Source organism: Cervus canadensis, chromosome 6 (genome assembly GCF_019320065.1).
Source record: "Cervus canadensis isolate Bull #8, Minnesota chromosome 6, ASM1932006v1, whole genome shotgun sequence".
NCBI lineage: Eukaryota > Metazoa > Chordata > Mammalia > Artiodactyla > Cervidae > Cervus > Cervus canadensis.
This window is the reverse complement of record NC_057391.1, coordinates 19,957,899-20,094,898: the sequence shown is the minus strand read 5'-3', so window position 1 is coordinate 20,094,898 and position 137,000 is coordinate 19,957,899. Positions and strand designations below refer to the sequence as shown.

Here is a 137,000-nt window from a genome sequence, read left to right as displayed (position 1 = left end):
TTTTCCCTGGCCTGGGGCCTGCACCCAGCCGTGAGATGGGATGGGGCTGAGAGTCAGCAACCCCAGAGCAGAGTTGGACCCAGGGTAGGGGCTAGGTGGGGGCAGCTGGGAGGAGGCGTCCCAGCCAAACGGCAAGATGTACAACCAGAGAGCTTAGAGATGGGGCCTCTGGCTCAGGCACTGATTTCCTTGGACGGCTAGGCAGTGTGTGAGGTCACCGAGCCTCAGAGCCAGACAGGCCTTAGTGATGGGTCCAAGCCCTTCACTTCATGAGGAGAGGAAAAGCCATCATGTAGCCAGTCAGGGCAGCAAGATTTAAGGAGGGTAGGGAGCAGCTCAGGAGATGGGGCTGGAGCCCAGCCTGGGGAAGGAGCCTGAGAAGGAGGGCTGGGGGGTCCGAGCAGCCCAGGACCCACTGTGTGCAGAGGGCTGGCTCTGGATGGTCGTGGGTTGGAGCCCTTTGCCTGTTTTCCTAGCCCTGACCACAGGCACTAAATGCCCCATGTCAGGGCCTAGACAACACAGCTGCTGTGATCTAGGAGGGGCTGTGCCTGCCTGCACCCTGCTTGTGTTCTGTAGGGGTGACCTCTCTCCAGCTCTGATGAGATTGGTGTTCAGGCAAGGTGGGTAGAGTGACTGGAAAGATCTCCCACTTTCCCGAGGGCCTGAGGAGCAACCACAGAGGAGGGGAGCAACGGGAGCTGGGGCTCAGCCTGTGAGCACAGGACATAGCCGATGCCACGCTCCTCCCGTGTTTAAGCTTCACTGGCTCCGTGTCCAGGCAACCACTGCATGGTTTGGTTTGAAGCTCCCCCTCCTTCCCAGTTGCAGCTCTTCAGCGCATGCGGACTGATCCATCTGATTACTGTCCGCTTGGAAGGAGAGCTGCAGGCAGAGGGATGGGGCGCAGGTGCACTTTGAGGGTGCGGTGGGTGCAGCGGGGAAGGGCGATCCAGGTGGGGGCCTCGGTGGGGGCTGCCTGGTAACCACGACGCAGTCTGGGCAGCATTAGTTGGGCAGGAGCCGGCAAGTGGGAGGCTGACCATGAAACGCAGGGGCCGTGCAGCCAGTGCGGCCGCAGCTCCCAGGTGCCAAGGTGTGCAGCCGCTGAGGCAGTCCCTACAGGCACTGCTCAGCAGAACAAATTCTGGGGGTCCTGGCCAGGCCCGGCCAGGTGCTGAGGGATTAGGACCACTGGTAGGGACCTCAGCGACTGGTGACGAAGGGCAAAGTTTCTTTTTATCCACCCCCTCGAGCTTTCCAAGCTAAAGCATCTGCCCCTCCCTGAGTTCCCAGGGCTCAGATGCAGACGCAGGCAACTGAGACGCACAAAGGATGCTTGGGAGCCAGCCGAGCCATTTCAAAGCCAGTATCTTCATCATGGGCCAGCGTCTGTGGCGTGGAACCGGGAAGCCTTTTCTACAGTTAGTAAATCAATGGTTCTTTGCTCCCCTCCTGTTGAGTTGCGGGGATCAAGTCTTCTGGCGTTACAGTGTTACTGTTCTCCTCAGAGAGCTCATGAAGGGGAGAAGAGAACTCGCCCATTTCTAGGCTTGCTGCCTCAGTGCCCCAGTTTGAAGCCAGATTGGAGGGTCTGACATCCTTAAATATCCCCACTCTTTCTCCAGCCCTCTGGCACCTACACTTAGCTCCCTCAGGACTCTCTTCCTTCTACTCAATACAGTTTGAAGACAGCAGCTTTTCTGACTCCTTCATTCAACTAGTGTTTATTGAACACCTACGTGCCAGGCATTATTTTAGTCAATCAGGATGTAACAGTGACCAATATAAAGATCCTTCCTCCGCACAGCTCTACTCAACTGTTGGAAGAAGTGAAATCCAGGCCTGAACTTAATAGCCAGTGCCTTTGCTCACATGTACATTCCTGGTGGGAGGAGTGAGGGGCCAGGGGCCCCCTGTGTGGGGGTGCGTGGGGAGAGTGCAGGGCGTGTTAGAGTGATAGCAGATAAGACAAAGGAGGGCAGAGCAAAATGCTATAAATAAAGAGGGGCTGGAGGGAGGACAGCTTCACCAAGGTAGACCAAATAAGGCCTGGAGTGGAAGGAAGGTAATCTGTCTCCCCTGCCCTCCCCTCCCCAGCATTGTGACTGCTCTGTCTGGGCTCTGTCACCACCCCGATCAAGTGTCAGGCCCAAACAGGGGCCATTTGCTCCGAACATGCCAGCGGCAGTTCAGAGGAAAAGTTGCTAAAATTACTACCAGGAATGGGAGGAGGAGGGGTGCACCGGGGCAAGTTAAAGGAGACCTCGGCGTGAAAAGAGGGAAATGAGAAAGGAGCCCCCAGGCCCATGGGATGAGAGCAGGAGAGCAGCAGAAAGAGGCAGGGATCTTCGGCCAGGAAGAGGAAGGGGGCACGGGTTGTCTGAGCATAGGGGAGGGGGGACCCACCCTGGAGTGGGGCCCAGCACTCCAGTCTCCCTGCCCCCAGAGTCCCTGACCTTGGGGAGACCCCTACCCTGGCTCCACACGAGCCTGGGCTTAGGGCCTGAGCTTCGTGCCCGTCTCAGGTTTCCCTTTACAAACAGCTGCTCCTTCTTGTCATTCTTTTGTCTTCCTGCTGGCTTCCAAATCTTTGCGCCCCTCTGCACCCTGCCCCCACCCCCTTGTCCAGAGCCTCTGCTTTCCGACAGACAGTGGACAGCTGGAAGGAAGGGGCTGGGGCTGGCCCTGTTTAGTTTGGGGTGCTGGGAAAGGTAGATCTTACCCTCGGGGAGTGTTTGGAGGGGCACAGCTAACTGAAAGAGAGGCTTGGTGGGGCGTGAATAGTTTGGATCCAGGCTGGAGGCCTCGGAGAGCTTACGAGGGGCACCCTGGCAAGCTTTGGAGTCAGTCACAAAGATCCACTTTAAAACGCAGCCCCTCTGTTTCCCAGCTGTGTGATTGATGTCACTTATGGAACCTCCCTGAGTCAGTTTCATCATCTGTAACATGGGGATAGTCAGGGGCTATTAAGACCAGGACTTCCCTGGTTGTCCAGTGGTTAGGAATCTACCTGCCAATGCAGGGGACACGGATTCGATCCCTGGTCCCGAAGATCCCACAAGCCATGGAGCAACTAAGCCCATTTGCCACAACTACTGAAGCCTGCATGCTCTATCGCCCGAGCTCCGCAGCTAGAGAAGCCACGGCAATGAGAAGCCCACACACTGAAATAAAGAATAGCCCCCACTCGCTGCAGCACCTGCTGGGCACTTTGGTGTTAGACCCGGAGCCCTGCACGCTGCCTGCTCTGTGCCAGACCCCAGTTGGAGACCCAGCACAGACCCCCCACTCCTCCACTCGAGGCCCTCTGCTCTGATCACAGGCATCTCTGGGGCAGTATCCTGTGGCTGTCAGGCCTGAATCAGCCCAGGATATAGACAGACCATAGGATTTAATAGGAGTGGATGGTAATTCTCAATGAGGAACCAAGAGGCTGAGAAATCAGCCACTCCTTCCCAAGGGGAAAAAGTGTTCTCTGTGTTTTTTGGTCAGAAGTCCCCTTCAGCAGGCCTCCCTGGGACCCTCACCCATCTCCCCACCTCCACTCCCACGTAACAGGTGAGTGAACACAAGCACATGTGCCTGCACACTTTACACAAACATGGGCGTGTGTGTGTGTGTATGTGCTACTTGCTGTTGTGTCTGACTCTTTGCGACCCCATGGATGTAGCTTGCCAGGCTCCCCTGTCCGTGGAATTCTCCAGACAAGAATACTGGAGTGGGTTGTCACCCCCTCCTCCAGGGTGGGTATGTGTACATCTCTGCAAAACACCTGTGGTACAGAGTCAGAGCTGTATCTGTAGCCAGTCTCAAGACTGTTTGATGAACTCACCAGGAATGCCTCTCTCCCAGATGCTAGCCTGTCTCATTCTTCCTTTGTGGGAGAAGAGGCTGGAGGCAAGGAGACCAGAGAGGAGGATAGGATAACCGTCAAAGTCAAGAGAAGAGCGGGGAGAGCAGACGCAAAAAGGAAAGAAAGGGCGAGGCTGGAAGAATTTCCTTTTTTAAAAATTGATTTTTTATTGGAGTATAATTGCTTTATAATGATGTTAGTTTCTGCTGTACAATGAAGTGAATCAACTCTATTATGTATTTCCCCTCCCTCTTAAGCCTCCCTCCCCCCGCCCCCCCCCCATCTCACCTCTCTAGGTCATCACAGAGCACCAAGTTGAGATCACTGTGTTACAGAGCAGTTTCCCACTAGCTGTTTTACACATGGTAGTGTCTAAGGAAGAACCCAAATGCCTTGCTGACAGATTGGATGCAGGAAATAAGGAAGGAAGATTCATGAGTGTGTGATCCTGGGAAGTATGGGAGTGGCAGCAAAGGGAAGCAGGCTTTTAGACAAGCAGGAAGAAGACAGAGTATTTGGTTCAGGAGAGTTGGAGATAACAGTGGGGAATCTGATGAAGATGGTTTCATCCTTGTAGGAGGTTGGAATTACAGGAGTGGTGGGCAGGGCTGGTACGTGAGACTGACTGCCTCAGGGGATGGCTGTCAGACTGGAGAGCATGGAGAAGGCAAGGAGCACAAGAAAAGGGCAGTTTCCTCGAAGCCAGAAGAAGTTCTTCAAGAGGAACAGGTGGCCATGGTGTCAGATGCCAAAGACAGACTGAATGTCAGGGAGGCGGAGAGGAGGAACTCGGGTTATCTTGGAGCAAGCGCCTTCTGCAGTCTCAGGACAGATCCAGGCTGCAGAGAGGTATTAAGAAAAGGATGAGTGGACAGGAAGTGGAGGCAGTGGGTGTGAGCCCTGCATTTGAGGAGCTTGGCAGTGAGCTGAGAGATTAGACAGCAACCAGAAGGGGGAGAAGGCCAAATAACATGATGTGTTTTGTTTTGAAAATTGGGCAATCCTGTACTTGCGAAGGGGGGTGATAAAATATACCCTTGTTTTATTCTCCAGTCCCTTTTACATTTTCTGGTTCTGTTTTTCTTTTCTTTTCTTTCTTTCTTTTTTTTTTTTTTTTGCTTCTCTCTTTCTGGAAGCCAGAGGGGTGGTTTGGGAGTACTTGGAGGGTTGAGGTGCCCGCCTCCATGATGTGGGCTTGCAAATGGGAGGATGCTCAGCCAGCTCACTCCTTATCCCCAGAGATGCATGCAGGGAGATCACAGTGGAGCATGGGGGCAGCCACACACTAATCCTATGGCCCTCCCCGACTGGCCTGAGAAACGTCTGGGCCTCCTGTGTTCCATGGTGTGAGGACCAGCCCCGGGCTGGAGGGCAGAAGTGTAGCTCTACAGAGTGATCTGAAGACATGAATAGTACCCGTGACTCAGCTGCTTCTGCTTGCTTACGCCTCAGAATTTTTATTTCACCTGGAAGGATGATGTTCCTGCTTTGACAATACAGATACCCCTGCCTGTCTGAACCCGTAACCTGTCATGGGATAATAATGGCTGGTCTCGGGGAGCAGGGCTCTCTCTCACTGGTGTTCTGAGAGGATGTGAGGTGGAGGCCAGTCCTTCTCTCTCTGCCCACTGTGCAATGCTGGACAGCATTCCTGCTGCTGGGTTTGGAAGCCTGGGTTTCAGTGCAGGACTTTGATTCCTGTCTCTGTTACATAGACCCGAAACTTGTATCCAAATATTAGAAACTCATTAAGAACACAAAGAGGCACACACACCTCACTGGGGGTGGGGAGGGTGGTGAGCAACCTCCCTGGGTCTGTCTGATTTGCAACAAAGGAGCTGGGGAGCTGGCTGCTGTTTCCTCCCGAGGGAGCTTTTCAGGGGCTGCTGGCAACCTGACTGCCAGGTCACCCCAGATCCATGAACCAGACCAGGAATTAAGAGCTGGTCAGGCTCCTTGATGTCTCAAGGGACCAGAGCTGGGGTCTTAGCTTCCCACCTGCAGCAAGGAAAGAAGAGACTTTATTGTTGGACTTTGGACTGACTATATAAAAAAAAGAGCCTGACCCATACTGAGCAGGAAGAGTGGGGAGGAAGTAAGATGGGGAGGGTATTGGTTTGCTGGGAGTGGGGAAGAGCCAGCAAAGGGTGCATGGGCAACGGAGGAGTAAGGGGTGAGGCGGCAGAGATGAGGTTCAGCTCTGTCGGTGTTTCAGACTGCAGAGAGAGCGGCAGAGCTGTGTGTCTGTGCGCTGTGGTGGGAGGTGACCTTGTCTCAAGGGCAGAGCCTTGTGGCTCTGAGAAGTCAGAGCAGGGGGCAGAGTTTCCAGCCCAGCCTCCCGTGCCTGGGCCCCTTTTCTCTGAGATTACAGCCTCTGCCAAGAGCAGCTCCTTGTGTATGTTGGGGGTGGGGGGGAGGGTGATACAAAACAAAAGGTCCTTTTGTGGTACTGTGTTCCTAAGAATAGCTGTGACTGAGTTCGGGGAGGTGTCTCCTGTGGCCTGCATGTCCTGGGTCTTGTTCTCAGAGGTGTCCCTTTGCCTGGTGTCTGGTGCGGATGGCTTCTAGCTGTTAGGAGAGTGGAGGCTGTCAGCCCACCTCAGCCTCTGCCACTTATGCTTGTCCAGTTCAGCTTCGAGAGAGGGGCCACAGGACAGAGGGAAAAGTGGACAAAACACTGGTCCGAAAAAGTTAGGAGAGGGGAGACAAAGGCCAGCAGCCTGCAAAACCTGGTGCTCAAAGCTGAAGAGTGTGGGAAGCTTAGGCGGAGAGGTGGTGGGCAAAGGGGCCAGGTGGGAGCCAAAGGTGGGGAAAAAGGATGAATGGGAAGGACTTATGGGAAGGGGTGGAAAGAAGCAGATCCAGGCAGAGAAGGAGGGAAAATAGGTGAAGGGGCAGGAATTTAATTTATGATGAGGAATTAGGATGGGGCTGGAGAGGAACCGGGGACAGGAGGAGGGGCCAGGAATGGATGGGCATGGTGGCTCAGATGGTAAAGCGTCTGCCTACAATGCAGGAGACCCGGGTTTAATCCCTGGGTTGGGAAGATCTCCTGGAGAAGGAAATGGCAACTCACTCCAGTATTCTTGCCTGGAAAATCCCATGGACGAAGGAACCTGATAGGCTATATAGTCCATGGGGTCACAAAGACTCGGACACGACTGAGCGATTTCACTTCCGCAGAGCAGAGCAGATGGAAAGAGAAGTGGTGAGAGACCCGTGGTGGGTGCTCCTACAGATACTGGGCAGAGGAGAGGGTGGGGTGGCTCGTAGAAGAGCTTGGAAAAAAACGCTCCCGAACAAACGCCATTCCTGTGAGATAACAATGCAGTTCCAATCCCTCCCTAATCTCCAGTCCTATTCTTAGCCCTCTGTCCTCTTAGCGGAGAGGCCACAGGTCCCTGGGCTCTGTCCTTCCCCCCGTGCCCTTGGCTAGAATTAGACAGACATGCCCGCATGCCTGCATGGTCATCTGCCACCCAGGGTCCTCCTGCCTTCTCCACTGGCACTGGAGGAGAGCCTGGAGAGTGGCGGGAAGAGGACAGGAAGGTCACTGCACACGCCCTGGACCAGGCAGCACCTAGGCTCCGAGGGGGAAAGAGGCAAGTCAGAGGCCCCTTCGTCCTCAAAGAACTTTCAGATCAATGAACACACGGCCCACGTGATCACAGGTCCAGAGTGGCAACACTTAACATGGGTGAAACAGCTGAAGCTTTGAGTCTCCAAATGTGGGAATGCAGGCAGGGCAGGGAGAGGCGAGGGCCATTAGGGAAGGTTCCTGCGTATCGTCAGTGAGCTGGACGTGGGTCCTGAAAGGGCTGGGTCTTGAGCAACCCCTTCCACAGCCACTGTGCACAGCTGTGTGCATCTGGGGGAAATAAGGGAGACAAAGGCTCCTATGTTGACCTTTTGGGCCCAGCCTCCAGGGAACAAGGTTGCCATAGCTTGACAGGGAGCAGCAACCTCCAGGATTTTTAGGCTGACTGCTATTTGTCGATATTTACTTGCAACCACTGCTTCTTTCTTGCCCAATATATTCTTTTTTTGTTTTCCCCTTGTCCTCCCTCTTGCCTCTGGTCTCTCTAAATATTGTTCATTGTTTTGATATTTTAAACGGCCAGAAGTGATTATGTATATTTTTATCTTGAGCTCTTTCAACTCTGATGAATCTAAATGAAATAAATGCATGATGAATAATGTGCCAAAGAGGGTGAACAGCTGCTGTTCTCTGTTCCTATGAGGGCTCCAATTGCTCCTGCAGAATAAGGGACATAGATGAGATTCCCTGGATCTTATTCAGGGAGAGGGTGGAGGAGGCCTTTCTTTCTTTCTGTTCCTGTTTTTTTTTTTTTTTTTTTTTTAAATCTCTCTCTTTCTCTCCTTTTCCTTCCTTCCTCCCTCCCTCTTTCCCTCCCTCTTTTTTTTTTTTTGTCTTTCTACTTTTCTTCTGTCTCTCAAATCATTCTCATTTCTTCCTCCCTCCCTTCCTGTTTTTTCCCTCCTCCCATATTATAAAAGTATGCTTGTTATTAATACTTCAAAAATACAAACAATTAATCTTCTACCAGGCAAGCAAGGTAAAGCTTCTTCCACTATTCACAGTCCCATTCTGCAAAGGCAATCATGGTTAATAGTTGGAGTGTATCCGTCCAGATATACTTTTATCTATGTGTGTAAAATACACGTTTGGGGATTTTTCTTTTACTGGGATATAAAAAAATGAAATTTTTGTAGTTTTGAAGATTCTTTAGGTCATGGATGATTCCAGGGGTCCCTCCTCAAGTAACTTGCATTTTGAATGAGTACCAGAGTCTCTAGAGGCTAAACAGTAATAAACTGTCAAAAAAGAACCAAAATGAATTAAAAAATGAATCCAAGAGGCTCAGGAGGATGTGTAACAGATGCCAACAAACATCCCCTTTCTAGATGCTCCACATCACTCCTTATCAGAGAAATGCAAATCAAAACCACAATGAGGTACCATTACACGCCAGTCAGGAAGGCTGCTATCCAAAAGTCTACAAGCAATAAATGCTGGAGAGGGTGTGGAGATAAGGGAACCCTCTTACACTGTTGGTGGGAATGCAAACTAGTACAGCCACTATGGAAAACAGTGTGGAGATTTCTTTAAAAACTGGAAATAGAACTGCCATATGACCCAGCAATACCACTCTTGGGCATACACACTGAGGAAACCAGATCTGAAAGAGACACGTGCACCCCAATGTTCATCGCAGCACTATTTATAATAGCCAGGACATGGAAGCAACCTAGATGCCCATCAGCAGACGAATGGATAAGGAAGCTGTGGTACATATACACCATGGAATATTACTCAGCCGTTAAAAAGAATTCATTTGAATCAGTTCTAATGAGATGGATGAAACTGGAGCCCATTATACAGAGTGAAGTAAGCCAGAAAGATAAAGATCATTACAGCATACTAACACATATATATGGAATTTATAAAGATGGTAATGATAACCCCATATGCAAAACAGAAAAAGAGACACAGATGTACAGAACAGACTTTTGGACTCTGTGGGAGAAGGCGAGGGTGGGATGTTTCGAGAGAACAGCATGTATATTATCTATGGTGAAACAGACCACCGGCCCAGGTGGGATGCATGAGACAGGTGCTCGGGCCTGGTGCACTGGGAGGACCCAGGGGAATCAGGTGGGGCGGGAGGTGGGAGGGGGGATCGGGATGGGGAATACATGTAAATCCATGGCTGATTCATGTCAGTGTATGACAAAACCCACTGCAATGTTGCGAAGTAATTAGCCTCCAACTAATAAAAATAATTGGAAAAAAAAAAATCCCCTTTCTGCCTCAGCTCATCCTTGCCCCTGGATATCCTCCTCTTGGAAGAGGGGCCACTGTACAGAGGAACTCCACCTGGGGGCAGAAGTGCAGGAGTCCAGGTGGACTTTGGGGTCATGAGAAATTTCCTAATACAGCAGAGGCTATATCTGTCTCTGCTGTAAAAAAGAGATTTTCTCCCCCTACAACTGTAGCAATGATATAATGATGTCTGATTATTTATTTTGCAAAGCCAATTCTAAATTGTCACATTTTTCATGCTCAGAAATTTATCTGGTTGTTTTTCTGTTTGGGGGATCTGTAACCTATCCTTTAGGTCACACTTGTACCTGTCCTTTGTTGTGGAAGTTCTGAAATGACCTCTAGCCAGAAGCCAATCAAAAGTTCTGACCAAGATCCTAATATAGTTGATGACTCTGATGTAGCCTTGATCCGACAGCTGGTGTGGCATGGATGGCTGGATTCCTGCTGTGAAAATGTAAGCCCAGAGGCATTCGAAATACCCTGCACCCATTCTCGCCCTGCTCTATGCTACTTCTGCGGGCCCCCTATTCCCCACCAAACACCCAGACTGAGCCAATACTAAGCATCCCCGGCTTCTGCCCCTTCCCAGACACCTATACCCTGGTCATTCAAAGGGAGCAAGGCAAAATTTAAGGTGATGGAAAAAGAAAAATTTAAGGTCATTTTCATGAATCCTGGCAGAACAAGGTCCATAGGATAAGGATCTAAAATATTGAAACATCCTGTCATTTAAACAGGGAGTTTGCATGTAGGGGATCGAGGTGGGAAGAAGGCTTGAGATCAAGAGAAGGTGGAAAGGGAGCATGCAGGGGATGCGGTCAGCAGTTCCAAAGGATGCTGGTGAGCCCTAGGGAGGCCTAGCCTCTCTAGGCCATGCTGAGGATCCCAGGGAGGAGAGTGTGAAGGTGATGTGGCTCCCGTCCCTGTGATCTTTTTCCCCTCTCCCGTGTGACCTTGTCACATAGGCAGGATCTGTCCTGCTCCAGGCTCTGGCTCCATTTCAGGCTCCAGTCAGGAGAGGTAGAGCAAGCTATTGCCCATGTTCGGAGTGTCACTATCAAGTCATCCTTCCCTCTGTTCTGCAGTTCTGGGAACTCAGCTTCTATCTTATTCCTGAGACTTGGGCCCCACCCGGTGCCCCACACTGGTAACTGAGCCCTGGTTTTGTTCCCTCTGGCAAAGGCCCTGTCTTGGTAACCCTGTTAGTTTCACTGGTGCTTGGCTACTTCTCAGGGATTAGATTTTCCCCCTTAAGTCCCAGATCAAAGCTGGGGGTCCTGTTTCCTGAACATAGAGGAAGACAGCATATCTTAAAGGGCTTCCCAGGTGGTGCTAGTGGTAAAGAATCTTCCTGCCAGTGGAGGAGATGGAAGAGACTTGGGTTCCATCCTTGGGTCAGGAAGATCCCCTGGAGAAGGAAATGGCAACCCACTCCATTTTTACCTGGAAAATCCCACCAACAGAGGAGCCTGGCAGGCTGCAGTCCATGGGGTCTCAAAAAGTTGGGTATGGCTGAGCACACACATACTCACCAGCGTATCTTAATCACTAAGAGCATAGGTTTTGACATCAAATAGGCCTGTGGTCAATAACCCTAGCTTATGGACTAGCTGTGTTACCTAGGTGAGTTATTTAACCTCTTTGAGAAAGAAAAAATGAAGCATTGTGCAGAGTCTTATGACTCCAAGTATGATCCATGGGCTGATACATCCTCACCAAGTGGGAATATGTTGTTGTTACTGTTTAGTCGCTACGTTGTGTTCAACTCTTTGCAACCCCATGGACCTTAGCCTGCCAACCTCCTCTGTCCATGGGATTTCCCAGGCAAGAATACTAAAGTGGGTTGCCATTTCTTTCTCCAGGGGTCCTCCTGCCCCAGGGATCCAACTCTGGCAGGCAGATTCTTTCCACTGAGCCACCAGGGAAGCCCTGAGCATCAGTTTTGACACCAGAGAGGTCTGTGGTAAAAAAAAAAACCCTGCCTTATGGGTTAGCTCTGTGACCTAGGTGTTTCTTAACCCCTTTTAGAAAAAAGTGAAGTACCGTGCAGAGTCTTATGACTCAAAGTATGATCCAATGGACTGATATATTTTCATCAGTAGGAGTTTGTTAGGACTACAGGATCTCAGGCCCCAACCCAGGCCTGAGTCACCTTTCTGCATTTTAACAGAATCTGCAGTTTTACAAGGCCTCCCAGGTCATTTAATGTACATTAAAGTTGGGGAAGCACTAATGTAGAGAAAAGAGCATAGGTCCAAGAAGAACTATTATTGAATTCCAGCACTAACTCTCAGTCTTAACTGTAAAATGTGGATGGTAATACCTACCCCATATACTTGGTTTAAGGATTATGTATATGAAGTTATAAAAAAAAATTGGTACAACTATTATGAAAAACAATATGGAGTTTCCTCAAAAAATTAAAAATAGAAATACCATATTATTGAGCAACCCCTTTTCTGGATATATAGCTGATGGAAATGAAATCACTGTCTTGAAGAGATATTCACTGTAGCATTCTTCACAGTGGTCAAGACATGCAAACAACTGAAGTATCCACCGTTAGATGAATGGATGAAGGATATTGTCCAGCTCTTTTTTTTTGGGGGGGGTTTACTCAACAAAGACTTTATTTTATTTATTTTTTTATTGTCCAGCTCTAAAAGAAAGAAATCTTATCATTTGTGACAATATGGATAACACTGATGGGTGTTATGCTAAGTGAAATAAACCAGATACAGAAAGACAAATACTGCATGATTTCACTTATATATGGAATCCAAAAAAGATAAACTCTTAGACTCAAAGAATAGAACGTGGTTCGCAGTCATTGGGGAGGGAGGGGAAATGTTGATCAAAGGGTACAAAGTTTCAGATATGAAGGATGTAAGCTCTGGCCATCTTACTAATGTACAGCATGGTGACTGTAGTTAAAAGTACTGTTTTGTGGAACTTCCCTGGTGGTCCAGTGGTTAAGACTCTGAGCTCCAATGCAGAAAGCAAAACTCCAACCCAGGAGCCCAGGTTCAATCCCTGGTCAGGGAATTAGATCCCACATGCCACAACTAAAGAGCTTGCATGCCATAATGAAGATCCTGAGTGCCTTACCTAAGACCCTGGGGGCAACCAAATAAGTAAACATTTGGAAAAAAAAGTACTGTTTTGTGTACTTGAAATTTGCTATGAGAGTAGATCTTTATTGTTCTAACAACAACAAAAAAAAAGGAAGGGTAACTATGTAAGGTGATAGATACATTGTTAACTTGGTTGTGTATACATACATCAATATATACATATATCAAAATATCATTTTGTAAAAATATATACAAATTTTATTTGTCAAACATTCCTCAATAAAGAAGGGGAAAAAATGGAGTTATAGGCACAGTGTCCAACAAATAGTGACTGCTCAATAAGTGGTATCTATTACTTCCACTTGCCTGCTTGGATTTCCAAACTTGTTCCAGTGCCCTCTTGTTAGAATATCTTCCTGATTCTGACTGCTTTAATAGACTGATTCCTTTTATCTGCTGCCAGCCTGGTCTGGACTTCCTTCCAGCATCTGCAATGATAATATCCCCCAGAATCTGCCCCATCTCAGTGCGCCCTGTCTAATAATTCCAGATCCCAGCTTCTTCCAGTCTGATTGTTCAACTCATGTTACTGAGAATGATAATGTTAATGGGTGCAGGCCTCACCACAGTCCAGGAATGAACATTCATTCCCGCTAATATTGATTAAGGCACAGTCCTGACTTCAGGAGCTCACAGATTACTATGGAGGGGCAAACAGGCAGTGACAGAATAGTGTGTCAGGTATTATAATAGAGGAAGTAGTAGGCACTATGATGGAAGAAATCCTCGAGCACAGAGCAAGGTCGCCTAATCTAGACTGGAGGTCAGGAAAGGTTCAGTGGAGGAAATGACTTTTAAGGTCAGACTTGAAGGATGAGCTGGAGTAGGTCAAGAAAAGGATGAGCTGGGCAGAGTGACCAGCTTGTCCAATAGCCTGAGAGGAATTGAAACATACTCAGTGTAGCTAAGGGCTTTCCCAGTAGCTCAGTGGTAAAGAATCCACCTGCCAATGCAGGAGACACTTGTTTCATTCCTGGGTCAGAAAGATTCCCTGGAGGAAGAAATGGCAACCCACTCCAGTATTCTTGCCTGAAAAATCCCATGGACAGAGGAACCTGGAGGGCTAGAGTTCATGGGGTTGAAAAGAGTCCGAAAAACTGAGTGAGTGAGCACAATGTAGCTAAAGAATGGAAGTAACCGGGAAATACCAAAGAGGAAGAGCTTGCGAGGCAGGTGAAGGCTGGTCAAAAAGAACCTTATAAACCAAATTAAGGGAGTTTGGATTTTAATCAGGCATGGAGCCTCATTAATGTGTTTTAAGGTGGTGTTGGCATGTGTGGTGGTGGTGATGTTATATGATTTTATAGAATTGGTGATATAACTTTTCTTGGGAAAAGTGACATTGTGTTTTCAGATTCATATGCAGAGGAGATTCTAGACTTGTGGTCACAGGAATGCAGGGAACTACTTGGAGAAGCAGGGAAATAGAAATGAGAAAGGGAAGGGAGCTCAGGAGAAAGGCACCCAACAATATTTCTATAATCTATAGACTACCTTCAAAAGGTCCTACCTCCTTCTTTCCTTCTCATGCCTAGATAATTGCAATAGCACCTTACCTAGTCTTCTAGCTGCTCTTCTCAACAAATGACTGGCAGTCTCAATTTTCTAAAGTGCCATGTCTAATATATCTATCATTCATAGACACTTCCAGGGCTCCATGTTGTCTTGGAGACAAAGCCTGAATACTTCTGACTGGCACCTAAAGACACTTTGTAAACTGGCCCCAGATTGTCCCAACTTAGCTCTTCACTTCCTGGTCTGACTGGTCCTCCATAGCACCCTCACCCCAGGCTGGACCTTCCCACCTCTCTAATGTTGTTGGAACTTCTCCTGCTTGCCCCTTCCAGGCACTGCTCAGTGGCTCTTTAAAAAAAAAACACACACACACACACACAAAAACTATTCCACTATTAATAGAGAAATCACAAACAATATATCCAAGAATCATTTAAAAACATCATTCACTTGTGAAGCTCACAATAAATTATTATCTACTTATACATACATTGTTTCAGTAGATTCTCAAAACTGAGTAGCATATTGATAATTTTTCCATTTTCAAATGTGGAAATTCAAGTTTTTAAAGGCCTAAATAGCTCTGACTAAAGATTCAGCAATACTACAATATATATAACTAACAAAAATGTTAATGGAATGTATGAGATCCTCTGATGGTTCTTTCTAATTTGCATTTTCAGTTGAAGTATAATTGATTTACAATGTCATGTTAGTTTCAGGTGTATATCACAGTGATTCATTAATACATATATACATATACATAATCTATATTTGTATAGATTAATAAAAAATATTGAGTACAGTTCCTTGTGCTTTACAGTAGGTCATTGTTGTTATCTATTTTGTATATAGTAGTCTCAGTGGTTCTTCTTCTTTTTTTTTTTTTTTTCAGGGGAAAGCGCGAACGCAGTCCCCCACTACCACAAATTATGCAGTCGAGTTTCCCACATTTGGGGAAATCGCAGGGGTCAGCACATCCGAAGTGCAATGGATAAGCCTCGCCCTGGGAAAACCACCTTCGTGATCATGGTATCTCCCCTGCCAGGTAAGTATCTCAGTGGTTCTTCTATGAAAGTACTTTTCAATTCAGCAGGGCTGTTCCTGAAACACAAACAAAACTTTGTTGAAACTATGCAAGTACTGAAATGACACACAAGATCTCCTACCCAATCACATTAACTATTTTCAATTCTCAATTTCTTTCCAAGGTGTGTTTGTGTTTCTATTTTATATATACATACAAAAATACACATAAAAATACATATATAGCATATAGGGCTGCTATGTGTACATACAGTATGTACATAATCATGCTCTAGCCATCAGAATTCCATATTTTTGCAATCTTAGATTTTCTAATTTTTACGACTGCAGACATTCCACTACTACCTATCAAGTGGAGATAATAATATTGCCCAACTTATGGGTTTACTCTGAGTATTAAACAACAAGTTAAAACAGAGACACTCAACCTTGACCATGTTGCAGAATCATACTTCTTTAATAAGAAGGCTTATTAAAATACTGTGTCTTAGGCCTTGGCCTCAGAAATCTGATTCAGTAGGACAGGGTGGGGGGCCTGAATTTGTATTCCAGGTGCTACTAGATCAAGGACCACACTTTGAAAAACCACTGAATTAGTATGTGTAAAGTGTTCAGAATAATGCCTTGCATAGAGTAAGCACTCAATGAAAACTGAAAGTGAAATTTAGTCACTCAGTTGTGTCCGACTCTTTGCAACCCCATGGACTGTAGCCCGCCGGGCTCCTCTGTTCACAGAATTCACCAGGCAAGAATACTGGAGGGAGTTGCCATTTCCTTCTCCAGGGGATCTTCCCAACCCAGGAATTGAACCTGGGTTGGGTTCAATGTCTCCTGCATTGCAGGCAGATTCTTTACTGGAATGGGTTGCCATTTCCTTCTCCAGGGGATCTTCCCAACCCAGGGATCAAACTCCCGCATTGCAGGCGAATTCTTGATGGTCTGAGCCACCAGGGAAGGATAAGCACTCAATAAATGGAGCTATTTGCTATTTCTGAGATAATATAAACTCTCCTAGTGGCTCAGATGATAAAGAATTTGCCTGCCAAGGCAGGAGCCAAGGGTTTGATCCCTGGGTTGGTCAAGAAGATCCCCTGGAGAAGGAAATGGCAACCCACTCCAGTATTCTTGCCTGGAGAATTCCATGGAGAGAGGAACCTGGTGGACTACAGAGATAATATAAGAAATTTTACTTATTTGATATTTAGATTGCCTATAGTACTATAACATCTTTATTGAGACATAACTCATATACCATAAAATTCACCTTTTCACAGTGTACAATTCAGTTGTTTCAGTATATTCATAGTTTGGTAACCATCATCACTACCTAACTTTGGAACATTTTCATCACCTCAAAAAGACACCCACTTCCATTAACAATCACGCTCTAATCCTTTGCAGTTTTTTGAACTTATAATGTTTCTGTAAACATATATACATATGGTTTCTTTTTTTTGGAAAGATTTTCTCAGAACAAATTCAAAGAAACAGATTTTTGAATCAATGAGTCTGTGTATTTTCATGTATAATTACTGACTGAGTCATGAAGTGCCCAGATAATTGGTTATTATTGGACATGGACATGAACAATTGGATAATTGTCCATGATTTCAAACTATATTACAAAGCTATAGGAGTCCAAACAATATCATAATGGCACAAAAACAAACACATAGATCAATGGGACAGAATAGAGAGGCTAGAAATAAAACCACACTTGTTTGGTCAATTAATTTACTACAATAGGGAAAGGATAGTGTCTTCAACAAATGGTGTTAATAAAACTAAACAGCTACACCCAAAAGAATGAAACTAGACTCTTACATTATACACAAAATAGCTCAAAATGGATTAAAGACTTGGAGGGAAAACGTGAAACCTTACAAATTTTAGAAGAAAACAGGCAGTAAGCTCCTTAACAACAGTCTTGACAAGGAAGTTTTTGAATCTGACAGCAAAAAATAAAGGCAACAAAACAAAAATAAACAAGTGGGATTACAAGCTAAAAAGCTTTGGACAGCAAAGGAAGCCATCAACAAAATGAAAAGGAAACCTATAGAATGGGAGAAAATATTTGCTAATCATATATCTGATAAGGAGTTTACCCAAAATATTTAAAGAAATCAAACAACTTAATAACAAAAAATTACCTGATTAAAAAATGGGCTGAGGATCTGAATAGTTCACAAATTCATGTCAAAATGGAAAAATTTTCATAATACAAATCCTGATAAATGGTTTAAAAACTATTAGTTAATTGAGTAGGAGGAACTAAAGAGCCTATTGATGAAGGTGAAAGAGGAGAGTGAATTTGCAGGTGGGTGAGGTTCCTACTCCACACCACCCAGACCTGGGCTTCATCCTACTCAGGGTCTTGCTCAGGGCCAGGTGAGTGGAGACCTGTTTTGTTATCAGAATAAATGTCACCACAATTCAATTTTTTTTTAAAAAAGAGAGTGAAAAAGCTGGCTTAAAACTCAACATTGAAAAAATGAAGATCATGGAGTCCAGTCCCATCACTTCATGGCAAATAGATGGGGAAGCAATGGGAAACAGTGACAGACTTTACTTTCCTGGGCTCCAAAATCACTGCAGATGGTGACTGCAGCCATGAAATTAAAAGACACTTGCTCCTTGGAAGAAAAGCTATGTTAAACCGAGACAGCGTATTAAAAAGCAAAGACATTTCTTTGCTGACAAGGGTCCATATAGTCAAAGTAGTGGTTTTTCCAGTAGTCATGCATGGATGTGAGATTTGGACCATAAAGAAGACTGAGTGCTGAAGAATTGATACTTTTGAGCTGTGATGTTGAAGAAGACTCTTGAGAGTCTCTGGGACTGCAAAGAGATCCAACCAGTCCATCCTAAAGGAAATCAGTACTGAATATTTATTGAAAGGACTGATGCTGAAGCTGAAACTCCAATACTTTGGCCATCTGATGTGAAGAGCCTACTCGTTGGAAAATACCTTGATGCTGGGAAACATTGAAGGCAGGAGAAGGGGACGACAGAGGATGAGATGGTTTGATGGCATCACCAACTCAATGGATATAAGTTAGGGCAAATTCCAGGAGATGGTGAAGGACAGGGAAACCAGGGATGCTGCAGTCCATGTGGTCGCAAACAGTCAGACACAACTGAGCGACTGAACAACAACTCTCTTATTTATAGATGAAGAGTTCAATTGAGTAGGCTATCAAGCACCTGAGCTTCCATTGTGCCTGAAACAGCAAATAAATGTTAGATGCAGAGGCAAGGGGACTGGATACTTAACTCCTGCCTTCTTTGGGAGTCCAGCAAAAGATTTGGAAACCAGAATTTTCCCACCCTAGTTGCCGAGAAATGGGAGTTATTAATTGTTTACTTTCAGAAGACTGCTCCAAGTCAGGAAATCTAATTTCTAGTCCTAGAGCAACTTGACAGTTGTGGGTAAAATTCAAGACCATTATTTCCTCTTGTAGTGCTTATTTCCCAAGGCAGATGATGCGCATACTTACTCAGTCATGTCTGACACTTTGAGACCCCATGGGCTATAGCCTTCCAGCTCCTCTGTCCATGGAATTTTCCAGGCAAGAATACTGAGGTGGGTTGCCATTTCCACTTCCATCTCCAGGGAATCTTTCTGACCCAGGAACAGAACCTGAGTGTCTTGCATTGACCAGTGGATTCTTTACCACTGCACCACCCAGGAAGTCCTAGGCAGAGGACAGGAACAATTAATACCCAAACAGCTGACTTTACCAGACTGTAAAAACCAGGAGTGAGCTGACATATTTGAAAGTATTAAGAAAAGATGAAAAAGTTGGCTTAAAACTCAACATTCAGAAAACTAAGATCATGGCATCTGGTCCCTTCACTTCATGGGAAATAAATGGGGAAACAGTGACAGACTTTATTTTGGGGGGCTCCAAAATCACTGCAGATGGTGACTGCAGCCATGAAATTAAAAGAGGCTTGCTCCTCAGAAAAAAAGCCATGACCAACCTAGACAGCTTATTAAAAAGCAGAGACATTACTTTGCCAACAAAGATCTGTTTAGTCCAAGCTATGGTTTTTCCAGTAGTCATGTATGGATGTGAGAGTTGGACCATAAAGAAGACTGAGCCTCAAAGAACTGATGCTTTTGAACTGTTGTGTTGGAGAAGACTCTTGAGAGTCCCTTGGACAGCAAGGAGATCAAACCAGTCAATCCTAAAGGAAATCAGTCCTGAATATTCATTGGAAGGACTGATGCTGAAGCTGAAACTCCAATTCTTTGGCCACCTGATGCAAAGGGCAGACTCACTTGAAAAGACCCCGATGTTGGGAAAGATCGAGGGCCGGAGGAGAAGGAGACGACAGAGGATGAGATGGTTGGATGGCATCACCGACTCAATGGACATGAGTTTGGGTAAACTCTGGGAGTTGGTGATGGACAGGGAGGCCTGTTGTGCTGCAGTCCATGGGGTCACAAAGAGTCCGACACGACTGAGCAACTGAACTGAAGATAAGATGAGCAGCGCATAATGAAATACTACGTATGCACAAGCTGGGTTTGAACCTGTGTGACCAGAAGCAAGTCATGTAAATCTAAACTGGCTTCATCTGTCAAACGTCCTCCCCTTCACATCCCCTAACTGGTAGAAGTCAGCAGCTGAGGGGGGCTTTATGCGTTGCCCCCAGGTGGTCACCATGCAGGTGAATGTGCTTATCTTCTGTGCCTAAATTCTGACTCTGGGCTTCACTGGCCCAACTCTCTTATTTGTAGATGAAAAGAGCTCAGAGGTCAAATGACTTCTCCAAGATCACACAAACGCCTTGGGGGTCTATGAAGAATCTACCGCGCCCTGCGTTGGACCACTAGCCTGGAATGGCGACTCCACAACGTGGCTACCTTCTCAGAGATAAGCTGAGGCCCGTCACCTAGCGGCAGGCACAGGCAACGCAAGGGAATTGTCTTGAAAGAGACTTCGGGTACTGCGGCAGCCAAGAGCCAATACGCTCTCAGTTCGCTCAGTTAACTCCTTTTTCCCATTGGACCGCTAAAAGTGTCAGTCAATCATCTGTCGAGTTTTTACTGGCTTAACTCCACCCATTCTACTCAATCTACTAATCATATGGTTCTTTCCAAGAGCATATTTAGATGGTTAAAGCTCCTCCTAAGTCTGACGAGTTTAGCCTGCTCTTCTATTCCATTGGCTGGATCCGGCCCCTCCTCCCGTACATCCTGTTCGGAGCGGAAATGAGAGAGCCCCTCTTCCTATTGGTTTAGATTTGCAAGCGCGGTGATCTCTCAAGTCTACCCTGGCAACGTCCGCTCTCCGGAAGTACAGTTCCGGAAGGGGCAGGCTTTGTGAAGATGGCGGCCCCGGTGAGTTTCGTGTGTTTGTTTCCTTGGCTTAATATTGTGGACGTTTCCTTTCTCCTCGGTGCCTGGAGGCAAATTATTGGCGCGAGGGAAGGATGGTGATAAAAATAGCTTTACCGACGCGTCCTCCCAGCCACAACCTTAGTAAGGAGACGGGACTGGAGTTAACGCTCCTTTCCAGTAACGTGAGAGGCTGGCCGGCCGTGAGGCGAGGCTGCATGGGCATCGGAGTGGGAAGGCAGGAAGTCTGGGCTGTTTGAAGGAGAGAGGGGACTTTTCCACCCCCACACCTTCCGTCTTATTATCCTGAGGAAAGAAATGACTTTTTTTACTCTCCCTTCCACAGGAGGTGTTGGAGTCAGACCTGCCAAATGCTGTGGCACTTTTGAAAAACCTCCAGGAGCAGGTGAGTAATGCCACCCCTTTTGGAATAGATTAATTGCAAATCTTCTTTTACTTTTTTTGCCTCACCTCTAACTCTGGTGATTTGGGGCATGTGGTTTCCCTGGTGGCTCAGCGGTAAAGAACCTGCCTGCCAATGCAGGAGACGCAGGTTGGATCCCTGGGTAAAGAAGAGACCCTGGAGAAGGAAATGGCAACCCACTCCTGTATTCTTGTCTGGGAAATGCCATGGACAGAGGATCCTTGTAGGCTACAGCCCATGGGGTCGCAAATAATTGGATAGGACATAGCGACTGAGTACGCATTTGAATGACCAGATACATTAAGAGCGGGATGATCTAATGAAAACCTTTTCAGGCAACAATTCAGAGTAATTTATTTCTGCACCCAAAAGAATATAGGAAACTTCAGGAGAAAAAGCATCTGAATCAATTTCCTTTATTCCTATAGATAAGGAAACCAATGATGAGAAAGGTGATGTGATTTGCCCTTTGGGTGCCCAGCTGATATATGGTTATATATTAATAGATCTCACATTGCAAATTCAACTGTACAAAGCTGAAGTGCCCTCATGACCACTGTCCCAGTTCCCATCCCCTACCCCTAGTTTGGTAAGTCGATCTCTTTAAGAAGAGGTTGAAAGTTTTTTCTACTTTTTGAAGAAGTATCAGAAACAGCCTCTCCTGTACTTTCCCAGAACTGAAAAGAAGATGATGGTGTACTTTAGGCAGTGTCTCAGATATCAGTATTTTTTAGGTGGCTTGTTTAGGTTTTGTCCTTAACAGCTCACAGAGATGACTTGATTGTATCCTGATCAGGGGTTTTATTTGGATTAATTTCAGGTGATGGCTGTCACGGCACAAGTGCAAACTCTGACCAAAAAGGTTCAAGCTAAAGCTTATCCTACAGAGAAGGTAAGACATAATTGAAGAGTAAGCATCCCTTGACTTAATATTCTCAACAGTTCTGTCCGTTGTAGACTTATTGAGTGTGTTGTGTGTCCTCAGTGCTGGAGCTTTGAAGATGAATAAGATCCAGTTTCTGTGCTGAAGTCTAGCAGAGAAGGCAGGTGAAAGCAGTAGATATAAACAGTAGCGTCATGGTGAACGGCTGTGAAAACTGAGGAGTGAGATTAAATGATCAGCAAGGAGCAAAGGGAGTTAGCATCTTAGAGGAGGTAGCAGGATTGTGAGGAATAAACAGGGGTCAGAGGGATGGAAAGAAATAGCATGTGCAAAAACATGAAGACCTAACGCGTGATGATATTCTGGAAAGGAGGTATGTCATATAGTGTGCTTTTTTGTACATTTTGTGTGTGTTTTGGGGGCAGGGCTAGAAAATATGACTGGGAAAGTAGTCAGTCTATGAAAAGCCTTGTAGGCCAACTAAGGAGTTATTACTATATTCATTTAATCCAAAATTTTGCTAATTGGGGACATATTGCTTATTGTATATACTAAGAAAAAGTGTTGCTTGTTAATCTGTGACATACTAAGATACTGTTGATTTAAAGATGTATTCTGACTATGAAAATGATGTGTATCTTAAATACAGTGATTTTCAAATTAAGGTCTTGAAGTTTCCAAGGGATTATTGGGTGTAGGACAGTATCAAAGGACGCTCTGGATCAGTATAGAAGGAATGAGGGATCTCTGGATCCCTCATACCTGCTTGAACTGTGTTGCCTGTTTTATGTATTGAGCTTTTGTTCTAAGATATTATTTAAGCAGGACATTCCATAGGTCAGCAGAAGTATGGAAATCATTATAGTAGGTTAATAAAAGTCAGTGAAGGTTTTTAAAACACGAGATTTACAGCAGACTTGTGCTTTAGGAAGACAACTAAATGAATTTTTAATGTATCTTTTTGCCATTTCTTTCTCTTCTTCATTTTTGTTCTCATTTTTAATCTTCGCTTCTTGTTTTGTTTTTGTCTTATACGCTTGTAACCCATACACTTGTAACTCATAAACTTGACAATGCCCAAGCATGTCAAAAGATCCTGTTTCTCACATTCTTGGCTGTCTTTATTTTGGGTATAATGCTTTTATGCATTTTAATGCCTTTTTGAGATGAGCTGCTCATATGTATCTTAGATCACTATATATTTATTCATTGAACAGATATTTATTAACTTAGAGAATCAAAGACCTTTATTAGGTGTTTTATAGGCTACAAAGTATTTTCCCATCTTATTTGAGTCTCATGTTACATATTATAGATGAGGAGACAAAGGTCATAATTTACCCAATATTTGACTGTTGAATGACTAATTCAAGAGTTGAGCTCAGCTTGTCTGTCTTTAAATGCTTTGCTCGTCCTCCTTGTAACATGCTAGTGTTGACCTCAAGCATGTTGGTTTACGGATACTCAGGGCTTGGGTGTTGGAGTCAGACTGAGTTTGAATCCCAGCTCTACTCCTATTACTGTGTTATCTTGGGCAGAGATTATTTAACCTGTCTGAAGTAGGTCTTCCAAGGGCTGTGGAATTTTTCAGTTTTGTTTTATGCAGTCACAGTGACTTTTTTTTTTTTTCCTATAACTATACCTTAAGTCTGCTTACACAAGTTACTTTTTTATTTAAAAGAATGCACTTACAATTTATGATTAGCAAATCATAATACACTTCTTTGGCGGTGGACTACCCTGTGCAGCATGTGGAATCTTAGTTCCCTGACCAGGGACTGAACCCATGGCCCCTGCAGTGGAAACGCAGAGTCTTAATCACTGGACCACCAGGGAAGTCCCTATAATAATTTCTAATTGTTAGAAAGTTGAAAAGATACATAAAATCAAAAAGAAGAAAATTAAACATTAGTGTAATCACCATTCTGAGATAACCACTGGGGTACATTTAAAAATGTTGTTTGTTATAAAAGTAACATGTGCTTGATGGAAAATCAGTTTTTTAGTACTCTCCATTTCTTCCTTTTGCTCATCTTCATTCCCAGGGGTAGCAGTTGCTAATTGTATTATCTTCATTTTTCTATACATGTAAAATATGTATATCATACTTCTCCCCTCCTCAATTTGAACCACATTATTCACTCTTTCTACTTAGGTAGAAAGTGTGTTGACATAGAATTAAGTCCATGTCAGTATGTATAGAGATCATTGTTTTTACCTGTAATGTATAATTTCATCATATGGGGATAAAATCATATATTCACTGTGTGTGGTATATATTCACTGTAGGGATACAACAATCACTATAAAATCATAGTGACTGTTTTGGTTAAATTAATTTAAAATTCAGCCCTGTGTGGAGATATTTTTGATTGTCACAACTTGAGGGGTGGGATCAGTGGTAGAGGTCAGGGCTGCTGTTGAACATCCTCTAGTCCTCCTCTGTTCATTGTAGATTGAACAGTGCTCCACAGCAAAGAATTATCTATCCTCAAATAGCAGTAGCCCTTGAGTTTGAGAAACCTTGCTATAGTGATCTTGGGGTATACTTTATTGATTTTCCTGCTCTTCCTGTCTTCCATAATTTTGTGAGCTTTGCTTCTGTCATGTTAGCATAATTTTCTCTGTGGCCGTTTTAGGTATAGCCACTTCCTTGAGACTACTCTAGATACCTTACGTGAACTGCTTGGAAAAAACTTGAACTTGGAAAAAATTATCCAGTTTTCCCTAGTCTCTCTCATTCTCTGGTTAAAACTGAATTTGCTTCTTATGATTCAACTCAGGGTCTCAGCCTTTTGGAAGTAAAAGATCAGCTGTTGCTCATGTACCTCATGGATTTGAGCCATCTCATCCTGGACAAAGCCTTGGGAGGTTCTCTTCAGGGACATCCTGCAGTTTTGAGACTGGTGGAGATTCGCACGGTACAAAGCATTTGGCATCTTACGGGCTCTAGGTTGCTAAATCCTGAACTCCAGAACTGTGACATGATCACTTTCATTTAAGTGGGTGTTCTCATGTTCCCTGGGTTGGGAAGATCCCCTGGAGAAGGGAGTAGCAACCCACTCCAGTATTCTTGCCTAGAGAATTCCATGAACAGAGTAACCTGATGAGCTACAGTCCATGGGATCACAAAGAGTCAGACAGGACTGAGCAACTAACACTTTTATTTTTTTTCATTTTTCTCATGTTTAATGAGGAAACCAAATGGAGAAAAAGCATTTTTGTTTTCATTTGCTCTACTTTTTGCATATTTTAGGGGCTTTATCTGGAAGCTTAAAATAGAAACTTTTGGTATGTGCTTATTTAGGGGAAGGACATGTAATGTTATTTAACCACATTTTAGGTTTTGGAAAAGCTTCGTCCTTTGGACCAAAAACTGAAGTATCAGATTGACAAACTGGTCAAGACTGCAGTGACAGGCAGCCTCAGTAAGTAGCGGAAACTGTAAGGTTTTCTGGGGACCATTCAAAAAGTTCCAAGTCTTTTAAAATCTCTTGAATCTTCTATTGTAGGTGAGAATGACCCACTCCGTTTTAAGCCTCATCCCAGCAATATGATGAGCAAGGTAAGAGGCTGCAGTACGCTGGTTTTCCTGAGGGACCTAAACCTGGGTGAACCTTGTGCTCCTGGACCTCCTGGGATTTCTCTTATTACTGTTGATGCCCAGCTTGTACCTAAGAGTGTTGAATGTGAGATTCCCCTTTCTCCCTCTGGTTTGTATTCCCACTTTCCCAGGTACTTCAGCTTTCGATTTCCTTGTCACTTATTTGACTGACTCTTCCTAAGTTTGTGGACATTATGTTCCTCTTGTAGTTGAGCTCTGAGGATGAGGAGGAAGATGAAACAGAGGAAGGCCAGTCTGGGGCTTCAGGGAAGAAATCGGGAAAAGGAACAGCTAAGAAATACGTCCCACCACGCTTGGTCCCAGTACATTATGGTATGAACTGTGACTGCTGCTTCCTCTGTGTGGATTGTGTTTCTCTTCTCTGTTCTGGGATAACCCTTGCTGATTTTTAATCACACAGATGAAACAGAAGCTGAGCGGGAGAAGAAGCGCCTAGAACGAGCCAAGAGACGGGCGTTGAGCAGCTCTGTCATTCGTGAGCTAAAGGAGCAGTACTCAGATGCTCCGGAGGAAATCCGAGATGCTCGGCATCCTCATGTTACTCGCCAGAGTCAGGAGGACCAACACAGGTGCAGTTAGAAGTTGTTTCTACGCTGTAGGGACTTGTCCTTTTGTTTTGAATGAATATGATTAATCTGATTCCAAGAGAACCCATGTTATCTAGGAAATGGAGTACTAAACTTGGGTTAATGATTTCTAAGAATTAGAGTTTTGAAGTACAGAATGGGGACTGGGGGGAAAATGTTCCCCCCCAAGCTGTTCAAGCTGAGCAAATGCTTCATGGAGAAAAAAATATGCATTGCCACTGACTAAGGCTTTAAAGTTCTGTTTCACTATCCCTGCTCTTTTTCTTGTGAAGAAAGCAAGAAAATCAGGTTCTTAGATAAGTTCAGGGAAGAAAAGTAGAAAAGCAATTGTTGAACACAGATTTGTCAACTTTGCCTAGGTGTCAATCTCTACAGTTGATAGATTTCAGTGAGAAGGTCCGTGTAGGGGATCCTATTTATGAAGCTGGAATACAAAGAATTTTATATAATAATTGAGATATTCCTGTGGATGGGCTGTGAGTTCATTTCTGGGGGGGGGGGGGGGGAAGGAAGTTTTAGCACAAAGAGCATTTCATTGAACGTTGAGTAGTGAGCATATAGTATCACCTCACCAAATACTATAGTGATTAGCTCTGAAATTTCTTGAGAACTGTCTATATGATGTCTGAGTAAACACCTGGGCCAGGTTCTTGGCTGCAGTTTTCTACCTCAGTGAACTGAGTATGCTGGAAGCTGTCTGTGTTTCTTCTCAGGATTAACTATGAGGAGAGCATGATGGTGCGTTTAAGTGTCAGCAAGCGGGAGAAAGGACGGCGGAAACGAGCAAATGTCATGAGCTCACAGCTTCATTCCCTCACGCACTTCAGTGACATCAGTGCTCTGACAGGAGGAACCCCTCATCTTGACGAGGTGAGGTGCAGATCCAGTGGTGGGAGGTGACCTTCACGCTCACAGCTAAGTGTATGTGGGCTTATTACCACGAGGAACTTGGAAAGGGACACTAGTACTTGAAAGCACACAGCCATTCCTTCCCTTCTCCGTGCATCTCCAGGATCAAAATCCTACTAAGAAGCGGAAGAAGATACCTAAGAAAGGTCGGAAGAAGAAAGGTTAGTGAATGGCTCAGACTTGGGTGATCAAGTGCAGCATGGGCTTTATAAATTGAGATACCAGCTCTAGATTTGCCATTCTAGTTCTTACAAACCTCTATAGTATCTCTTCCATACTGGGCATTAATCTCTTTAGATGTAGGCCTTTATTTTTTTCTTTTCCAAGGTGAAAATCAGTAAATTCACAAAAGAGACTTCTGGATTCTCTCTCTGAAGTCCCCATAGCTCCTGTGCAGGCTTGCTTACGAAAATATAAAAGCATCACTTGAAGGAACCGTTACCTAATGTCAGTTTCCTTCCTACTTCTAGTCTTTTTTCCTGGGAGGATACAGAGTACTGCTGAGGGGACCCATTCCTAAGGAGCCCTTTTCTCTAGATGGTCTTTTTTTCTGTCTCTTCGGTTTTTCCCAACTGTCCTTTGCCTCATTCTTGGTTTCCCTTCCTTTCAGGTTTTCGGAGGCGGCGGTGATTATGGTTGTACATACTTAATTTATTTTTGTCATCCGGGATACTTCTAATTTCATTGTATGTAGGTTTTTTCTTTGGAATTAATCATTTACTCCAGACATGTGGAAAGATCTGTATTAATAAAATTGATTTTACTTAACGAATTGAAGCCCCTTTTGCACATGTATTATATGACTGGAATCACTGGGTGTGGGTATTTTTGGTGAGAGCGTGATGGAAAAGGGAAAGAGGAGATTTTGGGGGGAATAAGAAAGTTTGGCTTTATATGGTTTTCTTTGATAAATACTTTCCCCAGAAAGGAGAAATTGGCTATTTAGTCAAAAAGTATTGAGATATTAGAGTAGTGTTAATACATTCTTTTCACCGCCATGTTGCCTCAAGTTCCTGTATGATTTATTGTAATGATAATACAGATAATCTGAAATATATGTACATTTTAAGATTTATTATGTATCTTACGGGAATCCCCAGGTGACTCAGTGGTAAAGAATCCGCCTGCCAATGCAGGAAATATGGGTTCAATCCCTGCATCAGGAAAGATCCCCTGGAGGAGGAAATGGCAACCCGCTCCAGTATCTTTGCCTGAGAAATTCCACGGACAGAGAAACAGGCACAGTCCATGGGGTGGTAAAGAGTCTGTCACGACTGTGCACTCAGGCAGTGTATCTTATTGACCACCAGATGGCATTAGTGGTTCAGAAAACCTTTGTTTTTCACTGTAATCAAATACTATTAAATGGAACCTTTTTCTCATTACCAAGAGTTATTCTTGTCTCCACTTCTCTGAATGTTTTTCTTTTCTCTAAAACAGCATGGAAATAGGGCAGTCCTTAGGTCCGTTATTGAGAGAGTGTATCTAAAGAAAATAGAGTGAATAAGAGGAGTGTAAGGAATCAGTGTAGTCTTAACGGTTTTCTGACTTGTTGATGCTCCTTCAACAAAGGCTTCAGTTACCAGTTAGTAAAGCCCAGTCCTTTTACAAAGACCTTGTGAAATAATGCCAACAAGCAGGCAGGCAGAAAACTCCTACAGACCAAAAGAATGAAATCCTGCAGACATCAGCCCAAGTCAGGAGACTGGTAGAAGTTACATATCTGAGATTTTATATTTGATTCAAAGAATGACTTCTGTTAGTGAGAGATCCCTCTGGCCTTGGATAATACAGAAAATGAAAAGAGGAATGGGAAGGGAGTTGAGCCTATAGAAATAATTCCTTGGAATTAATGATGTGTCATGGAGAGGGATATAATTTGGATCACTATGTCACTAAAACCTTGTTGATTCTAAGTCCTATGAATTTGGACTTACATTGGTCTGCCCAATTGGGGCAGGGTTTGCTTTCAGTCAGCTGTAGCTTGGTAGAAAGTGGTTAAGAGAGACAGTCTAGTACTGTCTTCTGTTAACTCTGTGATCTTCTGCAAAGACTTGACATCTCTGGCCTTTAGTTTCCCTCAGTTGAAAAATAAATGTATTAGACTGAATCTGAGATTTCCTGCAAACCAAGGAGCCTAGAGCAGTTTCTTATGGATACCAAGATGCACTTACTGCTGGGGTCTCTGACTTAGTCCCTGGCAGGTCTGAGCAAGTCTGATGTGCTCAGAGCCTGCCTTTTTCCTTTCTGGCTGAACTAATTGGACAAGAGGTTAGGACCACAATATTCTCTTTTAGGACTAGCTATTGCATTTGCTTCTAATTTGTTAAGATTTTTGGATTGTGGGAACTACCAAGGGAAAGGAGGTGCTCTTTTTTTTTGTTTGTTTTTTAAGGTCGGTCTTTGTGTTATATAGTGAACTGAGTGTTTTATACTTAATCCTTATAAAACATGTCATCATAATGAGACAACTGAGACACTTGGGTTATTTGTCCAAGGTTATGTTGCTGATGAGCCAGTGTTTTGGTAAATAGAGAAGCGTGGAGAAGTGTCCTGGGTTTATGAACGTCTTCAGGGTTTTGTTTTTCTTCTTTTTTCCTTAAAAGGGGGAGGGGCAGGTAGTTTATGACCTCTAGCTTTCTCCTCCTTACTGTACCATTTCTATTCAAGACCTTGCCTTCAAAGAAATCGCAAGTTCCAGACACTATTCTGGCCTTTTTGTATTACAGGAGTGAACTGAACACACAGAAATCCCTGCCTTTGTGGATCTTATATTAATTCAATCCAGTCTTTAATCTCAGGAAATCTTGTTATCCCTGGCCTTCTAGATGACAGGCGCTATTTGAAAGAGGTTTCCAACCAAAAACTTGAGTAATTTCCGACAATATTTTCACTAGAGTTATCAAACAATGTTTAAAGTACATTGTTGACAAAATTTTTCGTGGAATCTCACCCTGTAAAACAGACATAATTGAGGTTCCTTTGAAGTGGGAATGAGGGGTACTAGAGCTTCGTGTTCTCATGGCCCACTTCTCCCACGATTTCTGGGGAGCTCCTAGGAGCCTTTAGAACTCCATAGCATGTAGTTTCAAAATCACTTTTATAGTAGTATGGCAAGGAAGCTAAGAATTAAGATTTTAGGGTTTCTTTATGGCTGTCATTTGCTTTTCTTTTTTCCCTTCTTCCTATTCAGATTTAGTTCTCTGGTCAGACCACATGAATGTCAGATCTCATCAGTGCAAAGAATGCATCACTCCAGCATTCACTAAGTGAGGTGTATCATCAGTGCACATGAGCACTTGTTCAGTTTTATCATGTGGTGTCTGTTAAAAATGTGAAGGATCCTTCCTCCCTAGAAGCACAGCAGGTACCACTGATCACATCTCTCTCCCCTCCCTCTGCAGACCTTTTGCATTCTCTCATTCTTTCCACCCTATCTCCCATCCGACCTCCAGGTCTCTTTGGTTGGGGGGTGGGGGGGCTTTCCTTCTCAGTGCTTGGTTTCTCCCTGGGGGTCTCTGATGATAGTTGGAATTTCAGGGCAGTGCTGGGTGGAAACAGCTGAGTGAGTTCATTGCCCCCATGGAGGGAGCGGTACTCCAGCAAGAGAAAACTCTTTCTCCAGTTCTGATAAATACTTTAGCATCTCTGCCTTAGTATTGTCATCTGAAGGGGAGGGAAGAGGGTTTGATCAAGGCCTGTTTTTGCCTCTAAAGCTTTGTTTTGTAATGATTTTATGAGGGCTTGGGAAATGTCTTTCAGGAGTATGCAGCAGTCTTAATGAATACCTTACTAGTAGAATATGTTTATGAGGACTCCATAACATCCTTTTTCAGCACCATGGAGAGCTCAAGCCTTTTCATCGTGTTCCTTGCCTTGGGTTGGTGGAAGGTACAGAGCTGAACCAATCCACTGAGCTGCTTGGTGTAGACCTGCCGTTTTGCATAGCCCAGTTTATCTGTTCAATCTCCAGTTCTGATTGGTATGGATTCAGTGAGAGGCAGCAGCATTCCTGAGTGTCCCCATACTCCCTGCAATCTATTAGGTGTGTAAACCTCAGATTCATGTTGAGACTTACCCAAGGATTTGTCTAACTTGATAGTGGCATATGAGTGAAATCCTGCCTTCTACTCTATTGGTAACATAATTCATATTGTGATACACAGGGTTTTTTAACAGCCCTTGAGAAAAACTCTCACCCCTACTTTTCTTTGCTTCCAGACCCCTGAGGAGACTTGAAGTTGCTTTTCATTCCTTGGGTTTGGGCTCTTTTTCTGCCTCTGCATGGAGAAAGGCATCATTGCTCTGGCTCTCTGCCCAGTCTCGCTTTTGTATTTCTTTGATCTCATTGTTCAGAGGGTCTCAGAGAAGCCCCAAGAGCCATGCCTTTGCATGTTTAAGCTATTGATGCTTTTGAAATAACAGAGCGCCACTGTGTAAGAAGTGTATTAAAGGTCTATCTTGAACAAATTTGGGTCAATAGGTGGCAGTAGTCTACCTAGTCCTGAGGCCCTGACACCCCCTGAGCACATTTGATGGCCATTATATTTAAGGTTGTGAGAAAGGAGGTCACATTGAAATAAAAATGGGGAGAAAAGCAATCCCTTTTGGTGGGATCTGGGAAAGGCTGAAATGTACCGGCTTACTTCTGTGGGGTGTTGTGTATCAGCTGTGAAGGGCACTGGTAGGAAAGAGTGGGGCCTCAGATTAGGAGTGTGAGGTGGGTACTAGGGCGTCTCAGAGCTAGAGTGAGACTGTGTTCAGTGAGGACCCGTGCTGAAAGGACTGAGTCTAGGGCTAGGGGAGTAGGGAGGGAGAGGTGGAGGAGGGAGGGGCAGAGCTGTGCGAAGGGACCACAGAAAGGGTGGGCTCTGATGGGGAGGACTGCGGGGGGAGGGGGAGCAGCAATCCTGAGCCCACGTCGTGGGGGAGGGGCGGGGAGCTACTGGTCGGTGCTTCCGCTGCATTGGCTCCCCTCCCCCACACTTTCCGAGGAGCCAGAGCAATGCTGGCAAATCTGTCTTCATGTATTTATTATTATTAAAAATATGAAGGGTCCTTCCTCCCTGAAAGCACAACAGATCACGTTTTCTCTCTCCCCTCCCTCTGCAGAGCTTTGGCATTCTCTCTCATTCTCTTCCACCCTTGCCCGGTCCCCCACCCCACCCCAGGCCTGTTCGGTGGGGGACCCTTCCCTTCCCTTCTCAGAGCTCAGTGGTCCCTGGGGGTTTCTAATGACGGTTGGGAGTTTCAGGGCAGCGCTGGGAGGAAGCAGCTGAGTGAGGGGCGGCCAGTGCCCCAGGGAGGGAGCTGCACTCCAGCCTCTAGTGGGGAAAGGAAGTCACTTGGAAATAAAGAGAAAACCCTTTCTCCCGCTAATGAAGGGAGAAGCAGGTGCACACGCTGCCTTCAGTACCTGGCATTCCTCCTCCTCCTCACCCTTCTCTTGTCTACTGTTTGAATTCTGAGAGGGAAACCTCCTTGGAATGGAAAAAGCCAGGAGTTCTCTGTCTGTGCCCACCGCCCCCCACACCCGCCCGCCCCTTGTTAAATCCCTGTCTTCCCAGGAGAGCCGCATAGAATGTATTCTTGTAGCCGACGTGTTGTGTTACTGAGAGGCTTGAAGGGCAGAAGCCGTGGCTTCTCCCGCCCCACCTGCACCCCAGGCTCGCGCGTCCAGGCGGGGGGCCTCTTTTGTTGCTGTCTGTAGCCCTCCGCCATGCCCATAGGTGGTGCTGCTGTTGCTCTGCATGGAGGGGCCTCCCCACCCACGGCGCCCTCCCCCTTCTCCCAGCTCTCTACTGCCTGATTGTTATTCCACCAGCGTCTCCTCTACTGTTCCCTTCCTCAAATTAATTTTGTGGCGCTCTTTTTTCCGCAGTGCCATCTTCTTCCCCTCCCCCCCCCTGCTCCAACTCCCTTGCTTTCTCTGTCTCTATTTCTCTCTCTGTCTGTCTGCAGGATTTTCATCTCATTCCCCCATCTCAGACCACACTTCCTTACTCCCTTTATTTCTCTCTATCTCTTCTGCCCTTGGGCATCTTTCAGAGGACTCTCCTAATGAAAAGGGGCCATAGTGAGGGTGGGTTAGAAAAGGGCAGCGTGGAGGAGCTCATGGGTCAGTGTTGAGGGCCAGGTCAAGGGAGGGCCAGAGAATGCATGGGAAAGGGGAAGGAAAGATGCCCTGTGCTGTTCAGATCTGTTCAGGGCCTGGATTTTAAATAGAGTTCACCTGACAAGGGACACTGTATTATCTGAATCTATAAAGTTTAGTTCCACGTGCTGGGAAAAGGAGATGAGGAGTCATACGAATTCAGATTATAAGGGCTTCATCCAAAAACTTTTGGTTTAGATGGCTAAGGATAGCTGTGTGTTTGTTATCCTATATTTTATAGAATCTGGGGAAAAGCTACGCCCTAAAACCTGTTCTATGGTCCTTAGGAAATGTCCTGTTTTTGATCTTTTGAGTCCTGTCCTCACCAGGGCAGCTGTTAGGCCTACTTGATGGGTACCCTGGCTGGTCACTACTGAGTACAGTTCTGACTGCAGGATCTCATTTTTGTCTTGGTACTACTTCCTCCTGTCATTCCATGTCTGTCCTTTATCTCAGCCAAGTTTATGGGGTTGCCCCACTCAGCCATAACCTTTCCAGAATATAATCCAGAATCACCAGACTGTCCCCTCACTCTTGCACCGCCTTGCTTCTCAACTTTATTTGGAGACCACTCATTCAGTGTGTGACCAAAACAGTCCCTCAGCTAGCCAGCACTGTTGTTGGTTGTAAGGTTACCCAATTTCTAAGATGGCTCATTTTCCACTTACTGAGTTATTTTGGTGGATCAAAAGCATCTGGTAGCTCCCTGGAAAAATACTATTGAGTCTTTGCCTTGTGTATGACCTAGGAATTATCCACAAGTTGGATGGTGTGGCCTCTTTCCTTCATTCCCGGGTGGGAAGAGATCTTAGTTTAAATGGCACCCTCAGAATGACTGGCTTCTATTTCCCATGCTTGTGTGTGTCAAGACTGACTCCTGGACTACGGACAAAGGCAGCGTTTGCCTGCAAGGCAGAGCCCTAGAAAGAGCCATAGTGCAAAACTCCACATCCTTCATGTTATTGCCTGTGATTTGGAGGTACCTATGGAAACCTCTGCCTGCCTTTACCCCCTTCCTGAGGCGTGTATGTCGGTGGAGGCAAATGGACCAGTGGTCTCTTTGTTTCCTCAGCTCATTTTCATACTGCCCTTTTCAGAGACCTTCACCCTATCTGAGGGACTCTAGTTAGGGTTGTGGACTCATGTAACTTAGATGGTGAAAGATGAAACCTGTTAAGGTCCCTCTCTCTCTCTTTTTTTTTTTCTGTCTGTTCTACGCAGCTTGTGGAACCTTAGTTCCCTAATGAGGAATTGAACCTGGGCCCCCCAGAAGTGAAAGTGATGAGTCCAATGACTAGACCACCAGGGAATTCCCAAGGTCCCTCTCTTAAAAGCAAGGCTCAGTAAATATTTGTTGCCTGAATGGTAGGGACTTTTCAGCTTTGGTACCTTCTCCAAGAGTAATAAATTTTTAACTGTATCTTCTCTAGGTGTTTTTGGTTATTGCAGCTAAAATTGTGTTGGTTAAATGTTTTGTTTTCTTCCACTTAGGGGAGAAGTGGTTTGTCCAAAACTGTACAAATATGTCATTAGCAGAGCTGGTGTTAGAACCCACATCCTGTTGGACATCTGGGTCTGACTTTTTGCTGACTGCCCCACAGAAACCAGTGTTCCCATTTCATCCCCAAATTCACTGACTGCTTTGAAGCCAGCCACACAGGTTTTGTGGTGAAGCCAGTTTTGGCCGCCGGCTGAAGGCAGGCGTCAGCAGTGTGACAGCTGGAGCGTGGGGCAGAGCCTGGCTCCCTGGGAAGGGCTGGGGCTGCCTCGGGTGTCACACGGTGCGGCCTACTGGAGGCGCCTTGGTGTTCCCGGAGGTAGGAAATGTCTAAACTCCTGGTTTTTCTTTCCCACTCCAGATTTTAATTTGACTTTATGCTGATACACTCCTTCCCCTAAGCCCTCTCCCCCTTATTATCTCAGGGATGGAGAGCACGTGGTGGTGGCCCAGAAGCTCTGACATCTCCATTTTCGCCTTCCTGCTCCTTTTCAGCTAACTCTTGGGTTCTGTGTCAGTAAAATAAAAGGCTCTGTGGACCACCCTCTTCCTCCTGCTAGTGCTGATCATCTTCAATCTTAAAGAATTTGTCTACTGTAAAGCCATCACTCTGCCTCTATTACATGTTCTTACAGTTTTTGTTGTTAATGAAAGCCTAGGCTAAAAAATAAGCTCAGAAAGCATTCACATATTTCCACTTGGACTGAGCCCGTAGCAGCTTACTCCGAGAACTGGCTTTGTCTCATTTGCCAGCCTTTAGTTTAGCCCCACGGCTGAACTCTGGAGAATAAAAAGCCCTTGAATGTCACTTCTCTCCCAATTTCGATTCACTCACTACTAGCTCTTGCAGGAAGCCCTAGGTGGTAAAGAGATCAAATCAGAATTCCTAGCCAAGAAAGCCCTGTCTCTTAGCTACAGTGACCCTTGTCTGGCATTGCATTCAGTTCTATGGCAGTTAACACCAGAGAAGCTTCATCTGGCTTCATACCCTCCTTCTCAGTCTCTTTCAGTCAAGCCTTAAGTAATCTATCACTGATGGCAGACTTCACTTGCCCTTTTATTCCCTCCCAAGGCTTTAAGTGCCAAAGCTTCCTAGATGCCTCCCACCAAAAGGGTGCTTTCTGAAACCCAACCTTCCCTCTCTTTCTCATCCCTCAGATCCTCAAATGGATCCCCTAAGAGTCAGCTGGGTGCTGCTAAAAATCCCATTCCTCACCCATCTCCCTGCTGGAGCTCCAGGAATCGGATTCTGCAGCCTCCTGTCATCCTAGCCTCCTTTTCTGTTCACTTGGAAGCTTTTCTCCATTGCTTTTGATGATGTCCTGGTTTGGCAGAAGTATCCAGAATTTAGGAAGATCTTTCGGGATGAGTCCCCCATCTCCAGCGCCTTAGTTGACCCTCAGAAGGATCTGCTCCCGCCCCTCCCTGCAGTGCCGCCGTCCCCCCTGTTGACCTAGGCTAGGCGAGATCAGGTGTGGAAGTCCTCTGCACAGACACTCCAGCCCGCTTCATCCTTCTTGGCAAACAAAGCATGGCTCTGCCCCTGACTTCCTCCTCTTTCTTTTCCATTATTTCTTCTCCTTCATCTAGTCCCACTTCTGCCTTCCCTTCGTGAATACCCTTCATTCCTCTTCCTTTAAATCTCCTCGTCCACTTGCTCACCATTGCCCATCTGTGCCCACTCCCTCCACACCCCCATCTTTCATTTTCAATCGCTATCTTCCTCATCACCTGCTCATACTGAAGAAGCAGCATGTGAGGGGCAGAATGGCTGCAGAGTGGGTCCCTGATTGTCAAGAGTAGACGATCCCTTTTTCTCCAGAGGATGAGTCGCGGTCTTTTCCCATCTTGTCCTCAATGGTCTTCAGGAGCCAGAGAGCCCCAAGATGCTGCCTCTCTTGGGGATGAACAAGCTGTCTGCTTCTCCCAGTCATTTGGCTCCGACACCCGCTTCTTTTGCTCTTCCTGACTCTGGTTTGTCCTCGTTTCTCCCACTCTTTCTCTCGCTTCCTCCCTCTTTCTGTCTCTCCCCAGCATGAAGCGGCGGCAGCACTGAATGAGTCTGTCCAGAGGCTCTGCCGGGCTGTGCCCCTTACGTTTGCCCCTCCCCCTCACTGTGCGCACTGTTGGGGCGGGGGCTGGAGGGCGGTGGCATGGTGCCAACCCACCCAGAACCATCTGCAGTGCCTTCTGCACTGAGACGGGCTCTGCCTCTCCCGCCCGCCTCCTCGCCCACTCTTTCTCTCCCATTTTTAATTAACTGCTGAATTAATTAAATCCTACATGCTAATTAACATTCCTACAGGGAAGAATGCTAGGTCAGAAAAGTAGGAGGTGATAAAGCAGGGCTTCTGTCCATTCAGGATGGGAAACTTAGGGATGGGCAGGTAGGGGGAAGGAGGCTGAAGGGTTGAAGAGGGAAGAACAGCCTAAGAGTGGAAAGAAACCCGAGGGAGGTGTGAAGAGACAGAGATGGGAAATCACGGAAAGTGGAACTTATTGTAAAGGAAAATAATTAGTATTAGTAGCTTTGGAGAAATGAGATTATCTTGAAGCTTCTAAAGGTTAGAGGTTGAGCTGTGGGTTGCAAACATTAGCATGCTTGAATAGCCTGAGAAATAATGATATAGAGGATGCTAATTTCCTGCCTTGAATATAAAGAAATAAATCTCAATTTTAATGGGAGTGCTTTAGGTTAGAAATGAAGGAGAACTTCCTCCTTGCAAGTCAGTGACATGCTCTAGTGAAGGAACTCTTTGGGAGATAGATGCATATCTGTCTAGAGTGGTTAAAGTTTGCCCCAAGCCAGATGAACTTGGAAGGTTTTTTCTAGATAGACATAGTCATCCTTAAATGTGTCCTGTGTCCTGGAGAACCAAGAAAGTCCAGGATACGAAAATTCAGGGCGCATTCTCACTTCACTTTCCTTCTTGGCATTCAGGGTGAACTTTGAGTTTGATCTTTGTGGTCTGTCAACATTTTAGGGATGAGACTTCTCTTCAAAGAAGATAATTGCTTCCCTGGAGGGTTTAGAGCACTGATTCCTAGCTAAGATTTCAAAGAGATGACTCTGACGACTAGCATGGCTTCTGTCCTTGACAGAGGGCTGGAGAGGAGAATAGGAGAACAACTGGAGATATATATGGAGCAGAAGAAGAGAGGTTGGGGTGTGGATTGACAAAGGTGTGTTGTAGCTGGTGTATATATATGGAGCAGAAGAAGGGAGGTTGGGGTATGGATTGACAAGGGTGTGTTGCAGCTGGTGCCAAGGACTCTGTTAAGGTCACTCCCATGGTCCAACCTGGAAAAAAGAGGGACAGTTTGCTTGTCATTGTTTTTCTCCTCTGAAGAGTGAAGGAAACTATATTCAGTGCAGATCTAGACTCCCCTGTCTAGCCCTTCACTAAAGAACTGAAGTCTGCGAGGACTCCACTGGGTGAGCAGAGCCTCCTGACAGCAGCCGCCCCAACGTTTCCCAACCTTCTTCAGTCTGAAATATACCAGGAGCAAGTTCTATCTCATCTATTCTCCTAACCACTGTGCACTTAGATGGCATTTCCCACTGTTATTCATACTGCAGTAATTAATTCACTCAAAAATTTGCATATTCACTATTCAGAACATAGAATTTCATAAATTTAAGCAACATTTATTAAACACCTACTATCTGCCAGACACACAGGCATTAGGTTTAGATATGAAAAAAGGGGATGAGATAGAATTGTTACATCAAAGGGGTTTATATTTTGGTTCAGGGGGAAAATAGAATATACAAGAATGTACAATAAAGGGTAGTAAATTATTCTGTGTCTCTGTGCAAACTCCTTAGCACCTATTCCCTGTGCTGCTTTCGGGCCCTCTTGTACTGTTACTCGGGCTCCCCAGGTGGCTCAGTGGTGAAGAATCTTGCTTTTTAATGCAGGAGATGCAGGTTCAATCCCTGGGTCAGGAAAATCCCGTGGAGAAGGAAATGACTACCCACTCCAGTGTTCTTGTCTGGAGAATTCCATGGACAGAGGAGCCTGGTGGGCTGTAATCCATTGGATCGCGAAAGAGTTAGACACAACTTAATGACTAAACAATAACAACAATACTGTTATTTATTCTTTCTTGTGTATGTGTGTCTTAGCTGTCCAGAGATGAGATGCTAGCTTTGTGAGGGCAGAAATCCAGGTCTTTAGGGTGAAGTACATGTAGCGCTAGCCTAAAGCCTGACAATTCCCAGCTATTCAGCAAATGTACTGATTGGCATAGAGCCACATATCAAGGTGTCATAGTTGCTTTAGAGTCAGTGACATTTCCCAGTTGTGGCAAGTATTTGTCCTCTGGATGGAGGACACAGAAAGTTACAAAAAGTATGATGAGTAAGATAATTATATGATGACTAAGGGAGGTCACTCCATAGTATGATGTGGCTTAGGCTCCTCAGTAGGATTTGTTTTTTAATATATATTTATTTATTTGGCTGTGCTGGGTCTTAGTTGCAGTGATCTTCATTGCAGCATGCAGGTTCTTCAGTTGCTACATGGGAACTCTTAGCTGCAGCACGTGAGATCTAGTTTTTCTGACCAGGAGTCAAACCCAGGCCCCTTGCATTGGGAGCATGGAGTCTTAGCCACTGGACTACCAGGGAAGTCCTTCCTCAACAGGATTTGAAGCCAGTTTCTGAAGAGGGGCAAGGGCTGAGGAGAGGTGGTGGAGTGAAGAGTAAAGGGCACAGGCTTTTCATATATACTGTATTTCCTTTTATGTTTTATAGACATTTCTCTCCATCTTCCTACTCCAAAATTATGGTTAGGCTACTTGTACACATTTGTATCCTGTTTTGTTCACTTCATATTGTATCGTATTTTCTTATGCAATTAAAAAATCAGATGAAAGAATGCTTAATGTGGAGAAGGAAATGGCATCCCACTCCAGTATTCTTGCCTGGAAAATTCCATGGATGGAGGAGCCTTGTGGACCACAGTCTAGGGGGTCACAAAAGAGTTGGACATGACTTAGTGACTGAGCCCACACACACGCAGTGTATAATATATAATTTTTAATGCTGTGTAAAGCAAATAAAGACCTCTCTCTAAATAAAAATAAAAAATGCTTAAATGAACATGTAATATCTCATCATGGATATACTGTAATTCATAAAACCATTTCTTTTTGTTAGACATTTAGTATGTTTGCAGGTTTGTTGTATTTTCCTTCTATGATGGACACCCACATCTTTATACAGAAATCTTTTGCAATTTTCTGAAGTGAAATTTCAGGGGCAAAGGATAAAGAACACCATTCTGGTCTCTGGAGCAACTGCCCCTGGAGGAGCTTATTATTTATTTTTTAAAATAACTTATTTTTTGAGTAGGTAAATAAGGTAAACACTACAAAAGGGAGTAGGTAGTGCAATGAAATTTCCTTCCGCCTTCATCCCCCAGTTCCCCTCTCAGAGTTGTCCTGTGCATGTACAAGCACATGTGTGGATGCAGGTTTGTAGATACAGAGATCATTCAGTCCCACCTCCCACAGATTCTAAAGTGGTCTGAAGTGGATCCTTGGAATGTCTATTTCCCTCCCCTAAAGCTTTCTCACTAATTCTCCTGTGTAGCCAGATTTTTTGTTGTTATTGTTCAGTTGCCCAGCCGTGTCCGACTCTTTGCAACCCCATGGACTGCAGCACACCAGGCCTCCCTGTCCCTCACCATCTCCCGGAGTGTGCCCAAGTTCATGTTCATTGCATCGGTGATGCTGTCCAGCCATCTCATCCTCTGATGCCCTCTTCTCCTTCTGCCTTCAGTCTTTCCCAGCATCAGGGACTTTTCCAATGAGTCATCTGTTTGTATCAGATGACCAAAATACTGGAGCTTCAGCTTCAGCATCAGTCCTGCCAGTGAATATTCAGAGTTGATCTCCTTTAAGATTGACTGGTTTGATCTCTTTGCTGTCCAAGGGACTTTGGGGAGTCTTCTGCAGCATCACAGTTCGAAGGTATCAATTCTTTGGCTTTCTGCCTTCTTCTTTATGGTCCAGCTCTCAGAGTCGTACGTGGCCACTGGGAAGACCATAGTTTTGACTATATGGACCTTTGTCAGCAGCCAGATTTAGGAATCACCAGGTTAAATGAATTCCTGGGATTCTCTCCAACTCTAAAATTTAATGACTAGAACTCACAGAATTAGTAATTTGAAAAATAATATTGATTAATGTTAAGACTCAATCATCATATATCATAAAGAGTCTCTTTGAAATGCTCCCTGAGAACCAATTTTTGATACTGAATTTATTATTGTTAATACAAATAATGGCTACCATTTACTGAGTGCTTATCAATGCCAGGCCCTGTAAAAAGTACTTTTTATACATTTTCACTTAAACTTCATGAACTAGGTAATCCTTAAACCAAGGCTTTGGAAAAAATTAAGCAGCTTACCCATGATCAAGGGACTGTTAAGTGGCAGAGTGAAGATTTGAACTCAGGCCTCTCTTCTCCAGGCTGATGTTCATTCATCATCATTAGATTATACCATCCTAGTGTTTGGTAACTTGCTTTTTTCACTAAAAATATGTCTAGAACATCTTTTGTTTCATACATAAAGGTGGCTTTTATACTTTAGTTCACTTGTAGGGTTTTTTCTTTTTGTTTTTTTTGATCATTATTTACTACACAAAAATACAGTTCTAAAACAAATTTCAAATAACACAGATATGGGAAACTCCCTTTGATCCTCACTCCCCAATTCTTATAACCATTATAATCGAATTCATATATATCTTCTAGATTCTTTTCCATGTATTTATGTACGTATAGAAGTACATGGCTTTGTGTGTGTGTGTGTGTGTGTGTGTGTGTGTGTTTTTGACTGTACTGGGTCTTCATTGCTGTGCAGACTTTTCTCTACTTGTGGTGAGCAGGGGCTATTCTCTAGTTGCAGTGTGCAGACTTCTTCTTGTGGTGGCTTCTCTCACTGTGGAGCCCAAGCTCTGAGCATGCGGGCTTCAGCAGTTGCATCACATGGGCTCGGTGGTGAGGTTCCCCGGGGCTCTAGAGCACAACCTCAGTGGTTGTGGCTTAGTTGCCCTGCGGCATGTGGGAATCTTCTGGGACCAGGAATCGAACCTGTGTCTCCTGCATGAGCAGGCAGATTCTTTACCACTGAACCACCATGGAAGCCCTTGTGAGTGTTTTATAGTTATTATTTTATTTTTACATAAATGAGAGCACACTATACATAGGGTTTTATAACTTGCTTTTCTATCTTAATGATATATCTTGAAAAATCTTTCCATATCTCCCCCTAAAGATCTTTTTCAATTTTTTCACTGCTCCATAATGTCTATAGTTTATGTAACTATTTCCCGAATGATGGGAGTCATTGGAAACACTACTGTTGTAAAGAGTGTTGAGTTTTTCTCATAAATGCCAACAATTGCTGGATAGAAGTTTTAAATGTTAATGGAGACTGAAGTTGCCCTCCAAAAAGGATAGTAAGCCAGTTTGTACTTCTGCCAGCAGTCCATGAGAGTGCCAGCTCCCTTGCCAGTATAGGACACACCACAGCTCTTCCCCTGAATTTGCTTTATGTTAATTGCTTCTCCTGGATGGTCTCTTGCAGAACAAGCCAAATATTGACAGATCTCTTTTGATTAAACTCTAGGGTAACTTTTCCCCTATTATTTTTAACCTCTGTCCTGTTCTTTGGGCCTGTTCTCTGAGATACAGACTTCTTTTTTTTTTAAGAGTCTAATTGTCTAAATCGTGTGTCTCTTCTGGAACATCCTTATTGCCTGTCTGCATCTCCCTCTTGCAGTCAATACTATGCTTGGTTTAGACATAACCGTGCTTACATACAGCCAGAATAACTTCTCTCAACTACCTACTGGCACAGGGAGAAGAGAATTGAAGAATTACATGACACTTGGTTTTAACACATGGCTTATTTTCTGCTTTACTACTTTGTTTGGTAGCTGCTGTTATTTGCTATTTGTGATCTGTTTAGAATGTGTGGGGTCAGGCTACCTTGAGTGGAAGCCACCAAAGGAAGGGTAAGATCATCACCAGCTTGTCTAAAGGCCTCCTGATCATATGGTACCTTTGGCTGGCACCCAGACTCAAAATGTGCCTGCCCTGCTGACTTTTGGATAATAAAGCAGGCATTAGTAGACAACAAAGAGAAACAAACAGTTCTAAAAGTAAATGAGAAGAAATAAACATTGTTTGCTACATTAAAATGTTCCTTAGTAGTTGCCTTAAGTAGTTATTAGAGGAAAAAAGAAAGGAGATAGGTGAATTCAGGAAGCTTTCTGTTCCTTCCCTGATAGCTCAGTTGGTAAAGAATCTGCCTGCAATGCATGAGACCTGGGTTCGATCCCTGGGTTGGGAAGATCCCCTGGAGAAGGGAAACGCTACCCACTCCAGTATTCTGGCCTGGAGAATTCCATGGACTCACAAAGAGTCAGACACGAGTGAGCGACTTTGACTTTCTGTTCCTTAAGGCCTTCCATGATTATTTTCCTTGTAAGTAATGGAAGGATAAGCATATGGAGGGGGTAGGAGCTCTTGCAGCCCTAGGGATCTGTGTGTGTGTGTGTGTGTGTGTGTGTGTGTGTGTGTGAGTGAGAGGGGGTGTCCTTGAATAATTTATCGTATTTGCCTTTATGACCATAGAGCAGTTGGATAATTTAGCTTTCAAATCTTGGTGCCATGAACTGATGAAGGAAGAAAATAGTGACAGTGAGGGGTCATTCAAGAAATTCCAGAGCATTAGAGCTGAAAGGAAGTTTAGAGGTTGTTTAACAGTGGCATGTGGCTTAATGGGTTTGGGGATTTGAAAAATCCTGACCTTGACATTCAACCACTCCCTCGCTGCATACTTTTGGCAAGTGGCTCTGAGCCTCAGTTGCTTCCTTTGCTTATTGAAGGTACTTTGTACATGTGGTTGTCACATGGACCAGCACCATCATTTGCATGAAGAGACTGGTTCAGGGAGTGATGTGGATGGCATAAGTTCATGAGCTTGTGAGTAGCAGAAACAGGCCTCAGATTTAGATTTTTAGACTTTTAGCCCAGTTTCCTTTCTAGCACTACACAATGCAGTCTTTTTTTCATTCTTTTTTAAAAAATTAATTAATTTATTTTTTGCTGTGCTGGGTCTTCGTTGCTGCGAGGGCTTTTTTCTAGTCGTGGTGTGCAGGCTTCTCGTTGCGGTACAGGTTCAGTAGTTCCCAGGCTCTAGAGTACAGGCTCAATAGTTGTGGCACACAGGCTTGGTTGTTCCGAGGCAAGTGGGATCTTCCCGGATCAGGGATTGAACCTGTGTCTCCTGCATTGGCAGGCAGATTCTTCACCCCTGAACCGCCAGGGAAAACCCATTCATTCTTCAAGTAGAAAAAGAAAAAACATGCCACCAATGCTCCTCTCCCCTCTCCCCCCATACTTATTCTTTGTTCTTTGGGTGTAGAGAGACAAACTGGGACAGAAACCCTCCGAAGGACAGAACAGGAGGCAATATTCAGTTGGAGAGGCTTTGTTGACTAGCTTACAAAACTGGCAGCAAACCGGTGTTGCTGGATCCAGCTCCAGCTCTGAGCAGTGAGGAATGTACTTTGAGCTCCTCCCTCATTTCCTATTGCGCTCTCGCCAGCTGCGGTTGGCCAGGACTGCCAAACGGATGAGGCTGATTTGAGCCAGCATCCTATTGGCCACCTCTGTTTCCTACTAACCAGGAGCTGCTGAGAGGAAAATGTCTGGTTGGACTCTGGGATTTTTCTGCAATCTGCAGAGGGAAAAAATGGTATGAGGGGGTGAAATTGGAACATCCAAGGCTGAGGCTCTGGTCTCAACAAGAAGATGCAAATGCCTGGGAATCCATGGCTCCCTTACGGCCAGATTCTGCATAGATCTTGCCTTGGATGAAGGGAGTCGGAAACGCTCACCCACTCTCCTTCCTGAGCTTGTGTCAGGGACTGTTGGATCCTGTGCCTATTAGCGTGGCTGCCAGATCTCGCGTCACTGTGGCACCCTCTGCTCTAGACCTTTACCTGCCTTTCTGGGTCATATTTTGTTTTTTCATACCCAACCCCCTTCCCCAAAAGCCTTATTTTTGTTAGGAAACAATGAAAAATGAAATCAGCTAATCACTGCTAATGAGTATGATTTCTCATGGTATCCTTCCCAGGTCAGAAATGCCATGAGCTAGCCTAGGTAAGAGAGGCATATCTGCCTGCAGAAGGCCTGAGGGAATGACTCCAGGCCTGGGTCACTGGGGCGGCATGGTGTCTGCAGCAGGTAGGGTTTGCTGGGCATGCACCCAGTCTTTTCTATTAGGCAGCGTCAGGTGCTGAGAGAAGACACCAGCCCTATTACGGAGGAATTCACGTTTAGAAGGGAGTCGGGGGCTCTCCTGGTGGCTCAGTGGTCAAGGATCCTGCCAGTGCAGGAGACACAGGTTCAGTCCTTGGTCCAGGAAGATCCCACATGCTGCAGAGCAGCTGAGCTGGTGTGCCACAACTATTAGCCTGTGCACCCTAGAGCCTGTGCTCTACAAGAGAAGCCACTGCAGTAAGAAGTCCGCATGCTGCAACTAGAAAATAGCCCTTGCTCGCTTCAGCTAGAGAAAAGCCCATGCAGCAACGAAGAGCCAGTACAGCCAAAAATAAATAAACTTATTAAAGGAAAAAAAAGGAGGCAGGCATGCTAAAATGGTCACTGTGGTATAGAGTGTGTGCTGGAGCAGACCATTTGTATGCAGCCCTATGTGAGATCAACTGAGCAGATCCATTAATCAGGGGGATCTCAGGGCCTCAGTCCTGGCCTGGGTGGTAGCCATGGAGAGGCTTACTTTAAAAGTCTGTGGACTCAAAGTCTAACGAAGACCTGATACTGTGGTGGATGCAGAACTCTTGAGGGCAGTTTATGCTGGAACAAGCACAGCCTGGCATCTGAGAGGAATTTTCTTGGTGGAGCAGAAGCCTTTATAGCATTGTTCAGTCATACCCAGGGGTAGGGACAGTCTTCATATGCTTTTATCCAGGTCTCTTACTGAGTAGTAGTAGTGTAGTGTTAGTCACTCAGTTGTGTCTGACTCTCTGGGACCCCATGATCTGAAGCCCTCCAGGCTCCTCTGTCCATGGGATTCTCCAGGCAAGAATACTAGAGTGGGTTGCCATTCCCTTTTCCAGGGGATCTTCTCCACTCAGGGATCAAACCCAGGTCTCCTGCATTGCAGGCAGATTCTTTACTGTCTGAGCTACAGGGAAGCTCTTACCTAGAGAATAACTTTAATGAGCACCAGTCATGTGCAGAGTGGATATGGGAATCAGACATTCAGACTCCTTCCTTGACCCCAAAAGCCCATGGCCGCAGTTCAGGGCAAAGCTTGTAGGACCTAAAAAGAAAGGGTGAATGTTTAGTTATTACTATTAAAACAACTTAATGGCAGGAATTGAGTTACAAATAATGATGTCTTTTTTTTTTCTTTTTAAATAAGTACTCTGTAGCTCTTTACTTGGAGCAAGTGTTAGTTGCTCAGTTGTGTAAACTCTTGTGTAAACTCTTTTGCGATCCCATGGACTGTAGCCCGCCAGGCTCCTCTGTCCATGGGATTCTCCAGGCAAGAATACTGGAGTGGGTTACCATTTCCTTCTTCAGTGGATCTTCCCGACCCAGGGACTGAACCTGCATCTGCACTGGCAGTCAGATTCTTCACCACTGAGCCACCAGGGAAGCTCTTAATAAATAGTTGATTGAGTAAGATCAATGAAAGAAAAGTTGTGTGTGTGTGTTTTTTAATACTTTTTTTGGCTGCACAGCACAGCATATGGGATCTTAGTTAGTTCCCAGACAAGGGCTTGAACCCATACCCCTTGCACTGGAAGCTCAGAGTCTTAACCACTGGACCACCAGGGAAGTGCCATAGGAAAGTCATTTCTGAGGACCTTGGTTAAGTGATTTCCATCACTTGAAATAAAAGAAAATTCCTTCAATTTTAGGATCCTTGGGAGGAGATAGTGAACTAAAGGCAGAATGCCATCATTAGTCTGGCCCATGCTACTGAAAAAGGCTTCTGTGATAGATAGACAGAGATAGGTAGATAGATATTAGTCCTTCTTTATAGATGAGGCAACTGACAAACTGGCTGACTCCCCCAAATTCACCCAGCTGGTAAGTGGTGGAAGTGCGTATGAAACCCAGGTCTTGTCATTCATGATCCAAGGCACTTTTCTCTACCCCATGTGACCTGAACTGAAAACATAGGCATCTCACATCTCATAACAGTACACAGTGAAGTAACAGGCCAAGAAAGGCTCAGTGACTTCCAGATTATGTTTTGAGTTGACCCTATCTTTATTTCTGAGAAAGATGATTAGGCAAATGTTGTCTTCTCTGTGATCACTCCATTCAAAATTGCCCCTTGCCCTTCTCTCTATGTAGAGACCCAAATCCCCCTTCTCTGCTTTATTTTTCTCCACAGCATTATCACTATTTAACATTTATATATACTTAGAGGTGGCTTACCTACTGAACATTGCTTTAATGGCACACTTTAGGCTGGCATTTCAGAAACAGAGGAAGGAGTACAGTGTTCAGTGTGAGCCAAGACAATGTCAATCTTGGGTCTTCTGTCTGAAAAGGGATTCTGCTGAGCAGAAGGGTCTTGGAAGTCTGCTTAGTTGAGCTCAGCTTCAGGTCACGGACAAAGCTAATAGTAGATAATATTTGGAAGAAGTGATGTGGGCGGTAGGACTCTTGGGTTCCTTTTCTCCTATGCTTGGTCCTGGGCTCCGCTGTGGTGAGGGAGGCCGGGAGGGCTCTGAGGGTTCAGATTCTCTCAAGTGAAGTCTACAGGTTTGTCCAGTTAGGGATAAACTTCAGATCTACGTAAGATGTGATGGTTATTGAGGGAGGGATTACTCAGTTATGACAGGATTCTGGGCGTCTGTGAGCTGTGGATACCAGAATCCTCGACTGAGACTTAGCAGCCCCAGGCTCTAATCTTGGCTTGGCAGCTCATCTTCTGGGTAACTTTATGGAAGGCACGTCAGTTCTCTAAGGCTGGCTTTCCCTGTGTCTCTTCAGGTTGTAAGAATCTTGACAGGTTTAAAGGTCTTTAAGGCCTTTGAAGGAAGGAGGACAGGGAATATTAATTAGCAGTTATTTGGTGATTCCTAAGTGTCAGCCATGGAAGTCCCATAGACAGAGGAGCCTGGTGGCCTACAGTCCACGGGATCGCAAGACCAGTCGGACATGACTTAGCAACTAAACAAGTGTCAGCCACAGCATAAGATGTTTTCATCGGGAGAATTAGCTCAGATATTCTTCACAACCACTTTTCAGACAAGGGAACTGAGGCCCAGGGGTGTGCTCAGAGAGTCAGGAACTTTTTCAGGGTTCTGGGTCTGTTGCATGAGCTCCTTCCTCAGACATGGGCCTTGGCCCTCAGGAGACTTCCAGGTGACCCTGCCCTGGGTGTTCTTTGGGGCACAACTGTTTCTCTACTGAGCTTCAAGATGAATAAATAAATAAATTTTGTTATTCAGTGGTATTAAAATGGAGATCATGAAACACAGCAGTCCTAAGCAGTGTTCTTTGTCAACAGCTGGAGAGTGGGGAGGTGTATAGATTAGAGTGTTAGAAGATCTTGGGCTTTGCCCGAACCCAGTTGACCCCAGCATTTGACCTGTTGATCTCTTTTCCTTGAAATGCTTCTCTCTTGGCTTCTGTGACCCACACTCTCCCCTTAGTCTCTGTGTTCCTCTGTTCTTTCTTGGTCTCTTTTGGCTCAAGCAGCCAACTTCTCCCACCCTTTATGTTAAGATATCTTAAAGAGTCTGTCCTCCTCTTCATTTCTTACTTGGCATGTTCTCCCAGGGGGACATCATTCCCAAGGTTCCAACTCCATGAATTTCCTAATTCCTAAATCTCTATTTTCAGCTCAGATTTCTTGTTGAGCTTCCAACTCCTATATTCACCTGCTTGTTGGGTACCTCTGTCTGGATGACCCAACAAACTTTAGCATAACATTTCTAAAACCAGCTTTGTCATGTTGCCATCTCATCTACTTCTTGTATTCACTTTCCCAGGAGATGGTTCCATTATCTTCCTGATCACCCAAGCTCAGGTCCTGATCACAGAACCGGAGCATCCTCTGGATGTTTCTCTCCACTCTATCCTGTATGCCATCAGTTAAGGAAAGCCCGTACTACTTCCCCTTCCTATTTCAGTTTCCACTGTTTCAGCTCCTGATCGGCTCTAACTTCTACCAGCAACAACCTCCAGTTACCCCTGCGTCATTCAAATCTAGCCTCCAATTAAACACCAAAGTCATCTCTCTGAAGCACAAATCTTACCATCATCTCCCTGCGTAAACTCCTTCAGTTGTTCTTAATAGGCTGCACTGATGTTTCTGAATGTGGTGTTCATAGGGGACCTCTGTCCCCTATGATACTTTATGCTGCTCAGCAACAATCCGCTCTTGGTCCCATGCGCTCACTGCTGCTTTTTTGCAGGTGTAGCCCAGTGCCTGGAGTAGAATAAGTGCTCATTAGTCAAATGATAGTGAATAGTATAAATATGAGAACCACTGAACCAGAAGTATCCCAGGGTTGGAGCTTCTAGAATAGGATGCTAGTGAACCAACTTAGCTCAAAAGTTCCTCCAACTGAGAGGGTGTGTGGATTCTACTGACTAGAAAATTGTGCCACACAGCTTATGGGATCTTAGTTCCCCAACCAGGGATTGAACCCCAGCCCACAGCAGTGAAAGCACCAAGTCTTAACCACTGGGCTGCCAGGGAATTCCATGTAAAATTCTTTCCTCTCTTTGATTTTGTGGTTGGGACTTGAGTCTCAGCTCTTTTCTGGGATTCAGAACCCTTAGACCTAGTCTTAAATCTGTCACTTGGGGCAAATCCCATCCCATCCCCAAGCCCAGAAGCAGTGAGTGAGCAAAGGAGCTGAGAGAATGATCTCCGGAGTCCAAGCTGCCTGATTGGAACTCCTCTCTATGGTTAACCTCTTCTTGCCTCAGTTTCTCCATCTGTAAAATGGGTGTGATAGTAGTCCCTGTCTCACACAGTTGTTAGGTTGAGTGAGTTAATATAGTTCCTGATGTAGAGGACGTACCAAATAAATGTGGGTTACCATTATTGTTGTCACTGTTGAAGGAAATATGTTAATATTTGGCCTTAGGAGACCTCCAGATGACAGATAATTATGAGCTTAACTTAGCAGAGGTATAGAGGGAACGAGGGCTCCTTTTCAGTCCCTAGTCTTGGGGTCTGACCTAGCAAATCGTATCTGAGTGACTCAGTGGAATGGGCATGAATAATGCTTGTCTCTAGTAAGTCCCTGAAGAGTAGAAGAAAGAACAGGAGTTAAAGAAGACCTTAGGGGTACTCCCTGTCTCTGTTTGCATCTTCCTCTTAGATGCCTGTGCCCTGAGGCTCCCAGAGCCCTCATGCTGCTCCTCCGACCCTGGGATGGTCATGACATCCCTTCTTGCTCCTGGCGTGTTTCTCTTCTCCCAGGCCTGTATCCTAGAGAATCCAGGAGTCTGTGTGCTGAAGTCTGATTGATGGTTGTGCCATCCCTTTGGGAACACTGGCTTAGCAGTTACCCTTCCTGGACAGGCATAGTTGCCCCAGGGAGCAGCGGCCTCAGTATTTGGAATACTGAGTCCCTTTCAGTTGCGTCCATTAGAGCCTGTTGGGCAGGAGTGTATGTTGGACCCAGTACTTGGAGGCACTCCAACTGAGCTCAGGCCCAGGCCACTGCCATGATATACATGCTGGATTTCCCCATATAAAATGGACAGAGGTAGATGATTCCATCATTCTACACATGCTCATTTTTACCTGCTTACTTTGCAAGATAAGAAACTTAAACTTCTAACCTAACTGCTAAAGAAGCTGTGCGGAATGTGAGGTACCGGGTCAAGACACTGGGAGGTGGGCATGCTTTACCTTAGCTCTACACTCTACACTGCTGCCTTCCTCCACTTCCTCCCTTCTTTCCATGTTTCCCCAAAGTGCTGTTTTAATTTTTTGCGCTTCTGGTAAAAAAGAAAATGGCAAGCCCACCTCACAGGTCCATTTCTTCTGGTGCTAGAGCCACATCCTGGAGTTAGGGAGATGCAGAGGAAACAGAAACACAGCTCACTTAGTCTATTAATAGCATCAGTCTGCACCAGAGTTCCTCAAGGTATGGCTCAAACAATGCCTGTTATTGCCATCACCTTGGGGAGTGGAGAGTGTTGTTAAATGTATATTTCTGGGTACTTCCCCTGTCTTATTGAATCAGAATCTCCGGGAAGGTGGCTTGGGAATAAGCATTGTAAACCAGCTTATATGGTGTTTCCTGTGCTTACTCAAGCTGGAAAATCAGGGCTGTAGAGGTTGGTGTTTAGTCTGGGGCAGCCTGAAGCAGGGGACTGAAGTCTTGGGAGGAAGGCTTAGCAACCTGACTGAGCACCAGATAGCAGTGTGCTTGGGGTTCGGCAGAAAACATCCCACTTAAACATCCAGGTTTTTCTGAGTGGTATGTTCTAGAGGTTGTGACGGAGACAGGAGGATGTGGGGTATTCACCAGCTGTCTTGCCGGAAGGTAGAGAGGACTGAAATGATGACCCATCTCTCCCTGTTCCCAACCCCAAGTGATGAAATTAGTCAGATGGGGCTGACCAAAACACGTACCCTTCTAACTTTAGCTTCATTCATTCAGCAAATACTTTTGAGCTCCACCTATGTGTCAGGCACTGTTATTGGTGGGATATACTCATGAACAAAGCCAAGATCCCTATCTTTGTAGAGTTTACCTGCTGGAGGTGAGAAGTAGAAAATAAATAATAAGTCAGAGAGAAGGTAACAAATGCGATGGATAAAGGGAAAAGCAGAGCAGGGTAAAGGGGTTGGGTGGGGTCAGGAGTCAGAATTAAATGGGAGACCTCCTGAGTGAAGGGCAGGAGGCGGGTGGAGAGCTGGCTGTGCGTGCAGTTTGGAGAACAGACAGTGCACAGGCTGCAGTGGGGAGCAGATCGGGTGTGCCCTTCAGTCTGCGGCTCAAAGTCTTAAGCCCTTTTCCTAGGAAACTTACCCCCATGACCCTAATTCTTTTCGTTCTTGGAACCAAAAAGGAAACTGACAGTAGCCTTGTAGGCATAGGCTAAGCTGCAGAATTGGAGGTCAGCGCTGGAAGGAACCTCCGGCTCATTCCCTTCTTACCAGAATCCAGGGCTGTGCTGAAGGAGTGGCAGAGGGGACCAGGCTGTGGGCCCCCTTCCTGTTCACTGTGTTAGATTTTTCTGGGGAGTTCTGTTTGGGATTAACGCTCACGTTGGGCTGTGGGAGTGGTAGATTCAGAGGACCTCTGAATCCTCTTCCTTCATCTTCCCTGAGGGTCCTCCCCCCCAGAGGCCATTGCTAACCAATCTCTCTCCCTTCTTTGCTGCTAATGGTGGGTGCCCTAGAGAGTGGCTGTCAGGCAGAATAATGGTTCTAGGAGACGATATACGCTTTATCAATATTGAGTTCTGTAGCTTGCCTCTGCTCCCACTGTAGGAGGGAGCCGGCCGGGCTGGGCAATGTTATTTGATAATAGAATAATCATCATTTATAACGCAGCTCAGAGTGCCTCTGCTACTGACAGTGACTCAGTGCCTGGGTGTTGGGGAGATAAAACAGACTAGAAGGGAGAGTAAACTGGCTTGGGATCCATGACTCTGGAAAGTTTGGCCTCTTCTCACTGATCTCTGAAAGGGGAGAATTTAGCAGAGATGTCCCCCAGGGATAAAAGCAGCCCTAAAATGCTTTCTATAAAACAATGTAAAAAAAAGGGGGAGGGCCTGTGACCACATCTAGGTCTTACCTCCTGCCTGCCCTAGTTGGATAGTTGACTCCACTTTGTCCCCCCTTTATCAGATCGCTCTTCAGCTGGGGGCGTAGCCAGCAGCTGGACAGTGGGGCACACTCTGAAGTGGCTCTGTCAGCCCAGTGGCAGGATAGGGTGGAGTCTGCGATGGGAGTAGAAGCTTTGGGTCGATACCAGTGATATGTAGTGGGGTTGGGGTGTCCTGAAGGGGAGGGCAGCGATGGCTCAGAGCTGATGTTGTGACCCAGGGTATCAGGAACACTTGGAGAGAGTCTGTAAAATGCAAACTCCTGCCACCCATCCACACTCTCAAGGGAATACACTCTCTGAAGGCAGGTGGATGCTGTGGGTTCTGGCAAGCAGGCAGGGGCAGGGGGAGGTTTAGAAGAGGGAGCAGTGAGGGCCAAGGCAGGGTGGAAAAGACAGGCCCAGGCCTGTCACAGAGGAAGAAGAGGTCTGGGTGAAACTTTTAGATATACGTTTGTGATAAAACCTGTGCTGGCCTTGCTGAAATTTTAACAGCAGAAAATAGAGGAACAGAGCCAGAGGTCAGAAAATCCCAGTCCTAACATCAGTGCTATCAGTGACCTTGGACAGGCTCTGTTACCTTAGACAAATCACTTCACCTCTCTGAGTCTGGTTCCTCTTACTCTAAAGTGAAAGGATTAGGCTTAATGGTTGCTAAGGTGTCTTTCCAGCTCTGAAGATACAGGTCTGTGACCCTAAGAGTGATTTCGTTTCTCTGCCATGAGTTGGTTTGGTACCTTGCTGCACCGCACTTGGAAGACCAGAGTCTGGGCGCTATGCTTGCTTTCTGGAATGCCACACCCGGGGCCAGCTTGTCCAGCTGCCGGCTTCCAGGCCAGGTCCACCCCTGAGCACTTAATAGAGCTTTCCCCAAAGTAGGACAGTGCTTCTATGGGAATAAATACATTACCTTAGAAAAAGTTTAAATGAGAGTTCCAGGTCCCAGTGAGTTTGAGAATCGGGGTTAAAAGCATTCAACACTTTTTTTTTTTTTTAAAGAATTTCTCAGAGCCTTTAACATACCACTGTACATTTTGAATCTCTTAAGAGGGAGAATATAGAGTATTTCCCAAATAATTTGATCGTGAGATCCATTTTTCTGAGGTGCATCTCATCAGATTCGCATGTCATAGAGCACCCTCAGAAGTTTTGCTATACTGGCATCTCTTTTTCTTTAAAAACAACTACTCAAAATTACTCTTACTCTCTTTTCCCCAAATTCTTGGTCTTCAAGGTGGGTAGGAGTGTCCACTTTTCCTCCTCTGGACTCCTAAAGGGAGTGTCTGTCACAGTCTTCCAAGGGCAGCCTTGCAGGCAGTGTCGTTTATCTTCAGTGAACTGCCGTTGACTCCTGTGAAACTGACACCGCTCATGGGTCCCCACACACTGCTGCATGTCTCCCAGCAGAGGCTCACAGGATGTCCCCCACCTTGACAAGGGGTAGGGAAGGCCAAGTCAAGAGGGCTCCTGTGAGCCCGGAGTCTGGTCTTGGTGACCTACTCTGAGGGTCATTGTGGTTGGATGGACAGGTAGTAGCTGTTGACTGGTTTGGAGTTGGTTTTTTCTAAGAGACAGGAAAAAAGCTGCCAGAGTCTCCCACCCTAGGAGTATATACTGATCCTTCTCCAGGCTGGATGGGGACGAGGAATAAGCTGGGTCTCATTTGGGCAGGAAAGCCTGGGTCGCTCTCACTTAGACTGTTTTCACACGCCATTTCCCATGCCCCTGTCTCATCACTCTATCCTCTTTCTCTTTCCTCCTCCTTCTGGGTTCTTTCCATCTCCCCCCTGTACTCCTAAGCAGACAAGCTCTCTTTCCTCCTCCCCCATCCCAGTCTTCTCTTCACACCCCTTCTGTCCCACCAGCCTGGCAGCCTGCCCTTTAGGAATGTTAATTAGCATTCATGGTTTAATTAATTCAGTAGCTAATTAATGATTGGGGGCTGGGAGTGGAGAGCTGGGGTGCAGGGGAGTTGGGGGCTGGAGGTGGCAGGGAGGAAAAGCGGAGGCTGCAGAAGGCATCGCAGATGGCTGTGCGGTGGCTGGCACGGTGCCCACCGCCATGGATGCAAACACTCACGCGCACGCACACACTCATACACAAAAAAGCAAAGGGTGATCGAGGAATAAAATCAAAAGCAGGGAGAGAAGGGCACAGGGGCCCTGGGAACTGGGGGTGGGGAAGGCTCTAGATCTATTTGAATCTGCTCCGGAAGTGGAAGAGGAGAAAAAAAAAAAGAAACCACCACAGGCGCAGAGAGAAGAGAGCTCTCCCGGTACCCCACCCCGCCCCCACCCCACCCCAGCCACCCCTCCTTCCTGGCATGGGATTCATGGGCACCAGCTGAGGACAGGGTTCCCTCCCTCTGCCTGCCATAAACATTGGCACCGAGGACCCAGACTCAGAAGGACAGGACATTCCCAAAGAAAATAGTTTCCCTTTTAAGTTGCTTTGTAAAATATACATGTATCTGTTTTTTAAAAACATTGCACCCGTCTTGGTGTGAGGGCGAAGGCGAAGGAAAGAAGGTGACCGAGCCAGAAGGAGACAGCACAGATGGCTTGGTGGTGGTGTGGTGTGGTGAGTTGTGGGAGGACAAGAGGGGTCCGGCAGAGGTTGGGGGTGGGCGGAATGAGGACCCTGTTTTCCTCTCTTCGTTTTGCTGTGGATGAAGGAGAGAGAGAGAGAAAGAGAGAGAAAGGGGGTGGGGGGAGAAGCGAGACAGATGGCAGAGTGGAGAGGCAGCAGCCAGTGCCGGCACTGCCCAGCCTGGGCGGACCCAGCTCCCCCCCTCTGCCAGCCTCCAAATGCCACCCTTCCCCCATCCTCCCTCCCCCCATCCCCCCAGCTTGGCACTGATCTCGGAGAGAGAGGGAGGGAGGCTGGGCAAAGAGCATCTGTTCCCTCCATTCTCCCAGCTCCATCGGCTGCCAACCTAGGGCCATCGCCTGCCTCATCACCCCTCCGCCCGCCCGCCTGCCCGCCTACCCACCCAATCCCAAATGGGTGCTGGATCAGGTGCTGAATCTGGCTGCCTCCTCGGGTATACCAGTCACTATGCATTGCTGTGTGTCTGCCACCGCTGCCTGGCACTCAAGGGGCCGTGTGTGTGTGTGTGTGTGTATGTGCGCGCGCGCGCGTGCGTACGTGTACGCAGAAGTGAGTGTTATATGTGAGCCTCCTGGGCATGGGTGGGGGTTGGCACTGCGGTTGCCAGTCTAGTGTCCCACCCGAAGGACAGAGGGATGGGGTTGGAAGGAGGGGAGAGGTTTGGGGCCTGGGCGAATAGAAGCAGGTGTCTAAGTTGCTTCACGCTGCCTGCTTACAGGCATGGCACTGCAGCTGCCACCCTTGTGCCTGTGGATATGGAAGGAGGCAAATGGGGAGGGGGCAGTGGCGGGAGTCCTGGTGCTCTGGGAGGAAGGCTCGGTACCCAGGAGCCATTGGTATCACATCCGTCAGGCTGGCGCCCCGAGCGGGTGCCGCGGGAATGGGCCCCAGGAGGCAAAGAGGAGGGGCAGGGATGTTCCTGATGTTGCTGTCCATCTAGAGCTCAGCTCTGGGAACTGGTCGGACCGTGAGGTGGTTAGTCCTCTTCCAGCCTGGGAACGTGAAGTGGTGGAGGGAGAGGCCAGGCAAGTGCCCAGAGAGCTTCTAAGAGCCAAGAGGAGAGGTTGTGCCACTGCTCCCCAGGGAGACTCTATGGGCTGGCAGGCCGGCCTTTTGTTGGAGCACCGAAGAGGCAAGGGGACCCAGCAGGAGGTGGGTGGGTGCTGGCAATGCCCAGGGAGCCTGGCACAGGCTCTGGTGTTGTGTGGAGCGGGGGAGGGTGGTAGTGCCTTGTGCCAATCTGGTTGAGAGGCTTGTTGTGCCAGGAGTGAGAAGGGAGGAGGCAAGATGTTGGGTGTGAGTGTGTGTGTGTGTGTGTGTGTGTGTGTGAGAGAGAGAGAGAGTTGTTTGGGAACACAGACTTTTTTCTGCCAGGACCTCCTTCCCGTTCCCTCTTAGGCATGGGGAGTAGAGCGACAGACGGAGAGAGGCGTGAGGACACAAAGGAGAAAGCACGCCATTGCCAAGACCCCAAGGAAGGAGGATGGAGAGGCTGGCAGTCCTGCCTGGCCCCCAGCCAGTTTCCTGCTAAAGATGGCCAAATCCTCTCGCCTGGTCTGTATATGTTACTCTGCGGGCGTGGCGGGGGAGGGAGGGGCTTGCTTGCTAGCCGGGTTCTGGAACCAGAAGGGCACCTTTCTGCGGATCCCATTTGGACTCTCCACTCTAACAAGTGAGATGTCTGGTCTTCTCCCCAGTGCCCTCCGCCCCTCCCCCCACTCCCTCCACCCCAGCCCTGCTTCATCTCCATCACCACCTGGGTCCTACCGCTTGGCACCCAACCAACTAGATGCCGCCACTCTTGGCAGCGCTGCACTGGCACGTGAACGGCATCCCAGACCCTGGCACTGCGGCAAACCCAAAGCCGCCGAACATGCTCACGACCGCCACTTGGCGGCAGGGAGAGGGGCACGCACAGGCGTGCCAGGTACTGGGCGGAGCCCTGCTGGGGGGGCAGCACAAGGATGTCCTCCACAGCGGGGCTGAATCCGAGCCCTCTCGGCAGCCCCAACTCCGCCTTCCTCCCAGGAACCCCCCTGCCTTCTGCCCCCACCACCTCCAAGAGAAGGGTTGAGATGGTGCCATTATCCATATTTGAGCAGAATCCAAGGGAAACGAGAGCATGGAGGAACCAGGGCACGTTCAGGAGCCACAGCCGAGGCTCCAGGCTGGTGGACTCCACTCCTGTCTGGGGAGCAAGGACAGAAGGAAAAAATCCTAAGAGGGCAAAATGAGATCCTAGAGAGAGGTCAGCCAGCTCTGTTGTCACAAAGATGGTGCCGGAAGAGACTTGAAGGGGAGGACAAGAAAGAAGGAGGGGCCCTCAGGCCTTGCTGTTGGATCATGGGGTGGCTGGTGCCTGTGTGGATTTCATTCTGTCCTCTGTGTGTGATTGGCTGATCTGTGGTTGAGTTGAACCAGTTGTTTCTCCCTTGCGATAGGCCCATATTCAATAACAGTCCTAAAAAGATGGAGAGGTGATCAAGGCCTAGAGAGGTGGAAAGGCATAGGGAAGACAAAGGCACCTTGAACTCCTTCCAGAACGACCACTCAGGGAGATTTTGTGTTTACAAATTTCTCCTTGGCTTCCCAGTTCAAGGTGGACAGATTTTTCTATTTTTGAAGTTCACTCTTGGAAGAGAGACCACAGATCAGCAATGAGCTCTCTAGGGTAGAACGGAAGGCTCTTAGGAGCAGAACCCCAGCATCTGTGGTAACAGAGACTGTCCCTACACCTCCAGATGCAGAGCCATCAGCAGTCCTGCTACACTGGACTATGGGCCTGCATGTAGCAGGCTCGGCTTGCCTTGCTTCCTGGGTAGTCAGTGACTAGGAAGGTCTTCAAGTAGAAGCACTGGAGGCTCTGGATGATGTCAGGGGAGCTTGGGTGGCTCTGATTGAGGGTAGGGCCTGCCCAGAGGTGAGTAAAGCCATTGCCCAGGCTGGGGGTATCCTGATTTCAGCAGCTGTGGAAGTGGACGCAGCTTCAGGATGTGGTTTCCACAGCAGAGGAGAAAACAGGGAGGACTCAGCCAAGGGGGCAAGTGGGTGATGCCTGTAACTCTTTTCCTGTTCAAGAACAGCCACCATGAGCAAAAGACACAGTCAGACTTGCAAATGTCAGGGTAATGAGGAAGCCAATCTGAGGTGATGCGCCCCTGTGGCGGCCCTGGGTGTAGCAGGGCTGAGCCTTGGATGCTGGAGAGTGGTGGCAGGTCACAGATGTGTGTGGTGCTGAGCAATCTGCATCAGTGGTTCTCAGACTTCAGAAAGCACAGAATCACTTCAAGCCTGCAGAGAGGATATGCTGCAGGCTGATTCAGCTGGTCTGAGGTGTGGTTGAGAAATGTGCATTTAAGACAAACTCTCAGGTGACTGTGATGCAGATGGACAAAACTCTTGAGAACACTGTCCTAAGAGATGGCAGTCACCTTAGAGGACAGTTAATCAGGTCTGGGTTTCCCACGTCTTTTGCATCTTCCTTCATCCTCCCCAACCGTATTTCTGTCCTTCTGTCATCATTGTGGTGGGATGTACATATTGTGGGTTGTGAGGATGTGTGTTTTAGGTGGGGGCAGCAGGAGGAAAAGAAGAGATTATGAGGTCAAATCAGGTAGATTTAACTTGTGAGAACTAGGTTTCTCACTGGCAGGCATTATTGCAGAAGAATCCCTCACGGGACGCTTTCAACCCCCAGGTTTGATGGTTGGCCGCCCTGTTTCTGAAACCTCACCACTGAGAACCCCTTAGGTTAGGAGTGTTGTCGGGAGATGGCTGTCTGCAGCACAGGCAGTTGGGTGTGGGCCGTGCAGCTCAGTACGGGCTGGGTCCTAGTTACGCTTCTTTCTGGAGGCGGGTGAGGGTCCCTGAAGTGGAAGCAGGGCTCAGCAGAGGCCAGTGCTGAGTGAGTTGCAGCCGGTGCCACTATGTGAGCACTTGGCGGGGCTCTCCTGGTTCGAGCACAGTGGAGGGCAAGCTGGCAGAGAGGATGTGCTGCAGGCGGGGATGTCAGGGAGGGACGGTAGACATGGGCCGTGCTCAGCTCCTGCTGATTACTTGTTCCAGGCTTTGAGCCACTGTGTGTGGAAGAGTCTGTGTATGGCCAGGGTGGGTGTGAGTCAATGCCGGCCACCTTTCCCCCTCACTGTCTTTCTGGCCCACTGATAATCCACCTGCTTCCCTGCTAGCCTCTATCAGACACCTCTCCGCGGCTGGGAGCTGCAGGAAGCATAAGGCTCAGACAGCTGACAGGGAATAATGCCGTTGACCCCTTGTCTCTCCTTTGTCTGAAGGCTGTGGGGATTCTCTACACGAAGGAGAATGGTAGGGTGGGTCCTCACTCAATTTTGTGTTCTTCTCAGAGTTTATGTCTTTCCCTGGGAGGCTTCCCCTGAGGATCACTTCCCATCTTGCTCTAAATTTAATGAGTGGTGGTCTAGGTCTTCTGCAGACATCCTCTCTGGGTTTTCTTTCATTTGATCTTTTCACAGTATAGCCACACTATAATGCTGTAACCCCTTGAGGCCTGGCCACTAGACTTTCTTATTGGAGCCAGAGCTTTGTTGGAATCAGGCATTTCTTCCTTACTCAGTCCTCTAGGAATGACATCCTGAGGGCTTACAAGTTTCTTACTAGTTGCTCCGCAATACCTGGCCCTTCCTGTAACACAGGCTCCCATCCCAGTTTATCCCTGTGTTTTCCCCAGAGTTTCTCTCTGGCTTCTCCTCTCCCTCCCTCTCCCCAGCATCACACTGCAGAGGAGTCTAAGGTCCTTTCCGTGGATCCATGGTCAACATTTGGCCACTCCTCCTGATACTGGTTACATTTCTCTGTTTATAAGCTTTTCTGAGTTAGTGTTGTGTGAGGAAAACGACTGTATTGGAGGGTGTTTCTACTTAACCGGAGAGAGTTGATGACTCTGGGGCATGGCCCTTGTGCCTACAGGCCCAGCAGCCTCTCTTTGCTGGCATCTGTGTGTTTCCATGCAGCCCTCTACGTGGTTCTGATGCTGTTTCTGAAGGTGTGCTTACTTGTTCTGTTGGTGCAGTTGCGTTTGCCGCATGCTGTATTTCAGGTGTATCTATCTACACAGGGGTGAGTGATTAGATGATCGAGTGATCAAAGTGGCTAAGATTTGGGGAATCAGTGATGTGGTCTAAAAGTCCTGAATATGGTAAGGAACAAATAGAAGGAATTAAACAGGTGGGTGCCACTGTGCCAGGAGTGACTGGCCTTCTTGGTTCTTGTGCGTGCTTCTGTAAGTTTGTGCCGGGGGCCAGAGGGTCAGGGAAGAACAAGTCTCTTGTCCTCTTGCAGACTCTGACCCATTTGGCCAACAAGTCTTCAGATTTTCTCGTGTTCTTCTACACACTTTGATTTTTGCTCCTAGTTGAGAATTGGGTACCTTAAGCCATCCCCACATAGGCTCTGGCTTAGAGCAAAGACAGCTAAGACCACAATAAGTAGGATGGACCAGAATTTGGGTCCTTTAGGACTTACGTATGCCAGAAACCCTAGGCCTTTGCCTCACGCCATGGAAGACCAGTCTTACGAGCCCTTGATTCAGGCTCACTTTAGAGCTGGAGGGGAGGGGTAGGGGTGGGCCTGCAAGGTGTAGTAGATGTACTATATCCACTACACAAGTGGATATACTGCACACGCAAGTTGGTTTACTGCTTCATAGAAGCTACACATTTTAATCTGGGCAACTTGGCGTTCACCTGTAGCATTCTTCACGGGGCCATGCCAACTCAGCCTCTCTCCACAGAACTACCCACTCATGTAATCTCCAGAGCATAAGTGCTCTGCTGAGGACTTGTTGTCTCGGGAAGGGGTTGGGGAGGAATGCTTCACGCCACTGGGAACGTGGAATGGCACCTTCCAGAAAGAAGCATGTTGACTGACTTTAGTCAGCAGTTGGCCAGGCTCTTGTGTCCCCCAGATTACAGGATTCCTGGTAAGGACAGCTCCGTAGTCAGCTCCAGCTCATGACTGAATGTACGTGGTGTCTCCACACCAGGGAATCTGGGTCTAAGAGATTGTGTTGAAGAGCAAGAGGAGGATGAATCTGTGGCTATATTAACTGCTGGAGAAAATATTCATAGTTCAAACTAAAGCCAACCTACCCGGGCTGTAAATCCCTAAAACGCATGATAACACACCTCTAATCATGCCACACCAGGTGTTTGCCGGTGCGTTTTTTAAAATATTTCCTTTTTTTTTCTTCTAATTTTTGTAACTTTTATACACAAATCACATTCCCAGAAAGCACAGAGTGAAAAAGCTTCTTTCCTCATATACATGCTGCTAAGAAAATAATTTTATACACAGAATTTCAACAGGAGAGCAAAGGATGGGGGGTGTGCATGAGAGATGCTGCGGTGGGGAAAGGTGGGGGCCGCAAGAGTGAGCCCACAGTTGGGCAGTTTCACTCCTCTTGCCTGCATTTGTAACTGGTGTATTTAGCATCATCAGGATAACTAATCCAACCCACCGCTTATTTGCTAGAGTTGGAGCTTTTAGTTTCAGAAATGAATGGGCCCGGAAGTGAGAGTCACAAAACATGTGGGCACTGGGGACCGAGCAGTTTTCCTTCCCCCTCTCCCCTCCTATCTTTTCTGCAAATGAGCCACTGCTTCAGCATGAATATGTTCGCGGAGTGACTGACAGACCATGAAATCTTGGTCCCAGGGCTGGCTGGATGAGCGCGCGTGTGTGTATGAAATGGATAATGGTAGCAGAAGCAGCCTGAGGGGAGCATGTGGAAGGAAACCACCTAGAAAGGGGAAGTCTTAGGGGCAAGGGTTGGAGGAGAAGCCATCTGGAGGACTGGAAAGTTTCTGCAGGCTTTTCTCCACTAAAACACCTGCTTCTCCACCCAGTGCCACTTCAGGTAGGCTTTGGGGTTGCCACAGTTACCACTTGATTCTTACAGAAAAACGAGGCTAAAGGTGGTTAAAGGTTAAACCCTGCTTCTAGCTGGTTCCTCATCTGTTGGTTCCCTGGGGGATCTCACCCTATCAAAGACTGACCTTGGGCTTCAGTCATCTCCTTGCCCACCCAGCCCCTTGGATGTCATCAGCTCTAGGCCCTATGAGCCTCATAGGGAGCACCTCCTTTGGGGGGGTACCTCCAGAAGCTGCTGGTTCCTGGAGGACGTAGATGTGGCTGGAGGAAGCTGGAAGCCAGGGCAGAGGATAGGGCTGCGGGGGAAAGAACACAGATGGGGAGGAAGGGTCCCCACAAAGGCAAAAAGGTTCAAGAAGTGCCAGAAATGTGAAGGGGGCACCAGGAAGGGAACAAAAGAGGTTTGTGAAAGAAGTGGATGAGAGTAGATGGAGGCAACTACACGAAAGATTCAGAAACCAAACTGCCCAGTCCTGTCCAGCCCCTTCCTCCTGAGACGGCCAAGCCACTTTCAGTGACCCTGACTTTTCTAACCCACAGCTGAGAATGAGGGGATGTTACCTGTCCCGAGAACATACTCAGTTCAGGGGGCAAGGATGGGTCTCTCCCAGCCTCCAGGCTCTGCTCCCCATTACCAGCCTGTGGCTGGGCACAGCCAGGGCAGGGCTGTACCGCTGGCAGTCCCCAGGACCGCTGTACCCAAGCAAGGACTACAGCCATTGATCTTCCAGACAAGGTGGTTCAAAGAAACCCTTAAAATGGGGTGGGGTGGGGAGTGACACAAACAGGAAAAAAAACACTTGTTTGATGGGAGAGTTTTCAGGCTTTTTTTTTTTTTTCTGTGTTTTCCAAGTTTGTCATTAGTTCATTCCTCTGGTCTGGTCTCGCCATCTCTCCCACACGAGAGTTCGTGCTCTCTCTCTTTTTTTTTTTTGGTTGTGTATGTGTTTCAGTTTTTTTCAAAAGAACTTTGGATTTGCCGTTGGTGGGCAGCGCCGGTCCCGGAGGCTGGACCCCCATGTGGCAGGGCTGGGACAAGGGGCAGGCCCACGGCTGCTGAGAGGATCTCTGTGTTTAAAGCCTTTGAGAATAAGTTACTGCAGTTCCCAGGGTGCAGGGTGGGGGCTGGCAGAGGGGTTCCTGGTGGCGGCTTCGCCTGGAGTCCAGGCCGCAGGGGCTCCCATCAGGTGAGGAGAGTAAGCCGGAGCACCTCCCCCTGCCCACCTCCGGTTTGGTTAGAGTTGGCGTGGGCTCCCTGCCCATCTCAGGCTTCAGCCTTGGGAGCCAGCTGAGTATTTGGGAAGAGTTTGTGAGCCGTATGGTACTCTAGCCGAGCGGGTAGGAAGGAGGGGAAGTGGCAAAGTTTATTTTCCCTCCCCCTTGTCTTGGGTTTTCTTGTTTTCCTTTCTTTTTTTTTTTCTTTTTCTTTTGGCGTTTTCTCAGTCAGCAGAACAGCATGAGATAACATGTATTTGCATGGTTATAGGAATTGGAGGGGTGACTGGGAATTCAGTAGGAAAGAGGCTATAGGAAGATGAAACCAAGGAGAGATTTTGTGCCTGGTGGGCAGGCAGACGTGAATGGATAATCAGGATGGGAAGATGGATGTGTGCGCCCATGGAGACCAAGGGGCAAGAATCTGCGAAGGATTGGCGTGTCAGTGGGGTGGGGGAGGAGGCAGGATTCTGCTGGAGGTGAGGTGTGGAGCCCACGGAGGGTGGGAACTGAGGTTCCCGTGAGGTGGGCGGGGCCGGGGGGAAGGATTTGCGCTCCCCACACACCCCTTGGAGCAAGGGGAGACCTAAGGCCCTCCCTTCCCCCACATCTTGGTTTATCTGTTTATAAAGCTAGAAGTGTAGAGGTAGTAGTCGTTTTGGGGTTGGAGTCCGTGTGAGGTAATCTTGCTTCCTCTTTGGCAAAAGCCACTGCAGCCGTGGCGGCAGCGTTGCTGGCCGTGCCGGGTGGGGCCCCCGGTGGCGGGGCCGCCTTGCGCCTGTGGGCCGAGGAGCGCAGGTGCGAGGCTAGGGCCTCTCGCCCACTCAGCAGCACCTCACATGCCAGGCAGTGGTAGGTACAGACGGGCACCCGCAGCGGCGGGGGCACGGAGCCCCCAGAGCCCCGCCCAAAGAAGCAGAAGGATCTCTGGTGAGCAGTGGCCGGCGCCTCCCCGTCAAACGCCATCTTGCACTGGCGGCACAGGTAGCGGTGGGTCACATCCACGGTGGAGATGCCAGGGCTGCCCGTCAGCAACTCGTCGGCCTCCCCAGCCTCCCCCTCCCTGGGAGCAGGCAGTTCGGGTGGCTTCGGAGGCGCGGTGGCTGTGGGCTCGGGGGCTTGGGTTGGTGGCTGGAGGAGGGCGTTGGGGAGCAGTCCGATGAGGGTCTGAGGTATCACTGGGTTCATGGGGAACAGCCCCTTCTTCATGCCATAGAGCTGCTGGAAGTAGGCCCCCGGCAGCTGGGGGCCAAAAACCGCTGGCGGTGTGGCAGCCCCAGCAGGAGGCAATGGGAAGGGTAGGAACTGGCCCCCCAACAGGGCTGGGACAGTGGCCTTCAATGCTTTGAGGTTCTTGAGGGCGTCAGCGGAGGAGTTGGTGGGGGCTGCGACTGGCTTTCGCTCACCAGAGACCTTGTCCCCAGAGAGTTCGGGGGGTGGGCCCGGGGCAGAGTCAGTGGTGCCTGCCGGAGAGGGCTTGGTTTGGTCGGGAACTGGTCTCTGAGGTAAAGGGCAGCCTGGGCCAGCGGTCTGGACCACGGTGGTAGCAGGTAGGACCGAAGTGGCGAGGCCAAGGAGGCCTGAGGAGGCTGCAGGGCCTAGGAAGATGAAGAGTGATGATCAGCCACCTCCCGGCGCCCCCATCCTGCCTGCTGGAGATGACCTCCTGCACACTCACGCCTCCCACCACCTAGCCTCCATGCCCCCTTCCCTCCTGCACCAGCAGGAAACACAGGGAGGCCCAGGAGTCAGGAAGGAAAACCCCATTAGAGGGAGATGCCCTCTGAAGCCCAGCTCCTCCCGAGCTCTCACTCACCTGAACTGAAAGGAGCTAGGCTGCCCAATGGGGGCTGGGCCAGAGCTGGGCCAGACAGGAGGACCGGGCCCAGGCGAGGCAGGGCCGGGGCAGCCCCGAGGGGCACAGAGGCAGGTGTGGCGGGTGGAGCCTTGGGAGCCGGGGGTGCCTCGGGTGCTGGCGCCAAGTCGTAACACTTGCTTTCACTCTTCAGCTGGGCTCGGACTGCCTCCTTGAGCTTGGCCAGGTGCTGGCGGGAAAAGAGATGGCCTCGGCAGGAGACATAGAAGTCATATTTGACATCACAGTAGGGGCAGTCAGTGCGCTGGGCTGCCAAGGGGCCCTCACTGCTGCCCCCAGCTCCACCAACTGCTGCCCCTTGGAGCTTGGCCTTCTTCTCCTTGGCGCGAGCATTCTGGAACCAGACCTGGATGACTCTCTTGGGCAGCCCGATCTCCTCGCCCAGCACCTCGCACTCCTGCATGGTTGGGGTTCGGTAGGCTTCATAGCAGGCTTTCATGATCTTCAGCTGCAGGCTGCTCATCTGGGTCCTGTAGCGCCGCTGCCCCATCCCATCTGGAACCCCACCCCCACCCCCTGGGCCCCCACTGGTCCCTCCAGCCCCAGGGGACTCAGGTTCGGCCAGACTGGAAGCTGACGAATCACTTAAATCCCCTGCTGATGGACTGCAAGCCTCACTCTCTGGAGAAGCTTTTGATGGCTCCTCTGGGCCCTCGTCCTCACAGGGTGGAGGGGGAGCTGGGAGAGGTAGAGGTGGCTCTGGTGTCAGAGCAGGGGCCTCTTTCCCAGGTGGCAAGAAAGGCAAGGGCCCGGCAGCCGGGGTGACCGTGGGGTAGGGAAGAGCAGGTGCATCCCTCTTAGGGGCCTCCCTCCCAGCCCTGTCATCTGCCTTGCCCAGCAAGAGGTTGAACTTGGGGAAGGGTGCAGGGCTGGGTGTAACAGGGGGCTTGACTGTAGGATTGGGCACTCCCCCAGGGGTGCTTCGAAACTGGCCCTTCCGCTCCCGGGCCCTGGTGTTCTGGAACCAGACCTGCACCACTCGCTTCTTGAGTCCCACCTCCTCAGAGATGCAGTCGAGCATCTTGCGTGTGGGATTGGAGTCCTGCATGTACCAGCGGTACAGGATCTCCAGCTGCTCGGGCAGGATGGTGGTGCGCAGGCGCTTATCCCTGGGGGGCTCGCCCTCCCCACCCACCCCCGCTTCACTGCCCGTAGGGGACAGGCTGCCGTCCTCGTGCTTCCGTTTTAGGGGTGGCCCTGACACTGGCGGAGTGCCTGCCACCAGGGGGTTTCGCTCCCCAAACACCAGCATGGGCAGGTCTAGGAGGTGGGGGGCAGCGCTGGGCTGCACGGGTGGCAGGAAGTGGAGCCGGCGGTGGCTGGTCAGGAGGTCCTGGCTGGGGAAAGACAGGGCACATTGGTCACAGGTGTGGACTGGGGAAGGCGAGGGAGGGGCCCTGCCTTCGGGCTCTTTGCCCTCTGGCTTTGTGGCCTCTGCCTGGCTCAGCTCCTCCCTGTCTGGGGGTTCTGGTGGTGGGCCCTCAGGCCCTGCTGGGGGCTCCGGGCCCTGTTCCTCCTCTGCGTCATCCTCCACCTCTTCCTCCTCTTCCCCTCTCTCTGCCTCTTCCTCCTCCTCGTCAGCAGGCTGGTCGTCATAGCATTTCTTGAGGTGCCGCACCAAGTCAAAAACACAGGAGAAGGTGGCGTGACAGCGCCTGCAGCCGGAGGCTCCCCCGGTGCCTCCTCCATTGGGCACAGGCCCACCATCGCTGGCATTTTTACGAGCTTTCTGGCGGGCGTTCTGGAACCACACCACCACCACGCGGCTAGCCAGGCCCAAGAGGCTTGCGAGCTGCTCCACCTCGCCGTCCTTGGGGTAGGCACTGGTCTCAAAGAAAGACTGCAGGGCTTGGGTCTGAAACTCTGTGAACTTGGTTCTGGAGAAGCGGCGGCCTGCAGGCACCAGGGGAGGAAGATTCCCTCTGGCGCTTTCATCCTCCTCTGGGGGCCAGCGTCCTCCTGCCCGACCTCGCTCCTCAAGGGGACGGGCACCCCCTGCCTCAGGCTCTGGGACCAGGAAAGGTGGGCCCAGTTGGGGAGCAGGGGAATCCAGGGGCCCGTCGGGCAGTTTGGGGGACTCTGCAGGGGGTGGGTAGAGGCTATCATAGCTCTTTCGAAACTGAGCAGCATATCGGCTCAGAGCCTCAAAGGGCAGAAAGCGGCGGTGCACGTGTTCCTCATGTGTCTTGAGGATAAGCATATTGGAGAAGAGTTTCCCACAGGCCCTGCAAGCCAACTTGTCCCCGCCCCCCAGGGCCTCTGGCGGGGGTGGGGTCGGGGGTGGGGGCACAGCCTGCTTTCCCTCATTGTACTGGATCACCAGCTCAAACCCGAAGTTTTCTAGAAGGGCTTTGGCTGCGGTGCGGGCTGCCTCGTTGGGCGTTGGGTGCGGGGGTGAGGGGGGCCCTGCCTCAGCCCCCTCTTCTGTCATAGGGGGCCGCTCCCACTCTTGCTCAGCCAGCTCAGCGTTCGGAGGCGGGGGTGGGGGAGGAGGGGCGGCAGCCGGCAGGGACAGCAGCGGTGCAGGCCCAGCCAGTGCTAGCTTGGGCCCTACCTTGAGGTCGTGGAGGTAGAAGGGCAGGAGCAGCTGCTGCTGCTGGAGCTTAAGCAGTGACTCGGGCATGAGAGGGAATGGGGGCAGGACTGGGGGGGTGAAGAGGGGGGCTGGGAATCGGTGCAGGTCCAAGGGAGGCGGGGGAGGGGACAGGAAGGGCAGTCCAGATAGGAAGCCGCTGGGCTCGGGGCCTTTCTTCTCAGGGCCTGCCTCCCCCTCAGTCTCGCCTTCCTTGGGCTCTTCTGGGCCTCGCTCTGGCCCCTCAGCCTTGGCATCAGTCTTGGCTCCCCTGGAGCGAGTCTGGTGCAGGACGGAGCGCATGTGGATCTCCAGGGTGGAGCTCTGGTTGTAGGAGACCCGGCAGACCGTGCACTTGAAGGGCTTGTCTGTGGCGGCGGCGGTGGCAGGCGTGGAACCAGCTTCCCGTGCTGGGCAGGAGGGGTCAATGGCGGCCTTCTTCATCTTGTGCAGGTGGGAGACTGAGTTATAATGGACCAGGAGAATGTTCTTCTGCGTGAAGGACTCCTTACACACAGTGCACTTGTAGGGCCGAGCAGGGTCGAGGAACTTGTCCAGGGCAAAGTTGGTGGTCTTCCGATAGGTCAGAGGGTGCCGAGAGTCAGCCGGAGCGGGGTCTGCAGGGCGGGGCTCCCCACCAGCCCCCTCTTCCTCCTCAGCCATGGCAGGTGGAGGCGCTACTTCCTCAGCTTGGGCATCAGGACGAGGGGCTGGAGACTGGGCTGGAGATGGGGGCTGGTCAGGGCTTCCCGTGGGCTTGTCTGGGGCCTCAACTGAGGGTGGGGGAGGCTCAGGAACAGGATCGGGACTGGCTTCTGGGGTCAGGTGAGGGCCTTCTAGGGGAGAGAGAAGGGGGCGCAGTGAGAAGGGAACCATTTCTGAGTCAGACCCCACCCACTTAACATCTAGAGTAGTTCCTCCTGGCTTCGGGCTTCCCAGGTGGCGCTAGTGGTAAAGAACCCGCCTGCAGGTGCAGGAGACATGAGATGTGGGTTCCTATGAGATCCCTGGGTTGGGAAGATCCTCTGGAGGAGGGCATGGCAACCCACTCCAGTATTCTTGCGTGGAGAATCCCCATGGACAGAGGAGCCCAGTGGGCTACAGTCCGTGGGGTCACAGAGAGTCGGACACGACTGAAGGAGCTTAGCACACACAGTCTTTGCCTCAGTTATCTTCAGATCTGCTTCGTTCACGGAACTCAGGTCCCCTTGGGAGGTCTGCCATCCAATCCTTACCTGCGGCTTGGGCTCTGCTGGGCGCAGGCTCTGGTGCGGGAGAGGGGGGCTCTGGGCCATCCCCCAGAGGGCTTAGAGCAGGCCCGGGCAGCACTTTGGTCGTCAAGGTCATCTCTACGGTTGTGGCCTGCAATGGAAGAGAGGTCAGTGACTTCCCCCACTGGCCCTCTACTCGAGACCCCCCGGCTCCACACCTGGTCGTGCCCAGTCTAGCTCCAGGCTCCTCTGACTTCCCATCTAATCCCTGCCTTCCCCACGGGGGAGGGCCTGGCTGCTGCCTCCGCTGTCCTACAGCCTCAGCCGTGCCTGCAGTGGAAGCCAGCTCTCACACGCCTCAGTGGTGCTTCCTCACCAGTGAGCAGAGGCTGCTGGACAGGTTCAGCCCCCAGGTTGCGTCCAGCTCTCAACTCCTGTCAGATCCCCACAGAGCCACTTCCTTCAGCACACACAGCTGCTGGCCCCCGCCCCCCGGACTCACCACGAGCAGCAGCCTCTCCACACACTCGGGCACCACGTTGTGGAGGTGGCTGAGGTGGAAGTGCAGGGCAGGCCGGCCCACCAGCTGCTCCTGGCATAGCGGGCACCTGAACGTGGGCTGCATTGCGTGCTGGGAGAGCGCGTGAGCCCTCACCTGCTCGGACTCCGGGCTCAGGAAACTGCAGTATGGACAGCAGAATACCTGGGGGCACACGGGCGGGGTGTCAGGGATGGGGGGGACCCACCATCTCGGGGCCCTGGGGTTTGTGGACATGGCCGGGTCCCCTCACTCCTGATGGAGGAGGAGCCCCAGTCCTGACAGCTGAAAGCTGACTCCACCCTCACTTCCCTCTGACAAAACAAAGGCCCAGGCTGAACTGCCCTCGCCTGCCCTCCACTCCTGTCTCCTTCATCCTGGTTCCTCTCTCATCCTGAGCTGCCTGCTCAGTTCTCCAGCCGACACAGGGCCCTGTCCCTACCCCTCTGGTTCAGTTTTCGTTTCTTACCTGCCCCCACCCTGCCGGTATCTCCTCTGTGAAATGGCCCCCCTCCCCTCTGGCACTTCCTGGACCCCACAGGCTCCCTGCCCACTCTGCCTCTCCGAGCAGCGGGCGCTCCCTACCTGTCTGCTCAGAAGCCGCCTCATTCTCCCTCAGAGTCTCAGCAGCTCCCACTTTCTCCGCCTGCCTCTTTCTCCCCTTCCCTTTTTAATGTAAACAAACACGACAGCTCCCCCAGTGGCCCAGGAGAATTCTGGCCTGGCTTGGCTGGCACCTTCCTGCCCACACCTCCAGAAGGTGGGGCGGGGAGGCCCCTCTGCTTCCGCCTTGCCTTCGTCACCTGACTGCCTGACCTCCAGCCTGCATTTCTGTCTTCCTGGCTCACTTCCTCCCATTGCCAGTGCCACTGGTCCAGGACCACACATCAGGGAGGGAATGGCCAGAATGGAAGGGTATCCAGATGCTCAGCTTAATGCACTCAGGCCTGGGAGCGGACATCTCGAAGTCGGGACGCAAGGGAGCCGAGGATATATGCCGTTACTGCAGTGTCTGCAGTCATAACACACACGCTGTGTGCAGTCCAGTGTGGAGAGCTGGGAGGCAGGGGGTGGCACCTCAAGACCAGAGGCTGGGGACCCCCCAGAGTCAACCTAAATGACCCTTGGGTCCTGCCTAGGTCAGGCATCCAGACTGGCAGAGCTTGCTGTCCGGATCACCTGGGTCAATGGGTCAGTTCCTCTGCCCCAGGGAGGTGCCAGGGCAGCGCACCCAGGGTCTCTAGAAGGTGAACTTCACGTCTCATCTTTCTGCTCCCAGCAGAAATAAACCGCTGGGCAGCAGCTAATGCTTTATTTTTGCCTTTCTCTTTTCATTTATTTACTTCTTCCCTCCCTCCATCTACTTCCAGTCTTCCCTCCCCTCAATAGTTTATTTCGTCACCTGTCCCTCAAATTCCCACCATCGCTTCCTGTTTGTTATCTCCCTTGTGCTCCACCCCTCAGGGTCAACTGTGCTCACATCTGTAACCAGACCTAGGTGCAATTTCAGAATTGTTGTATTCAGAGTGACATGAGTCACAAGCATGACAAAATGAAGTCTACCTTTGGTCTGAAATCCCTTGTCTGTAAAGGTCTACAGTTCAGCCTTTACAGTGTGAGCAGATCTCAGTAAAATCAGAGCCCCCCCCCAGCTCTTCCCCGTTACCCCAGTTCTGACCGTGGTCTGGTTGGCACTGTCTCCAGGAGGGCCAGTCTTGTTCTCTGCCTCTTCAGAAACTGAAGATGAAAAGAGAGATTCAGAGATTCTGACAGCCCTCCCTCTTCCTTTCACAGACCCCGGGCCCTTAAGATGGTCTGATTTGTAGCGCAGGGCTTGCAAGGTAGAGGGTGGGCCCTGGGCAAAGGGAGAAAGAGCAGGAAACTACAGAACTGCACTCATGCAGGGAGTGGGGCTTAGTAGGGCTGACCCCAGGCTGGCGGGATGGCCACAGGGCGGGAGCACCCAGCTCTCTGTGGCTCCGCCTCCCTGATCATGGTAGCTCCTTCTGCACTGGAGGCCTTGCTGGGTGTCTGGATTACCGAAAGGTTCCATGAGCACCTCAGAATGTATGAGAATTGTGGGGTGGGTGTGGGGGGAGGGGCGGTGAGGAGGACAAGGGATGGAGGAAGAAATGGACCAGATAAGTAACTCACCCAACTGTTCTGTCTTATTCTGGGCATCTTTCTCAGGGGTGGGTGGCCCAGCTAAGAGGGTGACAGGAGTCTTCCCTGTGTAGGATGAAGGGAGAGTCAATTTAAAAGGATAAAACACTACAGAAGGGAAGAAAAAGGGCAGAGGAAGCAGGACAAGCAGCCAGGCAATGAAGGAGAAGATGGATGGATAAATCAGTAGGCAGAAAAAAAAAAAAAAATCAGTAGGCAGGAGAAGACAAAAGAGCTGCTGAAAAGAAATACAGAGAATGAGGGGCAAAATTACAGTGTTAGGACTGGTTACTGTTGTTTTAGTTGATAAGTTGTAGCCTATTCTTTTGCAACCCCTTGAACTGTTGCTTGCCAGACTCCTCTGTCCATGGGATATCCCAGGCAAGAATACTGGAGTGGATTGCCATTTCCTTCTGCAGGGCCCAAGAAATCTTTGTGAGTCTAGCCCCGACACTTAAAGACGAGGGAACAAGCCCAGCAGTAGACAGGAAGAAGACCAAACTCAGCTCCCTGTCTTGACTGATCTTGGAAGCAGGGAGCCCAGAAAGGTAGAGTGAGAGGCACCGAAGTGGGGAGGTGAAGTTAAAGGGAAGCCGCTGCGGTGAGTAGGAGGCGGCAGGAATGGCTGGGAGAGGAGATTACCACTCAAGCAAGAATTGACAGATGTGTAGGAATTTATTTTCGGTGGCAGCCTAATTAAAGTGTTAAAGTTCCTTAACTCCACTCAGCCCTGCGCCAGAATCGTTAGCTATTGATCTGGGCCCCTCCGGCACTTAACTCCAGCCAGCGTATTGGCAATTCAATTAGCACCAGTCAATGCTGCCTGTTCCTGGTTCTTGCTGCCTATGCCCTCACCCTCACCCACCGCCAGCCTCTACAAAGCCCGGACGCCTGTGCCCACGTCTCATAGTCCCTTTCAGGCTCTTCTGCACTCCCTGGATCAGTGGTACCTGGCAGGCTGTTCCCAGTCTCTCTGGTACAACCTCAGCTGCCTAAGGAGGACCCTAAGCCCAGCGTTGGGGCTGAGGAGCTCCTCCGAGACAGGAAGAGGCTGGGGAGCTCATCAAGAGCGTCCTATCCTGCTGCCTTTGGGCCACGCCCCCAGCTCCCACCTCCTTCTGACCAGTCCTGGCCCAGCCCAAAGCTGTCTATTGTTTTTCTGTTCTTCTCCCTTCTTCCGAACCAGCTCCTGCCACCACCACCCTCCTCCCCCCAGCACTGCCAGCACACCGGTCACTACTCAGACTCACTGGGTGGTTCCTTCTCACCTCCCTCCCTGCCTGCTCTATTTCTCCATCCTGCAAAACCTCTGCTCTTCTCTTCCTTCTCCTCCAATAGCCTCTTGTCCCAGTGTTCCTGAAAGCCAGTTTCAGCACCCTTCACGGCACCTTTCCACTTGCTCTGGACTGTGCACAGATCCGTTTCTCGTCCCTGCGCCACTCTCTCCTGGGCCCCCCACTCCCGCCCGGGCTGCCCTTCCCTTCCTCTCCTGTCCCCTCTTCCTCACCGTGAGGCCGGGGCTGCCCATGGCTGAAGCTCAGGATGCTCTGAAGAGCCGGGAGCCCCTCGTCAGCCGCGGGGCCACTCTGTAGCAGCTGCAGGCGCCGCTGGGCCTGGGCGTCGCGGTGGGCAGGTGCCCGCAGGTGCTGCAGCACGGCGAGGCGGGAGGGCGTCTCCCAGGCGCATAGCAGGCAGCGGAACAGCCCCAGTTCTGGCCCCGCCGCCGTCGCGGTCCCCTCCATCTCCAGCAGAAACTGAAAGCACGCAAAGAGGCTGCTCAGGCCCAGGACAGACACCCCCGATTCCAGGGGGCTCCTTTGCTTCCCCCAGGGGAGTCTGACCAGCAGCAGCACCCCCACGTCCCTTCCTCTCTCTTGAGCCCTTCTTTTCTTTCCTTTGGCCACCTTAATGTGACTGCTCTTGCTCCCCCGCCTTCCTTCCTTCCTCCCACCAATCCTGGATTCCCCCCTACTGTATGAATAGAATTGATTCTATCCTCTAGAAGTTCTGGGGACGAGATGGACTGAGCAGACACAAGAACCCTCCTGCCTAGTCCCAAACACCAGAAAAGCTGAATAAAGTACTGGAGTCACCTGGTCAGAGTCCACCATCCTTTGTTCTCTTTCTCCACACCTGACTCCAAATAGCTTTTACCCTGTGCCCTTGCCTTTTTTCTCCTATTCCGCTGCCCTGGGTTTTTGCATCCCTTTCTCACTCTGCATCTCCTCACTCCGTCCCAGTCTCCTCTTCCCCCTCTCTCCCCCAGGCTCTGCGCAGTGTCCTTCCGATTCCAGACCTTCCGCCCCACTCTCACCTTATAGATCTGGCTGTTCTCTTCATGGGCCGCCCCCCGGGCATGCAGCTGCATCTTCTCCTTGCTGTTGGACTCAAAATCACAGATGTTGCAGCGCAGGTGCAAGGTGGGGACAGAGCCATACGGAGCCCCGTCTCCCAGGGGCGCTGGGGAGGGGGTGCCCACGGCCCCGCCCCCCTCCCTCAGGTGGGCTGCCAGCTGGTACTTCTGGGCATGTTTGTCGGTCTTGAGGTGGAGCTGGAAGTTGGCCTTGAGCTGGGTGCCGTAGCAGCAGAGCTTGCAGCGGTGGGTGTCACCAGCCACCTCCTTCCACTCGGCCTCCGGGAGGCTCCGGCCCATGCTGCAGTGGTAGAGCAGCAGCTCCAGGCTGTCTGTGCTGAAGGCCTGGCACACCAGGCAGCGGAACACCTTCAGGGACGGGCTGTCGTCTGGGGGCGGCGAGGTGGGCAGCCCGTCAGACAAGGCTCCCAGGAGCTGACTTTGAGGCAGGTGGGTGTCTGGGGAAGGGCTTCCAGGGGCTAGGGAACAGAGACAGGTTAGTGACCGTGGGAAGGAATGGGGCAGGATGGGCTTGCTGTGTGGCAACGGGAGGGGTGGGTGCCAAGGGAGCTGGCATTACCTAAGGGTGGGGGTGCTGGCCCTCAGGAGAAAGCAGGGAACCAAGTCTGGCCCTGGGAAAGGGAAAAGAGGAGAGCACCCAGGGAGCTTACCAGGTGCGGGGAACTTGCGGGCAGGTGCTCCGAGGTGGTGGAAGCCATTGAGAAGCAGCTGGGCTTCCAGGGGTTTGTCTGGCCTCAGCCCAGGGCCAGGCAAGGGAGCCTGAGGCTGCCCTAGGGCCTGCGGTCCAAAGTACTGAAAGAGGTCAGGGGGGGTGGCAGGGGCAGCCGCCGCCTGGGGAGGGGGGCTGGGCCCCACCAGCCCGGGCGGCAGGCCCAGCGGCAGCCCCTGGTGGAGCATGAGGACGTTCTGCAGGTGCTTCTCAGAGGTCATGTGGATGCGCAGGTTGCGGGAGATGTTGGTCTCGTAGCTGCACACCTTGCACTGCCAGGACAACTTGGTCTTGGGCTCCTTGTCCCCTGCAGGGGGTGGGACCGCGGCTTCTGGGGGGCTCCCCTGGCCCCCGGGCCCGGCCTGGAAGCCCTGCAGGTTGGCCAGGTGCTTGTCAGACTGCATGTGGATGCTGAGGTTGCCCTTGGTGGTGGTGGAATAGTTGCAGACCTCGCAGCGGTAGGGCTTGTAGCCGCAGTTGTAGCTCTCTCCCCGGGCGAGGCGGGGGTGGGCACCCCCTGCACTACAGTAGCTGCAGTGACTGTTGCTCTCAGGGTGCTTCTCCCGCATGTGCACGTCCAGGGTCTGCTGGTACTTGTAGTGCCAGTTGCACTTGGGACACTTCAGCGTCTTACAAGAGTTGCGTGAGTGCAGCAGAGACATGTGGCTGGACAAGCTGAGGCCCTGGAAGGCTGCCGGGGCCAGGCTGTAGTCATCAGCCAAGCGATAGGGCTGGGCCGGGTCTCCGGGGTCTTCAGGGGAGCCCCCCCGGGCAGGGAGAGTGCCCCCCTCCTTGGAGGTGGGTGAGCTTTGGTTGAGTTGGGGGCAGAGCCCGCCATCCTCCTCATGCCCCTCGGGGAACCAATCTGGCCCCGCCCCGCCTGCCGATGTTGGTGATTCTTTGGCTTGGGTTGGGCTGGGGTCCCAGATGGCTGGGGTGGTCTGGGGGGAGGGTGGGCTGAGGGCCATGACTTCTTCCACGGGCGGGAGGGGGGCCTGGGCTTCTGCCGCAGGGGGGCCGTCCTCGATCTGGGCTGCATTGGCTTCCGTGTTCACGCTGCTGCTGTTGTCAAGGGGTCTCTCTAAAGGGCGAGCAGGTGGTTTTGGTTCCAGGAAGCTCAGCAGGGCCATGCAGGCCTCGTCCCCCTCCTGGAGCACGGCTGGGTTGCCCAGCAGGCCCTGGTGTTGAGCAGTGGTTAGCTTCACCCCGTGAGACCGTGTGTGACCCACAAAGGCCTGGGGCCTGCTGAACCCCAGGCGGCACAGGAGGCAGAACCAGAAGAGCGCCCTGGGGTCTCCTCCCCCGCTCCCCGTGGGGCCATCTTTGGGATCTCCGGGTGGGTTTGGAGCCAGCTGGTAGCTCCAGAAGGCTCCGTCCCTTCCCTCACAGGTGGCCGGAGATGGCGCTGAGGTATCGTGGGACAGAATTTGGTCAGAAGAGCTAAAGCCTTGGATTGGGTCAAAGCCATGTTGGACGTGAAGGGCAGTGAGGTGTACAGGGGGCAGGTGGGCAAGGAGGGGCAGGCTGGACTCTTCCTGGACGCCTGCCTCACCCCGGGGGAAGCCCTTTGGTAATGGGAGCTCACTGTCGCCTGGCGGGAACAGCTTGGCCACTAGGCAGGCCTCACCTCCAGTTGCGAAGAATAAGTGGTCACTTAGGTCCACGGGAGGGAGCCCTCCCTCCTCCTCCTCCAGCTCCTCGTACTCTTCCACCCCCAGGTCCTTTGGTGGGAAGCCGCCACGGCCAGGCTCCTCCTGGGGCTCCCCTATCTCCTTTGGTGGGACGAGGCCACAGCCTGACTCTAGGGGCTGCCCCCCTGCCTCCGAGGACCTCATGCTCTCAGAGGTGGAGGGGGCATCAGGGGCATCTTTGGTGACAGGATCAGAAGGGGTGCTGGGGGAGGAGGTGTCCGGAGGCAGGGACGGGGCATCATGCCCAGGGGAGGGGATGGTGCCAGTGACAGAGGACAGGTTAAGGGTGGCCATGGCAGACGGAGGAGAGCTGGGGGTTCATCTCAGCGTGACAGCCAGGACCCTGTGGGGGAGACACGGACAGAGCAGAGCAGTGAGGTGGCAGGGGAGACCCCCAGCCAGGCAGCTGATGCTCCCGATATACTCCAGGTCCACCCTCTTCCCTCGGCACCATTCAAGGACCCATTTGCCAACTTGAAGCTTCATTAGTGTCTAACAGACTTCAGACTGAACATGTCCAAAATCAGAACTCTACTTCTGCCCAGAACTTGTTCCTCTCCATCTCTCCTATCTCAAAAATTGGTACCACCATTTATCCAGTTGCTTATGCTGAAGATCCAGTTTCCTCTCACCCCCACCCACAGGCAGGCCATTCGACAGTAACCTCTCGAGCATCTCAGTCCTCCATTCAGCCTCCCCATGAGCACCACCTTGGCCAAAGCCACAGCTGTCTCTTCCTGAACTAGTGCAAGAGACTCCGCGTTGGCCTCCATTTCCACTACAGCCTCTCCTTCCACTCAGAATGACCTTTCATTTAATTATGTAATTCAAAATTATGACAAATGCCAAACATAGATAAAGACAGACCAAATATAAGGAATCCCTTTGTTTTTACTGATCACCCAGCTTCAACAGTCTCCCAACTCGGGCCAATGTGGGTTTTTAAAAACTAATTAATTTATTTATTTGGCTACACCAGCTCTTAGCTGCTGCATGCAGGATCTAGTTCCCTGACCAGGGATCGAAGCTGGGCCCCCTGCATTAGGAGCGCACAATCTTAGCCACTGGACCACCAGGGAAGTCCCTGTTTTGTTTTTTGTTTTTTAACTGAAGTATAGTTGATTTACAATGTTGAGTCAATCTCTGCTGTATAGCAAAGCTATTCAGCTATATACATATATACATTCTTTTTTTATATTCTCTTCCATTATGGTTTATCATAGGATACTGAATATAGTTCCCTGTGCTATACATTAGGATCTTGTTAACTCGGGGCCAGTCTTGTTTCATGTGTATCATCAGGCACTTCCCCTTTCCCTGTATTGTTTAAAAGCAAAATTCAGACATTATAATCACCTTTCAAAATGTAAATCATACTATATTCTGCTTACAACCCATCAGTGATTTCTCACTGCACTGTGAATAAAACCCAAACTTCACTCCCTGATCTACAAAAAGTCCTATTTGATCTGGCACCTGCCTACTTCCAGCACCTCTTTAATACTCTCCACCCCACCTGACTGGCCAACGCCAGCCCACTGACGTTCTTTGTTCCTCAAACACAGCAAGTTCATTCCCACCTTAGCGGCTGGCCAGAGCTGCTGACTCTGCCTGCAATGCTCTTCCCCCAGTCTCTGCCCAGTGGCTCTTTGTCATGTCTGCTTAAATAGCACCTCTTCCAACAGGCCTCCCCTCTCTACAGAAGCTAACACAGCCTGGGGGGTGTATTTTCTCCAGAGATCTACTATCACTACCTGATATTTCCTGGTTTCCTTATTTCTCCTTTCTAGAAACTAAGTTCTATGAGAGCAGAAACTCTGCTTTATTGATTGTTCTATCATTGGTACCAAGAAAGACGCCTGCCACATATCCATACATATCTGATGAGTAGATAAACTCTGGAAAAGACCCTTAGATTTTCTGCACCCTGAAGAGGTAATTTCCCTAAGTCAAGATCCTCTTACAGAGGCCACAGTGAATTTCCTCTGGCCTGCAGGCACCAAGCTACTCTCAGATGCCTTCCAGTTCCATCTCTGGTCACAGGTAGGAGCTTCTTGGCCAGTTGAAAGACAAAGGCTTGTATGAGATAATCCTCCTCCTCCTCCTCCCCAGAGATTTTAAAAAAAGTAACAGTAATAATATTAAGTCAAGGTACATATACTATGGTCCCCGCACTGTTAAATACTTTAATCAATTATCTCCTTTAACTTCACAACAACCTTATTTTATGGGTGAGGCAACCAAGAAAGAGAGGCTGAATGAGCTGCTGACTATCACGAAGTTCCAAGCTGAAACTAGAAAAAGACTGGTGGGGCGCAGAGACCCCAAAGCTGTGGCCTGGGCTCCGCCCTCTAGCAGGACTGGCCCTCAGACACAGTGCTGGCAAAATGAGCCTCCAAGTCTAGAAACCAGGGTTCCTGAGCTCCCTCCAGCTGATTAAAACTACCCAGCCCTGCACGCTGCTCCCAATCTTTTTAATCTTGGTTCCCCCCCTCTAACTCGCCAGTTTCCCATGCCTCACCATCCCATACTTCTCCCAGTGTCCCATGTGTCCTAACTCCTCTTCAGTTTGTTAATATCAGCAAACGATTAAACCTTCAGTGCTCAGGCCAGAGTGTTTCCAGGAAGTGGTGGGGCTGGTAGGGCTTCTCCCAGCTTGGACCACGTCTTACCCTCACCTTCAGATTCCTTGATTTGGAATGGGTCCTCCATCTGGCCCCAGTCAGCCTGGAAGCCTCCATTCCCACTTTCCTCCTCCTCCTGGGGGACCAGCCAGGCGTGAAGTCAGAGTAGGAGCCATTAAGGAGCTCCGCGTGGGGCTGGCTCCGCATGCTCATGAAAATGCAAATCAGCACCTGGGCCAAGGGTGGGGGGCTGGGGGGGTTGGAGAACTAACAGGGAAGTAAAGGAATTGGGGGTGGGGGTGGGGGTGTTATCTTAGATAACCAGAAAGCAGAAGCCCTGAAGTTCTGGGATAAAGGCATTCCTCCTATGGAATCCCTGGGGGGCAGGGGGAAGTGGGGGCATACATGTGTTGGACTGGAGGGCCTGATATCCCACTGTCACCCCCATAATGGGGGCTCACCTGCTAGGAAGAACTCAGACCTGGCAAAAGACGCTGAGGGCTGAACCTGGTGGGTGCCGTGTCTCTGCTGGCCCACCTCACATCCATCAGCAAATTCTCCCTAGCCCCAGACTCACAACTCATATCACACTGCAAAGGAGGGCTACGAAGACCTAAGCCCCAAATCCTCTCTCCAAGCTTCTACTTCCCAGGACAGAAAAAAGACACAGCTCATTCCTAGCTAGAAACCAAAGGAGCTTAGCTTTGGGCTAGCTAGTGGGTGAGACCTGGATCAGCGGAGGGAGGGTAGGTCTGCAGCTGTTTAAAATTGCAAATCTCTTCCCCACCTCCCCCTCCTCCTCAACAGGAAAGAATTTCAATTGCAAATTTATCTCTGCCTCAGTGCATCTCCACGCCCCCCTCCCCCTTTCTACTCTGTGCTTCTCCCATCACCCACTATTTATTACAAACCTTTAACTGCAGCAATTATTTTTTTTACTTCTTTCCCTCCTTCCATTTTCCTCCGCCTCAATCTTTTCTTCTGCCCCTCTCTGAATCTGTGTCCCTTTCTTTGCCCTTCCTATCTTGACCTCAGTTTTCACCTCCTTCTAGAGATGTTCACCTCTAAGTCATGTCGACTCTTTGTGACCCCATGGACTGTAGCATGGAACCAGATAACGGGTCCCCACTCACCGCCCCCCCCCAGGACCAGAGTCTTGTTCTCCCTCAGACCACAGCCATCTCTGCTGGGGTTCCAGGCTTTCCTTAAGGGCATCTCCTCTCCCTCAGGGTACATCTTAGCTGTGGGGTTAGGGAGAAGGCAAGCCCTCAGAGGTCTTGGCATTCCTGGGTGTGGAGGACGGAAGGAGGAAGAGGGCAAGTCAGGTGTAGGGTGGAGGTGGGTACGGTCAAAAGGGAGGGCCGGGGCCTGTAAGGAGAGGGGTTAGGGGAGGCAGAGCAGGCAGTGGCGGCCGTGTGATTAGAGCACAGATTGATGTGAAGGGGCGCCACAGACGGCAGAGAGAGTCAATAAAACGAGAGGATCACATTAGAGGCGACAGAGAGAGCTTTAAATTACAAGGCTGCTGCCACCGAGGGGGATGGGAGGAGGCAGGCCTGGAGCCAAGGGAGGGTGGAGAGTTCTGAGGGTGTAGTCATCCCGGGAGATGAATCTTCCAGCTCCAAAATGGCCCTCAGTCTCCAGAGCTCCCTTGCTGCCCCTGCATTCCATCTCCTTCCCTAATGCTTCCTTCTCTCACAGGGTGGGGAGAGAGGGGAAGATGGAGAGGAAGCTGTGGGAAACAGAAGAGGTTGTTTTTGGTATTGCCTCTCTCTTCCTCTGTGCAGACCCCGGTCCCTGGCTGTTCCTCAAGGTGAGAAGGGAAGGATGGAGTGCTGCTTTCAAAGTTCGGCCAGTGCGGGGGGCCGGGGTGGGGCAGCTAGCCCCATCACGAGAATCTCTCAACAGATATTCCTCAACGGGAGGAGGGCTGTAAAGAGCTGGACAAGAATTCCTACTTCTTGATATGCCCTCACTGTTCAGGGGGGCAGATACACTGTACTTAGAACAGGAAGAAGCCAGGGAACTTCCAGGGACCTTCAGTACAGCCTGTAGGACCTGAGAGCTACTGAAGAAGATGTTATGAGAGTGACAGAAAGGCTTGGATGTGAAGCGGAAAACTGCGAAGGGGGGCTCTGAGACCACAGTAGGCAGAGCAGGCTTCAGGGTCTTGAGAATTACAGGAGCCAAAGGGACAAGGGCAAAGGCAGGACCAGAGAAGTGAGGCCTGAGGAAAGAGTGTGCCCCTCACCAGGCGGTGTGGGGCCAGGCTGGCCAGGGGCACCCCCTCTAGAGCTGGAGCCCCAGCAAGGCCAGGACTCCCCTGGGCTGGAGCCCCTCCCATCTCAGGCAGAGCTGGAGCAGAAAAGCAACAGGACTGCTCCCTAGTGGTTACAAAGGGCACATCACTGAGGAGGGGACAGGCCTGCCGGGTGATAGACTGGCTTTCTCCTCCCAGCTCCCCGGCTTTTAAAAACAAAGCCTCCTCTCCTTACTTTTCTTCAGACCCACTGGCAGGGCAGAGTCTTTCCCAGCAAAGTCAGCCAGAGGGCACCAGACACATTTGCTTACAATCTGCATACAGTGATTTCCAGTCGGAGCCCTCTAGACTTGCATAACTTTTCAACTGTTCCATCTATTCTCTTTCCTTGGAGCCCGTTTTGGGGAACTTTCCTTTCCTTTCTCTGAAACCCCAGACTCCAGGCTGCCCCCTCCACACTCACTTTGCCCTGCCTTTCTCTCCTTTTGGTTTCAACCTGTTGCTTTCAAGAGGCAGCCACAGAGGGAAGGGGAAGATGGCAGTCTGTGTGCCCACATTAGGGGGATCAGTTGGTACCAACAGCAGATAAACTCTAACCAGATGAGATTTCTTTTCTAAGGCAGTGGAAGAACATGGGCTAAGGATTTATGCAGACTCAGGTTCAGTCCTGGCTGCCCCCACTCACCAGCTGTGCAACCCTGGTAAGTTACTTATCCAGTCTGTTTCCTCACCTGGAAACTCCCTGGCCCTCACTTTAGAGTGCTCACACAGAAGAAGGGTTCAGAATTGGCTTCGTGTGCTTTGCTGAGCCTGGGCCTCTCCAGTGCATCTGTAGAGTCACACAGTTGCATACACTGCTGTCCTTACCCGGCTTTTGTGAAGACCAGTGCAGGTAACATGTGAAAAGTGCCCATTCTATGTCCATCAGGTCAGTTCCTTTCCTTCTCTCTGGCTCTCCCTGCACTGCCCCCCATCCCACCCCACCTCTCCCCGAAGAGCTGGGCAAGGTGTGTGCAGCTAGGCCGATGCTTTCCTTCGGCCTTGCCCCTTCTTGACCGGGCCTTTTCCTCTCATCTCTGCCCTTTAAATGAGGGCAGATTCTTTGGTGAGTAGGATTTCAATCTAGTCTGCCCAGCAGCAGTGTTCACTTCTCACAGGCCCTCTTGACTGCTGGGTCTAGATACACCCCATTATCCCAAACCAGAGACTGGAAGCTCTGCCCAGGTTCACACTTGGATCAAAACTCTTATGGCTTCTCCCTGCATTAAAATGATCACTGCCTCTGTCTCTAAAGCTCACCTATATTTAAAAAGAAAACAACAAAAAAAAGGTATTCCTATTCCTCCATTTTAATTCTACCTATCTCTTTTAGATCTATCCCTGGCACCCCAACATTTAGGGAGTTCTTACTTTGTGCAAGAGAAGTTTTGTCCAAAAGAGAGAAAATAAGAAAGGCAGGGATTGAGGCAGGCAGGGAAAGGAATATCAGAGAGTGAAGAAAGGGACAGCCAAGGCAGAGAAGAGGAGGGAGGGAAAAGGGAGGGAGAGGTAGGGAAGGGGCAGGGAGTTGGGTCTTGATCTGCACAGGTAAATACTGCAATCCGAGTCTCCTCAAGACCTCACAGCTTTGGCATCATATTGGGCAGGGGCCTGTCCCCTTTGAGAAGGATGGAGCAAGATGCTGAAGGTGGGCAGAAGGGAACTGGGTGGGGTGTGAGGAGAAAGGAGAGGCTGAGAAGATGAGGGAGGGAGGGAGGAGACCGGGCTAAAAGGGAAGCTACAGATTAAAACCACAAGCGGAGAGGGACATCCATGCACATTTGTGTCACTTTCCTGAGATGTGCCGCAGCATGCCGGCTGCTGGAGTTGAGGATGTCCCAGAGAGAACAGGAGCCTCTTGCCAATGTGTCTCCCTCAATGATGCTGCAAGTGTTAGGACAGCAGTGAGGAGCTGTGTGATCTTCAGGTGCACTGGAGAGATCCAGGTTTAGATAACCGCACCAAGTCAGCTCTGAACTCTTCTGTATCAGCACTCCACGGTGAGAGAACAGGGGGCTCTACCCTTGAATTCAGATTCGGATCCTGTCTGATCCTGGCATGGGGGACCTCTGTGGAAGATCTTTGATCTCCCTGAGCTTGAAAAGAATTACATGCAATTCTTCTAGAATTATTTGGAAGGATACCATTGTAAGTGGCTGTGTATACAAAATCCTTCTCGTTCTTTGATTCTGCATGAATCCTTGTGATGGTAATGTCTATTTAAATACTGCTAAAACAACAAAAAATAATAATACCTTTAAATGTTTATCACGTGTCAGGCACTGTGCTGAGCCCTCTGGAAGCATCGCATCACCTAATCCGCCACTACAATCTGATAAAATAGATACAGCTAGTCATTCCCACTTACAAACATGGCAGCAGACTTAGATGGGTTATGTAATTTTCAAGGCCTCTTACTTGGAAAATAAGAGTCGAGACTGGCCTCAGGTAGCCTGACTCCAGCACCCTGCTCTCAAGTTAATTTGTTAGCTTCTAAGCTTGGGCTGGTTAAGTCTTTTGAATGAGATCTTTGAGTCTGAGTGTGCTGCTCTGCCCTTGTGTCTGTTGCCTTGAGCATAGTGCTGTCACGCGCTTCCTTGAGCTTGTCATGGCATTCTCCTGGTTGTTACAGTAAGATGGGCCACAACAGGCTGCAGGTTTGTGCACCTCCGGGAAGTGCCATTCACACTGCTGTCTGCACGGGGGCCCGGGCCATTCTGGGTGCATGTCTCTGTCTGTCTGGCTACTGGAGGTGAAATGGAGATAGCTACCACAGATTTGTGATAAATTCTGAAAGTCTACACATGTGTATTCATAACAGTATATGAACTTAAGGAAAAAAAAAAAAGAAAAACAGTATGGTATTGTCTGGAATCAAATTCTAGTTCTGTTCCCTATGCTGTAAATGTCCTCAGGGTGGGTTGCTTAAAGCTTGTTTCTTCATAAATAGAATGGGAAATAGTTCCTTATAGAGTTGTGCCCATTGAGATGATCATTATTGAGACTGGCACTTTGTATGTGATCAATAAATGGGAACCATAATTGCTCATCCACCTATCTAATTCCCTGAGTTGGGGTGTGTGTGTGTTTACTGCTTTCTGATCTTATGTGTGGCTGAGGGCCTGGCTATAGCCCTGTCCGGGCACCTCTTCGGGGTTAGCGCAGGGGCTCCCCAGGCTCTCGGTTAACAACCCCCCCCGGGGGCCCTGGGTTTCCCGTTCAAAGGTGGGGGTGTCCTGTCTGGGTGTGCTGCCGCGTGCCTGTTTGCGCGCGGTGGCCCGGCTGGCGCGGGCGTGTTTGGGGTGGTGGTAATTACTGGGATGGCCCAGCCCTAATGAGTGTGATCCCGTTACACTCTCACCGCCTCTAATGGAGCTAACCTCATTTCACAGCCATTAGAGATGGAGATGAGGCCCCGCCCCCAGCCCCGCCAGCTGCAGCTCCCACAGCCCCGGCCACGTTCTTCCCCTCCGGCTCGCCATTTCCCCTTGCCACTGCTCCTCTCCCTCCGGGGCCTCTGCTCCTCCTTCCAGGCGTCCCTCTCCCTTTCCCCATTGTTCTTTCCCTTCCCATCTTTCCGCGCTTCTCTCCCCTGCCCTCCTCGCCTCCGTTCCTGGCTTCCTTTACCCCTCCCTCTGCTCCGCCGGTCTGTCTGTCCGCTGCGTCTCCATCTCCCGTCCCCTTCTCCGCTCCCCTCCCCCGCTGCTGGCCCTCCCCTCCCCCACGGTGCCCCGTCTGGCCAAAGGACAAATCTCAAGGGGAAACCAGCAAAGACAAACAAGGAGCAGTGACTTCATTATCGTCGTTAATTTGCCACTTCAGTTCCTCCCACAAGGGTCAAAGCCGGCACGGCTTGAACTCAGGACTGAGGCGGAGGCCGAGCCGGCCGCCTGCCTTTTCCGCCTTACGCCTCTCCCACAGCCACTCGGCCTCCCTCCTCCTCTCGGCCTTCATTTCTCTGCAGGGGGTCAGGCTCCGGGTTTTTCTCTTCCGTTTCTCAGTCCTCGCAGCCTCAGCCTACCGCCCTCCTTCCTTTTTCATTTAAATTGTGGCCTTCCCTCCGGCTCTCCCGGCTCCAGGTCACATGGTTTTTATACCGTTCTGGTCCTGTTCTGCCGGTTTCCCCTTTTCCCACTCTTCCCTGCCCTGCCTCCCCTGCCTCCCTGTCTAAGCCTTCCTCAGCCTTCCCTTTTCCTAACCTCAAGCACACTCCTGTCCCTAAAGCACTGGGATTTATCTCTAGGTTTGAAGACCACATAGCCTGGTGACGCTGGGGATGGGAGGAAGGAGGCGGCTGTGGTACAAGCAAGAAAAGTGATAGAGAAGGTGGAAATGGCTGGATTGAAAGGAAGACAACTGATGGGGGATGACAGGCACCTGAATCAAGGCAAGCAGCAGAAGCCAGACTCAGAGACTCAAGACACACTGGGTCCCAGAGAAACCACCTTACCAAGACCAGAGAAAGAGAATGGGCCAGAGGGCTTTGGGGTGGGGGGTGGGAGGGTGTCAACCGACAAAACGGAATGAAAAATCTGAGGAAAAATGGTGTTAGCCCCATCAGTTCCTCAGGGAAACACAGTCTAACACTCCCCTCCCACCCTCTGCCCTCCTCCACTGAGAAGCCAAATGACTGACAATTGACTCTTGACCTTTAGCCCAATCCCAGCCCCAAAGGGAGAAACTGAAGGTAGTTGGCTGTGACTGGAGGAGGCACGGGCGGAAATGTCTACACATGAAGTAAACATTTCTTCACCCACCCCTGCCCTTCCAACTGTGCACTTCAAAACGCTACACAGGACCAGACACTGCATATGAATGCCCTCTTCTCTCTGCAGAAACCACGTGCTACTTATGCCTTCTAATTGCTCAGGCCCCAGTGCCAGCACTGTTCCAGTGGGTGGCCCTGCTGTGATTCCCAACCTGGACCCTTGGCTTCAGCGTAATCACGTATTCCTGCCCCAATACAGAGACAGCTCCTATTCTCTCATTTGACTTTGAAAGAGATATTTTGAGGGGATGCCATGCTGTCTTTGGAGGGATTAGGAAAAGGTGTCTTCTTCCAAGTATGTACAGCTTGGTGACAGGAGAACAGGTGGATCTCGGCCCTGTCAACCCCTTAGCTGGGTACCCGAGACAGCTGGACACAGAGGCCCTGGTCTGCACGTGTGCTTATTAGAGGGGAGCAGTGAGAGCCAATGGGATTACCTCAGGGTGCTGAACGGCACCTCTAAATCCTTCACGCTATCTCACTGGCCTAGGGTGGAGAAGGCGTGGGCAGGCAGTCCCCTGGAGCTTTCCACAGAGAGGCAAGGGGCTCTGGAAAAGTGAGTGGTGGGATGACTGAGAAGCCAGAGAAGAAAGATGGAAAAATCAATGAAATGAGTTTCTAACGGTGAGGTAAAGGACCGCCGTGTCGACAGCCTGTCGCCTGCTGCAAAATATGAGCTGCCCAAGTCCATGGCAGCGGCTGACAGTGCATCCAGCCGCCACAGTCCTCGCTGAAGGCCCCCGCCCGCCAGACCCTTCTCCAGCTGCCCTGGCCATTCTTATTATAGACAGACTCTCCCTCAGGGCTCCCAGCTTGCGACCTCTCTTCCAGGGCTTCTTTCCTGGATTCCTTTGATCCATTCAGGGCATTTTTGACTCTTCACCACAGGCACAGGTTAAGTTATAATTCCTGATTGGGTGCATCCTTTCCCGCTATGGCTTCTGTGTTCAGCAGCCTGCTCACAGATCTCAGTGTTGTGATGAGCTGTGCATCTCCTGCCATCTCCTGTTTTACTCTAAACCTCTAGACTCCAACAAGGCAATGCATAGTCAGACGTCAAGGCCATCCTTCACAGGGCTTCTTACATCTAAGTCTGTGCCTCTTTCTGCCTTTTGGCCCACTTGGCCAATGCTGACTTCCCTGTAATTGCCTAGATTTGGACACGATTTTGGGTCTGTGTTGATTTATGAATTCTGTGGCTGGCATGTTTGTGCGCATGCATGCGTGTGTATTTATGTATTTACATATGGCAGATTCCATTGTAGTCTCATGACTGGGAATGGGGTGGGGTAAGGATGCTACTTCCAATTCAAATCTCCAACTCTGTCTTTAGAAACAACTCTTAACCTTTCTGGAAACCACCTCCTTTCTCTAGCCTCCTCCATATCTTCCTCTTGGGCTCCTAAGACTGTTCATTCATGTTTTCTCCCATGATCTCTGCAGGCTCCCCAGATCAGCACCTAGAATCAGCCCTGGATGCCTCTGAGTGTGCCCCTCACCCAGTGTCTCCTCTGTCCGCCTCAGGTTTCACAGGCACTTCTGGTAACTGCCCTCCAGTCCTTTCCTCCAGTGTCTGCTTTCTCAACTCACCCATTTATGCAGACTTAGGCCTGAGAGCTGGGCTGAAAGGAAGGTGGGCTCCGCTTCCTTAGCCTCCTTTTATTTATTCACCGTCTTGATCAATAGATATTAAGCATCCCCTGTGTGACAGACATCGTGCTAGGTGCTAGAAAACAATCAGAAACTAGACACAGGCAGTGCCTGCTCCTATCGTCATCAGGACTAACCTTGGGTCTCTCATTGACAGCTTCTCTCAGAGTCCCCCACCCCTCTTTTACCTTCACAGCCAAGTTCCATTCAAGATCCTTCCTTTTTCTGTATTCCTGCTTCACACAGCTCTCACAGGGCTCCTATCCCCTCTAATCTGCATTTCCAGCTTCGTGTCCATTCCTAAACCCAAAGCCCAAAGCGAGCTTCATCTTACATTTTTAGTAACTCTCCTTCCTGCTTACAAAGCCCTTCTTTCACATTCTGTAACTGCCAGTTTCCACGCTCTTCCTTCTTTGCCTGTTTTTCAGTCCTACCATCCCGTCCTCAATGCCCCTGTCTCCTGAGATCCTTTCCTCTTGCTCCTGTAGGCTCTAGTGAACCTCAGGTGTCCACAAACAAGATTTCATTTAGAGCTAAGAATAGCTGCAGGGAGGCAAGGTCAAGCTACCAACCTAGGAATCCTACAGATTTGACTCTGGCCCTGGCCAATATGTGTACAGCTCCTCAGCAAAGCCGCAAGTTGTTCCTCTGTGGGTCTTAAGGTAACACCCGCTGCTCTGACATCATGGAGGGAGGAACCCTGTCAGGTTGCCAAGGCAACACCAGCAATTTATGACATCAGAGGCTGTAGGTCTTTGGTGCTCAGGGGCTAGAAAGATTCCAGTTCCTATCAGTTAAAGTAAATGGGAATTTCTAGTTTTTTTTAATCTCTTTGCTCATGTTGCCCTGGCTTGGGAATGAAATGCAGAGGCCTCCAGTAGGTTACTGAGGGATTTGGCCAACGGAATGAGCCAAATCTCTCCTCTTCACCAGATATCTCTGCGTTTCCTCTCCTCTCCTTTGGCACCTCTCTCTTTTGGGGATTCGCCCAATGGTATTTCTGCTCTTTTTTCCAAATTGCCCCTCCTGCGGTGCTCTCTTTGCATCCATCATGCTGTGTCCTCACACCAGAGGCATTTGTTTCCTTTGATACCTCATCCTCTCCTCTTCCCCTACCAAGCTCTGTGCTGCTCTGATCTGCTTCAGCAATCCTCTTTTTGCCTTCCATTCCCCTTCTTTGTACCATGCTCTTTTCCCACCTCATCTTATTCTTCAGTTCCTCCCTTCCCCCATCTTAACACTGTATTTATTCATTTCATATTGCTTTTTCTGTTGACCTTCCTCTTGAGAAATAGTCTATCCTTTCTCTCCCTGTCACCTTCTGTATCATTATTAACTCATATTTTGTTTCATTCTCCCAATTTTTCATGAATCACCCCTTGATTCCTCCCCTGCCCCCATTCTACATGAATTTTCTTCTCTTCCTTTGCGTGTTCCTCACATCATGCATTTCTCTACCCTGTGCATTTATCTCTCTCCTCTTCCTTTCTGTCGCTGTCCACCTGTGAAATCTTCCATCTTCTGCCCATATCTACCTCCTCCTCTTCAAGCCCCTGAAGTCTGGAAAAACAATGAGGAGCTTGTTTTAAGGTAAACTCTCCCACTGTTTATCCACCTTTCCCATTCTTTAGGCTGAATGAACCTGGCCCTTTGCATAAGATAGCTTCTGTCACATGGATGAAAACTGCCTCCTGAAGAAGCACAATGAATCCAAATATGATAAGATCAAGGACCCAAGAAGAAGACAAATTAAAAAGTAGAGAAAAAGCCACCAGGGTCTAGAATGAACTGAAGGATAAGAGGCAACCAAGCAGGGTGGAGCTCTGAGTCCCAGAGAATGTCCCCTTACAAAATCAAACTTGACAGTGAATGAAACATAATGACTCTGACCGATGAAGGGGTTATATGCCCCTGGAAGCCCATTAAATTGATTTCTTGGCCTGTTTATGTGCCTTCACAAACCATACTCCCCTACTCTCCCAGCCTCTTTGCTCCCTGGTATCTTCTGCTGCTGCAGTTAAAATGCTCAGTGAGAGGGTAAGAAATACAAGAAACTTAGGGTGACCAAAGAGAAAAGGGAGGAAGAGGGTAGATTACAGGAACAAAGGTGAAGAATAGGCAAAGGAGATCATGGGAGATGCGGATGGGGAAAAAAGGGGGTGACACAAACGGGGAAATGAAAAAAATATATAATGGTAAAGGGAGGGAAGGGAGGAAAATCGAGTCAGTGATGAAGAGATATGTGGTGGGAAGCTCCTGGAGAGGCAGGGGACACGCAGGAGACCAGTGGTGAGGTCCTGATGGGGGATACAGGCACACGGCAAAGGGGACAGTTAACAATGCTGGGAAGTTCCAAAGTTCCCGGGGTGAAAGTGGAAGACAGGCCGTCCTGGCTATGCGGAAAGGGCACTTGAATCCTTGGGGGAGATACACCTATCCTTCCACTCTTCCAGGCCCCTCGCCAGTGACTACCACAATCATCAATCATGACTGATAAGCAAACTCCAAGGCAGCCTGAAAAGGCCAGAGATATCCATTCAGACCCTGAAGGAGTCCTAGATGGGTAGACCAGTTAGGCAGCCAAGGTGTGACACATAGTGACAAGAATACACAGCGAGAGGATCGCCCGGATAGGAAGTCACATCCGGAGACAGTGACACACAGACAGACCCAGACCCAGAGGTGGATGGGTGGGGAGAATGAATGAGAATGGCAAAATCCAGACGTAGGGACACATGGACAGAGATCTGCAGGGCAACAGGCCCAGCATGGTCAAGGGCTCAACGACAGAGCTATTCAGAGAGAGGGACAGACAAGAGCAGATGGAGAGATGGTGGGCCAGGAGAGGCACACTTCACCTTGAAAAGGAGCGGTGGCCTCCCCTCACCTACTAGTCGCACCTTTCAAAAACCAAAAAGCAACAAACAACTCAACTTCAGGCAAAACCTAAAAATCAAAGATTAAGGGTGTCCACCTCCCCTCCCACCCTCCCACCCGTGGCGAGCTCGCTCATCCGTCAGCCCGCCTGCTAGCCGCCGTTCCTCGCCCGTCCTGAGGCCGGCGGGGGGCCGCCGAGACCCAGGCCCCTCTAGACTGACAGCTCCGAGCCCCCACAGTCACCCGGCCTCCTCTTCCCTCCGGGATCCCCGCTCCCCGAGCTGCTCGGCGCGACCCGTCTAGCCTCTCGTTACCCTCCGCCCGTCCGGCAGGCTCCTAGTCCAGCTTCGATGCCTTTCGGTTCCCCGCCTCTGCCTCCACCCCGGCCTCTCTCTCTTCGCCCTCTCGTAGGCCCGCTCCTTCCCTCCCACAACCCTGTCCCTCCTTCTCCTCAGGCTCTCGGTCTGACCGTCTGTCCGTCTGGGTCCCCTCCCCCAGTCCCCTTTGGTCCCTCTCCGTGCCCTCCAGCGGCAGTCTCCGAGCGCCTCCTCTCCCCTCAGTCTCAAGCTTCCGAAGAGCAAGGAAGGGAAGACGAGAGGGAGAGGAAAAAAAAAAAAAAACCAACCAACCCAGCAGCATCGGAAATCGATGCACTTACACCTCAGCTGGAAGCAGGGACGGGAGTCGAACCGCGGCCGCCGAGCAGCGCGAGGCGGGGAGGGGAGGGGGTGGCTCTTGGAAGGGACTTCTCCGATGTGTTGATTCCTTTTTTTCCCCTCCTCCTCCCTCCCTCCAGCGCTCACTCCGGGGCGTCGGGGACGGAGATGGAAAAAATAAATAAATAAATTCACGGCGGTGAGGGAAGTGAAGGAAAATAATCAATGCTATTTGGCTGCGGCTGAAGTGTTTTCCCGGCTTCGTGAGGGGGTTTCCATTGATTCACCCTGGGCACTCGCTCGCTCCCTGCCTCCTCCTCCTCCTCCTTCTCGCCCTCCTCCTCCTCCTCCTCCTCCTCCTCCTCGCCCTCACTCCTCCGCCTCATTCAGTGGCTGGAGCCGAGGCGTCCCACACAATGGAATAATCAATACCCAGGCGCCCGGGGCGGCCCCACTGAGCAGGTGCAGCGGCCCGCCCGCCGCGGAGTACGCCGGGAGTTGTAGTCCGGCTGCCCCCCGCCCCCGCCCCCGCCCGGGCGCCCTAGAGCTTGGTGTCTTGCCTGCTTCACTGGACTGTAGGCGGGACCTGTGACAGGCGGGCTGCGGTGCCGGCCACCTGCTTGACTGTGGCGCCAGGTCCAAGCCGGTGCCTGCAAAGAGCATTTTAAACACTTTCCCGAGTTCTCCTCCTCTTTATTCTGTCTACAGAAATATACATATGTTTTGTTATTATTACTATTTTTTAAAAAAATCAGCTCTAGAGCAAGCCATGGCTTCTACGAGCTTTCTAGAATCACCAGAGACCTCTCTCTCTCTCTTTTTTTCTCACTTTCACTCCCTTCTTCTTGCCTTATTAATTCCCCTCCCTTCCAGTTGGGCACTATAGAACCTTGTCTGCCGCAGCAATTACTCTGAGTCACCAGAGCTTCTGTCTCCTTCACGAGGTCACACAGTCTCCAGAGTTGGGTGCGGGTGGGGTGGGGAGAGGGGCTGGTTCCCCATCCTTATTTTCAGTTTATCAGCTCACATAAACTGTTATATTCTAATAACTGCTGAAACTTACTGAGTGCTTAGGGACAGTACCAAGCACTTTTACATATATTAACTTATCTAATCTCCACAATTAGTCTCATTTTACAGTTAGGAAGGCCTGCATGTGCGCTCAGTCCTGTCTGATTCTTAGAGACTCCAAAGACTGTAGCCCACCAGGCTCCTCTGTCCATGGGATTTTCCAGGCAAGAATACTGGAGTGGGTTGCCATTTCCTCCTTCACGGGATCTTTCCAACCCAGGGATTGAAGCTGTGTCTCTTGTGTCTCCTGCATCAGCAGGCAGATTCTTTCCCACTGGCACCAGAAACCAGGGCACAAACAATTAACTTGCCCAAGGTCACATGGCCAGTAAATGACCCATCCAGGATTCAAATCCTGATGCTCAGACTCCAGAGCCCATACTAGCTACTACAGCTTACTTCTATTAATAGAAAAAAAAATTTAAAAAATCCTAGAGTTCAAAGGAAAAAAGGAAGGAGAAAGAAACTAATATTTTGAATCTCTATGGTGTGACAGTTTGTCACTGAATCCTCACTTATCTGTGAGGCAGTCCACATTTTACTAAAGACAAAACATAGATTTCAAGAGGTGGAGTAGCTTTCCCAACACCAAACACCAATAAAGTGATGATGGGAGATGACTCCAGGTCTGACTGCCTTCGGAGTCTAATCTTTCTTTCTCCTTAAACTGCTGCCTCTGCCCTACTGGATTTGGACCCTGTAACTCAAGGAAGAGATTAAGTCTTCTTCCTTTGGGCAACAAAACTTAAAAGCAAAGGACAGATCAAAAGCAGCCAGTGAAAGGAGTTAGGGGCTGGGGTCCCTCTCTTCGCTGAACACTGGTTCCTGTCATCGGGTCGGGGGGGAGGTGCAGATAAACATTCAAAACATGCCAGGTTCAAGATGCCATGTCTGTAAACCAGTGTCCTCTCCACTGTACCTCCCATGGGTCATGTGTTTCCAAAAACATACCGGGGAAAGGATAAGTGTGAAAGGACCTAGCCCTTCTCACTCATAATAGGAGGGAAGCCAGGAGTTGACAAGAACCACTGTTTCTCAGCAAGCTACCTTACCCAAAAACCAGACATACAGTAGATGCCTCCAGGTAATCATAATCCTGGGAGGGAGTAAGGAGAAGCAGCCTTCTCCATTTTGTCTCCCAAAGCAGTCAAAGGGCCATTCTCATGTCTTCCTATATTTTAAATGAATGCAAGTATTTCTCCTGTTCCTGACAGAGCCTGCACAGGGGCCACAGGAAACAAACTCCTCAGTTTGGCATGCAAAGCCGTTTCCAATCTGCTCAGCGGTATTTCCAGCTTCCTCTCTTTTCCCTTAAACACTGGCCAGGTGCTCTCCATTTCTGGGTCTTTGTTCATGCTGTTTCTCTGTCTCCAGTTGTTGAAATCCCATCATGTCTTTAGTTTTCATCCAAAATATCATTTCCTCCTCTTACAGAAAGTCGTTGGGGGAGGGGGCTTCCCTAGTGACCTAGTAGTTAGAATTCTGGCTTTCACTACGGGAGGCTGGTGTTCAATTCCTGGCAGGGAACTGAGATCCCTCAAGCTGCACACACACAAAAACAAGTCTCCCATCCACCGTTATCCTGAACATTCTTGGGGATGTTTTAACTCCCCCTTAAAACTCCAGAGTCTAGAGTAACTAGACTGGTCTTAACTATCTTTCTTCTTCCCCCAGCTCATTGCCATTGGCCTGCATTTAATGGGCCACCACAGTAGTCAATAAAGTATCTGCTGGACAGGGTCTGAGTGAGTGGCTTGTATTCCAGGCCCATCTGCCAACGAAGTGACAGCGTTGAAGGCGGGAATGGGGGGTCTGAGTTCCTTTTCCATCCGACTTAACTTTAGATAGACTCCCACAGGCGTCAATCGCAGCTTTCCTGTCACCATAGCGACGAGTGGGGCAAGAAAGCAAAGTTTCCCTTCGGAACTACACCTCCCATCATGCACGCGGGCTCCAGGGTGCCGGGCTCAGCCTGCGGCCTGAGACCCGGGCCGCCCCTCGGGAGCTGGGAGGGGTCTGGAATGAGAAGCAGAGCCGAGGGGGCCACCCTCGCTTTTGGCCCACCGCGGAGGTTGCGGCCCCTCATAACTTAACAGGCTTCTCGGCCCAAGCCTGCCCTCGGCATAGCTACATCGGGCCTAATATGGCCGCTTGTGCCGGGACCTCCCCCGTGCGCAGAGAACCGGGCCGAGGTCCGGAGCCAGGGACTGCTTCCGGCATTCCTCGCGGGCGTGGCGTGGGCTTCCTTCCCCTTACTCCTGGTCCCGCGAGAGGGAGACTCTAGGCCTTTCAGGTGAGACCCGAGGCTTCGCGGGTCGGTGCTCTGGGGGGATCGGGCGGGGTCATCTCCGGCAGTGAGTAGCCGTACTCCCGGGGTAGCATGTGTTGAGCGAGGGGCGTTGAAAGGACACCCGCTACACGGCTTGCTTCCTAGAGAGCCCCTAGGATTTTCCAGGGAATCCTTTGGATTTAGGACATAAGCAGCAGAAGGGATCTAACTGGAGACCTGTGCCTGTTGCTGAGCTTTAATAAACATCAGAGACAGACAGGGCCATCCATCACAGAAGCAAGGAGGAAGGACTCCCGACAGACAGCCCTGCGACGCTGTGTGCCCCTCACAAGTTCTTCCGGGGGGAGGGATCTTCGGGAGCTCATCAGTGTTTGTTGATTGACTGATTGCAGGTAGCATGGCCCAGGGCCTGATTGAAGTGGAGCGAAAGTTCGTTCCGAGGCCCGGCACAGAGGAGCGGCTGCAGGAGTTGGGGGGTACCCTGGAACATCGAGTCACTTTCCGAGACAGCTACTATGACACCCCTGAGCTGAGCCTCATGCGAGCTGATTACTGGCTGCGACAGCGAGAAGGCAGTGGATGGGAGCTCAAATGTCCCGGAGCGGCAAGTGTCTCAGGACCCCATACTGAGTACACGGAACTCACAGCTGAGCCTTCAATTGTGGTCCAGCTCTGTGAGGTGCTGGGGGCTGGGGTCCCGGGGGCTGGGGGCGTGGCTGCTGTGCTGGGCCCCCTGGGGCTGCAGTTAGTAGCTAGTTTTGTGACGAAGCGCAGTGCCTGGAAACTGGTGCTGTCCGGAGCCGACGGAGAGCAGCGGCTGCTCAGGGTGGACCTGGATACAGCTGACTTTGGCTACGCTGTGGGTGAGGTAGAGGCACTGGTGCAGAAGGAGACTGAAGTCCCAGCTGCCCTGGAGAAGATCCACCACCTCAGCAGCCTGCTTGGTGAGGGAGACAGGCCCTTTTATACTTCTTTGTTCCTCTTCTGAGTGTACCCACTGGGCCAATTATCGGGGACCGTCTCGAGGCTATTTCTTTAAGAGGACTTATTTAACAGTTTTCTAGAGGACCCAGTTTGCTCAGGGCTCTGTCAAATCCGGTTTCTCCTTTTGCAGTAGCTGTCTAACCTGCAATGAATCCTTCCATGTGTCTCTAATCCTTCCCAGCCATTGGCTCATGTCATTCTCATACCTCTAGCCACTCCAGGTGTCCTTTGATTCCATTTGTCAGTTCTCCAATCTTTCCATCCATCCTTTCTCCCCCCAACTCCTGTCCTCTGATTTTTATAATGAAATCCTCATTTGTCCTACTGGCTTGAGTAAAAGTCAAGAGTGTTGTTCCCATGTGACAAGACAGCGGGGCAAACGTTAGCAGGTTAGTTCTTCTGTTCCCAGGCTTAGCTCCCCTGTACACAGTTCATCCATGCAAGTAGTACAGGGTTGTGCATCCCATGGGGCCTTACAGCCCTGGAATGTTGTTCTTGCCTCCTCAGCAAACCTACACTAAGTTCCCCGCCATCGGCCCAGCATGCTGCCAGGCACTAACAATTAGACACTGGCTAATTGTGGCTCCACACCACAGAGGCTAGAATTCTCTGCAAATCCCACCTCATTCATGGCTGTAGCTGCTCCTCCTTTCTACACCCCTTGGTTTCTCTCTGTGTGTGCATCTCTGCATGGGCTTCATTACCAAGCTAATGAGCTCTGGCCTGCCTGGAGAGGCTTTAATCTTGATTGGGGGGCAGGAGCAGTAACTGAAATGAGTTGCTACTGAGGCACCCTCTGTCTTCCTGGCGCCTGAGTGCCCTTCACCATGTCTCCTTGCCAGAGGAGAGGCTCGTGCTTGGCTTCCTAGGCCCACTTCTGCTTCAAGTGGCCCACTTCGGCCCTGCTTCCCCAGGCCAATCAGGGAGCAGGCTGGTGGGTTAGACAAGCTGGTTGGACGGCGTTCAGGATCCCAGTGCTGCCTTGGAAACAAGTTTGGGGTCCAGCTGCGTGGGCAGGGAGAGGCAAAGTATTTGCAGCATCTGGTTCTCTGCTCATTCTCCTTTTGCCTGTAGGTGTGCTGGCCCAGGAGAGGGCACCTGCCAAGCTGATTGTGTACCTGCAGCGCTTCCGGCCCCAGGACTATCAGCGCCTGCTAGAAGTGTACGGGTCCAAAGTGAAGCCTTAGGGGACTGGAGATCCGGACACGACATGGGGCTAGGGTGTCACTTCGCCGATGCAGAAGAGAGCTCTGGGGCTGAGGAGCTTCACTCCTGGGCTCACCGTGCCTCTTCCCTTCTGGCTCCCCTTCCCACAGAGACTCCTCTCGCTCCAGCTCTGTCTGTTCCTTCACCCTACCCTCCGCTATCCTTCCTGGAGCCTTCCCTGGCTGCCTCCTCTCCCTCATCCGTCAGATGCAATCTGTGGGCCGCCCCTCTCCCCTGGCCGCTAAGCAGCCTCCATTGATTTCCGCTCGTGTTTATAGGATTTCCACTTAGCCGTGATCAGTAGTTAAGCACAGGAAAATCCCTTGCCACCCCCCTCCCTTGGTCGATGCCATTGATTCTGCCAGCGGCTCCTAAACTGCCTTACAGCTGAGTTAGAGAGGAGGGGAGGCAGCAGGGATTTCCCTGCCCCGGGCTACAGGGAACAGCAGCAGCTTGGGGAAGCCGGTGAGGATTCCTGTGAGAGATCTAGAACTTCTGGTTTGTGCCCTGCTCTGACCTAGAGGGTAAGGTGCCTCCTATGGAGGTTCAGGGGCTCATCTGCTCCCCAGCCAGAAAGGGGGTGGAAGGAAAACAACCTTCCTTTGTTGAAATCAGTTCCAAAGGCTTAGGGCAAGATACCTACTTCCTGTGTAAGAAGGCTCTTCCCTGGCTGTTATTCACATACACTTTCTACCTCAAATATGGCTTTGCTCCCTTGGGCTTTATTGGGCTTTCATCATTTGTGGGGTTCCCCCCACCCCAGTTTCTGCAGCAGCAAGCACAGGACCAGAGTGCCACCTGCTGGTCACCCTCAGATATGGCTCCAAGTAGCTGGGGCTCCCGATCTGGGGACACAGGATTTCAGGTTCTGAGTGGAGGCTGAGTTACTGCCATGTCTCCACAGGCAAGTTGTTCACCTCAAAGATTTCCTGTACCGACTGGCCAAAGTGGTCGTAGGTGAGGCGCAACTTCAGCCGCAAGGGGGCCTAGGAATAGGAGAGCGAAGACCAGGGTAAGCACAGATGACTCCTCCCTGCCCTAGGTCTCAGCCTCGAGGGGCTCCTGGAGCTCACCTTGTTAGGATTGAGGATTCTGAGCAGCTGGGTCATCGGAAGGCCACCCTGGGCTGGAACAGTGTCTCCACTGGGGGCCTGTAGCTGTAGCTGGAAACTCTGAACATAGGAGGTTGGACAGAGCACACAGTGAGGCTGGCTCAGGCAACCACTCCACACCCAATAGTTTTAAACCCTCTTCCTGCAACTCCCCAAGTGCCTGTCTCTGCAGTCCCTCCCTTCTCATCTCATCCTCCCACCACCCCTGCCACCTCCTCTCCTTAGTGGCTTTTTTTCCTGGAGTATCCAGGCTACCTCTGAGTCCTGGTCTTCTACAAACCTTGGGCACAGCCGCCTGGCAGATGAAGTGGGTGACGTCACCCCCTGAGGTGTTGGTGGCAGTGACAGTGATTAACAGCAAAGTAGGAGTTCCAGGGGGTCGAACAAAAGAAAGAGTCAGCTGAAGTCCTTCACGCTCAAATACTTTGAGATTTGGGATGGGAGCTACGGTAGGGAGAGAGAAGGGACTCGGTATATGGGCTGAAGACAACAGTTCATTCATTCATGCAAGAACAATTAAATGAGCACCCACTGGGTGCAGGGAACTGCTCCAGATGCTAATGACTGAGTGGACAAGAAGATGAGGTCCCCAGTGAAGCTCACAGCTTAGGGGAGAGAAACAATAAACAAGAAAACAATCACAGTCTGTAACTGGTACTCTGAAGGAAATAACCTGTGGGGGGAACTAACTGAAGTAGGAGAGGGAGAGGAAGCATCTGACATTTTAGCTGAAGCTGAAGATGGAGAATGAACCAGCTATTTTAATGTGCTGGGGAAAGAACATTCCATGTGAAAAGAATATGAACACCAAGGGTTTGAGGTGAGAGGGCCTGAGAGTTGAGAGGGGGCCAGTGGAGCGGGTAGTGGGAAAGCCTGTGAGGGGCAGGGAGGAAGCAGGACCCTGGGCCAGAATTAAGAAATCTGAACAAAGGGAAGACATTAGAGGGTGTCCAGGAGGGGACTGGTATGATCTAATGAATCCTTTTACTAAGATGGGGATGTGATGGGAGTACACACCAGGGAAGAGGGAATCTGAATCTCGGTCCTCAGCTTATAAGGGGAAGCACCTATTTCCACCACCCCTTCTTTAAGACATCTCCCCTTTGCTGAGGCTTACCAGAGGGTAGGGGAGCGCAGGGAAGGTCAAGGAGGTGTATCAAAGTGTCTCCTGGGGTGGGATCCAGAGGGGGAGGGTGCTGGGTATTCTCAGAAGGGCCATCCAGGAGATCTAACAGATCCAAGAGCTTTGAGGCCTGGAGAGAGGGCAGAAGGGTCAGGGCTGGGTATGGAAGCTGGATCATGCTCTTCCCCCGGGGATCCCCCGGCCCCCTCACCTGGGTCTCCGTGGGGACAGGGGCTGCTTCTGAAAGCTGGGCTACTTCTTTGCTTTCCTTTGCTTCCTCATTGACCTGAGGGCCACCCCGCTCCACAAGAGGCATCTTTTCCAGGACAGCAGCCCTGAGAGGAAGAAGGCAGGTGTATCCCTCTGGGTATACCCTGGGTTTTTCACAAGAGATATGTGGGAGGAGGGGAAAGAATAGGACAGTCCTGGGCTCATGGTGGGTCAGGAGTACCCCTCTGATTTCCTAAGACGGAACAGTCTTGCTGGCTTTCAGATGAACAAGGAGGGTGGGAAGCCCACTTAATGTCCATGAACTGTGGGCGGGCACAGGTAAGGCTGAGACCCCTGCACCCAGAACGGGGCACTAGGGAGCAGACTGGGGGTTGGGTCCCACACTGTCAGCGGCGCACCTCAAGTGGTCGTACTTCCGGAAGAGGGCATTGTACTCCACTGCCCGCTGCTGCAGCTCCACGTCCTGGCAGCTCCCGTAGATGGACATCACCTGGCAGATGCGGCTGGGCCACAGGGTGGTCCGTGACTGGGACTGGCCATCTGCCCTGCCCTTCACCTCTAGGATGCGGCAGGGAAGGAAGAGCCCCCCCCAGAGGAGGGAGAGACCCACGATCCTTGGCTCAAAAGGAAGGACCTAAGGGCAGGGGGCTGGGGATGGAGGTGCAGGCCTGGAGGGAAACTCAGAAACTGGGGGGCAAGGTGAAGGGTCATCTCACTGGAGGTACCAAGAAGAGGCTCTGTGGGAGGAGCCGGGCGGGACCCACTCTTACTTGTTGTCCCCATGGAGCCGGGTGCTAAGCTTCATGAGGGCCGTGAGGGCATATCCCCTGGTGGCCGGCAGGGACATATGAGACTGAAGCACCCTTTCCAGCAGTGTCAACACCACGTCTTCCTCCACCTTCCGGAGGGGGCGCGGACACAGAGGGTGACCCTGGGGCCGGCCCTGCCTCCCCTCACATGTCCCTCTTCCGTGTACCCCTAACGCAGGGCCCACCTGCAGGGGCTCAGTCTCCTCACAGGTCCCCTCCAGCAGGAGATCTCCGTATTCCCCGATGCACCAGGCTGCCACCTGCACCAGTGGTTGCTGTCGGGGATGAGAAACACGCTGGGCCGGCATCTGGGTCCCTTCCTCACTTCCCGACCCCGTGACATCCCTTTAGGCAGTGCAGAGATAGCGGAGTTTGCAGGGGTGGGAAAGGGAAGGGCCTTGGCACAGGGAGCCGTTATGAGCAGTTTTGTTAGTTTGGGGCTCTGTCCTGGCTCCTGGGCTTCCTCTGCCCTCTAGTGGCCAAGTATAGGAACTACTTGGCCTACGACAGATCTCACAATCATCATACTAAGTGAAGTTAAGCCAGAGAAAGACAAACAGTATGATATCATTTCTGTGAGGAATCTAAAAGATAATACAAATGAATCCATACACAAAACAGAAACACTCACAGAAATAGAAAACAAACATGGTTACCAAAGGGGGAAGGAATTGGAAGGATAAATTAGGAGTATGGAGATAAACAGATACAAACTACTATATATAAAATAAATATGCAAGGGTTTACTGTATAGCACAGGGAACTACATTCAATATCTTGTAATAATCTATAATGGAAAATAATCTTGGGACTTCCCCGTTAGTCCAGTCGTTAAGACTTTGCCTTCCAATGAAGAGGGTTATGTGTTTGATTCCTGGTTGGGGAGCTCAGATCCCACATACCTCTGGGCCAAAAAAACAAAAATATAAAACAGAAGTAATATTGTAACAAATTCAATAAAGATTTGAAAAAAATGCTCCACATTAGAAAAAAAATAATCTTATAACTGGATCCCTTTGTTGTACACCTGAAACTAACACAGTATTGTAAATCAGTTGTTTCAGTTTTTAAAAGTACCATAGGATAAAATTCAGAAAGAAATACCAAAAACAAAACAACCCCGCCCCCCCACCCCCAGGCCTAACCACAAGGGGTGCAGTGAGGATGAAGCGAGGGGGTCCTCCCTTGAGGAAGGGGTGGGTGGTTTCTGCCTAGCCTACTAAAGTAATATGGAAAACGGTATTGGCATATTGGTTATTGGTTGGCACCTGTGAATTCACTCAGCATTCAAGGTAGTAATAAGAACTAATATACACAAAAAGAGCTTTTATCTATATCCCGTTTGATGAAGACAGCTCTGGGAGGTAGGCAGGGTAGAGTGCTGAGTAGACCCGGTATGAAGAAAGTTCAATGAGTCATCTGTGGTTGCACAGACTAGATAACAGAAGCAGGACAGAAATCGAGGTGTTCTAACTATAAGCAGGGCTCTGTCCTTCAGTGACTCCTCTACTAAGTAGAAAGCTGTGAGGGTAAAAAAGAGAGAGAGACAGAGCTGTGACTCTAGGGGGAAAAACAGTTGGGAATCTGGTGTATGGACCAGGTGGCCCAGGAAGGGAGGAGAGGGGTGGGCAGCCCTGGGCCTGGTGGTGGGAGCAGTACCTGGGAGATGTCCTCAGCCAGGGCGCTGTAGAGGCGGCGCACGGAGTAGGCGTGAAGCTCCTGGGCGCCCCCAATCAGCTGGATCAGGTTGGCCACTGCCTCATCGCGCACATAGCTGCCTGCCTGGAGGGGTGAATGTGGCTGGGTCAGCGTGGTGAACCCTGCCCGCTCCCACCCAGCTCTCAGCCCAGCCACTGCCTCACCGTCGTCAGCACACGGAGGATGGTATCTATGTGCCACCGCTTGGTTGGGGCAAACCTAGGGGACATCAAGGCTCTTCAGTCCTGGCGATGACCCTCCCTGGATGCCACCCTCTCTCCCTCCTGCACACCCATCCCCTCACCTCTCTGCTGCCAGTAGGATGCCGGAGGCACAGTCGGCCCGTAGATCAGGGGGGCAGGACTCCAGAAAGCCCTGCAGCTCCTGAGTCATGGTCCGCACGTTGGAGCTGTTCACCAGGGCCAGGCTCAGTTCCAGGGCCCGCCTGGAGAAGCAACGTGTGTTTAGACAAGGTCTCTCAGGTCACCCCGTGACATTCCTTGGGGCCCCCCCTTCCCAGGCACCTGTCTCCTTAGCCCCCTTTCTCCAGCTGCTGAGCTGGCCTGGTGCTTGGGCCCTCTGCTCTTCGCTCTGGTTCCTCTGCCCTGCTTACCGGCTGAGGGAGGCGTCAGGTTCCCGCAGACATTCCACCACGGTGGGCCGGTGCCGCTGCACCGCGCTGTGATCAGACTGCACCAGCTTCAGCAAGGACGTCAGGGCCACATATCTGCTCAGAGCAGGAGGGGCCTTAGCATACCCTGGCCGGCAGCCCTCTCCCCACCCGTCCTGCCCTGGTATGGAAATGAGAGGCTGGTGAATCTGGAGATTCTGGAAGAAGGAGGGCAGAGGGTCAAGGGCCCAGTGGCACAGCCCTGCTAGACACCTGGGCCTATTACCTAATGTTCCTGTCACTGTTGAGTAGGAAGCGGCCAAGGATGTTGACAGCTAGAACCTACGGGAGGCAGAGGCTGGGAGTCAGGAAAGGAGCAGCCTGCTCATTCCGGAGTGGGGACCGTGTGGCACAGGGTGCCCGGGGAGGGGGAGGAGAAACCGGGGAACAGGACCTGTCTGCCCGGCTGAAGTGGGTGGGAGGGGCCCCGGGGAGAGGCCTCAGGGAAGGTACCCTCAGGCCCGCAGCAGAGCGGATGTCCATGATAGTCAACACCGTCTCAAACAGAACTGCGCTGCCCGCATTTCGGCTGGTGTCTGTGTTTGTGGCTACCTGCGTGGATGGGAGAGAAGCTCTAAGGGGCTCTGTCCTTTCCTCATGTCATCCCTCAAACAGCTGACAAAAGTCTATCCATCCCCTCCCCCACCTATGTGCCAGGGGCTACTGCACTGCAACAGACTGTGTCCCTGACCTCAGGAGAGATCACAGTCCAGAAAGAAATGGAGACACGATCATGTGGCCACCGCACGGGGAGTGGTCATGGGAGGGATGCCCAGGCCAGTGGGATCACAGAGCAACACACCTAACCCAGGCCCCCAGCCCCACCTGGGCCAGCAAGTCATTCATGGTCTCACTGCTCTCCTCGTGGTTCCGGCCCAGAATGCGAAGCAGACGAAGTATCTGGACCTGAAATTGGGTTAAATCAAAGTTGGGAGTAAGGGGCTGAGGAGAGAAATCCAACGTTGAGAGCATTGTGAGGGGTCTAGCTGGTTCCCAACAGCTTCTTTGCGCTCTCCCCTCCCAACCTTCGCTGGTCCCTTGGGCCCTGGGAGGGTTCAGAGGTGAGTGAGGCCAGGAGATCTGGGGACAGTTTTTTTGGGGAAAAAAAAAAGGTTACCAAGTTGGATTTTCTAGTTTTCAGGCATTCCCCCTCCCCACATTGGACCTGGGATGACTTGGTGCCTGCCACCCTCCTGCCCAAGTTACTGATGAACCAAAGTGTTGTCTGGGAGGGGACCACTGCCATGGGCTGCCTAAGCTTTTTGTTCCAGGGATACAGCAGGGAAGGAGCGGCCCACCTGCAGGAATGGGTCGCTGACTCCAGATATGCTGTGTTCTGTGGAGCATCCTGTCATCACCAGAGTTCGGAGGGTGTGCACCAGCTGGGGTACCACCTGGAGTGAGGGCAGAGCCTGACCTGGGCGTTCTTCCTAATCCTCTCTCCCTCCAGCCCCCTCCGACCCCACTGCCCTTCTCCTCCTGGCCCGGGGCCCACCCCTTCCCCAGCCCACCTTGCGAAAGTGCTTGAGGGCTGCAGGGCTTCGTTCACAGAGCTCAGTGATCAGCGTGACGGTGCCCAGAAGGATGCCTGGGTCAGGGTGAGGGAGCGGATGGTGGGCAGGGCACAGGGGAGTCTACTGTGTGCGTGTCTGCATGCACGTGCTGCCCGTCACCGGGGAGCTCCTGTTCCTGTCCTAGGGCTCCCTTCTGCCCGCAGCCAGAGCGGAGGCAGCGGACGAGGAGCCCCGTGGCCTTACCATGGTGGCGTTCATGAAGCAGCTGGGCACAGGGTGGGAGGAAGATGTCAGAGAGTTCAGGGACCTTCCGGATCATGTGCACTGCAGTCAGAACAGCCTGCAGAGGTCTGGGGGGTTAGAAAGGGCGAGGGTCTGCCAGGATGGAATCCCCCACCTCTACCACGTGGCAGACAGGACAGCTTCTGTAGGAGCAAGAGCCTAGACCCTGCCGTCTCACCTTCTTGCGCACGTAGGCGCTGGGCTGCAGGAGCAGCTTCTCCACCTCCCGGGCCAAGTCCCGGCACATCTCAGCAGAGCCCATGGCACTCAGCGTGCATAAGGCCAGGCCTTGGACAGCCTCAATCCCCTGGCTCAGGTCACTGCAGAGTTTGGGGAGGACAGTCAGCCGAGCCTCTGAGGAGTCCAGTCCTTCCCAGAACCTACAGCAGGCAAACCCCTGGGATTTCCCCGTTCCCCACTCTCCCATCTCCCTGATTCCAAGTGCTTCCCAGAACCCTCTCACTTCTTGATGCTGTTGGTAATGAGCAGGTGGGCATCCTGCCTCTCATCCAGTAGAAGCATGGCCCCCAGGTAGCCCACCCTCTTGTCTGTGAACCTGGGGGAGGCGATCAGTTTCAGGCACTCCATCTACAGGGAAGGGGGCAGACCACGAAGGGGTAGGGGTGAAACCGGAGGCACTTTTCTGTCTTCCTCCTTTACACGCGATTAACCTGTGGGGTCAGCGTACCCCAGGACCGCCCCCTTCAACAATAGAGGTTTAGGAGATTCAGTTAGTTTCAAGGAAACAGAAGAGTGGCAGGAGAAGAGGAGGGGCCTTGAATGGCGCTGGCCAGAGAACGAGGGGTTTTCAGTCAATCTGATGACCAGTTGGGGCTGTAAAGGGCAAGATCTGCGGTACACACTGTGAGGGCCCAGAAACTCCGCAGAATAAAGAAATCGAGAAACAAGTAAGTGAGGGGGGTGTTCGATACCGTGCCCCACCAGCTTCTCTCGTCAAACTCGGACGGGAGGCGTCCACGCCCAGTACCTGTCCAAAGTGGGCGGGGTAGCCTAACATGTGGGCGTAGAGCAGTTTGGCCAGCTGGCGGTGTCTGTGCAGAGGGTCCCCATCGCGGAAAGAGGCCCGGATGTGGGCGCACTCTTTCTGGATCACCTCCCGCTCCTGGGCCTGGGTCTTGGCCTCACGAATCTCCTGGATTAGTTCCTGAAGCTTCAGCGAGGACGCCACCATCCTGGCGGGCAGAGCCCGGAAACGGAGAGGGCCTTAACCCTCTGGCAGTAAGCATCCGGCCTTTTCTGCACAGGCTTGCAATAAACCAAATTGCTGAGGGCCTGGGTCCCAAGACACCCTAAAACTGATCCCTGTCCCCTAAAACTGATCCCTGTCCCCAAATCCCGCCCGGTCCTCGCCGCCTGAGGCCTCCATTACGCATGCGTCCCCGCCCCACCCCGCACCCGTCCCTACCGAGCCTGCGCTGGAGCCCCGCCTATTTCACCCTCAACGGCGGGTCTCCACCTGGCTTCCCATCCCTAGTTCAGTTATTCCCTTCCTTCTGGAGCCCGGCGCTGTTTCTTTCGCAGAGACCCCCATCCCCTTCTCAGGCGGTGTCAGTTTCCCCGCACCAGGACGCCAGCCTCACCTGGCTTCAGTCTCAACTCCGCTCCTGTCCCCCCAGCGCTTCCTGGTCCTAGCCCCGAGGAGGGCTGGGGCTTGGTCTGGTCCTTCCCTCTCCCCGCCCCTATCGCGGGACCCCGCCCCTCCTGGACCGCCCTGCAGAGCAATCTTGAATCCTCTGACCTCAGGCCTTTCTGATTTGGAGTTTAAGGGAAGGATCTCTTTAACTACTTAGGGGCGCCGAGACTGTCACAGGCCTGGGACTTCCCAAGAGGGCTCGTTCACCGGAGAGCTTCTGAGAGCTTGGGTTTGAATCCATCGCACCCAAAGGAGAGGACAATTCCCCCCCCTTTTTTTGAACTTTTTTATTAATATATTTTTTTTGTTAAATTTCTTTGTATTTTTTTTTTTTTTCCTGCAAGACTTGGTGTTGGCGGCACTGTTGTAGTTTAACGTCAATCCCAAATTCCATGAAATAGAAATCAGAAGTAAAGGTTGAGAGGGGAGGAAGGAGGGAGGCAGGCCAAGGAGTAAACAGAGTTTAACTAGAAAAAAAAGAAGAGTTTGTGTGTGGTGGGCATTCCCAGGCAAGGCCATTCCTTGAGGGAGGGGGTTGGCAGGCAGCTTGCTCTCTGCCTCATGCAGGGGAGGGAGGAAAGATCCCCTGGGGACCCTCAAGCCCCCTCTTCCTAGGGCTTCCTGTCCCCAGGGGAAAAGCTAGTACCAGGGATCAGCCACAACCTCCAACAGGGCTCTCTACCCACCTTTCACCCCAGTTTGACTCTCACCTCTGCTCTGCCTGGAAAGTGTGTGAGAAATTGGCTTCCTTTGATCCCCTCACATTTCACATATGATGGGGGAAGGGATCTAACCCACTTAGAAACTACTGACCAGCTTCTCCTGCCCTGTGAGTTCCTTATTGTCTTATGTGCTTCATTTTCCAGAACTGCCTCCCCCCGCCACTACTGCCAGAGTTGGGGAGTGGGGTCCTTGCTCTGCAGTAGAAATGTCTTCTTCAGGTCCCTTAGGAATTTAATCAAAGGCCACACGTGAGTCCAGACCAACCAAATAAACTTTTAGGGGGAGAGAGAGAGGTGGGAGAGATCAGTGGGTGGGCTTGGCTGCATGGGACACTATCTTTCCTTTTCACATTGCTCTTGACATGGCATGCCATCCTAGGGGGTTGGGTGAGAGGCTGGCTGTTGGGGAAAGGAAGAGGGAGAAGATGCTTGGGAGCTGTTCTGCTTTGCATTTCCCTTATCTCCTTCAGGGAAGCATGGAGTTTGGCAAGAACCTAGCTCAGTGCTTGGAGGTGAGGTAGGCTCCTCCGAGGTCAGAGATGGAGGCTGCACCCCTTCCAGATTTGTCACTAGGCCTCAGAGGGACACCAGGCTCCTTGGGTCGGGGAGTCCTAGCAGCATGGCCAGCACCTCGCCCAGTTGGCAGTCTTCTCCAGTATCCAGTGTACCCCTTCCCCATGGTCTTCCTTTCCACTCAGCTTCCAGGAGACTCCTCAGGACACCAAACCCCCACCCTCATCCAAATTCAGGTCTAAAGAAAAGGCCAGGGAGGGTGTGGGGGCAATGGTCTGACTTAGAATTGTGTGTCTCAGAGAAGAGACTCTGAGCGAGAAAAGCCCTTCGTATGTAAACAATCTAGAGAGAGAAGGGTTTGGTAGGGAAGGGAGCGGGAAAGACAGAGACAGAGCCAGAGGGAATGAGAGAATCTAAAAGGAGAGAGGGAAAGAAAAAGCAAGAGGTAAAACCAGAGAGGGACAGAAAAGAAAGTGAAGGGAGAAGAGAAAGAAAGACAGGAGAAAAAAACAACCAGGGGGAAGAAAAAGAGAGAAAAGGCAGGTCAGAGGAATGAAGAGGCAGCGACCAAAGCCAGAACTAGGCCAGGCAGGTGCCTCAGGTGAGGAGCTGGGAGAACAGGAATGCCAGGCTGAGGTCCAGGAGGGCCACGGCTCCCACCACCAGCGGGTTGGCAGCTCCCTAGAGAGATGGGGAAAGGCAGTCTCAGTGCCTGAGGACCAGGTGCAGCTACGAGTCCCACCTCCTGCCCTGGCTAAGGTGGCAAAGCAGAAGGGTCCCAGACACCCCTCCTCAGAGGCCTGAGCAGGGATATCTCCAACTTTTGCTCTGATTGCAAAATAGCCCTCTACTCCCAGGCAGAGCCCTGCCTTCCCTCTGGCTCCCTCAAGTGAGCCCATCCCCCGCTCCTCTCCCCTCCCTGCAGCACGTGGCCCAGGCAGAAGGTGCCTGGCCTTAGTAGCAGACGTTGGCAGCAGCCGCCTTTACTGCAGTGAAGCAGAGAGGGATGAAGGGGTGAGGATGTGGTTGCTAGGAAACAGGAGAAGGCCTGGAGTCCAATCAGAGTAGAGGGTTCTAGGGAAACTCCACCCCTCCCAGTTTTCTGCCTTCTTCCCTATTTCCCTTCTTCCCTGGAGAGGGAGGGAGAGTCAGGGTAGGGAGGGAACAAGCTTTTCCTTTTTTATTCCTGGGCACCAAAGAGAGAAAGTGTGGAGGTGGGGGTGGGGGTGGAAATGATATGAAAGGAGAGCAGGGGAAGATGTTCTGGCTCTACTGATAGTTATTCATTTGTAACCTTGGTGAGTTACTGTAAGTGCTCTGGGCCTCAGTTTCTCCATGTGTCAAGTGAAGGAGTTGGATGTGAAGGTCTTGGAGGTTCCCTCCCAGCTTGAAAATTCTCTATTTCTTTTTTTTTTTGAGGCGGGATGTAGTCCAAGACTGGGTAGGCAAAAAGAAAGCTAAGTGCAAATCAAAGCCCCACAGGGGATCAGAGAGAGGTCTGGAAGTGATGATAGGCCAAACTTTGAGGGGTAGCAGGGCCAGAAAGGATGGGAGACTCAGAAGGCACAAGCGGGGGTGGGAGAGTTTCTTACCGGCTGGGCGGGCCTCTCCGTTGCAGTAGCCTCCTCAGCCTCTTCCACCAGGCACCCGGCTTCAGGACCCCTTGAGGACAGGCCCCTCAGGACTGGCAAGGCTGCAGGCTCTGGCTCCGAGCCCCCTGGCGTGCTCAGCTGGGGAAAGGGCTCTTCATCCTCCCCCTCCTCCTCTCGAAGACTTCCAGAACTGTCGCTGCAGCCTCCAAGGAGTGGGGAGCCATCTCTGGGCTCTGGCCCTTGCATCCCAGCCTCATCCTCAGCCTCATAGCCAGCTAGTTCCTCTGCCTGCTCACCCGGGCCCCCCCACTCCTCAGGCCAAGCTTTGGGGCTGGAGAAGGGACCCCGGTCCCCTCTAGAAGGCAGTGGGCTCCGGCAGGTAGGGGGTCGCCAGGGTTGGTGGGAGGAGGCAGGACTGCTGGGCAGTTCAGGGGAGCCCTCTGAGGGGGTCAGTCCATTCTCGTATACCCCAGGGCTGTCCTCATCCAGGGGCTCGGTGTCGGAACCTTCAGAGTCCTGTCTGGGTCTGCGGCCTGGGGTAGGGACAGCTACGAATCAGACGGGCTGAACTAGCCTTGGGCTGCCAAAGCTACAATTTTATCTTTCTGTCTGGTCACCTCCCAGGACTCTGGTACCCCAACTTTACAGCTTCTTAATGCCAGGTCCCAATCCCCAGTCCTTATTACCCTATTTCTCAAATGCCTACTTTAGTCCTCAAACAGCTGGGCTTGGTCCCCACCCTCTGTCCCCTTAGACTCTCATACCCTGGCTTTTCCCATCCCCAGTTCCCTGCAGCGATTCACTGCCCCCTTTTCCAAGCCCAGGTCCCTGCAGCTCCCAGGAAGCCAACCCCCTACCCCGCCCCAGGCTACCCACACCTTACCTGGGGCTTCCAACATCGGCTGCAGATCTTGGGCTATCAGTTTAGCCATTCGAGCCGCCTCCACAGCCTTCTCGGCAACGCTGCTGGCTGCCACTGCCTTGAGAAGGGCGTCTGCTGCCCTGTTGGGTTCCGGGGACAGGGTCTTAATAGACCTACTCCAGTCCCTTGACCCACGTCCCTCCCAACCCGCCACCCCCCATGTCACAACCCCCAGATCTGAGATCACCTCTGGCAGCCTCACCCTTGCTCACCCTCTGCCAGCTGCTCCCCTTCCACGGCCTGGCAGGGCAGCTGGCCTTCGCTTTCCTCTCCAATACCTGGGCTGTGTTTGCTGTCATCACACCTTCCCGTTCTTCTCGCACCCCTCCACCATTTCACCCAATAGTAACACTTCCCTTCCTTCAGCTGCAGGGGCCAGGCCCTCCCTGCTGCCTGCAGCCCTGTTATTCCATTCCTGTCCTGCTCCCTCCCAAAGGCAAATGAGGCCTCACTCTCTTAGCGTCTCTCTGTAGCTTACCTGCTTGGTGCTCAGAAGCTATGCCACTTTGCTGTGTTGATACTTCCTGTGTTATGAGAATTTAAAATCTTCTTTTCTTCAGCCACTACTGTTATCACATCCTTCTCCCCTGCCCCTGATCACTGTCACTGCCCCTCACCCCGTCTCCTCCTTTTTGAGCTCTGGAACTGGATGGGTCTCCCCTTTCTGCCACTACCTATTCTCTCTCCCTGCTAACATGCGTGCTTTCTCCCCATTGTGATCATACCTTCTGGGTGAGCGCTTAATCTCCCTTCCACAACCAGCCTTCAACCCTGCCCTGCTCCTTGTTAGTTGTTCAGTCGTTTCCAACTCTGTGTGATCCCATGAACTGTGGCCTGCCAGGCTCCTCTGTACATGGGGTTTCCCAGGCAAGAAAACTGGGTTGGGTAGCCATTTCCTCTTCCTGGGAGTCTTCCCAACCCAGGGATCGAACCCAGGTCTCTTGCATTGCAGGCAGATTCTTTACTATCTGAGCCACCAGGGAAGCCCAGCCTTGCTCCTTAGTTACAGGTAACCTTGAAGCATTATCAGTCCTTTCCTCTCTGTTGTTTCTCAGTTTTCCATCTGATGTCAGATGTTTCCTCAATTTTCCCCTCCCTTTCACCCTCTGCTGTTAATCACAGATGCCTTATTAATTAATGTATTAGTTCTGTAATCTTGACTGAAGATGGGGTGTAGGATCAGAGGCAGAGGTAATCTTGACTGAAGGACCAGAGGTAAACGTAATCAGATATACTTGCCACAGGCTTGAATGTATCAAGACCCATGACTCCCTCTGGCCCCCGGGCTTGTTTTATCTGGCCTAGGAAAGCGGTCTGGGTATCTGGGTACAGAGAGGCTCATGGTGTCCTCTGTCAGCTTAGGTCTACTTCCTGTTTATATACCTTGGGAGATGTGGTCAGCTTCCTCCCCTCAGACCTGATCGGTCAAGGACTGTTAGAACCTGCTTGGAGGGATCTCAGATAACCCTGTTCTTCTGAGTATTATCTGCTTTCAGGATTTATATGCTTAGCCCTATTCTGAAACTGAGCTGGTCTCAGAATTTAAGACAGGGGATTAGGATTACAGTTTGGGGTTGCATTGTGTTCTGTTGGTGGCCAGGAAACTGCAACATTGACAAGGGCCTGTGCTTTTCACTTCAGAGGGTATGGTTGGTCAGATCCTAGCCAGTAGATCCAGTCTGTGCTCAGGAGTCAGGCCAGGCTCAGGCTACCTGAATGATGTACTCTATGTGCACCTGCTGCTGAGGCTCTGCTGTTTCCATGGCAACCAGCAGCCAATCAAGTTTGCCAGGCTTGTTGCTGGGGAGATCAACCAGCTTCCTCCTACTGCCTGATCTTTCTGGCTACTGAGACCAGTTTTTCCTGCACATGCCCACTCCCTATCCAGCCTAAAGTGCTCCCTGGTGCTCTGCCCTCCCCCTTCCCTGGATCAAGGCCCTGGACTCTAACCATCCAGAAACTCAGATATATCCACACATAGACATAGACATTCTCTGGTTCAGGCCTCTACTCTGGATATGACCTATTCACACACATACACACACATACTTTACACCCAAGCTATTTGGACATATCTTGACTTTTATCCTCTGAAATACTCTTAAATTTCAAACAAGATCCTTCAACTGTGCCCTCCCCTTTCAAGAAAAAACAATATCTAAAAATCCCTATGTGTAAATTGTATAATTAGGAGCTTATGAACTCATTACAAATAGATTTTTGGCTTTCTTCAATCACAAGCCATTAAGCATTTAAAATTAAGCACTTAAAATGAGGCTAGTCCAAATTGAATGTTGTACTTTAAGTGCAAAATATATATTAGATTTCAAAGACTTAGGGAAAAAAGAGGGGGTGCTATAAAAATCTCTCCTTAATTATTTCGTAATTATTTTAGGTTGAAATGATAATATTTTGGATATATTGGTTTAAATAAGATATATTATTTAAATTCATTTCATCTGTTTCTTCCTATTTTTTTCATATGGCTACTAGAAGATTCAAAATTATGTATTAAGCTTACATTATATTCCGACTGGACTGCACTGTTTGAGATAATGAGGTTCCTGATGCATGAAATGTAATCTGATTTACAGAAAGAAAATTTCATTTACAGGCAAGTCTGCTTCCCTCCAACCTTTATCAGTTGGGTTAAGGGAGGCCGAGGAGTCAGAGCTGAGAGGGACTATTTTTTTCAGGTGGGTAGATAAGCTGTGGGCTTGCTTGATAACTCAGTTGGTAAAGAATCTGCCTGCAATGCAGGAGACCCTGGTTCGATTCCTGGGTCGGGAAGATGCGCTGGAGAAGGGATAAGCCACCCACCCCAGTATTCTTGGGCTTCCCTTGTGGCTTAGCTGGTAAAGAATCCGGAGGCAATGTGGGAGACCTGTGTTCAATCCCTGGGTTGGGAAGATCCCCTGGAGAAAGGAAAGGCTACCCACTCCAATATTCTGGCCTGGAGAATTCCATAGACTGTATAGTCATTTCACTTTCACTTTCCAGATGAGCTGTACAGACTAGACCTTCCCCAGGCCTAAGGCTGAAATGGTATCAGACTGTGGGCTGGCTTGGATGTGCTTAGGAATGTGCACCTCTTGTCTCTCTGCCCGGGGCTGTTGCTCCCAGCAGCAGAGTCCTGGAGGCTGGATCTGCTACAAGACGAGGAAGACTAGGAACATGTCTGAGTTCCAAGAGGTTTCCTGGGCCGGCACGAGGCAGCGCTCATTGCTACTCCCACACACAACAATGACACACTCCCCACAAAGGACACTGAGACACACTTATAGTCTAACAGGGCTTCCCTCAAATACCCAGCCACCCACGGTTACACCTAAGTCCACCTGTAGCCTCAGATATAAACACAACAAATACCCAGGGCTACAACTGCCAAGTCCTAGGCCTCCTCTTCCCCACCAGCCCTAGGCTTGGCTCTTGGTCCCTCTTTAAGCAACGCCCCCCTTCCGTATCCACGGGGCACATTCTCCCCTTAACCCAGCTTCGGGCTCTGCACTGGGTGCCCACCTGGCAGCGGCGATCTCCTGGCGCTGGCGGGCAGCGCTCACGGCTCGACGAGCACCCTCGACCGCCCTGTCCACCTTCTCCTTGACTTTGCCCCGGCGAAGGGCCAGAGGGAGGAGGCTGCGCACGCGCCCCCCGTGCACCAGCCGGTTGCGCTTGTACTTGCCCTCCTCGCGGGAGCCGTCGGGGCGGGTGGTGCGCCCGTAGCCGTGCCGCCGGTTGCCCAGCCACTCGCCCTCGTAGCGTAGCCCGTTGGAGCGCTGGCTCACGCCGTAGCCGCTGCGCCGGTCGGCGCGCCATTCGCCCGCATACACCTCAGTGGCCGAGCCCTCGATGAGGGCGGGCGGCGCTGGGGCCGGGGGCCCGCTGGCCTCGGAACCCGGGGGTCCCGTGCTGCCCACCTCGCTGCTCACCTCGCTGCGCAGGGAGCCCCGCTTGCTGCCCAAGGAGCTTCGGCGCCCGCCCGCCCGGAGCCCGCTGAGCAGTAGCGAGCGGCGGAAGAACCCGCCGGCCGCGGGGGTGCGCTTTCGGGAGGACGCGCTGTCACCGTCCCCGGGCCCGGCCAGCACGAAGCCTCCCCGGGAGCCAGAGGCCGGGCTGCCTCCTTCGTCGCCGGGCAGGGGCAGGGGCGGGGGCGGCGTCGGGGGGTCACTGTGGCCGGAGTCCAGGGAGGTGCGGCGGGGCGAGCGCAGCAGCGCCGCCTGATGGTAGGGCACACTCTGGCGCACCCCGTAGCCGTGGCGCTTCCCCGCCTGCCACTGGCCCTGGTAGGTGCCTGTGCGGGGCGGGGTAGGAGGGGGAAAAAGAGTCAGGACCCGCCGTTCCTTGCACCCCCAGCCCCATGCGCCCCTGGAAGCCTCAGAGTCGGGTGGGAGAGGTGGGGGCAGTTGGCGTGGAGGTCGGGGAGGGGCACTGGGAACTGGGGACTGGCCAGGTTGGGTCGCAAGGTGTGGAAGAGCCGAGTGAAGACTGGCAGGTAGCAGGAGATGCGTGGATTAGGGGCGTGCAAGTAGACAGGGGCAAGGGGAAGGGACAGGCAGGCTGGGGTGTGTGAAGGACAGGCAGTCCGGAGGGTGTGAGGGGCAGGGTGACGGGGCCGCATAGACGACACATGACAGGCAAAGAGAACTCTCAGGGGCGAGCTGGCCGAGGAAATGAGAGGGGCCAGGCAGGTGGGGGGTGTGTGTGGGGGGGGGGGGTCTAGCAGACGGGGTGATGAGGGTCAGAGAGGCGGGATGTGAGGCTCAGGCATTCAAGGAAGTGATGATGGCAAGCAGATGGGGGAGAGGGAAAAACAGGCAGGGAACAGGCAAATGAAGGCATGTGTGATGATGGGAGGAGAGGGCAGAAAGATGGGCGCAGGGGCGCTCATCGATGGGGAAGGAGTGTAGGACCACAGTGGAGCACAGGGGCGTCTGGCTGGGGAAAGCAGAAGGGGCAGGCCAGCGGGGAGGCGCACGCGGACGAGCAGACAGACAGTGGGCAGGGCCCCGCACCTCCGTCGGAGTAGGTCTCGGTGCCGTAGCCGTCCTGGAAGCCGTCCTTCCAGAGCCCGGCGTAGCGCAGGCCGGACACGCTCTCCCACACGCCGCTGCGCCCCTTCAGCCCGCCCAGCCACTCGCCGCGGTACGTCCAGCGGCTCTTGCGCTCCACGCCCAGCCCTTCGCGCTTGCCCTGCTGCCAGTGGCCCTGGTAGCTGTGTCCGCCGGGCCCCGTGAAGACGCCCAGTGACTCGAAGCCGTGCGCCCAGCAGCCGCTGTACTCGCCCTGGGCGCCGGGCCCCGTGCACACGCCGTAGCCATGTGCCCGCCCCGCCTCCCAGCCCCCCACGTAGCAGCCCCCGTCGTCAAAGTCGAACTTGCCCCCGGGGGACATGCATGTAGTTGGCGCGGCCTCAGCCCCCCGGTGGCTCAGCGCATCCTGGGGCTGGAGAAGCCGGCTGGGGGCCTGGGAGCCGGGCGAGGCCTGGGGGCGGGGGCAGTTAGACCGGGGCCGGGCGGGGGGGCCCCAGCGCGGGCTGGCAGGGCCGGACCCTCATCCTGAGTGGCTGCGGAGAAAGAGGGGGGAAGTGGCGAGGGAGGCCCCTCCTCTTTGCCCGCCGCTCCCTGGCCCAGTGGCTCCGGGGCATCAGCACCGCCCCCCAACCCCCCACCCTTCGGCAGCATCTTCCAGCAGCTCCTAAGCTTTGGAAGCACAGAGCTCCCCCACCCCTCTTTTCTTATAAAGGGCCGCTCCCAGGGCTTGGGGTCCTCACCCCTAGCGGGAGTCCCACTTTTCCAACCTGGAACCCCAAAGTATCGAGTGTGGATGGCAGTAGGCGGGGGGCCTTAGAGGGGGGCTGGGCAGAATCGTAGGCCACCCGCTTCCCTGCCTGCTGTCAGGACCTCTCTGCCCCGGTTCTTTGGCTTCCCTGGCAAGGGTGGGGGGTGGTTGGAAATGTACGGGGGAGATCGGAGCAAGGTGGGCAGAGGGTTTGGTGGGGGAGAGGATGGGGCTGGGGGAGGCTCTGCAGGGAAAAGGCGAGGGTGGGGATGGTAGACAGGCAGAAGGGAGGAGGCAGGTTACTCACCATGTGGGCTGGGGCTCAGGCTGCCTCCCAGGCACAGCATCCATGGCAGGAGACCTCCACTCCCACCTCGCCCAGACAAGACAAGCCCCCTCCCCTTCCGGAGAGACTGCTCCAACCCAAAGAGCCAAGGTGGGGGAGCCGCAGGAGAGAGTCCCCTCTCTCCCCAGCTAGAGGAGCAGGCGGTGGAGGGAGGGGGCGCGAGGTAGTGGCAGGGGTAGGGGGAGATGAGAACAGTGTAGGGGAAAAAAAAAATCTGCCTTGGATGGAGATAAGGAAGAGGAGCTGGGAGCTGGATGGGAAGAGAAGAGGGGGCTATCAAGAGGGGGTGTTTTTATTATTTTCTTCTTATGGTTAGGAGAGGGAAAAAAAAATCAAAATTCTGATTCCATCCCAGCACAAATCAATGTTTGCTCCCTCCCAGCATCGCGGGGGAGGCTGGGCCAGGCAGATTTAAAGGGGCAGAGAGAAGAGAGGAGAGGGTGGGGAGAGGAGGAGACGGGGATGAAGAGACAGCGGCGGTGTTGGCGTTGGGGGCGGGGCAGGAAAGGATGGGTGCCTGCTCTACCTGCGCGGAGGGAGGAGGCCGGTAGAGTGGAGGATGAGAGGCACCGAGCCCCCCAGGGTGAAAAGAAACCCTGGGGTGCAGGGCGGGAGTGGGGTGAGGCTGAGGGGAGGGGAGAGGTGCCAGGGGGAGGAGACTGAGCAGAAGATGGGGAGGCTGGGGGAGGCCGATGCCAGCCGGGGGAGGAGAGATGCTGGCAGGGCCGGGAGAGGGCGAGAGGAATACAAAGAAAGAGGTGCAGGGATGAGAGCTAAGGCGGGGGGAGATTCTGTCGGAGAGGGGGAAAGGGAGGGAGACCCATTCTGGGGCTGGTGAGGGATGGCAAGGAGAAGAGAGGCAGGGGAGGAGGAGAAGGAGGGAGAAGAAATAGATATGGAGACTGAGAGAGTGAAATAAGGGTTGTGCGGGAGGGAGAAAGCTCTGCACCGGGAGGGCGGGCTTGGGGCGACATCTCGGCAGGAGGAGCCCAAGCAGGGGCTGGAGGGCCGGAAGTGGTGTTTGAGGGGCCCCGGAAAGAAGGATGAACCTGCCAGCTGCTTGGACTGAAGCCAGGAAGCCTTTGGGCCTGGACGCCTGTGTCCACCAAGTCCACTGTCCTCCCTAAGAAACCGCTGCAGTGGACCGAGAGGCCCTGCACCTGCGCTTTCTGAGCAAGCTTGAAATGGGGCCCTGCCAGGAGGCCTGGCTGCACCATCCTCCACCCCCTCCAACTATTTCTCCCTGGGTTCTTCCCAGGGAGGGGAAGGGCAGGCATGAGGGAGTGCATTGTTTTTGAATAGGGAACAGGGGTCTTGCTTGGGCGGTGCCACAAAGATGCTGGGTGTTTGGAGTCTTCTCTTTTGCAAACCTAGAGGCAAAGGGGTGTTTTTTGGGGGGTGTTTTATTGTGGCAAGGTCCCCTTCAACCTTTCGCTGCTCCCTGACCCGAGGGGCCACACAGCCTGGGTCTTCCAGTTTACAGACAGATGTAGGCACATACGTCTTTCCTCTCCTCAGCTTACTCAAGACACTGAATCTACCCTGCCCCTAAGCATTAGGAAGGAGAGCGCTGTCCAGTTATCCACAACAGGATAGAGAGTCAACTGCAAATGAGTGCTTTTCTTCTTCTTTTTGGCTGCTTTCAGGATCTTAGATCCTGGACCAGGGATTGAACCCAGGGCCCCAGCAGTGAGAGTGCTAAGTCCTAACTACTGGACTGCCAGGGAATTCTCTCAAGTGCTTTCATTTTCATACAAGTTCTGGTCTACCCTATCCTTTTCCAGAGAAGAGAATAAGGCCCAGCCAGGGTTTGAGGGGAGATCACTCACCCAAGGTCACACAGCAGAGGTGGCAGAATTAGGATTAGGACAGACTTGAGACACCTTTTGAGCCCTACAATTCCTCCCAGGAATCCCTTGTACTTGGAAACTGCCCTTAAACTCAGGAGATCCGTTTTGAGTACTGAGGTAAAATAAAAGAGCATGAAATTTGGAATAAAAGGAAATTTCTCTTGCACATTGTTTTTCTAAAGGTGGATATGAGGTTGGAGAAACATGTTAAGCTTTCATGGTTGGGACCACCTCTAAGAGCTTAGCACAGAATGGGGCAACTGTGGGTCTACTTGGGACAAGGCTGCTGATGGAGAGGTCCTCCCTCCTTCTCTCTCTCCCTTTCTTTCTTGCTGAATGGAGAGACATGTACATAGTTTACGATGTATCAGGCATGTTGCAGGGGAGACAGATCCAGTGGTGAACAGTGTGGTGCCTGCCCTCATGGAGCTTATTATCTAGTAGAGAAAACAGACAACTAATAAGCAATTCTAGAGTAGTTTATGTTATGATGAACTAGGGGTAGAAATAGAGAATAGCCTAACTTTCGCTGGCTCCCTAGGGAAAGAGCATTGAAGATGAAGCCAGAAGGGAGTTGTGGAATAGGCCCAACTGCATTGCGTCACTCACCCCTAGATTTTCAGGCCTTCCTTCTCCACAACAGCACACAGTACTATTCAGACCCTATGATCCCCCTTTTCTCCAAAAAAAAAAAAAAAAAAAAAAAAAAAAGTGGGGTAGGAAACAAGAAGAGAAAAATAAAGCTATGGGTCTGGGGATGCTTGTGCCCTGTGTTTCAGGGAGGGATGGTGGCAGGGTAAGTGAAAAGTGGGGAGCAATGCTTATTGGCAGGGTGACTCAGTACTGAATTCTAAGCTGCAAATCAAGGTATCGTCTGATGAAGTCCCTGGCAGAACTACCCTGGAAACTGCAGGGCACACACAGTCCTAGCCCCTCATGTTGCCCTGAAAGGCAGTTTTCCAGTCCCTCTCTGGTCTGTCTCTACAGGTCCTATAACCCTTCTTTTAGGGTCAAGATGCCTTTTTTTTCCCCTTTGGAGGATGTAATGGTTTGTTCTGCCACAATTTACTGAAGCGTGGGGGAGTTATAGAAAAGGGAACCAATACAAAATGAAGCAGTTCTGGGCTTGGAGCCCCACTGTGGGTGGTCTTCCACCTGTGTTACTTCACTCAATCCTCATAACAAAACTGTAACTTTGAGCAGCCCAGACAGGAGGCCAAGGACTGGGCTGGCAAAGATAAGACAGACAGGCCTCAGTCTGAACCCTGACTCTACCTCCGGCCAGCTGGGTAAACCTGAGCACAGTCCCTAACTTTTTTGAGCTGCAGTTTGTGTATTTCTAAAATGGGAACACCCTCACCTACACCTCAGCTTGTTGTGAGGATTGAAATGATCATGTATAGTGCCTCGTACATAGTAAATACCCAGTAAATGGGGCTTGAAAAATTGGTGGCATTGTGCCTGTTTTATAGGTGAGGAATCTGAGACCCAGAGGTTGACTTGCTCAGTGTTGCTCAGCTAATATATGGCAGCCCTCAGAGTTGAATATCTGCCAGACTCTCAAGGGAGTATTATTTTAACAAATGCAATTTTGGGGGCCTATTTATTAAATTAAAACATGTAGACATAGGAAAGCACAGTATCAAGAGTAAAAATCACCCACAGTCATTGCATGACTAGCACTCAAGTGTATTAATGTTTTCATAGCGTCTTCTCCTCTATGCATTTTTTATTTAACATAATTATTTAAATACTGCATAAATAATTTTGTATCCAACTTATTTGCTTTGCATTACACTGTAAGCAATTTTTCATATCATTAAAACATCCTTGAATTTTTAATGGCTGCATAATATTTCACTGTTTGGATGCAACATAAATTGTTGAACCATTCTAGCGTAGCACATTTATGCTATTTATAGTTTTTGTTATTAAATATTAACATTTTTTTTCTTTCTTTTGACCATGCCACAAGGCTTGTGGGATTCTAGCTCCTTGACTAAGTTTTGAACCCACTCTCTTGGCACTGAAAATGCAGACTCCTAACCACTGGACCACCAGGGAATTCCCCCAGATTAACACCTTTTATACAAATCCTTGCATTTCTGATGCTTTTCTTAAAAAACGTTTTGGGAATTCCCTGGCAGTCCAGTTGTTAGGGCTTGGTGCTTTCACTGTAGTGGCCTGGGTTCAGTCCTTGGTCTGGGAACTAAGATTCTGCAAGTTGTGCGGTGTGGCCAAAAATACATATAAAGTTTTATCACAGAAAATTTCAAGCCTATACCAAGAGAGACAAAAAATAGAATAAAAAACTCCTATGTGCCCATCCCCCAACTTCAACAGTTACCACTTTTGGCTAATCTTGTTATCTCTTCTATTTATTTCAAAACCCAGGTATCATGTTATTTCAGTCTGTTGATTTCTTGAAGTTGGATTCTTAACAGACCCAGAATTACTGGACCAGAAGATAGAAACACTTGGTAAGATTTTGGATTTATTTGTCTAGAATCACTTCCAGAAAGGTTGTACAAATTTTTACTCTCACCTGTTGTGCATGAGAATGCTGGTCTTATTGGTTCATGTTTTTGTCATGTAGCCACGCGTTCCAGGAAACAGACTCACTCAGAAGGACAATGCAGATAGTAGAGTGCAGTTTATTACACCCTCAGGCCCAAAGCAGAGTCTCCTCTTAGCCAAGGACCCCAACCAGTTTTTGTGAAAACCTTATTTGCCCTAAGTGTGCGTGCCCAAACCCCCCTCCCTGAATTCCCTGAAACTAGTCTGAACAAAGATATAATCAAAGTTAACCCGTGATTCATTTGCCTTAAGCCTAGGTAGTTAACAGTGGGCAATTGTCAATAGGCCTGTGGTCATACCCCAATAAGTATAATAGAATGTATGATTCTATTCAGTTACACAGATAATTAGGGTATTCTTTTAGGCTACGGAGAGTCTAGGGAAGAGCCCTGGGGCTCTTGCTGCCGGGGGCCTGGTTTTCCAGTTGGTGTGTCGTTTCCATAGATACTGGGTGTGGCTCAAAGTCCACAGTCCCGCCCAAGATGCAGTCCTGCTTTCAAGATGGAGCCTGTTCTGTCTGTTTCCTCTTTCAGTCACACACACACACACACCCCTCTTTGGCCAACTTGACAGGTAGAAAATGCTTTTTTTCATGTACCTTTTTTTGGTTGCCAGGCTTAGACTGAGAAGGCACTGTAGTGGAGTGAACCCCCCGAAGCACCCTGAGAAACATGGGTCTTCTGGGACCCCAGCAGGGGCCTGTAGGCTTGGAGGTTCATCTTCCAATGTTGCCTCCCCTCCCACCCCCATAGGACAGGGAGGAGCTTGGGAAGCTCTCTCGCCTCATCCCATTGGCAGCCACCAGGGGTCAGAATGGGGCCAGAGATCCCCATGGTGGGAGCGAGGGTAAGAATGGCCAGTGTCCAGACACTGCATTACCTCTGTCTGGCCACAGCTGTTGGGACACATAGCTTTCCCTGCTCATCAGATCACGATTCTAGAATGTTCAGGATGCCGTCTTTCCCTGTGTGACCACTCCTGCCTCTCCCTGCTCCCGGTTTTGGCTTGCTGAGAAGGGAAAGGGTGTTTGAGATCTGTTTCTGTTTCTTTTCCCACACTCTCTATGGGGCTGGGTTCTCTACAGAGCAGGGATTTTTAACCCAAAGTCTGTGGACTAAAAGACCCAAGGATGGGCCTTCAGGGACTGTGAATCCTCTCAACATGGGCAAATGGGGCATGGATATCCATTTTTCCCCTGTGGGAGAGGACAAGAACTTCAGATTCTGTTGAGGGGATCTATGCCCAGCAAAGTTCAGCATCATCTGGTACCCCCTCATCCCTCCTAAGCTCATTTGCTTCCTATGGTGGCTGTGAAGGGAGCAGCTTGGTGTTGGAAAAAGGGGTGGTCCTGGGGGTTATGCTATGGGGTTGGGCCTTCAACATCATCCAATGGAGCTGAGAGAAAGAACCTAAGTTTTTCCTGGGGTGGGATGAGAGGGAGAGGGGGAAACAGGCTGTCACTGGGGCTGAATTAGATTTGGGTGCACACTGAGGTACCCGGCCTTACACTGAGGAGCACGTGTTTCTTTGCTTTAAATGACTGGTGTGGGGATCAGAGGATCAGGGGAAGAAAGGCCTGGGTATCATCCAGGTCATTGGTCTTCTTGGAGCCTGTACCTCTGCGCCATGGGAGGTGGCAGGGTAAGATGCCCAATAGGCAAAGAAACCAGCCAGGTTACATTCTACTATAGCACTGCTCTGTGCCTTATTTCATCACAGCTTGCTCTGAGTCCTAGCCCCATGTATGTGTGGATGAGAGGTGGGGTTAGGATCCTGGAGATTCTCAGAGCAGGGCAGGCCGGCCCTACCACAGAGAGAGGAGGCGGGGGCTTGGAGAAGCTGAGGTTCAAGGCCAGAGTCATCCGGCATATCAGATATGAAGGGGAAAAAAACCCCTGTGCATTCCTAAATCCCACACTAGTATCCTGTTTTAACTCATAATAATGGTTTATATTTGTACATGAAAATAACCTGAGGATACAGCCAATCCGATCATTCCCCCCATCCCTTTTTGGCAACTGCCCGAAGAGCAGGAGGCAGCCGGTGGAGACCTTAAGCTACAATCATCACATGTGTGCGAATACTTGGCATTCTGCTTCAGGCGTCTCAGTTTCTGATGTTCACTCTGGACTCAGTTGTGCTCCCCCATCTTATTTTCCAGGGTGGAATTTCACCTCTTGCAGCTGCAACTGCTACTTCCCACAGAATTTCCTTATTAAACGGAAAATTAGCATGTGTTAAAGACAGATTCACATCTACTTGACTCTTTCTCTCTGATGAAAATAGAAAAATTGAAAAAAAATTTAAAAAGTGACATCTTCGAAGAAAAATGGGAACGACTGTTCAAAACACGGTGTGCCAGGAATAAATGCAGGGACATATCCTTCTCTGTGAAATTCATTTTCAGGTTAAGAGGCTTCTCCTTCTGCCCCTGGAGCTGGTGGAAAATGGCCCCACCCTTTCCTCCCTTGCCTTTGTGGGATGCCTCCTTCCCACTGTGGCAACCATGGACTCAGTTCCTGCTGTTTACCCTCTGGTCCTCCTGGACGAGGCTGCTCTTGGTAACCATAGAGACCAGGATGTGCCCTTGCACTAGCGTTAGGTGGGAGAGCAAGGGCGTTCACACTGTGAGGTTAGCCTCCCCGCCTCACGTTTCAACTATAACATCTCTGCACCAGCACATTTACCTATCTAATCTGTTATTTGAGTCACAGTTTTCTATTAACTCTGGAAGACATGGTGGTGGTGCAGGCTGATGTGAAGCTTGGAGAAGTTGATTTTACCCCTCAGTGAGGATGGAGCAGCCAGTGTGTCCCTGGTCCCCTGGTGTGGGAGATACAAAGGGAAGCCCACCCCACACACAGCTGGTAGCTCCCTAGCTGGGACCTGAAGCAGGTTGCCTCCCAGTCCCTTCCCTTCCCTTCCCTCAATACACAGTGAACACCCCGCTGAGAGGGATGTGCACTAGGTATCTTCCTGTTAGCCCTGGCTGCTTGAAAATGACACTGACTAGGTGGTCCAGGAAGAGGGCAACACTAGGCCCTGGATTCCTTTCGTTTTGCAGAATAGCTGGGAGATGATAGTACTAATAACTGACATTCACTGAAGGCTTACCAAATTCTGGGCCAAGTTCTGTATTTGCAGTATCTTATTTAATCCTCACAATAACCCTATGAAGTAGGCACTGTTATCTTCATTTTACCAATGAGAACAACTGTGCCTTAGAGAAATTGGTAACTGTCCTAGGTTAGCAGTTCTCAAACTCTGGCATACAGCAGAATCAGCCAGAGTGCTTGATCAAACGGTGAGTGGGACCTCAACCCCACAGCGTGATCCAGAAGGCTGGGATGTGGCCCAAGAATCTGCATTTCTCCTAAGTTCCTGGGTAAGGCTAATACTGTTGGACCAAGGATGGCACTTTGAGAATCACTGCCCTAGGCCGTATGGCTACTAAGCCTAGCAAGTAAGCAAGCATGCATGCTTTGCATCCTTCTGACTCTTTGCAACCCCATGGACTATAGCCCGCTAAGCTACTCTGTCCATGGGATTTCCTAGGCATGAATACTGCAGTGATTTGCCATTTCCTCCTCCAGGGGCTCTTCCCAACACAAGGATCCAATGCATGTCTCTTGCATCTCCTGCTCTGGCAGGAAGATTCTTGACCACTGAGCCACCTTTAGAACAGTTTCTTTGGTGTCTAAAGCTTGCCGAGTTTTTTGTTTGTTTGCAAATGTTTTCTGTTATGGCCACACCTTGGGGCTTGCAGGATCCTAGTTCCGACCGGGGATTGAACCCTGGCCCCAACAGTGAGAGCACCCAGTCCCAACTACTGGACCACCAGGGAAGTCCCTGAAGCCTGTGTTTTCTAGCCACTGCACACATTGCCTTTTTGTAGACTTTTCCATGAAGATTCCCGCAAACCCTGCCCTTAATGGGGGATGGACTAGGTGAGGAGGGCAGTCAGTTTCCTCCTAATGACCCCAATCACAGCCATAGCTTTCTCCCCACCTGGAAAGACCTGTCCCAGTTTCTCAGCTCTTTTTCCTTGTGGCTTTATCACCCTGTGGGGAATATCTGCCTAACAGCTCAGTTCCTCCCTCACCTCTGCCCTCAGTTCTGGGAACATTCCTGGTTCTGCCCCATGGATGGGAGGAGTGATGATTCCCATTTGTTAACCTGGCTTCAAGGCCTGTGGTGACTGGCATTGCAGTGAGCCTGTTGTTCCTTTGTATCTTCAGATCTGTCATTGTGATTTCATGCTCCAGACCACCTAGTGACTGAAGATCCTTCCCTGGGGCCCCTGGTGGCCAGACCACTCTTGTGCTGTCCTCCTGCTCACTGGAATCTTGCGGGTCCCTCCCTGCTTGAGTGAGTGCTCTGTTTAAGCAAGGGCAGGAGCTGCCCTGAATATGCTCAGAGTGACTGGACATTCATCACCTGGGGGATATATATAAGACCATAATCCTATCCTTGGAGCTGGGCTTCCCTTCACCTCATCCACCACTGTGTCCCTGTGCTGATAAGTACAGGAAAAAGAGACTAAGTAGGCTTTTATTGCCCTGGTATTTAGCAGCCCCTCCCCTGCCAGAGCAAAGTCCTAGGGTGGGTGTGAGGGAGTGGCCGACCTTGTTGTATGACAGAAAGCATCATGGAGGAACAACATGAATATAAGGACCCACAAGCCACATCCAGCAGCTCCAATGCCTAGTAAGGCTTCCACCGCCAAAGGCCACTGTCTCATCTTTAATAAATCAAGCATTAGATTAAGCACATTAGAAGGCCAAGTGTCTCATTTCTATTTCTGGCCTTCAGACACCAGAGACAGTGGTGACCTCAGGCTGTGGACGGGAAGGATTTGCCCCAAACCCTACCGAGGAGTGCCCTGAACAACTCAGGAAAGAGACTGCCAGTTTTCATTTTGGCCACTGACACACCAGGCCCTCTGTTTTTGCCTCAGTTCAGATTTGATTTCTGGGCCTTTGTCTCTATGAGCTTCCCCCTTGAACAGCCCTATCCATCACACTTTGGTCAGTTTCTGGACGGCTCTCCTAGCAGAACATGGGACTCAGCTCTTAGGGTGGCTCTGGAGTTTCTGCCCTTGTGCTGTTGTGGTGATGTTGCCCTCACCCCATCCCTAGGCCCGCCGGGACTCCATTCCAGAGTTAAGCAAAGCCTGACAAGGTGCAGTAAGAGCCCAGAGGTTGTCACATGGCCCCGGGGACTACCAGCCCCTTCCCAGGTCCCACTGGGTTGCCAGAGCCTGGTCATCTGGATTTGTTCTCAAAGTCAGAGCTCAAGCTGCTCCAGTCAGTTGCCACTGGGAGAGGAGGAGGCAGCCAGTGAGGGAGGGGTGTAGGGGTGCTGGGGAACTTTAGTGGGAGCTGGGGACTGTTTCTTATGCCAGGCTCTGGTGCAGGAATTTGGTGCAAAAAGGAGAGGAAATGCTGGTGGGAGGGAGACAAAGAAGGCAGGAGGCATTAGAGGCTGGGTCAAGCCTCTAGCCCTTGAGGGAGAGAGGCTTCTCATGGCCCCAGCTGGGCTGGATCTCCCATTAGCATGCTTTCATGCTATTGAAAACCATTATCAAATGGGTTTGGGATCTGCAGGCTTTAGGGTAGGAAGGGCAGAAGGCCTGGGGTCCCTGAAGAGGGAGGTGAAGTCGCTCAACATTTAACTTTCCAATACTGTCTTCACTTTACCTCAGACCCGGCTTCTTTGGTCCGCAGGCAGACCTTTGCATGGGCAGGTGGGTGCTGACTATCCTGCAGGGGGCTCTTTCCCAGCAGCATGGCTGTCAGAGAGGGCGCTGGAGCCTGTACATACATACACTTTGTGCGTCTTTGGGAAAGTTGTCACCCCTCTGAGACCAAACCTGCAGTATCTCTGAGGCATGCCTGTAGTGGCTGTGTGACCTTGTGCAAGTTACCGTATTTATCTGTGCCTCAGTTTTCTCATCTGGGAAGTAGGAATGATTATGGTATCTACCTTAAATGGTTATATGAGGATTAAAGAATTAATATTTACAAAATACTTGGAATAGTTCCTGGCACATGTAAAATCTATATTAGCATTATAGAAATATAAAGATGAACAGGTCATAGTTGAACCTCAGAGTAGATGAGTGGTTTGCCTCCTCCAGGTAATCACTACCATTGTGAAAGAAAAAAGAAAGGAAGGAAGAACTCCTGTTCCTTTTGAAGTATACTAGGTAGATTTGACCAGTTTTACATAATCTTTTCCAGAAAATGGAAAAGGAAAGAAAACTTCCCAACTCATTTTATAAAGATATTATTATCTTGATACTGAAACCAGACCAAACAGGAAGAAAAAAGAAAAGAAAAAGAAAATGACAATCCAGTTACCCTCATGAGGGACTTTCCTGGCTAAGACTGTGCTCCTGATGCAGGGGGCTGGGTTTGATCCTAGGTCAGGGAACTAGATCCCACATGCCGCAGCAGAGAGCCAAGATCCTGCGTGCCTCAGCCTGGCACAGCCAAATAAATAAATAAATATTGAAAAAAGAATCCTCATGAGTATAGATACACAAATAGGAAAATATTAGTGAAATTTTAGCAAATAGAATTTAGCAATGCCTAAAAAACACATCATAATCAATGAAGATGTAAAGCTCATTCAATGTTTAAACATCAGTCCATGTAATTTATCCTATTAACAGGCTTAGGAACATTGCTGTATGTTTTCTTCTAAAAGTTTTATAGTTTTTTGTTTTACTTTTAAATTTGTGTGCCATTTTGAATTAATTTTTGTGTACCATGTGAGGTTTAGGGGCAGGCTGACTTCATGGACACATCTGGAGCTGGAAGCCCAGGAGGGAGATGAGATGCAGAGACTGGGAGGGCAGGAGGGAGCATAAGGGGTGAGCAGAGTCCTGGGACGTGTATCATGTTGTGAGATGAACGTCAGTGAGAAAACAATTTATGACTCGGCAACAGTTTGTTGAGTCAATATTTAGGACTGACAGGGAGAATATATTCTCAAGAAAGAGGAGGATGGGGGTAAAATGCTCTTTCTGGAACATCCTTGGTGTGCAGCCTTGGAGGATACACTATCAATCTTCTCCTTAAACCGACCTGTAATTTCCAGGAGCCTGACCTGTGCTCAGCTGGAGAGGCCTTGGGTTTAGATAGGGATTAATAGACCATCAGTGAGGGCAGAGTCTCCTAGAGGAGGAGGCGGGAGCTTTTTGTCCGTGGGGGCATAGCAGGAAGTGGTGGCTGTGTAGGGAGCCTGCCCTCTGAGAAATTTTCCTTGGGGCAGAAACAGGGTGGTGGGCATCTGAGAGGAGCTGTCAAGGGCCTGGCTCTCTCTGCCCTGGTTCCCCTCCGCCCCAGGACTGTCACAGGGCTACTGCTCTGCCCGGTAGATTGTGGAGTGGGCGTCTCAGATCTGAGAGGCTGGGGCAGGAAGGCTGATGGGAAGTAGTTTCGGGAAGTTTCAGGCAGGTTGTTGTTTAGTCTCTAAGTCATGCCCAACTCTTGGTGACCCCATGGACTGTAGCCCAACAGGCTCCTCTGTCAATGGGATTCTCCAGGCAAGAATACTGAAGTGGGTTGCCATCCCCTTCTCTAGGGGATCTTCCTGACCTAGGGGTTGAACCCACATCTCTTGTGTCTCCTACATAGGCAGGCAGGTTCTTCATCACTAGCACCACCTGGGAAGTCCCGAAATTTACTGTAGTAGAAATTAAAACTGAGAAAATTTAACTTATTCATTAAAATCCATTTTATGTTCATATATATAACATTTTCAGCTTTATTGAGTTATAACTGATAAAAGATTTGTAAGATATCATTAAAGTGTACAGTGTGATGATTTGATATACATATACATTGTGCAAGGATTTCCCCCCATCGAGTTAACACATCCATCACCTCACATAATTAACTTTTTTTGGTGAGAACATTTAAGTTCTACTCTCTTAGCAAATTTCAACTGTACAGCATGGTGTTATCAACTCTAGCCCCCATGTTATACATACATTAGAGCCTCAGAACTTTTCATCTTAAAATTGAGAATGTACCCTTTTACCAATCTTTCCCTGTTTCCCCTACTCCCCAGCCTTGGAAAAGACTTTTTTACTCTCTGTTTCTATGAGTTTGACTTTTCTTTTTAGATTCCACATGTAAGTGATACCATGGAGTATCTGTCTTTCTGCGTCTGGCTCTTTCACTAGGCAGAATGCCCTCCAGGTTCATCAATGCTGTCACAGATGACAATATTTCTTTCTCTTTCTTTTTTTAAACCAACTTTTTATTAAAGTATAGTTTTGTTTTTTTTTAAGGCTAAAATACTGTGTGTATATATAATAGATACGGTGGTGGTGGTTTAGTCACTAAGTTGTGTCTGACTCTTGTGACCTCGTGGACTGTAGCCTGCCAGGCTCCTCTGTCCATGGGATTCTCCAGGCAAAAATACTGGAGTGGGTTGCCACTTCCTTCTGCAGGGGATCTCCCCGACCCAGGAACTGAACCCAGGTCTCCTGCATTGCAGGCAGATTCTTTACTGACTGAGCTACGAGGAAAGCCCATACTATACATATATATCCCATTTTCTTGATCCATCTATCCATTGACAGATATTTAGATTGTTTCCATACCTTGGCTATTGTAAATAATACTGCAATGAACGTGAGAGTACAGATACTTTTTTCAAGATAACAGTTTTATTATCCTTCAAGTAAAATTTTTTTAAAAAGATAATTGTTTTATTTCCTTTGGATATTTACCCAGAAGTGGAATTCCTGGATAAAATGGTAGTTTTATTTTTAATTTCTTGAGGAACTTCTACACTGTTTTCCATAGTGGCTGCACCAGACATTTTTTCATAAATACCATGTTAAATGAAAAATAGCTATACTTTCTAAAGCAAAAATATAGTGAGAAGAGTGGTATTGTTGTACATTTTTGCAAGCCTCTTTAATGTCAGGCTTAATAATAGACAGCTAGCATCTCACACCTGCTTCTGCACTTACTCTGTTATAATACGCTGTTTTGACGGAAGTAGATGAGGCATATCTGGACTCATAGATACGCAGTTGGAAAGAGAGGAGTATCAGCTTTCTCAGATAATTGTGAATATTTCTCTTTCATACTACACCAACACTTGACAACTGATAGTTTCCTTTTTTTAAATTTTACTTTATTTTGGCTGCACTGGTTCTTCCTTGCAGCGTGTACGCCTTCTCCAGTTGTGGAGCTCGGGGTTAGTTGCCCCCATGTGGGATCTTAGTTCCCGACCACGGATGGAACCTGAGTCTCCTGCATTGGAAGGTGGATTCTTAACCACTGGACCACCAGGGAAACTGGTAGTTTTCTTAAAGCTTAGTTTCAATGTGGAATGTGAAACCATATCAACACACTTTTCAGCTCTGTTATATTAAAATTCCTTTGATCTACCTTGCACTTTGAGTGGATCGTTCACCTATGTATGATACTTAACATCATGCATTGGTCATCTGGAAAATTTTGGTTTACTGAGCTATGCATATCCCTCCAAATGCTGATATATTTTATTGCACAATACTAAAAATCACATTTATTAATATAAATATTGATCTCATTGGAAAACTCTTAGAGTATCAGGCAGTTGTCAAATTCAGGATGGCAGATGCAGATTTCCTACAATTCTAATTTTTGTTGGAAAATTCAAATTGTATGAATGGCAGCAAGTATAGTCACTTATTTTTCTTGAAGTGACAGTCTCCTTTGTTTATTTTTGAGAAAATACCTGCCAAATATCCAAATATAAATAATCATAGTTTGCCTATCAATCAGTCTTTCCAGTAAAATAGTGCTACATGAAGAAAGTGGACAGTTCAGTTCCTGTCTCAGGTGATTGCACAAGTGCTTTTCCTTGAGATAACCATTGTTCTTCAGCATGCAGCAGCAGTGTTTTATGTATACTTCCCATTTCTTCACAGTTCAGTCACTCAGTTGTGTCCAACCCTTTGCGACCCCCTGGACTGCAGCACGCTAGGCCTCCCGGTCCATCACCAACTCCTGGAGTTTACTCAAACTCATGTCCATTGAGTCGGTGATGCCATCCAACCATCTCATTCTTTGTCATCCCCTTCTCCTGCCCCCAGTCTTTCCCAGCATCAGGGTCTTTTCCAATGAGTCAGCTCTTCGCATCAGGTGGCCAAAGTATTGGAGTTTCAGCTTCAGCATCAGTCCTTCCAATGAACATTCAGGACTGATTTCCTTTAGGATGGACTGGTTGGATCTCCTTGAAGTCCAAGGGATTTCTCAAGAGTCTTCTCCAACACCACAGTTCAAAAGCATCAATTCTTTGGCACTCAGCTTTCTTTATAGTCCAACTCTCACATCCATACATGACTACTGGAAAAACCATAGCCTTGACTAGACAGACCTTTGTTGGCAAAGTAATGTCTCTGCTTTTTAATATGCTGTCTAGGTTGGTCATAACTTTCCTTCCAAGAAGTAAGTGTCTTTTAATTTCATGGCTGCAGTCACCATCTGCAGTGATTTTGGAACCCCCCCAAATAAAGTCTACCACCATTTCCATTGTTTCCCCATTTGTTTGCCATGAAGTGATGGGACCGGATGCCATGATCTTTGCTTTCTGAGTGTTGAGTTTTAAGTCAACTTTTTCACTCTCTTCTTTCATTTTCATCAAGAGGCTCTTTAGTTCTTCTTCACTTTCTGCCATAAGGGTGGTCATTTGCATATCTGAGGTTATTGATATTTCTCTCAGCAATCTTTATTCCAGCTTAGGCTTCATCCAGCCCGGCGTTTCTCATGATGTACCCTGCATATAAGTTAAATAAGCACGGTGACAATATACAGCATTGTTGTACTCCTTTTTCTATTTGGAACCAGTCTGTTGTTACATGTCTTCACAAAGAATGATAAAAAGATGTGTTCTCAAGGATCAAGGTTTTTATGTGTGTGCTAACTAGTTTTTTTTTTTAATTGAAGTATAGTTGATTTGCAGTGTTTAAGGTATACTATTGTACACTTGTGATGTACAGTTACGTCACAGTGATTCAAGTGATTGAATTACATCACTCGATGTAATTACACTCAATTACATCAAGTGCTTCAGTTACATATATGTGCATATCTATCTCTATTCCTTTCAGATTCTTTTCCATTATAGGGTATTAAAAGATACTGAATATAGTTCCCTGTGCTATACAGTAGGTCCTTCTTATTTATCTATTTTATACACAGTAGTGTCTATCTGTTAATTCCAAATTCCAAATTTAACCCCACCCTTTTCCTCTTTGATAATCATTAGTTTGCTTTCTTTGTGAGTCTATTTCTGTTTTGTGAATAAGTTCCTTTGTATCATAGATTCCACATATGAGTGATATCACCTGATATTTGTCTTTCTCTGACTTACTTTCCTAAGATGATAATCTTTAGGTCCAACGATGTTGCTGCAAATGGCATTATTTTCATTCTTTTTCAGGGTTGAGTAATATTCCATTGTATATGTACCACATATTCTTTAAAAGGTTAAGATTCAATGAAATAATCTTATGTGAAGTTGGCATTTTTTCCTAAACTGCAAGTATGTGCAGTGAAGAATTTAATGACAGTTTTGTGCCACTGTTTTATTTGTGCTAAGGTAAGGGCCAGCAGCTAAATATCAAAGCAATTGTTTGAAACCATGAGATTCAAAAGTCAGCACTGAGAATTCACCACTACTTTTGTTTGCTGCCAAGTACTCACAAAAAAGAAGATCTTTAACGATTAGTTGGTGCTGACATGAGATGAATACAAGGAAACAGCATGTTTCTCCTATGTATGTTGATTCATTCATTTATGAAGCAAAAGTACAATTCTTCAGACAAGAGATTAACTCAGTCTTCATATTTGCTGCTAAATCTTTAATTTGACGAGTGACTGTATTGTTGTTAAGTGGCAGCGCTCAGATTTCTTTCATGACTCATCCAGCAGGTGTTCAATGATGTCAAGGTACGAGGCTTTATTATCTCTCAGCTATTGTGTGTACTTCTCCAGTGAATGCAATGCGATAACTTATCCCGTATGATGCTTCAGTAACTTTTTCATTTCTTCTTTGAAGGGCTGAAAGAAACAATTTTTTGCTTTTAAAGAACTCAGCATATCTACATTTAAAATAGGCAATTCCATTTTCTCTAAACTCTGAGTGATTGGTCTCACAATGATGCTGCAATGTACCTAATGCTATAATACTATTCAAAATATTCTGTTGCATAAGACATAATAAAATAAACTATTAGTATCTATATAGTTGAGGGAAATATAAGTTTCACCATATTTTTGTTTCTTAATTTTGCCCAATTACTTTGGAGTCTATTTTTCCTTTTAGCTACTCAGAGAACTCTGACATATCAGTTTCATCTTTTCCAGTATTTTTAGACATGGATGGTGCAACTGTAGTCTGAAGAAGCAAGTCTTCTAATCTGTCTTTCTTAAGCCAATGGCAAATTCTTGAACATAAGAAACATATAAAGAAATGATGATGTGTGTTAGAATAAAATATTATAACATTTCAAAGTAGGAATTTTAGATACAATTACAAATTTTATTTTATTATTAATTTTATTTTATTATTATTTTAAGTTAAAAAACTTTTCTTGGTCACACCTCACAGCATGTGAAATCTTAGCTTCCAGATCAGGCATTGAACCCATGTCCCCTGCAGTGGAAGCTCAAAGTCTTAATCACTGGACAGCCAGGGAAGTCCCATAAAATGACAAACTTTAGAAAGGTTTTTGAAAAACTTTAAAAATATTATTGCAAAGCAAAATAAAGTGTACTTATTTCTTGTGTTTCCCCATGGGTCCAAGGAAAACACCAGAATTTCAGGATAACAATATTGTACAATAATACAGAAATTAGAGCAGGCATAATTGAAGTTAGTGAGGAATAACACAGTAGAAGTTCAAGAACAAGCTGAGTTTATCTCTTGAAAATGCACATATTTTTTACACTAAATCTACTTCTTTAGAACATTTTGGAAAATATTAGAAGTACATGTACATATTTCGTTAGCTGTCAGAGCCATGGCATCATCACATGTCATGGAGCCCCCGGAAAACTCCACTGTATATTTGCAAGAGAGTGAGAGTGCAGAAGGCAAATAATGTCTTACTGTTATGAAAATAATTTTGATCTTATAGGCCCCCTGAAAGAATCCCCCAAGGGGTTCCCAGACTATACTCCGAGATCTGCTAAACTAGGCTAATATTCGTTCTGCGGAATATTATGTAGCTTTTTAAAAACTATAAGGTAGATCTGTATGTACTGTCATGTAACAAGAGCAATGTGATAGGGCTTCCCTGGTGGATAGTGGTAAAGAATCTTTCTGCCATTGCAGGAGACACAGGTTTGATCCATGATCTGGGAAGACCCCACATGCCGCAGAGCAACTCAGCTCATGCACCACAGCTATTGAGCCTGTGCTCCAGAGCCTGGGAGACACAACTACTGAAGTCTGTGAGCTCTAGAGCCTGTGCTCTGCTATGAAGCCACCACAAAAAGAAGCCTGGGCACCGCAACTAGATAAAAACTCCCACAGCAACCAAGACCCAGCACAGCCCAAAATAAACTACATAAATAAATAGATAAAATTATTTTTAAAAAGAACAATGAAGTAGCATTTACAATATGATACATACAAACACACAACTCTACATATTCTGTACCTATATATATGTGTGTGTGTATATATATATATGCAAATGCATTAAAAGTTTCTAGAAGAACACACTGTTAACTGTGGTTATTCTGGGGAAGTACATGGGAATTTGGTGGCTTACTAATGGAGAACTTTTGCTTTATTTGTCTTTTTTAGATGGTTGCTAGAAGAATGTTCCCTATATTACTGGTGTCCTTTAAATATATTTTATAGGGAATTCCCTGGTGGTTGGTCCAGTGGTTAGGACTTGATGCTTTCACTGCTGGGGCCTAGGTTCAATCCCTGGCTGGGGAACTAAGATTCCATAAGCTGCACACTGCAGCATCTCTCTCTCTCTCTCTCTCTATATATATATATATATATATATATATATATATAGTTGTTGTTCAGTCGCTCAGTCATGTCCAACTCTTTGTGACCCCATGGACTACAGCACACCAGGCTTCCCTGTCCTTCACTATCTCCTGGAGTTTGCTCAAACTCATGTCCATTGAGTCGGTGATGCCATCTCATCCTCTGTCACCCCCTTCTCCTGTTCTCAATCTTTCCCAGCATCAGGGTCTTTTCCAATGGTTTGGCATCAAGTGGCCAAAGTATTGGAGTTTCAGCAGTTGAGATACAGAACATTTCCACCACCTTAGAAAGTTCCCTTGTGTCCCTACACTCAGACAACCATTGATCTGATTTCTATCACTATATATTAGCTTTGTCTGTTTTAGAACTTTATGTAAATTGGGTTTTTCTTTTGCCTTGGCTTAGGTAGTTTTTTCCCCATGCAGAAGTAAAAAAAAAAATTACTGTGATTTTTTATATTTATGGTCTCTTTTTTTTTATATTGAAATATTTGATCCATCTGATACATATTTTGGTGTGTGGTGTGATAGACACAGATCTAATTTAATTTCTTTTCCCCCCAGAGAGCTACTCAGTTGTCTCAACATTATTTATTTATACACGTGATCTTTTTTCTCACTGATTCAAAATGCCACCTTTATAATATATTAAATTCTCAAATGTGTTTGTATCTCTTTCTTATTTTAAATTTTTTCCACTTTATTTTTTTAATTGAAGGATAATTGCTTTACATAATATATCTCTTTCTGAACTTTCCTTTCTGTTCCTTGAGTTGTTTATTCATGTATCAATACAACACTGTTTTAATTGTGACCACATTATTTTTTTTTTTTTTAATTTTTTTATTAGTTGGAGGCTAATTACTTCACAACATTTCAGTGGGTTTTGTCATACATTGATATGAATCAGCCATAGATTTACACTTATTCCCCCATCCCGATCCCCCCTCCCACCTCCCTCTCCACCCGATTCCTCTGGGTCTTCCCAGTGCACCAGCCGGAGCACTTGTCTCATGCATCCCACCTGGCTGGTGATCTGTTTCACCATAGATAATATACATGCTGTTCCTTCGAAACATCCCACCCTCACCTTCTCCCACAGAGTTCAAAAGTCTGTTCTGTACTTCTGTGTCTCTTTTTCTGTTTTGCATATAGGGGTATCGTTACCATCTTTCTAAATTCCATATATATGTGTTAGTATGCTGTAATGTTCTTTATCTTTCTGGCTTACTTCACTCTGTATAAGGGGCTCCAGTTTCATCCATCTCATTAGGACTGATTCAAATGAATTCTTTTTAACGGCTGAGTAATATTCCATGGTGTATATGTATCACAGCTTCCTTATCCATTCGTCTGCTGATGGGCATCTAGGTTGCTTCCATGTCCTGGCTATTATAAACAGTGCTGCGATGAACATTGGGGTGCACATGTCTCCTTCAGATCTCATTTCCTCAGTGTGTATGCCCAGAAGTGGTATTGTGGGGTCACATGGCAGTTCCATTTCCAGTTTTTTTAAGAAATCTCCACACTGTTCTCCATAGCGGCTGTACTAGTTTGCATTCCCACCAACAGTGTAAGAGGGTTCCCTTTTCTCCACACCCTCTCCAGCATTTAGTGCTTAGAGACTTTTGGATAGCAGCCATCGACTGGCGTGTAAATGGTACCTCATTGGTGGTTTTGGACCTTTGCATTTCTCTGATAATGAGTTGATATTGAGATCCTTTTCAATGTGTTTGTTAGCCACTGTATGTCTTCTTTGGAGAAATGTCTGTTTAGTTCTCTGGCCCATTTTTGAATTGGGTCATTTATTTTTCTGGAATTGAGCTGCAGGAGTTGCTTGTATATTTTTGAGATTAATCCTTTGTCTGTTTCTTCATTTGCTATCATTTTCTCCCAATCTGATGGCTGTCTTTTCACCTTACTTATAGTTTCCTTTGTAGTGCAAAAGCTTTTAAGTTTCATTAGATCCCATTTGTTTAGTTTTGCTTTTATTTCCAATATTCTGGGAGGTGGTCATAGAGGATCTTGCTGTGATTTATGTCGGAGAGTGTTTTGCCTATGTTCTCCTCTAGGAGTTTTATAGTTTCTGGTTCCTTACATTTAAGATCTTTAATCCATTTTGAGTTTATTTTTGGTGTCTGATGTTAGATAAGTGTTCTAGTTTCATTCTTTTACAAGTGGTTGACCAGTTTTCCCAGCACCACTTGTTAAAGAGGTTGTCTTTTTTCCATTGTGTATCCTTGCCTCCTTTGTCAAAGATAAGGTGTCCATAGGTTCGTGGATTTATCTCTGGGCTTTCTATTCTGTTCCATTGATCTATATTTCTGTCTTTGTGCCAGTACCATACTGTCTTGATGACTGTGGCCTTGTAGTAGGGTCTGAAGTCAGGCAGGCTGATTCCTCCAGTTCCATTCAAGATTACTTTGGCTATTCGAGGTTTTTTGTATTTCCATACAAATTGTGAAATTCTTTGGTCTAGTTCTGTGAAAAATACCGTTGGTAGCTTCATAGGGATTGCATTGAATCTACAGATTGCTTTGGGTAGAATAGCCATTTTGACAATATGGATTCTTCCAATCCATGAAC

At 49.6% G+C, this 137,000-nt stretch overlaps 5 protein-coding genes, 2 long non-coding RNA genes and 2 other non-coding genes across 23 annotated transcripts; 5 read left to right on the top strand and 4 right to left on the bottom strand.

The window, feature by feature from the left end:
• The first annotated feature begins 12,658 nt into the window (after positions 1 to 12,658).
• On the top strand, positions 12,659 to 12,749 carry TRNAW-CCA. Its single transcript is given in 2 exon segments — positions 12,659 to 12,695; positions 12,715 to 12,749. It is a non-coding gene; the product is annotated as a tRNA-Trp (tRNA).
• Positions 12,750 to 15,245: 2,496 nt separating this feature from the next.
• Positions 15,246 to 15,409, bottom strand: LOC122444472. Its single transcript, XR_006270300.1, has one exon. It is a non-coding gene; the product is annotated as a U1 spliceosomal RNA (small nuclear RNA).
• A 5,245-nt stretch (positions 15,410 to 20,654) lies between these two features.
• Positions 20,655 to 27,947, top strand: NGDN (neuroguidin). The gene is made up of 11 exons (XM_043471142.1): positions 20,655 to 20,750; positions 21,094 to 21,153; positions 21,992 to 22,063; positions 24,838 to 24,975; positions 25,398 to 25,482; positions 25,567 to 25,619; positions 25,868 to 25,991; positions 26,080 to 26,248; positions 26,980 to 27,136; positions 27,279 to 27,336; positions 27,786 to 27,947. Exons 1-11 carry the CDS (start codon positions 20,739 to 20,741, stop codon positions 27,803 to 27,805), a joined length of 948 nt encoding a protein of 315 aa, XP_043327077.1. The 5' UTR covers positions 20,655 to 20,738; the 3' UTR covers positions 27,806 to 27,947.
• A 27,122-nt stretch (positions 27,948 to 55,069) lies between these two features.
• Positions 55,070 to 85,901, top strand: LOC122443192. Of its 2 annotated transcripts, XR_006269948.1 has the most exons (4): positions 55,070 to 55,287; positions 55,626 to 55,750; positions 56,692 to 56,871; positions 85,739 to 85,901. It is a non-coding gene; the product is annotated as an uncharacterized LOC122443192 (long non-coding RNA). The 2 variants fall into 2 exon arrangements; XR_006269947.1 differs by lacking the exon at positions 55,070 to 55,287 and having other exon boundaries at positions 55,346 to 55,750.
• Positions 63,976 to 91,834, bottom strand: ZFHX2 (zinc finger homeobox 2). 5 transcript variants are annotated; one of them, XM_043471139.1, is made up of 11 exons: positions 91,449 to 91,834; positions 83,751 to 83,827; positions 74,823 to 76,915; positions 74,113 to 74,630; positions 73,306 to 73,552; positions 71,790 to 71,864; positions 71,314 to 71,372; positions 69,600 to 69,800; positions 69,122 to 69,248; positions 65,255 to 68,722; positions 63,982 to 65,036 (listed from the first exon to the last, which is right to left on the bottom strand). In XM_043471139.1, exons 3-11 carry the CDS (start codon positions 76,864 to 76,866, stop codon positions 64,063 to 64,065), a joined length of 7,713 nt encoding a protein of 2,570 aa, XP_043327074.1. In that variant the 5' UTR covers positions 76,867 to 76,915; positions 83,751 to 83,827; positions 91,449 to 91,834; the 3' UTR covers positions 63,982 to 64,062. The 5 variants fall into 5 exon arrangements, with proteins under 5 accessions (XP_043327072.1, XP_043327076.1, XP_043327074.1 ...); XM_043471138.1 differs by lacking the exon at positions 83,751 to 83,827 and adding an exon at positions 79,251 to 79,332; XM_043471137.1 differs by lacking the exon at positions 83,751 to 83,827 and having other exon boundaries at positions 63,976 to 65,036.
• Positions 91,835 to 94,467: 2,633 nt separating this feature from the next.
• Positions 94,468 to 97,693, top strand: THTPA (thiamine triphosphatase). Its single transcript, XM_043471135.1, has 3 exons — positions 94,468 to 94,810; positions 95,200 to 95,751; positions 96,866 to 97,693. Exons 2-3 carry the CDS (start codon positions 95,205 to 95,207, stop codon positions 96,976 to 96,978), a joined length of 660 nt encoding a protein of 219 aa, XP_043327070.1. The 5' UTR covers positions 94,468 to 94,810; positions 95,200 to 95,204; the 3' UTR covers positions 96,979 to 97,693.
• A 4-nt stretch (positions 97,694 to 97,697) lies between these two features.
• On the bottom strand, positions 97,698 to 106,143 carry AP1G2 (adaptor related protein complex 1 subunit gamma 2). Of its 10 annotated transcripts, XM_043471129.1 has the most exons (22): positions 106,038 to 106,142; positions 105,425 to 105,629; positions 104,900 to 105,024; positions 104,615 to 104,756; positions 104,398 to 104,494; positions 104,152 to 104,228; positions 103,939 to 104,034; positions 103,466 to 103,546; positions 103,094 to 103,192; positions 102,867 to 102,922; positions 102,584 to 102,697; positions 102,275 to 102,415; positions 102,135 to 102,189; positions 101,932 to 102,054; positions 100,458 to 100,547; positions 100,234 to 100,361; positions 99,862 to 99,966; positions 99,444 to 99,567; positions 99,227 to 99,362; positions 98,390 to 98,553; positions 98,071 to 98,169; positions 97,698 to 97,983 (listed from the first exon to the last, which is right to left on the bottom strand). In XM_043471129.1, the coding sequence occupies exons 2-22, from the start codon at positions 105,626 to 105,628 to the stop codon at positions 97,882 to 97,884; spliced, it is 2,358 nt and encodes a 785-aa protein (XP_043327064.1). In that variant the 5' UTR covers position 105,629; positions 106,038 to 106,142; the 3' UTR covers positions 97,698 to 97,881. The 10 variants fall into 10 exon arrangements, 9 of the variants coding, with proteins under 9 accessions (XP_043327064.1, XP_043327063.1, XP_043327062.1 ...); XM_043471128.1 differs by having other exon boundaries at positions 97,698 to 98,169; positions 100,234 to 100,547; positions 106,038 to 106,143; XM_043471127.1 differs by having other exon boundaries at positions 97,698 to 98,553; positions 106,038 to 106,143.
• A 284-nt stretch (positions 106,144 to 106,427) lies between these two features.
• JPH4 (junctophilin 4) lies at positions 106,428 to 116,679 on the bottom strand. Its single transcript, XM_043471134.1, has 6 exons — positions 115,925 to 116,679; positions 114,852 to 115,402; positions 113,359 to 114,130; positions 109,801 to 109,919; positions 108,918 to 109,450; positions 106,428 to 108,006 (listed from the first exon to the last, which is right to left on the bottom strand). The coding sequence occupies exons 2-6, from the start codon at positions 115,228 to 115,230 to the stop codon at positions 107,923 to 107,925; spliced, it is 1,887 nt and encodes a 628-aa protein (XP_043327069.1). The 5' UTR covers positions 115,231 to 115,402; positions 115,925 to 116,679; the 3' UTR covers positions 106,428 to 107,922.
• LOC122443190 lies at positions 116,435 to 122,737 on the top strand. The gene is made up of 3 exons (XR_006269946.1): positions 116,435 to 116,546; positions 120,208 to 120,293; positions 122,552 to 122,737. It is a non-coding gene; the product is annotated as an uncharacterized LOC122443190 (long non-coding RNA).
• The last annotated feature ends 14,263 nt before the right edge of the window (positions 122,738 to 137,000 follow it).

What these genes read in the sequence shown, in the direction of transcription:
- NGDN (XM_043471142.1), top strand. An exon ending in TGAAAAACCTCCAGGAGCAG is followed by an intron (nt 21,154 to 21,991) that starts GTGAGTAATGCC and finishes GATTAATTTCAG; the next exon opens with GTGATGGCTGTCACGGCACA. An exon ending in GACTGGTGGAGATTCGCACG is followed by an intron (nt 24,976 to 25,397) that starts GTACAAAGCATT and finishes ACCACATTTTAG; the next exon opens with GTTTTGGAAAAGCTTCGTCC.
- ZFHX2 (XM_043471137.1), bottom strand. Translation starts at nt 76,866, where the DNA reads ATGGCCACCCTTAACCTGTCCTCTGTCACTGGCACCATCCCCTCCCCT. An exon ending in TGGGCAGCCCCGGCCTCACG is followed by an intron (nt 71,865 to 73,305) that starts GTGAGGAAGAGG and finishes CATCCTACACAG; the next exon opens with GGAAGACTCCTGTCACCCTC. An exon ending in GAATAAGACAGAACAGTTGG is followed by an intron (nt 71,373 to 71,789) that starts GTGAGTTACTTA and finishes TTTCATCTTCAG; the next exon opens with TTTCTGAAGAGGCAGAGAAC.
- THTPA (XM_043471135.1), top strand. Translation starts at nt 95,205, where the DNA reads ATGGCCCAGGGCCTGATTGAAGTGGAGCGAAAGTTCGTTCCGAGGCCC. An exon ending in CCACCTCAGCAGCCTGCTTG is followed by an intron (nt 95,752 to 96,865) that starts GTGAGGGAGACA and finishes TTTTGCCTGTAG; the next exon opens with GTGTGCTGGCCCAGGAGAGG.
- AP1G2 (XM_043471125.1), bottom strand. Translation starts at nt 105,628, where the DNA reads ATGGTGGCGTCCTCGCTGAAGCTTCAGGAACTAATCCAGGAGATTCGT. An exon ending in TGAATGACTTGCTGGCCCAG is followed by an intron (nt 103,193 to 103,465) that starts GTGGGGCTGGGG and finishes CCATCCACGCAG; the next exon opens with GTAGCCACAAACACAGACAC. An exon ending in ATCCTACTGGCAGCAGAGAG is followed by an intron (nt 102,190 to 102,274) that starts GTGAGGGGATGG and finishes GATGTCCCCTAG; the next exon opens with GTTTGCCCCAACCAAGCGGT.
- JPH4 (XM_043471134.1), bottom strand. Translation starts at nt 115,230, where the DNA reads ATGTCCCCCGGGGGCAAGTTCGACTTTGACGACGGGGGCTGCTACGTG. An exon ending in CAGGAGATCGCCGCTGCCAG is followed by an intron (nt 109,920 to 113,358) that starts GTGGGCACCCAG and finishes GGAACCCAACAG; the next exon opens with GGCAGCAGACGCCCTTCTCA. An exon ending in GCCGATGTTGGAAGCCCCAG is followed by an intron (nt 109,451 to 109,800) that starts GTAAGGTGTGGG and finishes TCCCTACCCCAG; the next exon opens with GCCGCAGACCCAGACAGGAC.